This window comes from Rhipicephalus microplus, unplaced genomic scaffold, assembly GCF_043290135.1.
Source record: "Rhipicephalus microplus isolate Deutch F79 unplaced genomic scaffold, USDA_Rmic scaffold_28, whole genome shotgun sequence".
NCBI lineage: Eukaryota > Metazoa > Arthropoda > Arachnida > Ixodida > Ixodidae > Rhipicephalus > Rhipicephalus microplus.
The window spans coordinates 5,474,360-5,618,538 of NW_027464601.1; the positions used below are offsets into that span (position 1 = coordinate 5,474,360).

Below are 144,179 nucleotides of genomic sequence, written 5' to 3' on the forward strand. Positions count from 1 at the left end.
CCGCGGCACTCGCTGGGTATCGGGCTTGCTTCACAACTATAAACCAGGTAGGCCGGCCGGAAGGAAGACCGGTTCCTCAGCAAACAAGGAACAATAACTTTCTTAACAAGGCTCACGTGACGCAACAGGTGCAAGACATTCAAAGCGGACATCAGCCAGTGGCAGTGCCGACTCGTGCCCGAAGCCATAGGAGGACTCCCGCTGGCTGCGTATAGGTGGCAGCTTATATGAACACACTTGGGCTACAGCACCACGTTCAGTTATAAATCTAACTGCGATGGCGTGGTTACCCCATGTTACCCCCGCACTCCTACCCCTCCCCCAAGAAAGGGAGACAGGAGAAATCAACGTTGATACAGACTGCCCAAGTCAAGGACTACTTCATACCACACAGTTTAAATGCAGGCCGATCGAATGGAGCAAACATTGAGTATCCCATTCTAGAGGGTCGGGAATAGTGTTGTCGGTAACACGTTACAAGCAACGCCGTTACTGATAACCCGTAACTATTTTCGGTAACTTTGTAACGTACTCGTTACCATTTGGTAACTTTAACGGGTAAAGTGCTTACGTTAGAATTATTCAAGAACGTGCGGTGTCACGTTCTTCGCTACATTTTCATCTTGTAGTTGCCAATTTCCAGAGCTCACCCCTATAATTTTTTTGTCGCTACGTCCATCAGCTTTTCGCCTGGAGGCTTTGACAAGGCGATGGTCAAATTGATATTTATTGTAGAAACTGTGGATAGAAATTTTTGAAGCGCGCTGACTCCATGAGGGAGTTTGGGGCCATTGCCAAACAAAGCTTGAAGAAAGCCGTGGAATCCTCCATGACGAACCATAGAAACAAACTTTTCACGGAAGTGGATTGAAGCAGGCGTATTTCTTGCTCCTGCGTCTTTCGGGGTCAAAAAGACAGGCTATGCCAAGGAAAAGTGCATGGGCTGGTTTACTCTATACCCCGCGCTGAGTGAGGGAGTGAGAACAACTTTGTTATGATCTAGGGCAGGCGCTGAGGTTGCCACGTGCCACCCGGCTTCTCTCTCCCAAGACGGGACCAGCAGGTATTGTATGACGGTCCTGTCGCAGGTGCACTGAACGGCCAGCATTTTGTCCTGAAGTTCTGGGCTGCGCAGTAACGCATCCCATTCGGCTTCCCTCATGCTGATTGTCATGCTTCGTGCGTTGGAGAAACAAATAACTTCTTTGAGAGCATGCGGCTACATAAAATTGATGTCTACAAGTTTGAATGGAAATTAAAGGACTACACTCCCTGAGCACAGCGTGGTGAATAACTACCGCATCAAATTAGACTTGTTCGGCATCGTATACTTCGATCCCGATTTATCAGCGACCTTTTGTGAAAGGCTGGCCCATCCGGCAGACAGCCGGCAATTGAACCGGGCTAGAGGTGCACTACCTATGCAGAGCCTACCTAAACCAAATTCTACACATCCTGGGCAGCAGGCGTTACCCCATGGTCAGAAGAAAACCGTTAAAAAGATAGCAAGTGAGGCGCGAAAGGACGATTTTTTTTTTTTGTGAAAGAAAGCTTTTTTATTTTTTTCCTGCTATCTTGGTTATCTCGGTTTTTCGCTATACTCTGTTTCAACTAGAGCCCTTAGAACCGCTGTCACACGAACACAATACGACTAACCACAGTTAGCCGTAAAGCGCTACACGGCAGACAACCACAGTTGGCCTCCTAACCTTGGTTGATCGCAAACGAAGGGATTAGGCTGAAATTTATTTCTTGTGGGGGAGGCGAGAGGAGTCGAGAGCAACTTTTTCAGTTCAAATTGGGGCTGGACAAGGACACGGTTTTTAGGCGCTATGTATTTTACGTTATGACGAAACAAATTCAGGGAAAGGGGACGGGAAAGAGGCCTAGTGTGACACTCCCTTGCTACGCCACTGTCTCAAACGCATCATTCTACGAGAGATCGGCACAAATTTGACAAAAGCTGTCTTATAGTTGATTATTTAGAATTTATGCATATTGCAACCAGTGACTCGAAAAGAAACTCAGTTTTGTTTTTATCTGTATAATATACGTGGTAAAAATATCGAATGGGCTGAAGACGGAGAGACCAACTTTATCGTTGATTGATTGATTTGTGTGGTTTAACGTCCCAAAACCACCTTATGATTATGAGAGACGCCATAGTGGAGGGCTCCGGAAATGTCCACCACCTGGGGTTCTTTAACATGTACCCAAATCTGAGCACACGGGCCTACAACGTTTCCGCCTACATCAAAAATGTAGCCGCCGCAGCCGGGATTTGATCCCGTGTCCTGCGGGTCAGCAGCCAAGTACCTTAGGCACAAGACCACCGCGGCGGGGAGACCAACTTTATCACCAGTGGTTCTAAAATGTTCCAAATTATGTGACACAAATTATTTGATTGATTCATATAAGAGGTTTAACGTCCCAAAAATGTAACTAAAATATTACCATCACAATGGCATTTTGTTTACAAAATATATGCACAAAAAAGAGTGAAGAATCCGAGTTTCAACCTAGAACCTTGTATACAAAGCAAAAAAGTATTTTTATAATTGTCTAATAAAGGGTGATTTTATTGTACAATCTACACAATAGTTTCTACAAAGCTAAAAAGAATTATCGAATTTTTGTTTTACAACAACTTTGTCTTCTTGATCTCCGCAATGGCAGCTGCGTTTTTGGTTATTAAACTCCTGAGCCTGGAGGCGGCTCTTAAACACGCTGTCAAAGTTTCACATTAAATTTCGCATTAAATTTCGCATTAAAGCAAAGTTTCGCATTAAATTTACGACGAAATGAACGCGAAATGTTTATGCACATAAAAATTTTCTGTGACTAAGCGAGAAAACATTTCATTAGCACGCCCTCGGACTAGGCCTTTGCTGCGTAGGTCATGCGTGCACGCATGCCGGCGTCGATAAGGCAGGCGGCATGAATTTGGGTGGCCCAAACCATAGAGTTTTCTATAAATAAATAGATGGGACTCTGTCGCTGCAATCGTTCAGCGATCATTGGAAGGATGGGTAGTACACACATTTGTCTAGTCTTCGTACTTGCGGACTGCGAATCGAACATGCGGCTTAGTTTGTTGCAGTGTTTCGGTTTTGTTTTGAAAGAAAGATTCAACTGTTTTAAACTTCGCGATCCGATTCGGAAAGATAAGCCTAAAAGAATAAGGTGGTGAAGCGCAACCACTGAACATTTACTGATTTTTGTATCGTGAGAAAACAGCTCCGAGCCACACGAACACACATGGAGCCAAAAGGAGGCCAGAAGTACGATGATTAGACAAATGTGTGTACTATCCATCATTTCCATGCTCGCTGAAGTAACGCGCGTTGCAGCTCCCTTACACACTGGCGGCAGAGTTCCCTCTAGTGTATATTGAGAAACTCTACGGCCTAAACGAGGCAACAGGTGTAAGACAGAAGTGGTTCAAGGGGCATCTAGTGTCACAGACGTACAAATGTAAAACAAAAGTGCCAGTGCATGCCTCTGCGATTGCCTACTGGCACGAGGCGAGCAATTTCAGAGGCCAAGAACCACTGCTTTAGATTTCGGCGACGTCCACGAAGGAGCTGTTCGGATCCCAAAAAAAAAAAGCCGATCACTGTAAACTTCTTGCAAGTTCAATGATTCTTTTTGTGGCTATCGTGTATAATAGAATCTGATATTTTGTATAAGGTTTCGTGGAGAAAAACGAATTTATCTGGTGTGCCAGACTCGCACGCCATTACATCTAATCCTACAAGCAATTGAGGCCACCAAACTAACGTCTGGTACAATTGCACAAATATTAGTCTTTAAATAAACATATTTATTGCAATCATTCTTCTGCGTTAGAAGTTTTGATTGAAACAAAATATAAGATATAAAAAATTCTAAATGTGGCGTTGTGTAGCAAATACACATTGGTTACACATTACGTGGGTGTAGTAACGATAAATGTAACGTTCATTACTTTTTTTGGTAACAGTAACGGGAACGCGTTACCTTTTAGAGTAGGTAACGTAGAGTGGCAGCGCGTTCTTTGTTAAACAGAGGAAATAGCAACAAATTTTGTTACGTTTTTTTGGTAACATTTACAACACTGGTAGAGGTAAGCCACGTGGAGCAGTCCACTACCGTGCGTGAAGTGAGCAGCTGCTTGGCGAAGTCATTTCAAGGGACGCCACAGAAAAAAATAGACATCAAGATAGAAAACGAGCATATTCGGGCGTAGGAAAGATGTATTGACGAAGCGCTGAAAGTTCAGAGTTCAGAGCCAAGGTACCGGTGAAAATCTACCCAGCACAATAGAATATACATAACCACTTCAATTGTGTTCGGCCTAAACATAGGAACATGCTCAAAAACTGAAAAAAAGCTAATCACATTCACATTGCCCATTTGTTATATAAAGGACCGACTGGTGTAAAATTGTTTTTAATGTGTCTGTTTCACGGTGATATAGCCTACTGCTGAAGAAACAGTCCATGGTGGGAAACGTTACAATTTGCGTTACGCTATGTTTAGCGGCGCTAGCAAGTACAGCTCAATGTCAGATGATGGCTCAACCACTGATAGTAAGTATTTTCGTTGTAAAGCGGCCTTTCAAATATGCAGTGTTGTTGTAGAAGTGAATCCTAATGAAAAAAACAGGGTATGCATGTGTTGTTTTTTGTTGTTGTTGTTGTTGTTGTTGTTTTCCTCTGCACATGGCTCGTACCAAAGGAGGGGATTGGCCAATTATAAGAAGAATTTGCCCGATACTGGTAGAAATAGCTCTAGTATTGCGGAAACTGCTCCAGAATCTATCAGCAGTGGTTATTTGAACAGGCTGCCATTTTTCCTGTTTTGCCTTAAACGCAAGTATTTAGTCGCGTACTGTGCAGACATTTTATTCACTTATTATCATGCGGGTGCGGCTAGTATGACTAGTGTGGGTACCAGACCATAGATGTTTAAAAATGAATGATTATGCAGATTCTCCAGCGAAATCATCCCCTGATGGCTCTGTTCTCTCAGCACTCGCTACGCCAGCATATATCGCAGAGCACAACTTTAAAAGCGTACAATGGCCAATAAATTCGAATCTTTATTGTTTGTATGAGATTTTCTTCAGCTGAAGTTTTTTCGGAAGAGCAGGTTTTATTCATCAGGAAAGGAAAAGATAGTAATTACCGGGCTATGTTGTTGAGTCCCGCCACTAAGCTTTCACCTTCATAGGTTGGGTCTGGCCCAGTTGCCTTTGTATTTTCACTTTAATGAAAGTGAATTTCTGGAGCCCTTTTCTTTAACGCGCTGAGGATGTTATATGCGAATAAAAAGACTATTGAAACAGCCTCTGCAAGAATTGAACCGTAATGTGTCACTTTCAGTTATTATTTCATTTGGTGCTATCGTATTCGGGTTTAGCGACAGGAGCGTTTCACTGCTTCATGCATTACATAACGATAGTCTAAAATAATTTATTGTTCGGCGTAACCCAATCCAGTGGGCATAATTAAAATGCTTTTTTGTTTTGTTACCTTTTGTACTTTGAAGAGGTATTTTTTCCTAAATCTTGCGAGCTTACACTATCATTCTACGTTGAACAAACAATTACATTTTACCCTGTCCTTTCAATACTTGCATTAGTTTTCTAAACAAGGCATCGTTTGATTCAGTTCCTACCTCCCCCAGAGTGGGTTGCGTCAAGATATTGAAGAGCTAGCCAACCAAAAACGGCAAATAAGTCGTTTTAGCTCATAATACCGAAGCCATGTTTTCATAATTAGTATGCTGGCCTGCATACGAATACGTCCACTCGTAAACGACAAAACAAAGTTTCTTACCTTTATTTAGGTGAAAAAACTGCCTTCTTACGTATACGATACAATACAGGCATGCATTTTTTATTAGCTCCATTGCATAATACCACCTTCATGCGTGCACATTGAATTGGCCCTAGCACTTTCTGTATCGTTTCTCGATGATGAAGTGTTTTGTTTATCGATGCTCGTCACAAACCACCCTGGTACAGTCTTCATGCGTTCTCAGGAAAAATAACAAAGATGCTGGCGTGGTTTGCACACGGGAAAATTCTGCGTCTAACAGACAGGTGCATAACAGAAGTCATAGCTTTGCTGCACAGGGGAAGCAATGGACGCGATAGACAAAAATCGGAAAGTCCCGCGCAGAATGGCAAGCAAATGGAAAGGCGCCTCGCTTTTCTCACGCAAAAATAACACAGGAAACGTACTCACAGGTACAGATGAATGCGAATAAGCGTCCCAGTTGTTGCGTCACTGTGTCTAAAAAGCACGCCCTTTTCGCAAACGGAGACTGTGTGACGATTGCAGTGCCCTTTATGCGCCTCCTAACCACAATAGAATCGTTCCGGTGATATCCCAAGGCAAGCCAAGACGTACGATTCCTTCTACCGCAAGAGAAGGGTGCGCTAGTTAGCGTCCACCCCCCCCCCCCCTGTTCTTTGTGAGGAAAAGTATGCGCGGGCAGCGAGAGCGCGCGCCGCCGTGTCGTGATGATGTGGCAACGCGCACTCATTGCGTCCTTTTGTTGATAATGCTGAAAACATGATAGTTCCCCTCGAGATGCCCATCACCAGTGAAAAGTGGTCGATATAAATAGCTTGCCGTTTAATTGTCGATGGAGCTGCTCCTTTGTAGCTCGCTGCTTAACGCCTAACACGTCCACTTCGGAGGTCCCACTTCGAGTCCGTGCGACCGAGTACTTTTCTGAATTATTTTTCTTTGTTGCGTTTCCGTATATATATAGATACATATACGTATACGGTGAATGATGGCGAGGCTGACGTCGATGCTTGTGGCGAAAACCATCCGAGAGTGTTCTAATAATTTCTATCACAATAAACAAACAAATAACTCTTGATGGATTCCTGCGCCACAAAATTAAGTATTTGCGACTTCAACTAAGCGCTCACCACCTAGCAGCTGCGCCTGAAAACGAAGCTAGCAGGTCAACCTTGAAAGGAGGCATGTTACCACATTACACGCGTTGAGAAGCGGCCGCATAGTTCCTTTCTTTTCGCTGTGCCGCACACACACGCCTGAAAAAAAAAGAAAGTGATGCTGCAATACATGACATCCTGGTGGAAAGTTGGCAATCTATTGTTTCATAACTCCCAGAAAGATGCATACGATGCGTGAAGGAGAACGGAGCAAATCAGGAACTTACGCAATGGTTGAAAGGTGACAGACGCTACGGTATTTTGTTCTATTCAATTCACTCGCGACAACATAATTGTCCTCGATGTGTGCATTCTTATCAATATTCGGCCTTTTCTGAACACGCAGTTTAGTTTCGTTTAATTAAGCAAGTGATTAAGGACAGTTGTTGCGTTACGTGTGTGACTAATTTTCGCCTAACCTTGTTTTCTGTGCAAGTCGTAGTGCTATACATTCCTTCTTAATTTGAGCTGCGCTGCTATAGTTAATACTCCCCCCTAAACATTTTTGATTTCGCATGTGTTTGTATACACGCACACAGACAAGCGCGTGAAGGTCATGTGTGCGTCGTACGTGTATGATGGTTCGTGCGTATATAAAGCCTGTTGGTGCATTGGTAGCGTACTTGGGGTGCGTGCATATATCTGGAGTGCCAACACGTAGAAGCAAGTTTTAGGAAGCACACAACCTTATTCATTACAAACCTAGTACAATGCATCACGCAACAGAAAGAAAACAGCATTCCTATTACAATCAAAACTACTATTTGCCTTACCTCAAGATACATTGTCCCAGGCATAGCTCCGTTAACTAATCAAGCTAACGGCATGCGTATTCAGTTTTTGACGGCACAACGGAATACAATGGGATACATGCAATCGGCAGCACAAGCCGCAGCGTCGTTACGCTGAAAATTGATAAGGCCTTGCTGCAGGTGCCCAGCGCAAAAGTGCTAGCACCTTTCGGAGATACCAGTGCACATGAAGAGTTTCCATCCTCAATCTCGGGCTCGCTTGACAGGTTTTCCAACTCGAAGTAGTATGATGGCGTTCGCTAAAAAGGCTCGATATTTGAGCGCACAGTGCAACTATTTTCGCTGTTTCGCCCGTATAATTCTTTGCGCCAATGAAAAAGAGGAGGTGCGCGGTAAGCACCATTTCCCCTTTGACGAAGCAACGCAATTCGACATCACAATCAAGAAACTTCAGCACAGCACCAAGGGAAAGTGCCTCGTTGACCCTGTTAGGCACAGCCATCTTTGTTTTTCGACCAGTGTTGGCAGCAGACAGAGCGCCGACGTTGTCACTTCATGGTACATCTCCAACCGGTGGTGTCCATGATTCATGAATAACCAAACCACTGTGGTAGCTGTACATGTTAAGAGCACAGGCGTATTCAGAAAAAACAGGCGTGCTGGCCTGAAGAGCGTTGCATATTGGACGCAATACTTAGACTAAGTCAAAGCCATTGGCAGAGGTCGCCAATCTGCGGCATGTTAAAGTGTGAATGAACATTTTGATCGGACTACCGAGAAACGCTGAGCACGTCGTGTCACCCCTCTAGCCCGCACGCAACTTTTCCCTGGCCAAGGAAGGGCTCGTTGACAACGAAGACAAAGCGGCAAAGCTGTAAGCGAGCTTTTCAAAGCGGTAAAGCGGTGAGTGCTTGGAACAACACGCCTGCTTTGGCTGCCCGCACTGCATGCATGCAAAAGAGGCAAAAATCTTGCACTTTTGCGCTCGTGTCGGTAGTACGTGCCAATGGTTATTCAAAAATTAGCTCATACGCCACAGATGCACCTCGGAAGCGTAATGTTTTGATGGCTACAGCAAAGTAGTGAACGTCGGCAGGCAGCAAACAGTAGAAATCTCCCAGTTTGCAAACAGTGCAAACTGTGAGCACCCCGTTCACCACAGTCTCGCCCGGAGCATATAATTGTTGGCAAGTAGTTTTGCCCGCAGGATCTTTCTGCAAAGCCGCGCTGCGTGTTTCGATACTCGTTAGACAGGAATGATTATGAATGACTACTATCTCTATCCGAAGATTTTAAAGGATTTACGTGGTGATTTGCACATCATAGAAGGCAGCCACAAAAAAATTATCTACTTTGAAAGCGAATGTTCTGCATGTGTACTGTGACTGGCAATTCGGGAATTATTTGCATGTCATTAATGTAAACACACTTAATTTCCGCCGTGACATGCGCAGGCCCCTCTCGGCCTGGTGCCGAGTGCCCTATTCAACCTCAACAAGATCGCACATGATGCAGCGCGTGCACTTGCCAAGCGCACCACCAAAGGACAACCCCATATTAGCGAGTTAGAGACCAAACGGGATGAACCCATTACGCACAATCACATGACAAAGCGTTTTACTTTGAACGCCGAATTTTCCGCCCCCACATTCGAAACTTAAATGACCACAAGCATTAACCCTACACCTGTTGCAGACAAACACGTACCCAAACTTCGCCACGCTTCACGTTTATAATCCCGATGCATACTCCAGTGACACATGCCACTCGTGTGGACACACGGTGACACTCGCACACATGCTTTGGGAGTGTAAAACACTCCTCCCGAATCTACCACACACAAGTAGGAGGAGTTCCTCAGGAGCTCACTTCTCGCCGACCAGCAATGGGCCGTCCAGCAGGCCCACGAAGCGACCGCCAGGTACTCCCTGTCGGTCCCTACGTGGGAGACGCCCGCTACGCGCTAAGCGCGTCCTGCAGGACTGAAATAAAGTTTTTTTTTCATTCCATTCATGTGCAGTGCAGTGTAACCAAGTATAAAATTGGCGAAAGCATGATTTCGAGATGGTGTGCGTGAGGTCACGAGTAAGATCCTCACGAACAATGAAAAGTTGTGATCTGAGACGGGAAGAAAAAAACAAGGCGCATATTTTGCTGTGTTGTAAGCTTAGCTTATTAAAGCCCCTTGAAAGCTAATGTGAGTCTTTTCTATGGCATTTTTAGAACCCACTAATACAATAATGTGCTATTTTAAACCTGATATTTTATTTATGAAAAAGAACTGTTGCGCCGTTACTTACCCGTGTCTAAAGCTGCAACGTGTTTGCATGCCTACTGTACTTTCTTAAACCTGATGCCTTGCTTGTAATGCGCATTGTTACTTCATGAAAATCGATCCGTAATAGTACCAAGTATATGATAAACAAGAATCTCTGCTATTATTTGTGTTACGTCTCCGATAAAACAAGTTGTACATTTATCGGCTTGGCCTATCAGTCATAGCGCAGCATATGTGCAGCTTCGGCAATGTTAAAAGATGCTAATACCTCATGCGCAGTTGTATCTTGGAACTCGATGATCATCCACTCTTTTTTTTTCTGCATGCAGTGCGAACGCAGAGAAGTACACAGCCGCAGGTAATCACTCCAAATGTATTTATACCTTGTCTAAAATGTCAAATCGTGAAGATTAGTCGACAGCCGGTTACTGCCACCAGTCCGTAACGAGTGCCAATGTTTTCGCTAACGAGAGGTATCGTTATTCACACAGTATACAACACACAATATTCACACTTTCGGTATTCGTAGAGGTGAACCAATATTGCCGACGCCTTTCAACGCACACTAGAAGCTGCAATAAACACCACACATGTTAAAAACGATGCTGCTGTTCCTCGCACAGCACGCCTTGTGTGTTTATTTCTTTAGGATTCACAGTGAGTCAGCATGGCAAGTACTTCGTCACGTAGTTTTTCACACACCGAGAGGTTCTCCTGCACCTACCTCATCCAGTGTTGCCACAGTGAGCTGAAATTTAGGCTTCAAAAGAAAGAAATTGTCCACGGTTCACTAAGCCACTGCACCACGTAGCAGCACTGGCAGGAATTTTTTGCCAACTGTCGTCATGCATATGCGTCAATGACGTCACACTGGTACGTACTCTAGTAGAAGTCTATGGGTTCGGGAGCGATCGGACAGCGGTGGCTTGTTTGGCCACATGCGAAGAACACCTGATTTCGAGAGCAGTAAGCGCCACAACGCTGTTGCTCATGAGGACCTGTGGCGTGCCAATACGCGGGATAATGTTCTTAAGAGTGATGAGCTTAACTTTCTCAGTAGCACTGCTTTTGTCTGGAGTCCTCGCGTGTGTGTTGTGGGAACACAGTTAGTAGCTACGGCGGTTCATATATTTTTGGAAGTCAACGCCAGAAACGCCCCGGTAACTCAACGTGATTTGGCGAAACGACCGGCCTAGTGGTTCCATAAGCTCCAAACGTCTGGGTGTTCTTGTCAGCGGTTCATTTTGTCACTGACAATCTCAACTAATACTTACGTGATTGGCGACCCCAGCAGTGAGACGAGGTGAGTAATGTTCTTGCATTCTCGCAATCGCGAAGAAACTTCTGAGGGCTACAGCCCTCGTGTTGTTGTGTAGAGCTTCCACAATGTCTAAACCAGATGCAGATGAGCTCACGCAAACAAGCTCACGCAGATAACCCTAACTGCAAGCCGTCAGAGCATACACGCCGACTCTCGAAAAACCGCTGCGCCAACGAGCTAAAATAGCGCGGCTCGCACCGGGAAAAACCCAGACGTCGGCACCACCAACTCGACGTTCTGAGGGGCTAACCAAAAGCAGTAAAAACGTTTGATTGTGCAAGCATTACCGTTCTCTATGAACCAAAGTGCCGCGAAAATAGCTTTTTTTGGCCAGGCAAGGGATGCGATTTCCACGCAGCTCTCCAGTGTTCCCGGTGTCAAGCGTGTCTGAGTCAACGATAAAGAAACGTGCAACGTGGCTGCTCTTGACAAAACTTCAGCTGCTTAAACTGCCGCTCTTCTGGTCGGTGCTGCTTAAATTCACTTTGTTAAAGATGATAGTCTTTTTGAGACATTCGACGCCAAAATTTTGGTCTCTCGGTCTGTCTGTCTGTCTGTCTGTCTGTCTGTCTGTCTGTCTGTCTGTCTGTCTGTCTGTCTGTCTGTCTGTCTGTCTGTCTGTCTGTCTGTCTGTCTGTCTGTCTATCTGTCTGTCTGTGTGTACACTTCTCTGTTTGTCCGCTGCAACAATACTCCAAACGGCATCAAACGATACTCCAAATCGCAGACCCCATCCTAACAAAAACATACCTCCACGTCCTAACTATAACAACACGTCGATGTTTCGCATGTGCGCCTTTATACTAGAGACGGCACACATAAGTAATTCTAAGGACAGTAACGTTTATTATGCTACGCTGACAGTGCAACGCGATGCTCAAAAAGGCAAGTGTTTCCAACACTTTGCAAAGGCGACACGGTGGTGGCACCTGCCTGTCGCTGTGTGTTCTACACGTTTTCACCTCCGAGACAGGCGTGCATCTTTCTCCGTGGTCGCGCACGCCTACGCTCGTTTTCGAAGAAAACTGTCAGATAGCACTCGAGTCTAACGTGCCTCGATGCACTCGTTCGCTTCCGCTGCACAGATCGCGACTCTCTAACGCAGCGCTTCCACAATACAATTCACCATTTTTCTTGTGCAGAACATCAAATAAACGTTTTGTTCACTCTCTTCACAAGCAAGACTATCGTCTTTCGATGACATTTGCAGTGAAGCATGCCGACACGGGGAGAATTTTTTCTCTCATGATTGTAGCCGTTTTCTTTTTTTGTTACATTCCCAACTTCCTCTCTCCACTCTATTTCTTTACTTCCGTTCCCCCTTCCCAGCTTTCCAGCACACCACTGGTAACGTGTACTCCTAGGTGAGAGACAGTTGCGGCGTGAACAAGAAACTTTCTTCCGGTTCCCAAACAAAAAATAGCAACCCCCCTGCCCTCTGATCAAGGCGAATTTCGTTTGGTCAGTCGTAATATCGGCAACAAAATAACACGTCGAGGACATGATAAATTAGTCGCCGATCAGTTTACTCTCCGTTCTCCACAGACTATTTCCGAAAATAGGAGATAATATAATTAGGATACACTAAATTTCAATCAAGCAAAAGACCAAGCAGGATTTCTTACAAGTTAATCTAGAATAGACCACATTCTTACCATCAATCAGGTGACATAGAAATGCGTGAAATACAACCAATCCTTATACATTGCCTTCATAAATTACGAGAAGGCGTATGACCCAGTAAAGATATCAGCAATGATGCAGGCACTACGGAATCAGGGCATCGATGAACCCTACATAAGCCTTCTGGAAAAAAAAAATACAGTGGATCCAGAGCCACCACAGCTCTCTATTAAGAAAGTAACTGAATACCAATAAAAAAGGACGTAGGGCAGGGAGACACGATCTCTACAGTGTTATTCACCGCGCTTTTAGAACATCTATTCAGGGCTCTAAATTGGGAAGAGTTAGGCGTTAGTTCTGCAATTCGGTAATGACATTGCCTTCATGAGTATCTCAACTAACGAACTACAGAGAATGCAAGCGCACGAATTGGAGACAGAAAGTCAGGTGGGACGGTGGTAATCGAAAGTTCGAAGGTATAACGTGACCGCAGAACACGCAAGAGTGGGTTGACTGACTGATCATCATAGAAGTGGTCTTACCTGCAGTGAGCATTCTAGACTGATGATGAGGAATAGCGGCACCAATGCTCTAGCGCTTGCTCGATAGTTGCAGCCTCCTTTGATGAATTCCACAAAGCATGTCGGTAGGTTACGAAGACGACCACCAAGCAGGTGTTATTTGACGACTCGCATAAAACGTCGGAGTTTGTTCGCTTTAGGCATCAAGCATTATGTTTGTCGAAATAGGTGGTTCATGTCCTCCACAAACATGGCGACACTCCGCAATGGTTTCTGGATGCGCAACTTTATGTGTTCGTGAGAAAAATTATGTTGGTCATTGTCTGCAATGGTGCTGAGAAGCTCCTGCTGGAATTCGTCCCATGAGGAAAGTGTTGCCTTGTGGCTCTCGTACCAACTGCGAGCGCTGTGCACTAAAGCAAAGTAGATGGATAAAAGCATTTGTTCTACGGTCCAATAGTTTGCCTTGGCTACTCGCCTATACAAAGCTAACGAGTCTTCGACGTCTTGGTAAACCTCACCGTGGAACGTCTAGGGAATCTGAGGCTGCTCAACAGTCAGCTTTGGAGCACCTGCACCGGCCGTTTATCCAAACAGAGTGCTTTCTTGGAGTTCTTGCAGGGGAATCGCTTCGAGACGAAAGCCTCACCATCGGTGACTGTAGTGGTATAAAGGAGGATTCACTGCACGAACGGGTTGCTATGTCGGAGCCGAAGTGCTGGGCCGTGGAGGAGTCTCGAGTGTCAGTCGTAAAAGTCTTGCACCTCGAACAGCAAAATATCTTAGAGAGATTAAGAAAGAAGAATTGCTTGAAAAGAGAATAGGCGAAGAAATGGTAGAGCTTAGAATTTGTAACACACACCCAAGGCGAGGCAAGACAAGGCAAGGATGTATTCGCACCACACAAGAGGAAACGTCCCTCTGTCGTCTTTATTGGAAAGGGAGGAGCTGCTCGCGGCTCGTGCTGCTCACGTCGTTCTCCATCTACCTCCTCGCTTGCTATTATACGTAACAATACCTCAACACGATGCTTTAAAATACTAAAGGTACACTCGGGCGGTAGCAACTACGCCAATATTGACAAATTACGCCCATATTTGCCATTATGTGAGCATGCGTGGTAGACACTACAAATGTGTAAGTCATGTGCATTTTACATGTGCTGGGGCTGATGATGATGTGCGAGTCTTGCTGTGCCATTCGTAATAGCTTGGAAGCATTCAACGACGCTTGCGTTCGCATTGTGTGGCACCTTTTTGTTACATTGCTTTTCTACCACGTGAGCGTTTCTATCTATCTATCTAGCTATCTATATATCTATCAATCTATATATATATATATATATATATATATATATATATATATATATTATATATATATATATATTATATATATATATATTGTAATGAATTATTGAATCTGAGTAACGGACGCTCTGCTGGCAACGAAGAAGACGATGATGATCGGTGGCTGCAGTAGTAGCTCGCGCACGCCGTTCGCCATTAGCCAGACCTGCCTGTTAAAGCTCATTTTGCCAAGCTGCGTCTGAACCTTTCTCGACGTACAACACCTCTATTTTAAGTGGTGGAGGAGCCGGGGTTCCCATCAACCTGGAACTTCGCAATCGGACGCTACCCTCACCGTTCACCATGACTGCTCCTGGCCCTTCTCAAGCTGCCTCACCAACGACAGTCTACTGTACTGGCGCGCCTCGGCAACGTGACCCACCAATTTTTCGCGGCAACAATGAACAAGACGTCGAGGACTGGCTCGTCGAGTACGAAATCGTAAGCGCTTCCAAAAAGTGGAACGCCTGCGACCAGCTCACAAACGTGCGCTTTTACCTAGCTGATGTGGCCAGCCTCTGGTTCAAGAACCACCAAGGCGAAATTACCAACTGGTCCGCCTTCAAGACCACCATCTCCGCGGTCTTCGGCCGTCCCGCCGTGCGCCGGCTTCGCGCGGAACAGCGTCTCCGTAGTCGAGTCCAGCGCAGGGACGAGACCTTTACGAGTTACATTGAAGATGTCTTGTCCCTTTGCAAGCGCGTCGATGAATCTCTAACCGAACGCGACAAAATCAAGCACGTCATCAAAGGAGTTGACGACGACACCTTCCAGATGCTCGTCGCTAGGAATCCACAGACCGTCACCGATGTTGTCCACCTCTGTCAGGAGTACGACGAGTTGCGTAAGCAGCGTGTCTCGACGCGCAGGGCCGCAGAAGATACGGCTGAAGTTTCCGCCTTTGTACACGACGTCGCTGCTGATCACACCGTCTTACTCCCCCAAATCAAACAATTCATTCGTGAGGAAGTTGCGCGTTAGCTTTCTCTTGTGGCCGAAGCATCCGCGCCAGTGACCTCATTAGACCCACGTCTACGCCAGGTCATTGAGACACAGGTCGCGCAAGCACTGCCTCCATCGCCACCTGTCCCTACGCCGCTGACCTACGCTGCCGTCGTTGCTAGACCCCCAGCCCCACCTGTCTCTGGCGCATACCGGGGCACCGGGTCCTCCTACCCTACGACGCTGCCTACATACACGGCACCCCATCCCGTTTCGCCCCCTGCACCTTCTGTCGTTAACCCATGGCGCACCTTGGATAATCGACCCATCTGTTTCGCATGCGGTTTCGTGGGACATATAGCACGCTACTGTCGCCGTCGCAACTTCCAGCCTCCAGACCATGGGAATCCTGCAAATTACCAGGCTGCCCAGAATCCCCGGCGACCATCTTCTCCTATCACCGACTCATTGTCCCCACTACGCCCCGTCGATTCTCGCCGGTCATTACCACCCCGTCGCCGATCTGTCTCCCCGATGCTTCGGCGCACGAGTCCCGCTCGAGAGGAAAACTGACAGCCGCAGTTCCGGAGGCAAGAACTGCGTCGTCGTCGAACTTTCTAAGACCTCCTCTTTGTCCGTCCAACGAAATTGATGTGCTAGTAGAAGGTGTTGCTGTACGTGCACTTGTCGACACAGGCGCCGTCGTTTCTGTAATTAGTGAAAAACTGTGTCGCGATTTGAGAAAAGTTACAACGCCGCTTACGAATCTTGCTCTGCGTACAGCCACCTCCCATTTCATCGCGCCGACAGCTCAGTGCACAGCACGCGTTCTTATTCAAGATGTTTGGTACGCCGTCAACTTTGTTGTTCTCCCACGTTCATCTTACGACGTGATACTAGGATGGGATTTCCTTTCTACCCATCAGGCTCTCGTCGACTGCGCTCGTGCTGAACTCACGTTGACGAATCCGTGCCTTCATATCGACCACCACAGTCCCTCGAAAGTGTTTGCCGCAGCTGACGTCCGCATCGCGCCGTTGTCCGCCGTCCTAGTGCCTGTGTTTTCCCCTGCTGCCACTAACTCGACGCTCCTGTTCCAACCAACTATAGCTAGTGTGCAACACCGAACCATCGTCCTCCCGTTTGCCGTCATCAACTTTTCCAATGGTTCGGCGGTACTTTATGCGTGCAACGTTTCTGCTTGCCCGTACATCCTGCTACGCGGTGAGTGTCTGGGAAGCCTCGAGACCTTAAATTGTATTTTCGAAGAACCGATCTATCCAGACAAGCCATTTCTACCGACTTGTGCCATTACACCCGCAACTGACGCTAATGAACCTATGGATGTATTCCGCAAGTCCATCGATTGTAACCTCACGCCTGGGCAGCAGAAACAGCTGATCAAGCTCCTACAGCGTTTTCGAGCCTCGTTTGACCACAATCAGCCTTCCTTAGGTCGAGCGTCATCTGTTGTACACCGTATAGATACCGGTCAAGAGACGCCATTACGGCAGCGTCCATATCGTGTGTCAACTACCGAACGCCGTGCCATCAATGAACCAGTTGACGACATGCTGACACGTGGCATAATCGAACCGTCAAGCAGTCCCTGGGCCTCTCCAGTTGTGTTGGTGAAGAAGAAGGACGGATCCATCAGGTTTTGCGTGGACTACCGGCGTCTCAACCGAATCACGCGCAAGGATGTCTATCCGCTGCCACGCATTGACGATGCCTTGGACTGCCTACAGGGAGCCGAATTTTTCTCTTCTTTAGATCTCCGCTCTGGATACTGGCAGGTACCCATGGCAGAGGCCGATCGTGAAAAAGCTGCTTTCATCACACCCGACGGGCTTTACGAATTCACAGTGATGCCCTTCGGCCTCTGCAACGCGCCAGCTACTTTCTAGCGGATGATGGACTCTATCCTTTGAGGCCTCAAATGGAACGTTTGCCTTTGTTATTTAGATGATATTGTCGTCTTTTCAACTGATTTTGCAACCCATTTAACCCGCCTCGAGAAAGTCCTCGCGTGTATTTCTGCCGCGGGGCTGCAACTGAATCTGAAGAAGTGCCATTTCGCCACTCGAAAGCTTACGATCCTTGGCCACGTGGTTTCAAAAGACGGCATTCTTCCTGACCCTGCCAAACTTACAGCCGTTTCAGCGTTTCCCAAACCGACCACCATGAAAGAGCTCCGAAGCTTCATAGGCCTTTGCTCTTACTTCCGGCGCTTCGTCCGCAATTTCGCGACGATCATTGCTCCTTTGACCAAGCTCTTCGCCGGCTCCAGAGACCTTTCAGCCTGGTCTGCCACCTGTGACGACTCTTTCAATGAACTGCGCCGCCTCCTCACGTCGCCGCCTATTCTGCGACACTACGACCCATCGGCACCCACAGAGATCCACACCGACGCTAGTGGTGTCGGGCTAGGCGCTATTCTTGCACAGAAGAAAGACGGCTTCCAAGAGTACGTGGTTGCCTACGCAAGCCGAACTCTTAGCAAAGCCGAAAGCAACTATTCTGTCACCGAAAAGGAATGCCTCGCCATTATTTGGGCGATAGAAAAATTTCGACCTTACGTGTACGGGCGCCCTTTTGACGTCGTGACTGACCACCACGCCCTTTGCTGGTTGTCGTCATTGAAGGATCCAAGCGGTCGCCTCGCCCGATGAGCATTACGCCTCCAAGAATATAATATTCGCGTCGTCTATCGCTCCGGCCGGAAACATTCGGACGCAGACGCCCTATCCCGTTCGCCTCTACCCCCTGACCCGGACTGCTGCGAAAGTATAACCTGTGATGCCACTGCCGTCACCATCGCCGACATGCCATCTGAGCAACGCAAGGACCCTTGGGTTGCTTCGATTCTAGACATCCTGGCTGGGCGGACGGCTTCCCCCCCTTCTCGCACGTTGCGTCGGCAAGTGGAGCACTTCGCCACTCGCGACGACGTGCTGTACCGACGCAACTACGCACCCGGTGGACGTCAGTGGCTACTCGTGATTCCACGTCATCTGCGATCCGAAATTTGTTCCACATTTCATGACGACCCCCAATGTGGCCACGCAGGTTTCCTGAAGACTTATTCTCGCATACGTCTCCGATATTACTGGCGTGGCATGTACCGTTTTATACGACAATACGTTCGGGCCTGCTCGACGTGCCAGAGACGAAAAACTCCCCCTTGTCACGCCAGCGGTACCTTGCTACCCTTACCATGCCCATCTCGACCATTCGACCGCGTCGGCATCGATATCTATGGTCCCCTTCCCAACACTGCTGACGGTAACCGCTGGATCATAGTTGCCGTCGACCATCTCACGCGGTATGCCGAAACTTCATCCCTTCCCTCGTCTACAGCAAAAGACGTTGCGACTTTCGTTCTTCACAACATCGTATTACGTCATGGAGCATCTCGGGAGTTACTGAGCGATCGTGGTCGCGTATTCTTGTCAGACGTCATCACAGCATTGCTGCGTGAGTGCCACGTCGTTCACCGCACTACAAGCGCCTATCATCCTCAGATTAATGGAATGACAGAGCGCTTCAACCGCACCCTTGGTGACATGCTGTTTATGTATATCTCGTCAGACCACTCCAATTGGGACCGAGTGCTCCCGTTTATCACGTTCGCTTATAATACCGCCATTCAAAGCACTACAGGGTTCTCTCCTTTTTTCCTCCTTTACGGACGCGAACCTTCTTGCACTATGGACACCATTCTTTTGCACAAACCTGACTCCTCTGAGTCCACGACTTTGTCTCAAGCCGCTACATACGCTGAGGAATGCCGCCAACTGGCAAGAGCATTCACAACCCAAGACCAAGGACGCCAAAAGCACCACCATGATGCATCAAATAACACCACTTCCTACGATCCAGGTTCACTCGTCTGGCTGCATGTTCCCTCTGCTACACCTGGCCTTTCTACCAAGTTGGTCCCCAAGTATCACGGCCCATATCGTGTGCTACAAAAAACGTCACCGGTGAATTACCTCATCGAGCCACTGGAACCATCTTCTGACCAACGTCATCGTGGCCAGGAAATTGTCCACGTCTCGAGACTTAAGCCCTGCTACGACCCTCCCGCGTTTACTTGTCCATAGGTCGCCAGGATGGCTCCTTATTTCGCGGGGAGTAATTGTAATGAATTAATGAATCTGAGTAACGGACGCTCTGCTGGCAACGAAGAAGGCGATGATGATCGGTGGCTGCAGTAGTAGCTCGCGCACGCCGTTCGCCATTAGCCAGACCTGCCTGTTAAAGCTCATTTTGCCAAGCTGCGTCTGAACCTTTCTCGACGTATATATATATATATATATATATATATATATATATATATATATATATATATATATATATATATATATATATATATATATATATATATACCTATCTATCTATCGATCTCTCTAACTATCTATATATCTGTAGCACCTTCGTCCTCATCATCATTATTGTTTAGTCACAGCACTATGCCTCTCGAGCTGCTCTTTCTCGGACCTCGAGACACGTGCTAGGCACAGAATGAGTCAATGAGTCCTCGCGCCTGGTGGCTAGGATGCAGGCACCGTCGCCGCTCCACTTTGACCTTGAAGGATAAAGTGGGATGATCCCACACGTCTCCCGGCCTCTTGCTACAAGTGATGACCTCGAGAACGCACCCTTCGACGAGCTACCCGTTGAAATGTTTCCGTGACCCTGACTGCCAGTGCTGCTGTTCCACCCAGCCTGCCTCAAAGTATGGTTCATGTAGCTTGATGCCGTTCACGTGGTGAATGCCAACACGGACCAGCCGCTTATGCTCTTCATTCTACTCGACGCCCTCCCAGTGGAGCTGCGTCACCTCGCTGTCGAATCTACATCTAGCCCGCAGCCATAGAATGCTCTCTGCATACTGGTGCTCACTTGCTATGGCAACACATGCCGCCAACTTCCGGGGGCCCATGACATCAAGTTTCTCCTGCGCCATTGTGAGTGGTACCACGTATCCTGCAGACATTCCCTGAACAATCCTGGCAGCCTCAATTCAGCCCGCCGATTAAACTATTCTGTGCTGCCGTCGGTTGCACAAGGTTCACAGAATTAGAGGGTGCCCTGGCGCTAAACAACATGTGACTCCAGGAATTTAGGTTTCCAGTCATTCAATATGTTCTACCACACATGAAACGACACCTCAGCTGTTTATTCTTGATCCCCATCCGTATAACAAACTTTGGGGCGCCGCCCTACAGTTTGGCAGCGCTTAACAGCACTTTCGACGAGATATCGACCACACGAAAGGCGCTTTTCTATTTAAGCTCGTCAAGACTTCCTAGAGATTTCTCTTGACCTTATCTCGTTTAACGCGCTGCCACAGCAATGAGGTAGGTAGCCTTCCGACGTGTTACCGACTACACTGATGTATCGCAGCAGCCGTCGCCCTATAATGAGGCTTTTGTTGAGTGGTCAACCCTGTGGACACGTAGTTTAGCTTGACGACTTGAGCGTCTACTGACGCGGTGTGCTACAGCTATACCGGTGCCTCCTGTCACTTCTGTGACACAACGGATGGAAACATAAGCGAGTCAGCGGCCATCGTCTCCGCCAGCGGCAGAGCTACCGCTAGCATGGCAACGACAGTGGAGGACGCTGCAGTTATGCCCGTTGGGAAGCTACCCAATTATGATCAACCAACTTTGCAAGAATATGGCCAGCATGCCATGCTGGCCACAGGATCTGCTGTGCTGGCTGCCTAAGGCTGTTCCGCATCCACATACGTGCGGTAACATTTCCTCGCACTGCCTGACTCTGCAGCTAACCCGACTTAATGTCAAACATCTCTAGGGACAGCACCGAAGAGCTTCAAACCGATATGCACTGCTCAAACGACATTAAAAAACGCAGCGGTTCTGATCAGTGCTGCTCAAGGCTGAGGACTTTTTTTTCGGCAGGTGACAGATACGTGCCAGCCAGGTACACCACGTGTTCGCGTCACCAGTCTGTCGCTATTCTACGCACCTACTTGCTGCCGCGTCTACAACGCTTCGGAAAATTGAAGTGTGCGCTGCAAGGCATCTTTTCTGGCATAGAAGTCCAGTGACCATTGTCCCGCCTGCTCATGGCCGCACCATGCGCCGGCTGCGTCTAGAGAAATAGTTAGAGAACAAACTTTATTAAAGTGTCCCTGCTGGGGTGAAAGTGGCGGGGAGCCGGGTGATGGGCACCTCTGTAACCCCCTTCTTCTGGCGGTGGCCAGGGCTTGAATCCTGGCGGCGGCCTCGGACAGCCGGACAGCCCAGATCTGGTCCTCCGGGCTCTTTCTGAGCATCATAGCCTCCCAGTGCTCGGCTGTGGTTATTGTGAATGAAGGGGTCTTGCTGTGTTTAATTGAGTAAGTAGCTGCGAGGCAGGCCCATATATATGGTCAAGCTTGGCGTTAGGTTCACCGCATGCTTTGAATTATGGTGTGGGAACAGTGGGGTAAATAAGGCTGTACAGTGATGAACAGAAGAAAGTGCATGTCAGTAATAGACGCCAGGTATTGGATTGCTGCTTACTAGGGTACTTGTCTGGTGGTGGGTAAGTCATGCCTTGCGGTATACATCAGGATTTCTCTAAAGTTAATCATTCTGTCGCTCGCATTGTCGCGAAAAGAGAAGACCATCCTCTCGCTCACCCGTGTCAGGTCACGAGGGGTGGTGTTCTGTTTAATGTCACGGCCGGTGGACGACAGCTCGGGTGGCGTCAAGAGGGTGTTCCTTCCCCGCAAGCCCCTATTGGCCCGGAGCCAAGAGGATGTCAACGCGGCAGCGACGTAGCAGAGGTGTATTTGTGAGAATGCGGAGCGCCGGTTGGGAGATCAAACCTTGGAAAAAGTTGCGAATGACAGTCTTGAAGTCGCTGATGATGCAGAATGCTTGGGTTAAGACGTAGGATAGAGCTATGGCTGCTTCTTCTTCTTTGAGTTGGTTTGCTCGAATGGTGCTAGTTGCGGTAATTACGTGCTGCGGAACTGTGGCGAAAGCGAGGGCCATGGTCCGATGCGTAGGATATTCCGCTGCGTCCACATACGCCACGTGCGTGGCTTGCGCGTAGCGCTTGCCCAGTTCCTTGGCGCGGCTGACTGGTCTTTTCAGGTTATATTCAGGGTACATATTGCGTGTTATGGTGGGAATAACGAACGTGTCGCGAACGTCCGGAGGAATCGGGTGTTTCTAGCCAAACTGGAAGACGCAAGGTATGCAGAGTGTGCACATGAGACGACGTCCTGTAAGAGTTTGGCTTAATCGTTCGTAGTGCGGTATACGTTGGGCTTCAATTAATTCGTGTATATTATTGTGAAGTCCTTGGTCATTGAGTTTCGCATTGGGCGTAGACTTTGGAGATGCAGCGCGCACTTGTTGCAGGGCCTGATAAATGTGTTTAGTTTTTTCTTGTCAGTAAGCGTTAGTTTCATAAATAGAGCAACGCAAGGGATTCTGCTTATGGAGAAGGCGGTGACCAGTCGTATCATATTGGCCTATTTCATGACGTGCTGTTCATTGGCGATGCGGAAGATAAGCCTAGTAGTTTGATATTCACGATGGTGTAGTAATTTCATTGTTTTAAAATAGCCACCGTTCTCCTGAATGCGGAAACCCAATATGCTAATGGTAGGGGCTGTTAGTATAAGGGTGATGTTGTACAAGCTGACTTATCGGGCGACTATATCTGTTGTAGGGAGATCTAGATCGATGAAGAAGTAACTCTGACTTTTGGGGTGCGAAGGACAACTTTCGTTGTTCGGCGTAACTTGTGATTTTATCGATAGCCAATTGAAGTGCATTCTTTATCTCTCTGTTGGTACCTTCGGCAATCCACAACGTGATATTGTTCGCGTATATGCTGTGGTAGACATCAAGTATATTTTCTAGAAGTAGCGGGAGGTCAAGCCTAGCCAGGTTTGAAAAAAAATTGAGAGAAGCACTATCCCTGTGGCGTCCGTTTCCTACCGAGAGTGATAGAGAGTGCAAGGAAATCGTTGACTGAGTGTGTCACTACTCTGTCCGTTAGAAAGTTGCGGATGTAACGGTAGTTACGGGCGCCTACATTGAGCGTAGCGAGGGCGTCTAGGATGAATGGATGTAGCACATTGTGAAATGTCTTAGTGAGGTGTAGCCCCAAAATAGCACTGGTCATGTACCGAGAGCCGTCTTCATCGTCGATATTGTGACTCTTCAGTTGCACTATAACATGCTGTGTCGAAAGCTTAGAACGGATTGCGAATATTGTATGTGGGTAGAGGGCCTGCACTTCCGTTTATAATTTATATTAAAGTGTGAATAACGTGCTCCAGTACCTTGCCAACACAAGATGTGACAAATATCGGACGAAGCTTCTTGATAGTGAGTGAGCTTGCTGGTTTACTTATCAAAATTGCTGTGGCAGTTTTCTCTAGTGTTGGTATTTCTCCCGGGTATTTCTCCTGGGTCCTTCACAATTTACAGACGAGATATGGTTGAGAGAAGGGGACGGGAAATTCTGGTTCTAGCCAAATCCCACTTGCACTCCTATAAGGTAGATATAAACAGCAGCTATGAAATCCTCTGCATTAATTTGCCTGTTGCCTCGGGTAATCACATACTGGTCACCTACTATCGACTACCAGACTGTGACTATGCTTTTATTAAGGACCTGCACTCGGTGTTAGTTGATTTGAGTTCCCGATTTCCTCGTGCAAAATTCTTTCTGTGCGGGGAATTTAATCTTCCCGATATAGTCTGGGCCAACCTTAAGGCCCCTTCCCGGCTATCAAATAACTTCATTCAACTGTCCATCCTCTTCAACCTCACGCAGACAATCAATACTCCGACTCGTGGTGACAACATACTCGATCTTGTCTTCGCTTCCCACCCCGACCTTATTAACTCACCTACGTGTATGGAAGGCCTGAGTGATCACTGTACCTTACTATTCAACCTCTCTATTCCAGTACCAAGGCATAATTCACGGAAGAAGCTCATACGCGACTAAAACAAAGCCAACAACCACGCAATCATTACCGAATTGGAAAGCTTTTATAGTTTCTTCTCTCAAACGGCAATCTCCAGAAGCATAAAACAGAACTGGCTACGGTATAAACAAAAGGTCTTCACGCTAATCGAAGAATACGTTCCACTAGTGTCTGTTCGCTGTGACGATGACAGTCCTTGGTATGCAACTTCTATGGAAAAACTCTCACAAAAGAAGAAACGCCTTTTCCGCGAGGCAAAACGTAGCATTTCTCCATCTAAATGGGACAAATATTTCACTTGCCTTCAGGAATATACTAGCGCACTGAAAAAAGCCAAAAAGAAGTATTACCAGGAATATCTCCTAAAAATCATCCGCGACAAACCTAAAAAATTTTGGAACATTATCAACCCCAACAATTTAGCGCATAACATTTCACTGTGCAATCCTGATGGCTCATGGGTTCCAGCTCACCAGCGCTCTGACTTGATGAATTCTTACTTTTCCTCAGTCTTTACTAATGAGCTGTCGGGCAATATTCCCTTTGCCTCCAGGTGTAACTTTCCCCAGATGCCATCCATCACCATAAATGCTGAAGGGATCCTAAAAATTATAAACCAACTAAAAACATCGAGTGCCCCTGGTCCTAATAACATACCGGCAAAGCTACTAAAATCCACTGGAGCTATTTCTAGCCACATTCTGCAAATAATATTCTCTCAGTCCCTCTCTGAAGGTATCATACCTGCGGACCGCAGGGTAGCCAAGGTAACCCCAGTATTCAAATTAGGTGACCGTTCTAACCCATCTAATTATCGTCCTATTTTGCTGACATGCATTGCCTGCAAATGCCTCGAGCACATTATTAATTCGCACGTTGCCCACCACCTCGATAACAACGGGTTTTTCTTCAAAAATCAGCACGGCTTCCGACCTGGTTTGTCCGTCGAACTCAGCTCTTTGAATTCACTGCCGACCTCCACCTAAATTTAGATTCTCTATTTCAAACTGACGTCATATACATAGACTTCTCTGAAGCCTTCGATCGTGTCGCTCATCAACGACTAATAAACTCTGCTGTCTGAACTTGGACCTTTTAGGCCTGTCATGAATGCGATGCTTCCTATCACACCAATCTCAGTTCACTGACATTGCCGGTCTTCACTCCTCTGCTGCTCCCGTTATATCCGGTGTCCTTCAGGGGCCAGTACTCGGGCCCTTACTCTTCCTCATATATGTGAACAATCTACCATCAGGAATTTCATCATCCATTCGATTATTTGCGGACGGTTGCGTCCTTTATTGCCGAATAACCACCCCTGACGACCACGAAATTCTACAAAATAACCTATCCTTAATTCAAAACTGGTGTTCCCTCTGGATGATGCAGACCAATGTTTCCAAATGCAAAGTCATGCGCGTATCTCGCAAACAGTCTAACTCGGAACACGTCTACAATTTAAACTCAACGACCTTGGCGTATGTTGATAGTTTCCGATACCTTGGCGTGCTTATTTCTAACACTCTCACGTGGTCGGATCACATCACACAGTTAGTTGCTGACGCATGAAAGAAGCTTGGTTACATCCGAAGAACGTTATGCCTATCACCTCCTACAGTCCGTAAAATTGCGTACGTAACCTTCGTTCGTACGAAGCTCGAATACGCGTCGTCCATTTGGAGCCCTCACGAAACCTATCTGAATAATCTGCTGGAATTCGTTCAGAATAGGGCTGCCCGGTTCATTATGTCCAATTACGATCACTCATCAAGCATCACTTTTATAAAGGAGTCTTTAGACTTGCAGAATCTAGCTGACAGACGTATACTTTCTCGACTTTGTTTATTTCACAAATTATACTATTATTTTCCTCACTTGCATGATTCTCTCTTGCTTTCTCCCGCCCGCTATTCTCGCCGGCTATTTTATTCCAGAAGCCTCCAACGTCTTTTCGGTACCACCGTTGCATTCAATAAGTCATTTCTTCCTGTCGCCATTGAGGAATGGAATAACATACCGGAAGTCATCGTCTCAGAGCGTGACTCGTGCGCATTCAAACAACTACTAACAGCTCACCTAAACTTGGAAGCCCATTAAAAATCTACCACTGTCACTGTATTTTGCGCTCTTGTATGTGTAAATTTTGTGCGCGCATTTTTTATATTTGTATAAGTACATTTTCTGTGTGCCTGTTCTCAGATCCTGCAAAAGTATTGCTCGTGTGTTTGTACAACTTTCTATTTTATTTTTTTGTTTTGTATTTAGAAAAAGGTCCCCCTTTTATGTAATGCCCCTAGAGGGCCCTTAAGGGTCAAATAAATGATGTTGATGATGATGACTCCCAAACCATTTGCAGATAACATGTGAGCGTATCAAGTGACTCTTTGTCATTTTTTGGTAAGATTTTATTTGTAATTTTACCCGGGCGAGGCGCTGAGTGGGGTCTCAGTTGTGAAACTGCGAACCTTACTTCTGACTTTGTAGTCTGGGAATTAAGGGCTGGATTATCCACCACAGTGTAGCATGGAAGATCAACCGAAGTAACAGTGACTATGTACCGACTAGATAGGTCCTGGAAAAAGTCTTCGTTGGTACCTGAATAATTGTACACCGCAGTGATCAGGGAGTGGCGCTGAGAAGTGTTTGTCAATTTTGGGTCTATCATACGACGTTCTCGCCGGAGCTCATGCCTACGCTGATCACGGAGCAATTTCGACACCTGACTACACGAGTCATCGCCGCACTTCAAGTCATCTGATTTGCTGAGTTATCTGAGTGGTGATTGATGATGCTACCTACGCCCATGGCCATAAGGTCCTCGGCAGGTTGCGTCACCGCTACCTATATTATCAGTTGGCGCACATCGCCTTCTCCGCGGCTCCCAGTGTCGTCTATCGGAACTCTCGAATACCCAACATTTTTCACGATGACGACTAAGGCTTGCCCACGGACAACCCCCAGGCTGTCTCTCACCTACATTGAATCTGTCCCTTTTGCTTTTTATTTTGCACATACCTTTGAAAGCACGCGAAGCGTTAAATAAGAGGGGGGGAAAGCAGACCCTGAGTGCCTTCATCCTCCACATCATAATATTTTAGTCCCAGCGGTGCACCTCTCGTGCTGCTCGAGCTCGCTCCTTGAGGCACGCACTAGAAAAAAAAAACGAGTCCTCGCGCCTCATGACTAGGACGCAGGCGGCCGTTGCCGCTCTACTTTGACCTTGAAGAATAAAGTGACGAATTTTCACACGTCTCTCTTCCTCTCACTATCTATCTATCTATCTATCTATCTATCTATCTATGTATCTATCTATCTATCTATCTATCTATCTATCTATCTATCTATCTATCTATCTATCTGTCTGTCTGTCTGGCTGTCTGTCTGGCTGTCTGTCTGTCTGTCTGTCTGTTTGTTTCTCCAGCCGTCTACATTGGGTAATCTCATGATCACCTGCTTAACATGGACTAAAACAAAATTAGTGAGAAAGGATAAGAAGATTTGACAAATATTTTTGGCTGGTCATGACCAGAGTAATATGACAAGCAAGTCGTGTATTCCGCCAAACGCTTTTCCTCAGACACGCCTCTGTGGCGCATACACACATACCACGGAACATTGTATGCGGGTATACGTCACAGGTGATTGACAGTTTGTCCTGATTGCTAAGAATCTTAAAAATTGACACTAGCTGCGTTAGTCAAGGTCTTGACAGGAATCAAACCTTGGCTTTCTGCATGGCAGTCAAGTATTGTACCACAAAGCTAGGCATAACTGCTTTGAAAAACAGCCTATGCAGGCACCCGTCAGGTCGCAAAACTGCTTTGGAAAGAGACTCCATGAAGGCGTAGCCTAGGTGAAACGTCGATTGTGGTTGAAGCGCTCACTATATATCTTTTTAAACATTACTTAGGTACAGCTGAGATCAAGCTGTCACGTCGGGTAACCGTGAATTTTCGAGAAGTCCCATCTAGCAAAGTTACTCTGCGTAGCACTATCTATGGCTACCATCCTCGCTATCACAAGCGCTACACACTAGCTTAGCGCTTCGGGTGCTCCTTATACTCATTTTTCATTTGACATCATTACGTTAGTTGCAAAAAACTGGTTATATGAAACAGTTCAAACTTTTTCAAAATATGTCAGTGTGTGCAACGTTTGCTCATATCTTTAGCATCCTTTCATAAAGTTTCCTTTAATAAGAGATAACATCACAGTTTACTTTTCGCCACATGCTTTGCATAACATCAGTTCTCATTTACGTGGGGTCTGCCGAAGTTTTCACATACTATGACGAGTTTGTGTAACGACGTTCATTCGACGGGAAATTGAGAGTGAACGAGCTTCAAGAATTCAGTGTAAGCACACACCCACAAACAATAATTATCAGCCAGACAGATGATGATGACTGACTAAATCTGCTCTGAGAAGTATGACGTGCGTAATTGAGGCCTACAATATCTTTCCACTCTTTTGCCCTATATCACGCGTATATGAGTAATTTTTGTGAAAGAGTTTCAAAGAGCATTGATGTTTTTGGGCTGATTACCAACGTTGCTAATTACTGACTATCCTTTCCTTTTTTTTGAAGGCAGTAGTCTTTTTTTGGATACTTCGCCCCAAACATTTGGTCTCTTTCTCTTTCTTTCTTTCTGTCTGTCTGTCTGTAGATTTGTTTGTTTGTCTGTCTTATTGGTACACCAAACGGCACCAAAAAACACCCGAAACGGCCAACCTCATCTGCAGTGCGCTCCAATATCGCTGAAGTACCAGCGTTCATTCTTGTGCGATTGTGAATTAAAAAGCAATTATGCGCATATCTGAAGCACCTTAACAACACGTCAATATTTTATGTGTGTGTATTTATATTGAAGGCACACATAAGTAATTCTAAGGACCGTAGCGTTTATCACGCTGCGCTGACAATGCAACGTAATGCTCAAAAAAGGCCTGCCCGTCGCTTTGTGCTCTACACCTTATCACCTCTGAGACAGGTGCGCACGCCTTCCTTCATGTTCCAACGTAACTGGCAGATAGCGCTCGTGTCTAACGTTCCTCGATGCGCTCGTTCGCCGTCGCTGCATGGATCGAGACTCTCTGACGCAGTGCCTCCAGAATACAGTTCAGCAATTTTCTCGCTCAGAACACTAAACAAATGTTTTGTTCACTCTCTCCAGACGCAAGACTATTGTCTTTCGACGACATTTGCAGTGAAACATGCAGATCTTTGGCCAATTTTTTTCTTTTCTTTCGCACAATGACGGCCAGAGACCCAGGCGGCGGGGGATAACTACAGTGCCTAAAGCAGCTCATACTATATCATAACAACTTTTTATTTACACGGTAGGTTCCCAGACATTCTACAGCTGTTAGCCCGTGGTAATCAATGCAAATGTAACAGATTGGTCACATAAAATTAACAAAATATACACGCGTTGCATTAGCACTAATTCAGCTAAGGTTGTATTTATACGGAGCTGGTCTGGCAGCATACATACTTTTTACTTTTTGCGGAGTGAATGAGTAAACGGAACATTATTTCATTTCTTGTAATAGATACTCTGCCTTACGCAGAAGTGTTTCTTTAAAAGAACGCTTGTTTCTGCACTCTGTACTTTTTAGTGAAACCATCAATTTTTCAAGATGCCTCACCTCCCCGTTTTGCGGTGATAGCCGCGGAGCATGCCAGTGGCCCGCCTGGTCAGAGGTCCTCACACCCGTCAACCACAAGGAAGTGAGCTGGCTCTCCCAGTGACACTGTAGACACCGATCTCTATTCTATGTCGGAAGACGACACAACCGATGACATTTTTATACCTTTCCGGTGTAAGAGGGCGAAGAGAAAGACTGCCAATACATCAGCATCAGCTCCTGCAAGTACAGCGAATGTACAGTGAAGGCTTGCGCGCTGGCCACGCGTCATCATCTTCATGCCGAAGATCCTTCAAGCACCCTACGACTGCGGAACAGGCAAGCCCTTTCTGTTGATCTGGAATGTGTGGTGCCAGATCAAATTAAGGACGTAGGAGTAAACCCAAGGAAGGATATTCTCGCCATAGACGTGCACGATGTGAGTGCGCTAGGAGAGCTGCAACAAATGACTGAGCTAGGCGGCATTAAAATGCACCCTTTTATCCCAATAGAAGATAAATCAATTGGTGGTGTAATTTTTGACATCTACGATGCCATTCCTAATGTTAACTTGCCTACCCTCATCAAGCCTGAAAACGAGGGAACTGTCATTACGGAAGTGCGGTACCTTGGAAATACGCGCTGCGTAAACGTGTTTTTCAAGGCAGATTGTATACCGTCCCAAGTGTAAGTTGGATATTTCCGACATCCCGTTCAACCATTCATCCAAAATCCACTTCAATGTCATCATTGCTTCAGGCTAGGACACGTCAAGGACGTATGCCCAAACTCACGACTGTGTCACTGTTGCGCTGAACCTCATGCCGAAGACACCTGTCGGGCGACTACTGTGAAGTGCGCCAACTGCAGCGGTCTTCACGCTGTCTCGTCGTAAGACTGTCCCCGAATCCAAAAGGAGCGTGTGGTTCTGAAAGAAATGGCCCGAGAAAACTCGGCACACAGGATGGCAGCCGAAGTAGTCCGGCGTCGGCGTCGACCTCGGCATGATCGAAAGTCTTCAAAGAAGGCGCATTCCCGAAATGCTAGTTTTCTATTTTTAGCAGTCACTCAGTAGCGCCACAAAAGGACCACCACTTCCACTAAAAAAGCGGAGAAAACTCTTTCTCTGGTGGAATGGCCCACGCTCCCGACCTGCTCTTCTGCCAAGGAATCTCAGCAGGTTCCGGCCACACCAGAGTTGTCTACAGTCATGGAAGATTTGCTTAAAACAGATTGTCGAGTGATCTTGGTGCTGCGTTCTTTTATGGAAGCCATCCGAGCTATTTTAGTCGACATGAAGACAGTATCTGCTCGAAGCTCAATTAGAGTATGGACGCCATAAAGTCACGGCTTGAAACTCTCAACTAGGAAGATGGCTACACACACCTCACCATTTCGTAAAGAAGTCAAGGCTGCATCCGTCATCCAATAGAGCGCCGGATGACTAAAATCACGCCTTTTCCGAATTTCGTCAGTTTGTGTATACCAACGTGTTGCCACACATCGTCATTATTGAACCCAATAGGTTGAAACCAATAAGACTTTCGGAGTGCGAAGCTGTAATGTCTTCAACAAATTGTGCGTGCAGTAAAATCACCGTATTTGTTCATCGTGAACTGACGTACGTTGCGCAACGAATTGCGTCTGACGATCGCAATCAGTATGTCTGCATCACAGTGAAAAAGAACAAACTCATGTTTACTTTCTTAGGCGTTTATATAGCGCTATCAGATAATCTCGATTTCAGGAGATTAGCGTATATTTTTAGAGTGTGTCCTGCACGATGGGTCATGATAGGTAATTTCAATGCCCATCATCTCGCATAGGAAAGCACGCGGACAAATGCAAGAGGACGCAGGTTAGCAAACATCGCCTACAACTATGGCCTTACTCTCCTGAACAACGGTAGCGCCACTTTTCCTCAAGGGGTGACATACGGCAGCTGTCTCAACCTTGCTTTTGTATCCAATTCTCTCGCGAGTTACGTCAAGTGGTTTCCAGATATTGAGACACGAGGAAGTGATCACATCTCAATCCACCTTAACATGAAAAGCTTGTCTTGTTGTGGTCCATGGACGACCATTCGAGCAGTACGATGAACGAACTTCAAATCTGACATGGAAGATGCTTGCAGCGATGGCCTACGATCTGGGTTAGAGCAAACAATTAGAAGCGAAATGCAAAACGCCACTCACATGGTGACGATATCTTCCGCATCAAACTACTTTGACATTGAGTTGGAGTGACTGTGAGCGCTTCGACGCCAGGCGGAGCGTCGGTGTCGGCGCACAAACTCAAGTCACGATTTTAGGGCAGCCAGGCAAAAGAAGATTCAGCATCGCGTGGATAGATTAGCGTCGGAATGATGAACAACATTTTGTCAATCACTAGACCCTCGCAAGCCACTCTCACACATTCGGGAAACGGTGCAAGATCTGCGTCTCCCTAAGAAACAGCGTTTTCCATTCAAAGCACTCGCGCTCTTTCAAGGGCGGCAAGACATCGATGTCGAAGAAGATTTCTGTGTGCAGATCGTCAACCGAGCCACTCGTCCAGATTCTCCAGTGAGAGGTGACGTCCCCCATTCCCGGGACGACCAAATGAACCTCCCCTTTTACAATGGAGGAGCTCGAGGCGGCACTAGCTGTCTGTAAGCGTTCAACTTCTCCGGGTACAGATGGTATTCCGTACCGAGCCTTGTGCAGCCTTGGGGAAAGTGCAAGGAGAGAACTGTCTAGCCTTTACAACATCTTGTCGCAAAATGGCAATGTTTCTGATGACTGGAAAGTAAGCCGCTTGGTACCCCACCTTTAAGCAGGGCAAATCCCCACTCGAACACGCCTCACACCACCCAATAGCACTGGCCAGCTGCGTACGAAAGATAATGGAAAGGACGATAATAGGCCGCCTGTAGTGATATCTTCAACACCACAAGATTTATCCGATTTATATGGCTGCTTTCTGACGCGACCGCTCTTCCATTGACAATGTCGTTGATCTAGATTCGTACGTTCAGCACGAAAGATGCCTTAAGCGACAATCTAGGGCTTTGTTTCTAAGTTGACGGTGTTGAGTTTAGAGAAGCTCGTCTGGCGGATAAATTTAATAATCATTTCTTAACCTCAGGTGCAGCAGCTCAGACAAGGAACGCAGCAAACGACTGCGAAAAATACATTTCTTCTTTCTCTGCGAACTCTATTTTCTTGACTCCCTGTAGCCAATTAGAAATAATTACGTACCTGAAGTCTTTAAATAACAATACTGCCGCTGGTTACGATGACATTAAGGTAGAATTAATTAAACATGTCACCAAATTACTGTGTGGCCCACTGCAGCATATCTGCAATCAAGCTTCTGCCACTGGTATTTTTGCTGATGGCATGAAGATAGCTAAGGTGGTAGTCATCCACAAAGGTGGCTCTCACGACGACTTGAATAACTACCGGCCTATTTCCGTGCTACCTTTATTTTTCAAAGTTCTAGAATATACATTAAAATCACGACTAATGAAGTTTCTTGCTGACCATCAAATGCTTGCAAGGCAACAGTTCCGGTTCCGTGAAAAGAAATCAACTGAAATGGCACTCTTGGATATTAAAGAAAAAATACTTATTAACACGGATCATAAGCATTATACTCTTGCAATATTTTTAGACTTCAAAAAGGCGTTTGATTCCAGAAAGCATTTCATTTTGTTTCACAAACTTCCTTACTACGGTATTAGAGGTATCGTATTAAATTTGATCCGCAGTTACTTATTTGACAGGGTACAATTCACTAGTCTAAATGGCTACTCTTCTCAATCTCAGCCAATAAAATATGGCGTTCTGCAAGGTTCCATTCTGGGACCTTTATTCTTTCTCCTTTACATAAATGATATTGTGAACATACCGCGAACTCCTGACATAATTCTCTATGCAGACGACACGAGTACTTTCTTTTTCAGGTAAACATCTACTTGAACTTCAAAATGTAGCTAAAAGATGGCTAACTGAACTTTCACACTGGTTGCATCTAAACCAACTTCAACTTAATGTAAAAAAACTAAATATATTATTTTCAAGAGCCGTAATAAGCCTGACGATCATAATGCCTGTATAATATTTCAAAACTGCGCTATCGAACAGATTCCTACTTATAAATTTCTAGGTGTTGTTTTTGAAGAGAATATGAGCTGGACACCTCACGTAAATAAGATTCATGCAAATATGTGCAGGTCAATTTCAATACTGTATAAAGTTAGCTCCTTGGTGCCTAAATGGTTGAAACTGCGGTTATATTATGCCCTCGTTCACTCTCATTTGCAATACTGTCTCCTAATCTGGGGTACCACTACTCAAACAAATTTTGATAGATTATTATTTTACAAAAAAAGCTGTCCGTTGCATTGAAAATCTTAAGCGAAATGACCACACAGCGCCATCCTTTTCAAAGCTTAATATACTCAGAATAGATCAGCTATTCCAACTAAGACTTGCAATGCATACACACAGGCAAATTTTGCATGACCCCCAAATCCTGTCCTCATCATCGTTATCTGTACATTCACAATATCACCTAAGGCAAAATAGACTCAAACACCTATGTTCCGAACTAAATATGGTACTCACACACTAGCCTATTTATTGCCACATTTTCTGAATAATAATCGAGAAATCGCCAATATGATCCAAGACAACTGTTCGACATACAGCCTACGGAAAAAAGTTAAAGATTACCTCTTGTTTAGCTCCTAATCTTCTCTTTATATTGTGCGTTTGCTGTCTTTTGATTTTTTCCTATTTTGTTCTATTCTGTTTTGTAACATAGATCATCATCAGGGCTTGTATAAACATTTTCATGTCACGCATTATTAGTGTGTACCGAAGGTAACTATTCTACCTATTGTATTTTGATCGCCTGTGCGCCTGTTCTTTTTTGTTTTGTTTTTTTGCCTTTTCTTGTTCCCTGTATTTGCGCATGTGCCGCGGCTTTCCACCCCTGAGCAATGTATGGGTAGGAGGGCCTTTGTCAGGCATTGCATCTGCCTTTAGCCCCTTCATCCCAGACCATGACTGTCTGAAGAAACTTCTTATCTAAATTTGAAAAGCGAGTATGTGAATGTACTACATGAAGCAATTTTGGGTGCTCTTGCGGTGGCTTGCCTTGGTGGTCGAGTTTTTCGGTGGAATTCGAGTTACCTGGCTGCAAGATCATTCTTTGTTTTAACGGAAGATGGCCCAACAACGTGACGCTATACTTCCAGGGGTGTTCCTCAAGGCGGAGTTCTTAGCCAGACGCTATTCAATCTTGCACTAATTGAACTTGCCGAATACTTGCCAAGCACCATTGAAATCTCAATATGCGCAGACGACATCTTTGTCTGGTCTTCGGTAGTCACACGTCCTCAGATACGTTCCAGGCTTCAAAAAGCAGCAACTATGATTGCAACTACTTGTTAAAACAAGGTCTCAGCATATCACCAGAAAAATGAGCGCTGGTGGCCTTCACTCGCAAAGTAATGACCCCTTATGCCATCTCAATGAGCGGGCGTCCCAATTTTTACGCCAGAACCCACCAGTTTTTGGCCATCGTTATCATGTGGCCTATATGAAGACGCTATCAGTCTGCATGTGGCCTATATGAAGACGCCCTTGATGGATATTTCCCAATCATTCAAGTTCCTGGCAGGAAAGACGTGGCGGATGTCAGTAGACGCAATGAGGGAACTCTACAGAACCCTGTTTCTCGGTTTCCTGAGATAAAGCTTCCCGTGCTGAGCAATACCTGCTAGAACAATGTTCGTGTTTTACAGGCAGTACAAGCCCAAGCACTGATAGTATGCCCTGGTGAGCCCAGATGTACGCCAACAAATGCAACAATTGCAAATGCTGGTGACTATGAAATACAAACTCACATTGCTGTAGAAGTACTGAGAACGCACATCAGACACTTTGTACGTGCTCCCTTAACCTTCAGAAAGGCGCCAAGCTTCTGGAGGAAATCTGAGCTTTCATGTGCTAAACCAACTGTATCTTATTCTTTTGCACGAGAAATATTCAGACAGCGCAAATATATATATATATATATATATATATATATATATATATATATATATATATATATATATATATATATATATATATGTATGTATGTATGTATTGAATATGGCACAACGGGAGCGTTGTAAACAAGAATAAATATATTTCTTTTCCGACAGTTTCGGGAGGGGTCCTCCCTTAATCAGGAGATGAGGATAACTCATCCCCTAAGGGAGGACCCCTCCAGAAACTGTTGAGAAATAAATATAGTTATCCTTTTTGACAACGCTCCCGTTGTGCCATATCCCATACCTTCACGAAGACTAACTAGCCCATTGAATTATTACTCCCACTATATATATATATATATATATATATATATATATATATATATATATATATATATATATATATATATATATATATATATATCGAAGGCTCCACGAACCGCCAGTGTTCGTCAGGTGCAGTAGTTGTTCCAGCAAAAGAAAAGGTGTTACTATCAGCTGTGGGACTGACCACTCCACGGCATCTACAGCAGCGGAACTAGCTGCTTGGCGCGCGGCACTTTGTGTGGTTAATCGGGGACCACCGCAACAATGGTCGATTTTCAGCGACTAGAGGGCTGCCCTACAATCTGTGCTTTCAGCACTACGTCGCGGGCCTTCCGAACAGATTGTTTTAGGGGTGAAGCTCCGTATAGCGGCACCCGTTCGTCCCTCGTAGTCGTAGTCGTAGTCGTAGTGTGTAACCAGTCTTACGTTTTGACTTGCAAGGTGGTGCTGGTAGGAGATTTCTCATGTGCGTTGTTGAACACTAAGAAATTATTAGCGTGCGCATTAACCAAAGTCGAATTCTCCTGTCTCTCATTCCCCATTAGCAAAGATTGGAACGTACATTGAGAAACATCTGACAAGACAGGGTTGCTATGTTATACTCGCCGGGCGTAACTTCGTTTTAGAAAGGTTTAGTGAGCGTTGGCCCGCAGTGCCATGAAGACAGTGAACAGTGAACTAGTATATACCAGGAAGTCGAGGTGGTTAAAGTGGGAAGTACACACGAAGCGCAAGCCGTAGGAAAGTGTGCGTGTGCCACTTCTTGTTTAGTCCTTGAAATGTCCGCTGGTTGGCGGTGCTTCTATATCGGGAATATATTATGAAAAGATGCGAGACGGTGGTACTTGGAGTGTTGAATAGATGGACGGATGAACGCACAGACAGATAGATGGACGGACTAACGAATGACTGCACCGACGTTTTGGACGCATGGACGAACACAAGGATGGCAGCACAGATGAACGTGTGGACGCACGAACAGACGCACGCACGGAGGGGCGAATGGACGCACGGAAGCAAGAACGAATGAACGGACGAATGCTTCGCCCCATTCTCCATCATTCGCTCCATGAATATGGTGCCATGTTTTTGAAATTCAATGCCTTGTCCACACTTCACACGAGAAAGGGCATCAGGTGACGTTTCAGTGACTAGCCACAGTAGCTGCTGCCAGTGGGCTGATGTTTCTGTAGTGGAGCGCGTCCATCCCAGGATGATTCATGCTTTCATGTCACCGCGTATTGTCTGAATACTGGTCAAACAGCTCCAACGCAAAACTACACTCGTGCTGAAGCAAGGCCGGCTCGCATATGTCTCCGGACGCAAGAACAACGTGCTCTTGCACGTGTGACCAACGCAGCTGCTGAACGTAGAAAGCGCCAAGATGCAGTCTTGCGGGAACAACGAACACTGTAGCGCAACACAGAAGGCACGAAGACGCACTCTTGCGGGAACGCGAGTCTGAGGCGAGGCGACAGCGACGACAAGACCCTGCAGTTCGACAGCACGAATCTAAGGAACGTCGCACCCGCCGTGATGATGTCTGAGTGCGAGAGTATGACGCTGAGGTTAGGCGAAAGTGTTGACAAGAATGGGCAGTTCGGGAGCAAGAAGCGGCTACGCATTGAGCTCGATGAAAAGATGAAGCAGTTCGAGAAGAGGAAACCATACAAGCAGACAGCGCCACTTGCTTCAAGTACCAGCTTTTGCTCACAAGCATCACATTTGCCAGCGGGTACTGCACATTTCGAAAAACAGTTCTTCAAAAACACTTTTGAATATGCACGTGATGTTTGTGACTTCCTTTGATTTAAAGCTAACCTCTCGGCCATCCGAGTTGGTCATGTGCCTCTGCTTGCTACCGGGTTTCTGAACGAAGACGTGCATTCCTTCATGTTGTGCTCAACATATGGTGCACTGCAAAGGAATACAATACCAGCCGTCTCTCGGAGTAACGGTTACGTTTACCCGGCCATTTATCTAGGTTGCCTCTGCTAGTTCGTGAGTGAGCGTTTGATTGCACCCCGTCAACCATTTATGCAAATTCATCGCCTTATGTACGGTGGAGAACAGTATAGCATCGTGAACCCCGTAAATAATGTTCCTGTCAAAGTGAATACAATGGTCAAGTCACTGCCATGAAACGTCCATGGAAAGATTGACATCAATTTTCACACTAAGCGAAAGCTTCTGAACAAGACAACATACCTCTCAGGTCTAGCGAAATAATTGCAGTAGAAACCATGGCTTGATGTGTTGTGGCAGAGTAATTCGTACAAGTACCTTGGTGTCACACTGGAAGCTTTTCTTTAGATGCTCTTTCTGACGACGATACATTCCAACTGCTTAAGGATTCCGTTTAAAGTTTGTCCCGTTGTCCTGACATACAAAACCTTGTTGACGCATATGTGGCACCTAATGCATTCGAGCAGTTTTTGGTATAGGACGGAGAGCACCACCTCGCCGTAGTGCCTGGTGAGCACAGACAACCTCTCAGCATAATGTACGACGAAAGAGCGGAAGAGCTTTCTCTTCCTGAAAAAACCTCGGGGAGCCCCGGCACGTTACACAAGAAGCGCATCCCCCACCCTATACGTATGCCACCAGTGATGATGATGATATGTGGTGTTTGGTGGTGCAAGGGTCATCTGATGACCCAAGAGCACCAGGTCATAAAACAAGATGTGAACAATGTATGTATAAGGGCCTTAAAATTGTTCGCGCTAAAGTGAGTAAAACATAGAAGTAGTAAAACACATGAAGTGCCGTGAAACGTATAGTAAAATGGGTGGGGAAAGATTCTGATAATAAAAGCATGTGTGAAGACATTTGGCACTAGCACAACTGCCTCATCAGCGCCCTTGTGTCCAAGGGCTGTGAGGCTGGCGCTTTTCAATGCAGACACCGCAGCAGCTGCCTCTTTTGAAAGCTCGTGCTGCGCAATGCCTGGGTGTATTATATGAGAGAAGCGAACATCTCTGAAAAAAGCTGGCAGAGATTTATGAGTGGTAAGTGGTTCCCTGACGATAACCGTTGCAGGGTGTAATGGTGTATGTTGTCGGTAGGGTAAGTGTTGTCTTCTTAAAGCGTCTAATTGTTCACAATGCATTAAAAAGTGAAGAACTTTTAGTGCTTCACCGCAACTGTCACACCATGGCGGATTGCCGCCAGACAGAAGCTGTGAGTTTGTCGTGTATGTACGTCCACTTCTGAGTCTTGTTAATGTTACCTCTGTACGACGTGATTTCAATACTTGCGGCAAATAACCAAGGTGTGGCTTAATAATGTGTAGTTTTTTTGTGTGTGTCTATCTATCTTGCTCTGTCAGTAATTCCTGAGCTTTCGTTTGAGAGGCGGTTTCATGTCCAACGCCAGGAGAGATGTAAGTGTAGTGGCAGTGCTTTCGTGGACGAATGCAGCGAACTGGTCCGCTTCATGATGCCTCAGAACTCGAGGTGCCCTGGCACCCAGAACACTAAAACAAGTTGTTTGAGTGTGTAGAGTGTGCATAAACTGAAGTAAAGTGAGACGAGGAAGGCCACTAGTGAGATACGTCACAAAGACCACAGCGGTGTCTCGCCTCACCACATCCCCTCCTGTTCATTGCGATGAGGGTGCTTCGATGTAGAGTCCGTAGCGATCTGGCTGGCATAATTCGCGTCAACGACGAGACCAACGAAATCACACGTCATATGCTTTCAGACAAACACTTCATGCAAGATTTCATTGAGCAAGACATGACACTTACTAACGGCGTTCTCATTATTGTCCACTACAGGCAGCGTTGCAGGAAAAAATTCTCCGCAACAAAATGCCAACTTGGCAAGCCAACAGCGCTTTTCATCCTGCGAGCCTCAGAGATGTGTTGGCCGAGATTACTCAGTCTGCTCGGACGCTTGTGTCATCCAGATCCTGCCTTAAAAGAGGACCTACCGGAAACTGCTATGCTCAACTCGTCAACAGTGACCCTGTTGTGAGCGCCATTTATACTTTCACAGGCTCGTGTGCGTGATCTTAAAGTTCCTGTGTAGTCGCACTCACTCATCTTTCAAGTATTACCACATCGGACTTCACTTCAAGCGAAGTGAATTCCAGCACCGGAGCATTCCACACGCTCACATCTTGCTGTGGCTGAATAACGCACCTGATGAAGCCGTCTACTCTAAGGCACCCGAAACTATCTGCGTAACAACGCACCTCGTGTATCTAGATACCTCTTTGTTGCCGCCCATTCTTACTCAAGTGCACCAACAAACGCACGCTTGCTACAAACGCGGAAACGCTCGTTGCCGTTTCGGCACTCCTTTTTGGCCCACTAAAATCTCTGTGGTGCTGCTTCCCTATCTGCCTACGGAGGACGATGCTGAAGCTGCGTGGTGCGTGACACTAAACGAGTACTTCTTGCAGATGCATGCCACTCGAGGAAGCACAAAATAAGACAATAATAACAAATTCATTCACCACCACGCAGTCACATCGCATAAAAACTACGTCCCCATGCTTCGCGCTGGCATTACGCGGCCGACCTTGTTCATACAACGAATAGTGCAGCAAAACTCAACGAAGGCATTCAACCCGTAGGTCATGCTTGTGACGGACTCAAATATCAACCTTAATATGATTGTGGATGCGTTGTTTTGTAGACTACATGAATAAATCTCATCGCCGAGTCTTGAATCTGCACAAAGCAGTCTCAGACATATTGGCACACATTCCGAACATCCCTTATGGCCAGGTGCTCTGTGTACATTGCGTAAGATGATGAAAGTTGTGCGAATGAGTGTTCAGGAAGCTGCTTAGACCCCGATCCGACAGGATATGTCAGGGTCAAACAGACACAGCTTATATAATGCCACAAGGCTCCCAGAATAGCACACATGCATTCACAAAACACGAGCACAGATCAAAGTAGCCGGACTTGATGCGGCGTCAAAAAATGTGGGGAAATTCAGGGTAACGGGGAGGTGCGAAGACCACCCAGATAACGTTGAGGACGTGTGCTTGGCAGATTTTCTGTCGCTTTCTAATGCTAAGTCCTACCGAAAGCCCCGTGATCCAGCCTTCATTCGTTACCGCTGCTACTGCACTGACGACTCACCGTTCCTTCTTTTCCGCCGGGAATTAGAAATTTCGGATAACAACGCTTTTTAGCATATGCACGAGGAAAATACGGACGCGTTACTTCTGAATAGATTCGAATATGACAGCAAGTTCGAGATGTACCATCTGCGTGACACATATCTGCAGATGTACACAGATGGCACTCATGACACCAAAATGCGTACTGAAATGAACCAACGATATGGTCTGTTGGTCTACTAGAACGACGACGAAGGCTTGCTAGGAGCGCCTGATGCTAACTTAGTCACGGCATTAGGTCGTTGCGCCATTGTAACCACACGTCGAGATGTCATGTCCGGTGACCTCTACAGAGAAATGATGCAGCTCACGAACAAAAAGCGATTAGAAGTTGTTTGCGAAGTAATCCACTGATGAACAACACCCAGTTCCGACCCACTCAGAATTTTCTTGACTGGAATTGAGGGTTGTTGCAAGACTTTCATCTTGCGGCTCACTATGGACGCCTACAGTCGTTACACGAACACTGTCTCCACGTGCACGCACAGCGCGTACGTCTCGTGCGGCACAGCAGGCAAGGCAGTGGTTTCGATCGGTGGACTCACCATCACCATATTTTTAAGCTCTATACGCACCGACGGGGGCTTGCGCGACGGAGACCTCAACTTCTTCCATGTAGCTTTCACCAACGTAAAGTGCGTCATTGCAAACAAATGCTGCATGATAAGCAGTGGTACTTTCGCATGTGTGGACGATTCTCTGCGACAGATAAACGCTAACTGCAAACGCCCTTCCGCTGGCTTGAACTTTTTCATAGGTAGTGATTTGCGCCAGTTGCCCTACATTCACGCCAGCTAGGTGTACAAACGCAGTAAGACACGTGACTACATCTTTAACACCCAGGGCACTTGGCATCACCTCTCCTACTTTCCGCTTGCACAAGTCGTCCTGCAGAGCAACTCCAAGTTTTTCATCTCCTTGTCTAAGGTCGGCAATGGCTGCGCGCTCGAACAAGAGGAAGCCTAGTTGCTTCAAGCTCCCTTCGTGTCCAAGGACGATGCGAAGCTCCAATGTCCTCACGGCATCAGCTTATTATATTCGAACAAGAAAGCTGAAGCGTACTACACGCAGGACGCCGTCAAGGACGTGGACACTATTTACAAGGCCAATGCAGACGACGCCATTGTAGGCTACCAAAATGATGCCAACTGTGAAAGTGCAAAGCGTCAGTTACACTCACTTACAACTGCTGAGGGTGGCGACCTGCCGGAAAAACTAGTGCTCTGTTCAGGAAAGCCATACATGCTTTCGCTCAACATTGACGTGTCTGACGGCTTGGTTAACGGAGCGATGGGCCAACTGAAGTGCTTGCAGTTGGATAAAGTAGGCATACCAAAACTTCTTTGGCTCCACTTTCACCCTAAAGCGACAGGCAACATTGCTCGAATCAAATCGAAAACTATTCGTGAAGTTGCTGGCCCTGTCCTGCCTGTCGACTGCGTACCCATCGAACTGGGCACCGGCACTATCACTTTGGACGAAAAATGGGAGTTGCTTGTCGTCGCAAGCAATTCGCCGCAATTCAAGCAAGGGCTGTCATCATACACAAAACCCGGGAAGGGGACATGCAGCCAGGTGCTGCACGAAAATCACTACTATCCTAAGAAACTCGTCCACGTTGCTTTAGGTCGACCCGTCACACTGGAAGGACTGTTTCTATGAAACGAAGAACAGGACTTCACCTTTCACCGTGGAAGAGAAAATCCAATCCTTATCGCACGTTCACGGACGAATTTCGCCAAATGAAAACTCATCGACTTGATACAATCACCGCCAAGTGCATCGCCATTTTCCAGTCACCGCACACATTGGCGATTCACAGCATAAACGTAGGCTCGTTGCCCACGCACGTCATCAATGTCTCGCACAAGCATGTTATCTGCGAGGTACCTCAACGGTGCTTCACGGAATTGTGAATGGACGCTGCCGTCGAACTGTCAGCATGCCAGTGCATAGGCTTTGCAAAACGGCCAAACCGCCGAGCTGCAGGAGTCGTAATTACGAACGCTTACACGGGATAACGCTTTTACCGCGGAGCTTCTATATACCTACTCAATTCGCTGCTCCAAATGACTTGTGGTGATGTTTGTGTCGTCAAAACATCACGTGACTTCAACGTCACAGCAGTCTGTATCTCGCCGCGAACCTCACGGAACGACATTATTAAGTTATTGCTCCACAACTTTAGTGCTGTGTGCCAAAAGGTTATTCTGGTGCTCGTCCCAGACTACTTCAACGTGAATTCACCTTAATGTGAAAACGAGTGGCTTGCTCCATTTCTCGGTGCCGATCTTTGACCTCACCTCCTGTCTGACGCTGTAGAGCCAACTACACGCAACAGCACGTGTATAGATATAGTGTTCGGAAAGTGTTGTAGCACGATTGCCCAGCGTGCCATTGCCAACATACTTCAGTTACCACAAGATGGTTGTCGCTTTCATCGAGTGAACTGAGTTTTATTTATGCGCCATTTTGTAAACGCGCTCAAGCGCCGCTAAATTGCAGTTTAGTATTAGTATCAAATAAACAAACAGTGCTAAAGTGAACTCACACGCACGAATTCGCTTTGCCAGCCCATTCAGTGTTTCATGATCAAGATCATTTTATATTGTGAGATAAAAATACACAAAATAAACGCTTATCAGTAACAGATAGCAGCGCCCATGAATCGAAAAAAAATTGTGTATATTCACCAGTGTTTCTATCGAGTACTTTATTAGCTGCCTTTAATTCATACACGTCAATAAACGCGTAATTTATTTCGCTATGTGGGTCTCGCATTACTACCATTCCGAGCACACACAAGGCAGGGCCTCCCCCCATATATATGCGCTCTGTACATAACCAACTGCCACCAGCGGCGACACACGGCGTATAGCCCTTGATAACTGCATGCGCTGCCCACAAGAGGCGTTTCTGATCAATGCCGTTACTATGCACGAGCCTTGCTGTGGTTATCTACTGTAGCGGCGCTTCAGTAAACTTTGTTATTTAGCAAGCGCATGTTAACTACAAATAATATTGCTCCTAAATATGCTACCTTTGGTTTGTAGAACACACGAATATCTAGGTATCGAGTAGATTTCTTAATCCTTTTGGCAAAACACAGTTTGTGTTCGTGATGGTGGGGCGTTTGCCATTTCTTTTTGTGTCGTAAAAATTATGCCGATGCGTTTCCCTAAAGCTATTGGATTAGAACAATCAGTTGGCCAAAAGCCATCTCATTTGCATGCACCTCAAGTAATGTAGTTTTATCTAGAACATTAGACATTTCTATGCAAACCAAAGGCACACTGAGCGTTTCTATCTATCTATCTATCTATCTATCTATCTATCTATCTGTCCATCTATCTATCTATCTATCTATCTATCTATCTATCTATCTATCTATCTATCTATCTATCTATCTATCTATCTATCTATCTATCTAGCTATCTATCTATCTATCTGTATGTTTCTGTCTGTGTCTGTATCTCTGCCTGTCTGTTTTGACGAATACAAGTGTCTGGTCATGACATGAAAAACGTGCAAATCTAATCACGTACGTCGTCATATTTTCTCTTTTTCACACTTGTGGCGTATACCTGTTTTGAAGGGCCTGGTGTAAGGATACGTGCCACAGGCTAACTACAAAATAAAATGACCTAGGAACGACGAGAAAACGAGAATAATATAAATACGAGAGCAGTAAAAAAATATTTGGTTGTCCTGAAGATCGTTAGAGCACACGAAAGTGAAACTTATCTTTATAGAGGTAGTTTGCTGTTTATTACACATTGATGTGTAATGTCTATTGGCGTCAAGTGCATAAAGCATCCTTACATGTTTATGGACCCGTGTTGACATCTGGTGGCACATCTTCTCCACAGTGACAACCGCTGGCTCGAAACTGGTGCACTCTCTGGAGACACTGCACACGCCGGAGCACTGCTCAAATCACACTTGAACCACAAGTGCTCTCAAACCATGCAAGCGAAACTAAACGAGTTAAACCTGATCGCTCTTCAACTAACTATCCGCTGCATTGAAAGAGCGAGACTTGCGGGTCGGTGTCCATTTTGCGGATATGCTCTTGGCATGCAGCGCCAAGCGTATACGTTCCTTCAGTGAAGACATCATCTTGGTCCTACAATGGTATCTCTATGCGTATGGCTGCCAGTTGGATCATGATGCGCTCACTTTCACAAACGCGAGAGTTGTCAGTTTGACGCGTGAATATGCCGTCGTCCCTGCATAGCATGTCTTTTGCGGCTATCAACTCATTTGCGTGACGTAAAAACGTCGACGCTGTTGTACTTTAGCGGTGCTTATGCAACAGTGCTCACACCATCGCACTCATAAGAGTGCGGTGGTGTGATATACACCGTTGTTGCACATGCAAGCTGCACAACAGTGCACACGGCAGCACACCTGATAGACAAAGCACGTATATCACACCAAAACAACGCGAAAGACAACCTCGTCACTGCATCTTCACAAAGTTGGATCAGTGTGTAAAACACGTCGCAATTACATACTGCGTTTAAGGCCAGCAAAGTTAGCCTAAAAGCTTGTCAGAGCTGATTGCGGAGGCAACAATGCACTTTCTTTCAAACTGGGTCATCGCCACCAAGGCGTCGTGGAAAGGCTCTCTGATCTTTTTATACACGGTGACAACGTTTCTTGGCACTGAAGAGAAAGCTACCGAGCCAAATCGCACGCATTCTACCACTAGTGAAGGTAGTTTCAAAGTAGCACCCGGATATGTAACGTGAAATATGAAGATTTCTCCTTCATTTTCTACGTGGAGCTATTTGAGACAGCATGCATATGTGAAATTGCAAACTTTTTCCCTGTTTATTTTTTATAACACGGCTATGCAAGTTCTAATAGCCTCAAATTTGTGAGGGAAACACGTGAGTAAACATTTAGTGTACCCCAGCACAGAACGTCTTTCTTGTTAAAAAAACCCGTTTTCCGCTAAAAGGAACCTGGTGCAGAATTCAAGCAGTGGGCGCTACCGCTGACATTGTCAGCGGCGTTGACGCTGGCGCTCACCGCGGTGTTGCACAGGAGATAAAGCTAGGGAGGCGCGAAGCATACAATGTTGCACCAGAGTTTCCCAACAGGAAAAAGCGAATCACTGATAAAGGGCAATGAGAGTCAGAGGAGTCGAATTAAACACGACCCATAGTCCCTTTTTGAATACCAGCTTGGTGCAAATTTTACAGCGAAAGCTGTATATAGCTAGGAGAAACGAAAATCCTACTAACTGGTTTATATATATATATATATATATATATATGAACAAAATTCACAGTGAACAAATTGGCCCCGTGTCTGCATGTTACACTGCAAATGTCATCGGAAGACGATAGTCTTGCGTCTGAAGAGAGTGAACAAAACGTTTATTTGATGTTCTGCGCAAGAAAATTCTAGAATGGTATTCTGGAGGCACTGCATTAAGTGCTTTGAGCGCGCAGGATAGGCGAACGAGCACATCAAGTCACGTCACACGTGAGACATGAGCGCTGTGTTGCAGTTACCTTGGAAAACAAAGCGCACGACTCGCGCGTTGGTCACGAAGGTGATAAGGTGTAGAACGCAAGTGACGGGTAGGTGCGACGACCATCTCGTCTTAGCAAAGTGTTGGAAACATTTGCCTTTCAGGCAAGCATTCAATTGCCAGTGCAGCATATTAAACGCAACGGTCTTGAGAAATACTTATCTATGTCTTTTCTAGTAAAAAGATGCACATATCAAACATTGACGGGTTGTTATAGTGCCTCATATATGCGCAATGATTCATTTCTAGTTCACAATCGCAGAAGTATGAATGCTAATTCTTGAGCAATATTGTGGGCACTGCGGATGGGGTAAGCCGTTTGGGGTATGGTTTGGTGTCGTTTATGGTGCCGTTAAGGGCGGACGGGCAGACAGACAGACAGACAGAGAGACAGACAGACAGACAGAGAGAGAGGCAGACCAAAATTTTGCACTGAAGGTTCCCTAGAAAGACTATCGCCTTTAGAAATAAACACTTATTCTGAGCTTTTGGCTGCAGACCAGCCATCATATAAAATGCGATCGGTATGTTGAGTATGAGTTCGAGTACAGATTCCCGCGATACGTTCACAGGTACACATGTGGTGGTAATTCGTTAAAACGGGATGAGGGGCAACCAAAATAATACAGTAAAATAGTTCAGAGGGAGAGAGAGACGCATCCTTAAAAAAACATTATTTGTTTAAACTTGACACGAGACGAGGCCGATACAAGCAAAGAAACAATCAATAAATAGCAAACAGAAAGTGCAGCTAATGCAGGGCTACTTGTGGCATTCGAAAAAGAAAGAGCAAAACAACACAAAAATAAGTTAGTGTCCTTTATTAAAGACGGGACGATTTCCTTTGTAAATGTCGAATGAGCATTCGCTTTGGGATGCAATCGGAAGGTGGGCACAGACACCGGATGTCAACTCAGAGTGTGTTTTGCTTTGTTGAGCACAGTGGAGTAATCAGGGTGAATAGTGAAAGCGCCTCAGATAGGTTGGGCAACGTTTCAATAGGATGACCTACCTTTTAAAGATTAGTCCACTTACCGAAACGTCGGCCAGTCTGTTCACGACACTTTCACTGTTCATCCTTATTACCGAACTCGTTGTTTTTATCTGTCGGCTCCAATCTTTACTTTACTCAGCATGTTATCTTCTAAAAGCGCGGGAAAACTCATTAAGTGCGTGCCAACTGTGCACCTTCAAGGATGTGCTTAGGTGTGTATCTTTATGTCGGTGGCTTTCCTCGGACGCTCATCAGAGATCGCCTGAAAAGTGATGGAAGGGCCGCACCAGTTTACAATATTCTGAATATATATATATATATATATATATATATATATATATATATATATATATATATATATATATATAGTACCCCGGTGCAGAGGCAGCAGCGTCGAGTGTGCAGCATAGGCTCGAGCTGGTGAACTGCGGCTGGCGCAGCGCCTTACTAGCAATAACCCTTCCGCTGAATAAATCTCATTTAAATTTGGTGTAGCCGTGCTTGGTAGCGTCCCCTATACCTTCCCCCTACTGTACTGGAACTCCGATCTCAACGGCTACCTTCTGCTATCCCGGACGCCCATCAGTAGACGCTTCCATCCCCTCCGGCCACCTGTCCAGGCAGTGTTCCTCAGCGGAAGCCTCCAATCTTCAGTGGAGCAGATGACAATGACGTTGAAGATTGGCTCTCGACTTTCGAACGGGTGAGCGCTTTGAACAGATGGATGGATGCGGAGAAGTTACACTCGTGTCGTTCTACCTCGCGGGTGTAGCCAGCCTTTGCTCAGAAACCACGAGACAGACGTCCGAACATGGTCGCAATTCAAAACGTTGATTGTAGCAGTCTTCGATCTAATTGCCGTTCGAAAACTTCGTGCCGAGCAGCGTTTACGCACACGTGCACAAGAAAGGAGTGAAACCTTCACTAGTTACATAGAAGACGCCGTCAATTTGTGCAGATGCGGGAACCAATGGACAGCTTTCCGTGGTGCCCTTCACATCAGAACCTACCACAACTTTACCGTCGTCTCTCCGTGGCGTCATTCAAGGAGAGGTTGCCGAGGCCCTACCAGCTGCTCGCGAGCATAATCTTGTGGCTGCTCCACTCACCTACGCCGCGGCTGCAGCCATGCCAACACGCAAGGCGCCTGCACCTTTGTTTCCGCCTCGCGCGAGCTATCCCTCACCTCCAGTCCACTGGACCAACACTAACACCGCCAACTCGTGGCGCACCCTCGACAATCGCCCGATATGTTATGGATGTCGATACCCCGGACACGTCGCAAGGTATTACCGCCAACGAACGCATAGCATCGATGAAAACCGCCGTGAGCCCTTCGTTCTGCTTTACTCCAACGTGCAATACGGTTCCTCCACACCAATGCTAGCCCACTACCAGGACCTCCACCGCACTAGGTCGGGACGTCTTTGTTTTCCCTCTCCACGCCGCCGCTCGCCTTCTTCTATGTGTCGACGGCCCGCGCCTAACGAGGAGGAAAAGTAGACGATGCAGTTTCTGAGGCAAGAACGGCGCAACTTTTGGCTTGCCCAAGTCCTCATTCATCACCTACCATTATTATTGATGTGTTCGTCGAAAATACCCCTACAGTCGCTCTTGCAGATACTGGTGCACCTGTTTCTGTTATCGATGCTGGATGTTGCCGCTCAATTCGTAAGGTTATGACTCCTTTCTCCAGATTATCGCTTCGCACACCTAGTGTTCAACCTGTTCAACCGACCGCCGTAAGTACAGCCCGCGTAGCAATTCAGGACCTATTGTATACGATAGAGTTCATCGTTCTTTCATTGTGCTTCCTTACTATTGTCTTGTGATGGGTCTTTTTGTCGCATCATAACGCCGTAATCGACTGTGCTCGGGATGAGGCTGAATTTCGCTCACTGGATGACCGAGCGTCCGTCGGCACCCAGCTTGCCGCTAAACTTGTCGTTAACAACGACACCTACATCCGTTCATCCTCTTTTGCGTTCGTACCACTTTCATGCAGCGCCATATCCGACGACATGGTCTTCTTCACACAATCTCCAATATTTGTCGCCTGAAGAGCCCTCCCCCTGCATTTTGCTGCTCTAGACCTTGTAGAAGGCTTAACCACAATGCCAAATTATAATCATGAGTCATCGCCTTTATCTCTACTTTGTCATGAGTGCCTTGGCCACGTAAGTACGATCAGTTCTACCAGAATTATTTCCGTCCCCAATGAGGTGCCTCCCAGCTCCGTCTGTGAACTGGCTGTCATCTCCACGGCTGACCCAACGTCGGCAAACGTATTTCAACCATTCATCGCTAGAGATTTGACATCTTCGCACCATTCACAGCTCCCCACCATGTTTGAGTGCTAACGTCATTCATTAGACGTTTCACAAACATCTGTCAGCCGTGCCTTAGCAGTAGAACACCACATCGACACTGAGTCCCACTCACCGCTGCGAAAATGACCATATCGCACGTCCGCTACAGAACGGCGCGTCATTACTGACCAAGTAGCCGACATGTTTCGCAGAGGCGTTATTCGACCTTCACAGAGCCCATGGGTGTCTCCAGTGCTTCTCGTCAAAAAGAAAGACGGTTCTATTCGTTTTTGCGTTGATTTCCGGTGATTAAACAAGAAGACGCTGAAGGATGTCAATCCACAGCCACGCATTGACGATGCTTTGGACCGTTTACAGGGTTCCGAGTTCTTTTCCCCTTTAGACTTGTGGGCAGGCTACTGGCAGGTGCCGATGGCAAAGGCCGACTGCCCCAAAACCGCTTTTGTCACACCAGACGGCTTATAAGAATTCACCGTCATGCCCTTCGAACTTTGAAACGTGCCTGCGATATTCGAACGAATGATGGGCAAAATTCTGCGTAGACTAAAATGGAAGATCTGTTTGTGTTACCTCGATGATGTGGTCCTCACCCCTAACTTTGAGACACTGACGTCGCCTTCAGCATATCCTTACTTGCTTGACCAATACCGGTTTGCAATTAAACCTAAAAAAATATCAATTCCCCATGCGTCAACTGAACATTTTGGGCCACGTTGTTTCTAAGGAAGGCATCCTCCCGGATCCCGAGAAATTGCGCGCTGTTACGGCGTTTCCTAAACCTGCCACGATCAAAGAACTTCAGAGTTTTATAGGCTTGTGTTCGTATTTCCGGCAATTCCTCCGAAACTTTGTGTTTATTATATCACCCCTCACGCCACTCCTCAGCAACAGTAGAGACCTCTCATCGTGGTCTCCTGCCTGTGACAAGGCTTTCACCACCTTGCGATGGCTTCTCATGACACCACCCACTCTATGCCATTTTGATCCTGAAGCTCAAACAGAAATCCACACCGACGCCAGTGGTGTAGGCCTTGGTGCTGTGCTCGCACAGCGTAAACCAGAGCATGATGAATACGTACTAGCATACGCTAGTCGCACACACACCAAGGCAGAGAGCAACTACACCGTCACAGAAAAGGAATGCTTGACCATTGTGTGGGCTCTTCGAAAGTTCCGCGTATATCTATATGGCCGTTCTGTTGACGTAGTGACCGTTCACCATGAGCTGTGCTGGCTTTCGACCTTAAAAGACCCATCTGGCCACTCCGCTCGCTGGGCCTAAAAACCCAAGATTATGACATACGCGTGGTTTATTGGTCAGGAAGGAAGCATGCTGACACCGACACCCTTTCTCGTTCCCGCCTTTTTCAGAATGCCACAGCTGACTCAGCTTGCGATTCCACATTGTCATCTCTTGACTTTCACACCATTGTTATCGAACAATGCAATGACCCGTGGACTGCGTCTCTTCTCAATCATCTCCGGCACTTCCGAACTCCCAACGACGTGAACGCTCCGGCACCAAGCTCCGTGCTTTTTGATACGCGACACACGTCTCTATCGGCGCAGCTACACAGCAGAGCGACGCAAGTGGCTGCTCGTCGTTCCACAAACCCTGAGGTCGGAGATCTGTTCCTCTTTCGACGCTAACCCACAATGTGGCTACGTAGCAGTTTTCAAGACTTGCGAAAGGCTTTGACATCGTTACTACTGGTGTGATATGTATAACTTCATCCACAACTCCGTCTGCTCTCGTGCCAAATGTCAGCGCCGAAAATTTCCACCGCATGCCTCTACCAGTGAACTACAGCCTTTACCATGCCCTTCTCGACCCTTCGAACGGATCGGACTATATCTTTATGGGCCCCTTTCATTGACTCCAACTAGCAACAGGTGGATAATAGTTGCTATCGACCACCTAACGCGCTATTCTGAGAGGGCTGCTCTTCTAACGGCTACAGCACAGGAGGTTGCCACTTCCCTACTGCGTCGCTTGTGCTGCGTCATGTAGCCCCTCAAGCACTTCTCAGCGACCATGGCCGCGCCTTCTTGTCTGAGGTCATTAAACAGTTGCTCGCTGAGTGTGCTATTGTACAACGCACATGTACCGCTTACCACCCGCAAACCAATGGGGCTACCGAGTGCTTTGATCATGCTCTCGGTGATATGCTCTCTATGTACGTGACGCCTGATCACTCTAACTGGGACTTGATTCTTCCATTCATTACATACGCCTATATTACGGCAACGCAAGCAGCAACAGGTTTCTCCCGTTTTTCCTTCTCTACAGTCGTCACGCCTCCCACACTATTGAAACCATTCTGCCCTATCGACCGGACGCGTCCAAGTGCCTGCCGATCTTAGACGTCGCCAGACACGCATAAGAATGTCGCCAGACAGCTCGTCGCTTTACCTCCGGTGACCACAACAGGCAAAAAGCAACTTATGATGCCCAGACCTCAACTCCCGTTTTTCTTGCGGGTGCCCTGGTGTGGCTGTCAGTGACGCATTGCACACCTGGGCTCCCTTCCAAACTCCAGCAAAAGTACGATGGGCCATATCGTATTCTCGAACAAACTTCTGCCGTGAATTACCTCATGGAGCTCCTTATACCACCGCCGGATGTGCGACGTCGCAACCACGAGGTTGTACACGTCCAGAGACTCAAGCAGTGCCAAGGTTCTACGCTGCCTTCACATGACTAAGTCGCCAGGATGGCTCCTTTTTTTTGGAGGGGCCATTGTAAAGAAGAGGAAGAACTTCGGCCCAGAGGCAGCAGCATCGAGTGCGCAGCAGAGGCTCGAGCTCGTGAATGGCGGCTGGTGGATTGCCTTACTAGCAATAACCTTTCCGCTCAATATATCTCCTATATAATATGTATATATATCGTCAAGTATATTCTCCGGGTCTTAAAATGAACCTGCAGAAAACGAAAGTAATGTACAACAACCTCGGAAAAGAGCAGCGCTTCGAGATAGGTAATAGTGAACTTCAAGTTGTAAAAGACTATGTCTGCTTAGGGCAGGTAATAACTGTGGAGCTGAACCACGAGATTGCAGTAACTAGAAGATTAAGAATGGGGTGGATCACTTTCGGCAAGCACTGTCATATTATGACAGGTAGATTGCCACTATCCCTCAAGAGGAAGGCATATAACAGCTGTATCTTGCCGGTACTTAGCTACGGAGCAGAAACCTGGAGACTTACAAAGAGGGTTCAGCGTAAACTGAGGACGACGCTGCGAGCGATGGAAAAAAAATGGTAGGTCTAACCTTAAGAGACAAGAAGAGAGCAGAGTGGATTAGGAAACAAACGGGGGTTAAGGATATTATAGCTGAAATCAAGAAGAATAAATGGACATGGGGCGGGCATGTAGCGCGTCGACAGGGTAACCACTGTCGTTAAGGGTAACCAACTGGATTCCCAGAGAAGGCAAGCGGGTTAGGGGGAGACAGAAGGTTAGGTGGGCAGATGAGATTAAAAAGTTTGCGGGTATAAATTGGCAGCAGCAAGCACAGGATGGGCTTAACTGGTGGAACATGGGAGAGGCCTTTGTCCTGCAGTGGACGTAGTCAGGCTGATGATGATGATGATGATGATGATGATATTGATGATATCTTCCGTGAGCAGTCACAACGTGGTTTTTTTTTTGACGTTTCAGCCAGAGTCCGGCCTTCATCAGGATAGAGGTTACCGTTTGTTGGTGCTCAGCTTTGTACAATCTCAAATCAGAGAGGGAGAAAGAGAGAGAGGAAGAGAAAAAAATCAATGAGAATTTAAGGTGGACTCCCCCGGTTGCCCCCTTTCACTTTTCGTTCCCCTTCTCCCTACATCTCTCTCCCTTTTCTCCTTTTCACCTTTAGTATGTCTGCGCTCTGTGTATCCTTCTTTTCACTAAAGTATTGTTCTCGATGAGACGGCGCCACATGGCTCTGGTGGTTCAGCATGGAGGGGAAAGGGCTTTTCTAAGAAGTTTAAGCCTTTACCTACAAAGTGCCTCGTCGACATCTGATCGTTGAAAGAGGGGTGCCGCGTATTGACGCGAAGGCTGGCAATCGGGTGCAATGCCCATTCTTTCCCGCTTCTGGATTACGCGTGCAGTAGGGGTCTCTCAATTGTGCACAGGGTTGCTGTTGGGCATGCCATCCTTGGCAAAATAGATTTGATAGTAAGATAAAAATAGAAACAGTTGACAGCTGTACTTCAGAAGAGTAGCAACACTAGGAAATACTTTGAGTTATCCAGTGACCTTCGCAGCTGCAGTGCCGTGAACTCAGTTATTATTTTCATTATTGACGTCATTGATTTCCAATGCCTTAATTGCTGCAAGTTTACCCGGATTCTCATTTATTCCTCTATCGAGGATGTTAAATTGGTGTATAATGTACGACTCTCGTTGTTAACGTTCTCGGTTTGATTTAAATCCCCTCTCTAAGGGTGTTACTGATAGTTTGTCGACTGCATGGTCGGAAAGATTGAGATGTTTTAATAGTGGGAAACGTGGGACTGATCTCGCCTGGACTCTGTAACTATTGAAACGAATTCTAAATGGTGTTTCTCTTTGTCCGATGTACTGCATATTGCACAAGTTGCATTCGAGTAGGTATACCATATTAAAGAAATGACATGTTAGGTTTCTTCGCATGTTAATCGAAAACTTGAATTGTGCGCTGGTTGCTATAAGTGTTTCTCGCATCGCTTTGCATACAAGACGTCTTCACTTTAAACAAGATTAGGAGGCGAGGCATCGATTTGAGAGGGAACAAGTCTGTCTTTGAGGTTGCGTGGTCGTCGGTAAACTACGCCAGGAGCAGATGGGAATGCGCGTTTCAGACGTTCAATTTGTTCCAGAATGTTGTAGTGTTGTTTAAGGATTATGTTTACATTGGGCAAATTTGTGCAGTAAGTTAAGCAGAGGTTTGTTCGTTGCCGGCTCCTTGCGGTAGTCGCTTCATAAGTAAGTCACCACGCTTCCGTTTCACAGCCTCATCAATTACATGGGGTGGGGGGGGGCGTATTTTTTTTATGGAGCCTAAGTTTTACCTTTGTGAGCTCGTGTCAAAATCAGCGTCTCTTGACCACATTCGCTTAAAGCGGTGAGCGTGGCTGTATGGAATACTGTTTTTACAGGGGTGCGGGTGATAGTTTTAGTGATACAGGTATTGTTGTCAATCCGTTTGTTTGCGATATAGGGTAGTAGAATCTTTGTCTTCTTCAATCGTTTAGGTATCATCAAGATAACTTCTAGTGTCTTACGAGTAAGTGTGTGGGAAGTGCATATTCGGATGTACAGCGTTTTAAGTGTCGACAAAGCTCAGAAGTTCATCCTCGTTGTGGCTCCAAATAAGAATGTTGTCGTCTATCTATCTTATGTATAACAGTTGTTTCGAGGACCTTTGTGCAAGAAATTCTGATTCTATGCTTTCCCATAAATATGGTCGCATAATTGGGTGTAATTTTGGTGCCCATGGTAATCCCATTGATTTCTCGAAAATACAATTGCTTACATTCGAATGAAATTACTTCGAATACCATCATCGTCAAAGTTGCGATGGCAGAGAAATCTGGGGTGTTAGATTGTCTATGGTCTGCGTACATGTTTTGTAAGGCAGCTATGCCGTCATCGTGAGGAATATTTGTATACAATGAAGGGACATCTAGAGCAACCAAGTAGGAGTTTTTTGGCACACACAGACCTGCATTGTCTCGAAGAAAACGTGTGATGTCTTTTATGTACGACGCGAGAGCGCATGGAGTGTGGCTTATTAGTTTGTCAACGTACCCTGATATGGGTTTAGTTATTGTACCGATGCCTTATATGCTTGGTCGACCTGGGTTACCGGGTTTATGAATTTTTTGGAGAATGTAGAAGCCACCTGGATTAGGGTATGCTGCTCGGATTAATTTGTGGTCAGTGTTGGTTATCTTTTCTGCATCCAACAGTCTCTTTAGTTCTGCTGATGCGATACATTTGAATTCGTCTGTCGCATCGCCTTGGAGCCGTTCGTAAAATTTTGAGTCGTCTAGTTGGTGGTATGGTTCTTTTAAGTAGTTGGTTGTATTAAGGACTACAATTGCTCCTCCTTTGTCAGAGATTTTTATTGTTATGCCTATCATAGACGCCAGATTTCCCACACTCATTTTTTTTTGTCAAGTTTTCTCGTTTTTCCTTTTGTTTGTGTTATTCGTGTACTATATCTTTCTGTACTGCAGTGATACTGCACTTGTCTCGATTACCCTTTGTTGTCCAAACATTTGTTTTACGATGTTTAATTGTTTCGTAGCTAGACGGCCTGTCCAAGAAATATTCGTGCAACCTTAAGCTTCTACCGAAGTTGTCGAGGTCTCGGAGTTCACGGAAAAAATTTTGTGGTCAAGCAGAAGCTTAGTCTTTTAGATAGCAGTGTTTCGTTGACATGCTCATTAGCAACCATGTGCACAACCGGGAGGCTTCTTCGGCGCCTGTAATCCACAAGCAGGCAAGAATGCATATTGCACCCGCTTGTCAGCCTCTGTGGCAATACGCGGCGCCCCTCTTTCAAGGACGAGATGTCGACAAGGCACCGTGTAGTGAATGGCTTACACTTTATAAAAAAGCTCTTTTCCCCACATGGTACCCCCAGAGCCGTGCGGCGCCGTCTGGTCAGGAACAATACGTTAGTGAAAGGAAGGATACTCAGACCGCAGACATGCCAAAAGTGGAAAGCAGATAAAGAAGTGAAAAGGAGGGTCAAGGAGTAGGAAGAGTGAAGGGGGCGCCCGTGGGATTCCACCTCATATGCTCATTGCTTTTTTTTCCTTCCTCTCTCTCTTCCTCCCCCTCTGATTTAAGATTGCATAAAGCTGAGCACCAACAAACTGTACCCTCAATACTGATGGAGGCCAGCCGTCGAATGGAACCACGTTGTGACTGCTAACGGACGATATACTTGACTACTTGCAACGCTACGGCCCCTCAACCACTAAGCCTGCCTCACATATATATATATATATATATATATATATATATATATATATATATATATATATATATATATATCTATATATATATATATATTTATATATATATATATATATATATGTGTGTGTGTGCGTGTGTGTGTGTGTATAGTTACGGAAAAGAAGAGACGCCATATTTACGATGCTGTGGATTAGATGTATTTATAACCAGTGGTAATGGCCTCACCAGTTCACCAGCGATCCAGCGGAACATCCAGGATCCTTCGTCTTCCTCGTCGAGCACACACTCGCGCCGTGCCCTAAAGTATCAATATGCATGCATGTAGCATAATCCCCGGCGGCAGAAGCGCTGTCTTGGCACATTTAATTGTCAACGTCACCAAGGCAGTGGCAGGGCTCCAAGCGTGATTGATAGCCAGGAAGCTGAAACATGTCCGATCTGGGCGTTAACCTAGTTTCAGTTAACATTATTACTAAAAACGATGTTCCGAAATTGTCGAGTAACAAGCTGAAATTGTCTATTTTGTTTGGCAGTGAACGAACGATTTGATAAAAAAACGTCAATTTCGAATTTTTTGCTGAGACTAAATTTTTTATTCCAGAAGGCACGTAACCCATTATCAAGCCAAGTCAAACTTGGTTAGGTGCCATTAGCGAATTTTGGACAGGTCCCCTGTGTTTCCAATGACACACACCCGGCTGTCCTCCATTTTCCTCGCCTTGATACAGCCATCAGTCCAAAGAAACTTCCACGTTTTTCTTTTTTCAGAGCTAATGCCTGTGCAAAAAGGCGCTTGTGTTCAGGCGTCAAGTTTCATTGATATAGATTGGAACGGCCGGGGTCTGTAGGAGGTCAAGGTCTGCCGTAGTTAACCTACCTTTCCTAGCTTTGCTGATAAAATCAGCTTTCTTTGTTCTCACGCAAAATCGGGATATTATATTTTTGACCTTCTTGGCAGGTACACGGTGAATGACGTCAATGTCTGTAGAGGCCACTGGACACCCTATCTTGTCCCCAAGTTTGCAAGATGGATTTGCAGTCCTCTCCTTGCGCGCAGGGTATACTCTGGATTTCAATGTTGTTGACACGAGATTATTGCTCCGAATAAGCAAGTCTTTTCGCTAGGTCCTCGTTTTCTTTTCTTAAAGTTTTGTTGTCCAAAGCTAACGCTTTCTGATCTTGTTTCATTTTTTCGTACGGGGAGTTGAACATCTCAAAGCTTTTGCGCATTTCTGCCGCCTCTGTCCAAAGTGCGCCAACCTCACGCGACAATTCTGCATTTGTGACCATGGTTCAAAAGAAACAAAATACACCGGGTTGGCAGCAGCAGGTGTGGCAAATATGAAGTTATTGAGAAGCCCATTGATTGCAGTTCGCCCCGCCGCGGTGGTCTAGTGGCTAAGGTACTCGGCTGCTGACCCGCAAGTCGCGGGTTCGAATCCCGGCTGCGGCGGCTGCATTTCCGATGGAGGCGGAAATGTCGAGGCCCGTGTTCTCAGATTTGGGTGCACGTTAAAGAACCCCAGGTGGTCAAAATTTCCGGAGCCCTCCACTACGGCGTCTCTCATAATCATATGGTGGTTTTGGGACGTTAAACCCCAACAAATCAATCAATCAATCAATCAATTGATTGCAGTTCTTCGCGTATAGTCTCCCGTATCATGCCACGCAGGTCCCGGTCTGCTGGATGGTGTTCGCTATTACCCATTTGCAGGCGAACAGAATCAAGTTCATCGAGACGCTGACACGTAAAGACAACGTCAACGACAGTAGAATGATTCTGGGCAACAAGTGCATTGTAGGCAATACTTCCGATGCCCTTCAGGATGTGATGCAGTTTTCTTACTTGGACATCGAAGAAATGACGCGCCGGCAAAGCGCAAGGACATCCTCATTGTACAATGTGTATGACTCGCTGAGATGTTGTTGGCGAGTATCTAGGGTTCTCTACGCAAGAGCGGATCAAACGGCAGGTATGCCGAATACTTGGAGAAGCTGCTGCTTGAAAGCAGGCCAGGTAGTGAAGTCGATCTCATGGTTGAAGAACCATGTCTTGGCTACACCCGGGAGACAAAGTGAGACTCGGCTGGGTTCGTTAGAGTCATCCCAGAGATTAGTTGCGCGTACTCAATCGTAGTTATGACGCCAGTCATCCACGTCTTCGCCACGGAGACCAGCGAACATCGGAGGGTTGCACTGGTGTTCAAAATGTAAAGAGGAGGCGCTTGTGGCCCAGAGATGAGAGCAGAAAGGGCGTCCACCCACTGACTTTGAGACATGTTGGCTGACTGAGGGTCCAAACGGCGGCCTGAACGGAGTGTCAGCGAGTAGGTGTTGTGAGAAGAGGACCGGAGATCGTCAATTCACCTTTACCACGTATGAAGACTCGGTTGTAACGAGGCTTACTGGCCGTGAAGTCGGAAGCGAAGAAGTACAACTAACCCAGAGATGAAGCACGTGTTCAAAGACGATGATGACTGTCAGCGAGATCAGGTGATGATGATTCACTGCTGTCCAGATGAGGTTGAAGCGCATATTCAATGCATATATATATATATATATATATATATATATATATATATATATATATATATATATATATATACACGCTCCCGTTGTGCCATATCTCATACCTTCACGAAGACTAACTGGCCCATTGAAATATTACTCCCACTATACTGACTTTGAGACATGTTGGCTGACGTAGGGTCCAAACGGCGGCCTGAACGGAGTGTCAGCAAGTAGGTGTTGTGAGGAGAGGACCGGAGATCGTCAATTCCAATGTTTCATTTTTTTATTCTGCCGACGTTTCGACGGGCACCCCGTCGAAACGTCGGCAGAATAAACAGTTGTTATGTGAAAGCGCATCTACTTTCATATTTGTAACCTTGCGGCAACCAAATTTAATCTTCTATATATATATATATATATATATATATATATATATATTTCAATGTACTAGACAGAGAACAAGAGACAACACCCGATCCTGGGCCAGCTGTTCTTATTCTGTCTTCGTTCTTCTCTTTTTTCCTCTAGCTACCCGCGCGCCGAAGCGCCAGCGGATCTCCTGGTCATGACACTCGGCCATGACTGCGCGCGCGCGGAGCTGGCGGCAAAGTTTCTGGTGTGCGGGCTTGGATGCATCGTGATGGTCAGTCCGGACCACAATGCAAGATGGTGCGACGGTCTGGGGTAAGCGTCTCTGGTGGACGGCGCTGGCTGTGTCTCGGAGACCGGCCTTGGCCAGGCAGAACCTGGGTGCCAGAGTCTTCCACAAGTCTATCGGGAGCTAAACATGCACGTGACAGCGCGCTTCGGACGGGCCGCGAAATCAGCGGTAGACGTTGAACTCCGGACGGGGGTAGTCGAAAGAGTATCCCAAAAGACGCGCTGGGTACCTTGGCTTGTGTCGAGATTGGTTACGCAACTTCTGAGATGTGTGGCAGAAAACATAATTTACGGCCGGTTTTGGCTTCTGCGGCAGGACATTTTGTGAAGCTGTCATCGTATTGGCTGCTGTCTGCATCTTGAGCGCCAACTTTTTCCTCATGATCTTGGTCAGTGAGACAAGCAGTGGTTACCTTGGGCTCTACCAGCGCCATGACTGTAAACGGTTCAAGCATAGGCGATGCTGGTGTCTCCACTTGTCTCAGTAAATGTGATATTGGGGCTGACTTCTCTAACTGAGCTGTATGACGACTGGTGTCAGTCTCTTCCACTGGCATGATGGCGTCGCGTACCGGGGCGGGTACTGAAAGCAGCAGTGGCGTGTCGCACCTGCGTCTGACGTCATTCGTAGGACAGGAGGAGAAGCTTTCTGCCACGCTGCTGGAGGGCTCCAAGAAACCTTCGAGGTGTTGCTCCACTTCAGCTCGGTGTGCGAATGGGGGTGCGTCGGTGAAGGGCAATGCAGCACAGTCGAGATGATTTTCTGCGGCTGTTTCGTTAAAGCAACGCCCTTCAAGAGGTACAACTTCGGTGGCGGCCTCTCGCCACAGTGAACTTGCTTGCTTCAGGTATCGACAAAGTGTCTAACTTCTCGTGTGGTAAGCTGCAGCGCACAGCTGCAGCCTCAAGGTGGAAAGCCTCTCAAGCTTGCTCCTCGATACCGGCCAGGTTGGACGGGGTAGTGGTGGAGAGGTGGTAAGGATTACGACCAAAAGCAGCTATGAGCTTGCCGCTCTACTCCGCCCTTGACTGCTTCTTCCAGCCTTCATACTAGTGCCACGCCACTGCACCTTCCCGAAGACGGTCTATGGCCATATACCATTTCTGATTCCCTGTCCAGGCCGCGCGCATCGCTAGCGCGTTGGCGGTTGCCACCCAGCTGTCGGCGTCGTTCCGGACCCCGTGGAATTCCGATAGTTCGCAGATGGCTGGCGATTGTAGGGTGGCAGGTGGCAACGCGGAAATTACCGACGCGAAGCAGTCGCGCTGGTGTGAGAGCTGGATGAGAGAAGACCGAAACTGCCTGCGTTGCTCCGGTGTGCTTGCCTCAAGGTCGTATGAGGCAGCTACTTTCAACACTGCGTAAATATCACACAATGCTGGCAACATTGTGAGAGCTTGCTCGGTGATCAACGCTGTCAGTTCGCTAGTCTCGAGGCGGAGTAGCGCGATGGTATGCCACAGGTCTGTGGAGCTGTCGGGCGTTAAGCCCGAAGAGTCAGTGGTCGTGGTCGTAGAGTAAGTAGCAATTGCGGTAATCACCCCGGTGAGGTCAACGAGCAGGGAACCCTTGAAGGCGTGTTGTGGCGGCTTGTTTGTTGAAAGAGTACCGCAACAGGGATGTAGGCTATGGGAAACGTGAGTGGCATTCCCAAGACACAGGAGCCAGTGAGGACCCCTGCCGTAAAGCGGTGGCAGGGTTTCAATTAGGTCATGGCCTAGAACCACAGGGGAAGCCTGGACGCCGTCCACAGGTGGTCTGAAGGGTGGCTGAAGCGGCGGGTGGGACCCCATCGCTAAGGAAGCGTGAACGGCATTCCTTGATGGAGAAGCCCGCGCTGCCGACGAACCACGAAGACACGTACCGGTGGCTTTCTGCAGAGGGTTCACTTGTCGAACTGCGCCATTGTAATGTACCAAACAGAGAACAAGAGACAACACCCGATCCTGATGCTGATGCTGATGACCTCTGATGGATGGCGCTTACCCACAAAGGGGGATGGGCCAAGAACCGGGCGGCAGGATACTTAAATGAAACTAAAATGAAAATGAAGCCAATCTGAAAAAGTAGCTTAAAATAATACTACCAAAAACTAAAATGTTTGCTGAGCAAGCGGTCAAACCATTTTTTGTTTTGAAAGACATAACTACGAAGTATAAACTAAAGATCTGAAAAGGTCCCCGATCCTGTGCCAGCTGTTCTTATTCTGTCTTCGTTCTTCTCTTCCTACCTCTAGCTACCCGCGCGCCGAAGCGCCAGCGTCTTTTATATATATATATATATATATATATATATATATATATATATATATATATATATATATATGTATATATATATATATACGTTCCAAAAGGTATAAAATGCAATGGGTGTTCGTTAGAAGCGAAATCGTCGCTTCGCAGATTTGATCAAGTTCACAACTAGATTTCACACGAGAATGCGCGACCTTATCGGCTGTGTCAATTGATATGGCATTGTTTTCAAATGATCGCGTCTACTACACCGAACCGTCAGAGCCATGTGGCGCCGTCCGGTTGGGAACTATAACTTAGTGGAAGGAAGGATACACAAACTGAGGACATCTTAAAGGTGATCGTCGTAAAAAAGGGTGAAAGGGAGTGGCTAGGAGAAAAGGGGGTCTACCTCACGTTATCATTGTTTTTTTTCTTTTCTTTCTTTCTTCTTTTCTTCGCGTACCTTCTCTCATTTAGGATTGTATAAAGCTCAGCGCCAACAAACTGTACCCTCATTCCTGATGAAGTTCAGACTGTGGCTGAAACGTCAAAATAAACCACAATGTGTTTACTGATGGACAATCTACTTGACTACTTCCAACGCTACGGCCACTCCACCACCGTGCCATCTTACACAAAACCGGCCACAGGCGCAGCTTCAGTCGAGCAGCTCTCATGGGAATTCCTTAAACATGCACCAACTTTAGCCATCATTGGAAACTCGCAAACAAGGTACTTGCACCGGCATTTCAACCCGCGTGATGAGGCGACACCTGCGATCATTTCGATCTGTGGAACCTCCACATTCGACATCGTGAAAAAGCTGGCGGGCATTCAACAATCTGTGATCACGGTCGTTTTCCACGTCGGCAAGAAGGAGCTGGCGTTGGACGCACTAGACGAATTGCTACGCCACCTTCGTCGCCTATAGTAGACACGCATCGAACACGCCAGGAACTTGAAAGACTCGTTGTTCCATGCGTGCTGCCACGTTATCTCAGCCAACACCTGGAAAGATTCAACGAACAATTCATGCACCGCTACAACCGCGACGCTTGTCAATTCAACGAGACAGGCAAGGCCTGCTGCCAAAGAGCCAGCAAGTTGTGATACGTCGACTATCAATTGCAGGAGTTACCACCAAGTCGCTTTCTGGCTATAGATAGGCTTAGTCCGAGTTTTTTGGGTGTCGAGCTGATTGCCTAAACTCCGAAGAGCGCACTAGGTCACGGAGATCTCCAAGCTACCACGGACTGGCTGAATCAACGTATAGCTCCCGTCAATATCCGTTCATCGCAAGGCACGCATGACATGAACCTTGCATATACATGCTCCTGGAGGCCTGAACCCATCCAAAATCACAGCCGAGTTCCCGACGATCAGAGAAACTATGACACCCGCTCGCAACAAGCACCCCTTCACAATCGTCAACAGCGCATAACTACTAGAAGGGAAGTCTGCTGGACAGCCAACACGCGTGCCTCCATTGCAGAAGGCGAGACCAAAAGCACTACACGACAGCACCACTAAACTACTCCGCAAAGGAAAGCTTGCCGAACTACGAAGCCCCCTCTCTCTATTGCGGGCCCTGGCACCGGAACTCTCAATGAACACAGATATTCTGCACTCAATGCTCACTGGGAGCCCAATGCCAAATTCCTCTCTACAGCGACGAAGGCCTGCCAGACATAACTATAATCTTTGGACTTCATGAATGCCATCCCCGCACCCAAAAGATGATTGACCTCTAAAATGTAAGTCCAGCTCATCGCTTTTCAGTTGCAGTGCCACCTTCCTTAAGGCTGGTGCACACCGGTGACTAGCAGTGGTCACGAGATCCCTTGCGACTGGTAACAAACAGTCGCGAACAGCCGCAAACGGTCGCTAAGCGACTGCTGTGGCTAGTCGCTTCCTGATCAATTCTTCAGTCGCGCGACTGCAGTCGCAAAGCTGCTGGAACCAATCAGCGATGCTCCATTTTTGTTTCTATTTTGTTTTTTATTGCGCTGGTCTTCTGCCACCAGATACAAACGAGTGTGTTTCTCTGGTCTGTGCCACCACAGCCACCGCGGAATACTTGGCTTGGAGATTGTGGTGCACAGCAGCTCCAGAAACTGTCGAATTTACGTTGTGGCGTTCGCAAGAAGCTAAGCACCGTCAAAGTAAAAAAGAAATCGATTGCGCAGTATCTTTCTCCTGTAAGACTCGTTTTTTGTCTTGAACTTGACTTGTCAACGCCTTTTATGCAGTGCACTTGGAACGCGTTTGTGCTTCACGCCCTGGCTACGGCTTAAGACACCGCGTTTGAGACGGATTTGAGCAGCATCGGAGGCTGTGCTGAGTCAAGATAAATTCAAGAGCGTTTCTGAATACGTACGACTCTCGAAAATACTCCTCGTCGTCTCAGCGCAGCTAGGGAGGTAGGTTGCTTGCATGGCCGGCCTACTATCACGATCGAAGGGAGGGTCACACCCACCACTGCATTGATTTTTAAGGGCGAAAAAGGGAAGTTTATTGTACACTTAAATTGTACGTACACAAACAAAACTTCGAAAACAAGTAAAGACAGTGTATACATCTTACAAATGAGCACCAAAATCTAATTGATCATTGGGTATCCAAATGTTACAAGTGAAAGAAAAATGAAAAAGAATCAAGTTAATCACACTTTACAGGATAACACTTGTGCATGCATACTAGAGTCGGCGCATGGCTAGTACGGGACAACTTGAAACCTCAGCTGTCCCTCTCTTACTTTGAAGAAACGTGTGTGCTATCGTCAAAAGAAGGCCTCTTCGCCGTGCGTTTCCAGCTGCTGATCTAGGTAATCCCACACAATGAGCCAAATTTTCTGTAGTGTTAGATAGGTGCCTCTATGAGGCTTGTTCCGTACCTCCGATAAACATTGTCGCTGCCACAGTACGTACAAGGTTACTGTGAAGACCAGTCTTGCAACAGCTCACGTTGTGTTCCCATGCGTGCCGTGCGAAAGCCAAAGAGGCATTGTACCATGTGCCAGACGCCCCTCGCCAACGAGCACTAAAACAGAGCATGCTGGGCCGTCTCTCTTTCGCCGCAGTTTGGACAGCGGTCATTTGGAACGACTCCCCAATGTGCTAACCAGTCACGTGTAGGCAATGCCCTCCATCTTCTCAACCAATCAAATTCACGCACCTGGTTAGGTACGTGATTGCAACGCCATCGTTTCCATTTTCTCGTGCAGGATTCTGTTTCTTTCTCTTTGCTCAGTGTGCTACTTGTCACCTCTTCACTTATTTTTTGCGATGAAACATCTTCCAGACTGCATGAACCTATTGATTCCTTTGTTTTAAGCCACTGGCAGCTCTGTAAAACTTAAGCGGAATTGCTGCTCGTGGTCTGTTGTACGCATTGGCCGTGAAAGTACCTTTTAGTGTACTGCTCCAATACATCAAGATGCTGTACCCGGGGTAGTTGCTGTCATCGAACAGCTTCTGTGTTGTTTTTGCAGCCAGCGCTCTCGTGAACGTTGGTATATCTGGGAGGCTCAAGCCTCCACGGTTTATGGGAAGCTGTAAAAATTTCCTCTGTATCTTTGCTGGTTTCCCTTCCCAGAGGAAGGTCCCCGCCATAGAGGCGAGGCGTCCTGTAACACGGTGAGGTAGCAAAGCGATGTGTGCTATGTAAAACGCAAAAGCACATGCCTGTGTCTTGATGACTGTTGCTTTTGCCGTTAGTGACAGGCTAAAATGAGTGGCCGCTGCTGTGACATCGGTGGATCTCCTGAGCACGTCATCCCAGGTTTTTTTATACCTCTCCTTCCTCAAAGTAAACACCTAACAGCTTAACAGCTTGAACGTTTTTTAAGTCTCCTGGCAATAGTTCTCTGAAGCCTCCAAAAAGCAGTGGCTTACATTTGGTCGTGTTTAAAAGAGCACCAGACAGATAGGAATACTCAGCGAAAATTTCAAGGAATGCTAGACAAGTTATGAAAAATACCGAATTATTATCAGCTTATGCGACAATTTTGAAGGTTTCCTTACCTGGCATTGGGAAAACCACCATGCGCTCGCAGTTTGCAACCTTTTTAATCAAAGGCTTTAGAGACAAAATGAATAATACCAGAGACAACGGACAGCCTTGCCTCACCCCTTTTTGAATTTCGAAGCTTCTGGTCACTTCATTGTTGAAATAAAGACAGCTTGACAGGCCCTGATAATGTATTTCTACAGGTCACGCACAATGCTCTGGGAGGCCAAATATGTGCAAAATAGCGGAAACATACCCATTTTCAACTCTATCAATTGCTTTGGCCTGATCAGGAGAAATATATACTCCTGAGATAATATTTTTCTTTGGCATATGCGAAGAGGTCTCTGATGATTGTAAGAGGTATGAAGACGCAACGTCCTGGTACTGCACATGACTGCAAGGAGACACAATCTCTTACAAGAAAGGCCGCAGACGCCGTGATAGCAGCGTGGCTACTAACTTATAGTCTGTGTTTAAAAGGGTAATGGGCCTCCACGATTTATGATCTGAAGGTTCCATACCTTATTTCAGCAATAGAATCACCCTTACTTCGCTGAAGGACTGCGGTGTATGGCCATCACGCAAAAAATTATTCACGAGATCGGTCATCGCATCTCCCAAGATATCAAAGAAACGCAGATAAAATCCTATGAGTATTCCGTCTTGGCCTGGTGACATGGAGATATTCATTTATTTTAAAGCATACCTTACCTATTCTTTATCAGTTTCTGCATATAATACAAAACCGTCTTCCGAGCCTAGCGATGGCAAACCTTCGCAAAAGATTGAGAGTTTAGCAGCAAACTCGTCGTCCTGTGCGTCATGGTCTGAAGTACACAGTTTTGCAAAGTAGTCTCGGAAAACTTTTTGAACTTCGTCCGGGTCGTTAACAATGGTACCATCCTCTTTCAGCGCCTCATCGATGTAGCGGGGCTGGCATCGATGATCTCGGTTTCTTTGCGCATATGTCTAGTTTTCAATTTCATCTGTCGATAAGTCCATTACTCTTGCGAGCCTTGTAGCCTAGGACATCTGCTTTAGAAGATTTTTTTGTGCTTCAAGGTACTTGAGAATACCGAACGTAATTCACCCACCTCTTTCAATAAGTGAATGCGTCGGAGAATCTCATTCATCTTGGCCGTGAGGCGAGCGTGGCGCGCTTTTTCTGCCTGTTGAGCTATGAGGTGCCAGCGAAATTTAAGTGGTCCCATGTAGTTGGAGTTATGCAACCCACTTGTGCCAGTGAGGCCGCCATTTCAGTTTCAAGGGCGGAAATGCTTTCGTCATCATGAAGAATAGTTGGGTCCATCCTCCATGGTTTTTTTGAATTCTCGATGTTGTGCTCACGTTAAACTTGAAGAGTAACGGAGCGTGATAGCCGAGTTTCTGCTGCCTTGGCACAAGCTAGACCACCTCACATGCTTGTAGTTTCGCTAAAATGTCTTCGGGCACGTAAACTCTACCAGTTCGGCTTTAGTGAATGCCACAAGCGCGGGTTGCGACGAACCCGACGCCATGTTGAGTTAACCACCCATCTGACAGCTTGAGATCTTAAACTAATCGCTGTAGTTCTCTGGCGTAATATTTGTTGGCGCCTTGGCCGGCAATCCTGAGTTCTCGTGTAGCATCGAGCACGCAGTTGAAATGTCCGACAAGCACATATGATATCGGCTTGATCAAAAAGTTTCTGACACCTTTATAGAACCCGTTCGTTTCTGACATCGTTACGGGCGAATATACGTTGATGAATCTGACTCATTTGCAGTTAAGTACCACATCTTCTGTTATGATGCGGCCTTCGGTGTCAACAAGACAGTAGTGAGCAACCCTCCCTAGCGTTGCGTTCATGAAAACAACTCCTGTGCCACGCGCGCGTGCATTTGTGAGTGAGAAGAAGGCCTCTACCTGAAACCTTTTCTGAAACTCTGCAACGTCAAGCTTAGTACGAAAGTTTGTCTCCTGCAAAAAGCGCATGTCTACGCGATGCGCCCGGGCGAGGTCAAGTACTGCCTGCTGCTTCACCGGATTTTGGAAACCGTGAACATTGAACCACATAAAAGAAAGTGATGCCATTGTTGAAATAAAGGCTAGGAAGTTGCTTAAAGGAATGAAAAGGTAAGAGAAAGGAGAGCCAAATGCTAAATGTACATATCGTCTTCGCTCACAGTTGGTGACGTTTGCCGTGGTGGTGATCCCACGCGGGGTTTCTTAAATGTTCCCTGTTTAGCGGAGTCACTGCTCCTCCCACTGCCTGGCTTGAATCGGAGTTGTGAACTCGAAGGACTCGATGCGTCTGCAGATCGTTCGGGTTTGGTATAAACCTCGGTGTCCGCCGGTTTGCTCCGCATTGGTGGTCGGCTTCTTAGCTGCTTCATTGATGCCGAAGGTGTAGCGTTCATGTTCTTCAAGGTGGTCGACATTCCAAGGTTAGCGTTTGGTGTGCTGTCACTGGCGTCTATTGCTGTCGTGGCAGAGGAAATCAATGCAGTGCTTTCTGCGATGCCTCTTGTAATGGGTACCTGGTCGTTCGGCGTTTGGCGCTTCTCTGACGCCATTGATGCGCTGCAGTTATGTCAAGTTTCGATGCTGCCTACTAGTGAAAAAAAAACCACTGGACGTTTCCGTGGAACTTCCTTTGGTTGTTCATGTTGCGTCTGAGCGGGCTGTTCATCTGAAGTTAGCCCGTGTGGCGTACTGGCCGGCTTGACGCGAGTAGCGTCTTCCGACTGTGCGTCTACGAAATCATCGGGCAGGCTCTCTTCATCGCAGTGGTCTGGTGTCTTGACTCGTGTCGTTTTCTTTTGAGGACGCAGTACTTCATAGGTTCTAGATTGCTTGGTCACACTTGAGGAGCTTGAAGAGGATTCTTCAATTGTTGGAAAGTCTTGGACACTCGGCGACGGCGTCTTCTGAGCTGCGTCTGCGTATGATCTGCACTTGAAACATTCTTCGGCAGGGCGATCACCTCCACACCTTCTGCAGGCTTCAGTACACTCTTCCACAGCGTGTACTTATGCGCTGCACCTATGACAAAAAGGTGCTGCACAGGCCATGGCCATGTGGCCTTCGTTGTGGCAACGCGCACAGACGTGATGCATGCCACGGTACTCCAACATAACGCGGTGTCTATGGATTGAAAGGAAGTTCGGTGTGGGCTTTGCCATGTCCATCTTCACCACTCGTGTACCGGTAAATGTAGAGTGACGTTGTTGCCGAGTGTCATATGTTATACTACGTACTTTGCCGAAAGGCTGCAAAACAATGACGACCGCGTCATCGGGTACGTACGGCGGCAGCCTGTACACACTCACGAATACACTTGGTGGGCCGCCGACTTTCACTTGAACTTTTTCTTCTGAAGGACAAAAACTTAATTCACCATGAGCTTGGTGGCTTGTTCCGCTGTCCTCGTTGCTACCAAGAACTTCAAAGCACCGAGGTGTTGCAGGAATAACACCCCTTCGCTACCGGTCGTCTCTTCGAGACACTCGATGATCTTATCGACATTGACCACGCCTTCAGAGACGGTAAATGCGAAACAATGTTCTTTTGGCGGGGTGCATACTGTCCTCGACGCCATCCTCCCAGGGGCCACAGGGATGGCGACGTCTCGGCCGAAGCACCGGGGAACCTGAATGCGGGGAAGACGTCAAATGGACGCCACCGAAACACTGGACGCACGCGTCGGTGAGAGCCGCACTGGCACAATTAAATAGGAACACTGATCGCGAAGCTTCTTATAGCGGCACCCATTCGTCCCTCGTAGCCGTAGTAGTAGAGTGTACCCAGTATTACACGTTCACTTCCAAGGTGGTGGTGGTGAGAGATTTCTTCTGGCGTTGTTGAACTATAAAAGATAGTGCTCAATGCAGATGCCAATGGCTGCTAAGGGGGAATGAGAGACAGGAGAATTCGGCATTTAGTTAACGCGCACGCTGCGAATTTTTTTATTGATCAACAACGCACAGAAGACAAGAAAGGGTTCCTACGTTATACTCACTGGGCGTAACCTCCTAGGTTTTAGAAAGGTTTAGCTAGTGTTGGGCCGCAGTGCCATGAATACAGCGAACTATTATATACCATGAACTCGAGGTGGTTAAAGGTGGGAAGTGGACACGAAGCGCAACGCGTAAGGAAGTGTGCGTGTGCCTCCTCTCGTTCAGTCCTGGGAATGTCTGCTGGATGGCGGTGCTTCAATATGAGGAAGATGCGTTGAAACGATGCGAGATGGTAGTACTTGGAGTGTTGAATAGGTGGACGAACGGACACACAGAGGGATGCATGACGAACGTATCGATGACTGCATGGACGGATAGACGCATGGACGGACGCAGGAGCGGATGCATGAACGAAAGCAGGGACGGACGCACAGATGAACGTGCGGACGCACGAACAGACGCACGCACGGACGGGTGGATGGACGCACGGGTGGCCACGCTGACGCACGGATGGATGAACGGAAGCGAGAACGAAAAGACGAACGGATGCTTCGCCCCACTATCCATCATCCACTTCTTGGATACGCTGCCATTTTTGGAGGCATCTGTGCTGCTAGCCATGACACCATGGCACAGTGCAGCAACACCATGACAATCTCTTGTTCTTCGCTTGAATCGAACTTGTTGACGCTGTTGGGAACGCTGTGCTAGAACGGACGAAATAAATAAATGTGGCGCGCTCGGTTTGCTCCACTAATTCAGCTGCCGGCGATCAGCTGATCGGCGCCAGTCTCCAGAGTTCTCACTAATAATGAGATCTTTACGTGACTCTTCGATTTCGCGACTTCCGGTTGCTTGCATGCAACCTTTGGCAGTGTGAACATCAGTCGCTTTTTGGTCGCCAGTCGCAAATGGTCGCGCGACCGCTGCTAGTCGCCGGTGTGCGCCAGCTTTTAAAATACAAAAACACGTTGACAAACGAATTAGACATGAAATGCCCAAATCAACATTGAGACTGTGCATTCCTGCTAGAATAGCCCACAAGGGTATGACACTGTCCCTCACACCAGCCGCTACAAACCTACATGAACATGACGAAATGAAACGAAAATTATGTCCTTTTTGAGCTGTATCCTAAATTAACAGGAATCGCTCTTATTCACACCGGTAAGCAGGTAAAGTAACTGGTCACTATGAACAACACTATTCTCCGCCATAACACTTTATCGAACAAAGAAATCATCCTGTTTGGCAGAATTCGAACATAATAAATACCAAGCCGTCATGACCTCTGAAATGTATGAACTCAAAAGAGATCATGTCCCCAACCCCGAGTTTCTTAGGATAGTCCTATAGCACCACAACACCACCAGCCAGAGAACAACCAACTGTGCAAGCGAGCACCAATCTTACATACCCTATGGCACTGTTATTGTAAGCCTATCGAACACCAGTTTGTCACCTGAACAAGAAAAACTGCTATTCAAAGGAGTAAGATCCTGTCCAACCAGAACGTTTTTTTGACGAATTCCACTTGCTTCTAGACCTCGACACCTTCGCTAGAAACTTAACGTTGTGCAAATATTTCTCGGACAGACCTTCTAACCACGAAACAATTCACCGTCGTAAAACAAATGATTGTACACCAAACAGTAATCGAGACAAGTACTTGGGCCTTTATATCAACTCAATACAGAAAAATATAGTACAAGAATACCACGGACAAAAAGAAAAACGTTAAAATTTTACAAATTCTGATAAAAATGAGTACGGGAAATTTGGCATCTAGGACAGACATAACACAAAACCCCGCAGACAAAGAAGGAGCAATTGTAGTCTTTCATACGGCCAACTACTTACAAGAAGCATACCGCCAACTAGACGACGCACAATTTTATGATCGCCTCACAGGTGATCAAATAGACGAATACAAACCGGATCGTATCAACAGAACTCCAGTAACTGTTGGACGCAGAAAAAATACCCAACACTGACCACAAACTAATGCGAGCAGCATACCCTCCTCCAGGTCGCTTCTACATCCTCCCAAAAATTTACAAACCCGGTAACCCAGGTTGACCAATTATATCTGGCATCGGTACAATAACTGAACCCATATCAGGGTAGATGGACAAACTAATGAGCCACAATTCATGCACCTCTCAATTCGTACATAAAATACACCACGCAATTTCTTCGAGACATTGCAGAGCTATGCCTGCCGAAAATCTTGTGCTTGGTTACTTTTGATTTGTCCTCAATGTACAGAAATAGTCCTAACGATGACAGCATAGCTGCATAACAGAACATGTACACAGACCGCAGACAGCCTAACACGCCAGATTTCTCTGACACCACAACATTGACGAGGATGACTCAGAATATAAATTCATTTGAATTTAACCAAGAGTATTTTTTACAAATTAGTGGGACCACTATGAGCATTAAAACGGCACCCGATTATGCCAACATGTTTATCGGAAAGGTAGAATCCGAATTTCTCACGCAAAGTTCATTGAAACCACTCTTATACAGAAGATACGTAGATGACATCTTTTTTATTAGTACCCACGGCGAGGATGAACTTCTCAGCTTTGTCGACACTTACAACACTCCACATGCAAACATGCACTTTACATTCATCCACTCGCAAACAACCGTATGTTTTCTTGATTTTACCATAACGATAGAGAAGACAAGCTTTCTACAACCCTATATTTCAAACCAACGGATCGATAACAATACCTCCATTACGAAAGCGATCACCCACGCAACTGTGAAAACAGTATTCGATACAGCCAGGCTCACCAATTTAGGCGAACCTGCTCATAAGACGCTGATTTTGACACGACCTCACAAAGGCTAAGACTTATGCTCTATAAACAAAAATACTTTGCCTATGTAAATGATGACACCATTCAGAAAGCTTCAAAACTGAAGCGTATTGACTTACTTATGAAGCGACCACCGCAAGAATACCCGCAACGAAAAAACATCGGCTTAACTTATAGCACAAACTTCCCCAAAGTAAACAAAATTCTTAATGGACATAACAACATGCTGAAACAAAGTGAACGTCTGAAAGACGCATTCCCATCTGCTCCTGGCGTCATATATTGACGACCACGCAACCTCAAAGACAGAGTTGTCCACTCTCAAATCAATACTTCACCCCCTATTAATTCATGCCGAACTTGTTTGCAGTCAGGATGTTTTGTATGTGAAGCGATGCGAGAAACAGACAACGCAACCATCACACAATCCAGGTTTTTGATAAAATACGAGGAAGCCTAACATGCCATTCCTCTAATGTGGTATACATACTCGGATGAAAAGCGTGGAGTATGCAGTACATCAGACAAACAGAAAGACCATTTCGAATTTGTTTCAATAATCACAGAGCCCATGCAAAATTAGTCCCAAATCTAGCTCTATGAAAACATCTCAACCTTCACGACCATGCATTCGACAAACTATCAGCAACTATAATTAAAAAGGAGACCTAAATCAAACAGAGAACTTGAACAACGAAAGTCATACCTTATCCACCGTTTTAACACTCTCGATAGAGGAATAAATGAGAATCCGGGTACACTTGCAGATTATAAAGCATTGCAAAACAATAATAGCTTTAATGACAATAATGACTGAGTTAACAGCACTGCTGCTGCGACGGGCACTCGACACTTGAAAATACTTCCAAATGTAACAACTCTTACAGCTGTCGTATGTTACTGTTTCTACCTTACTTTCAATCAATTGTGCCAAGCATGACATGTGCAGCAGCAACTCTGTGCACAATAGGGAGGCCCCTACTGCATGCCTAATCCAGAAGCGGGCCAGAACTCACATTGCCCCCGCTTGCCAACCTTTGCTGCAATATGCAGTGCCTTTCTTTCAACGACGAGATGTCCACGAGGCTCTGAGTAGTTAAAGGCTGAAACTTCTTAAAAAAGCTCTTTTTCCCCACACCGAACAGCCAGAGCCAGGAGGCGCCGTCTGGTCGGGAACAATGTGTTAGTGAAAAGAAGGATGCACAGACCACAGATATCCTAGAGGTGAAAAGGAAAAACGGGAGAGAGATGAAGTAGGAAAAGGAAAGGAAGAGGGAAAGGGGGCGCCCTGGGGAGTCCACCCTATTTTCTCTTTTTTTGTTTTTTTTTTCTTTTTTTCTTTTTTCTTCTTTTTCATTTCTTCTTTTTTCCCTCTTTCTCTCTATCTCCCTCTGATTTAGGATTGCATAAAGCTGAGCACCAACAAAGTGTACCCTCAACCCTGATGAAGGCAAGACTTTAGGCCGACACGTCGAAATAAACCACGTTGTCACCGCTCACGGAGGATCTACTTGACTATATATATATATATATATATATATATATATATATATATATACCCTATCGGAAAAAATCGAATGGTGGGCATGGTGGAAACCACCACCCACCATTATAGTGGATTAATGTAGTGGGTGAATGGTGGGAAACGCCCACCATGGCACATGGTGGGTATGGTGGGTGCTGCAGTGCCGGCGACACTTGAGCGCGAACTGACGTCAGAATCACCGTGACGAGCTGCCACAAAAAATAAAAAAGAATTCTATAAAAACGGTATGAAAAAACACCCGTCCCGTAAAAAAAAAAACAAGGCGCCACGGAGGATCGAACGTGCAACCTGCGGATTCCCATTCGAAGACGCTGACACCTGCGCCACACCAACATGACGGTTGTTGTGTGTTAAATACTTAGTTAGCATACAAACCTAAGGCTCAACTTGAGTTATGTTTGTCGTGTACACAACATAGACAAGATCTACACCTGCTACTAAAAATAGCACATTTATTAAACACAAGCAACTGCAGCCTGTAACGATTGCCACTATGTTAATGGCACTAGTGCTATTTTTTTTTACAATTCACAACTTCAATAACAAAAAAACCAAGTTGGACTGAGGAGCAGCAACAGTTTACCGGCGGGGTCTGCCAAGTTTAATATCCGTTTCGCGCTCGTTCTAAAGGGCGACATCTGCTCACGCTTTATGACGCTTCTAGGCTCATTCCATAGATACGCCCGCCTAATTTATTTGATTGAGTATTGGGATGCTTTTCGTGCAGTGTAGAGGGCGGTCGCGCTAGCGCAATGCTGTAGCTCTTTGGCTAAAGCAACAACTACATAACGGCTTGGCCAAAACAAATGCAGTGTGCCGGAAACATTACGCTATCATATTGGTTCACCAAGCACACGAATTGCCACGTCTGAGTTCTCGTACAAGAGCTAGAGAAGTGCCGGCGAGTGCGACCGGCGGCTGTCGGTGAGAAGACACTTAATTACGTTCTCTGGGAGTGCTTTTATCGCGTCGCATCGATGTTTGTTGCTTCTTGAGTGGACACCACACACAATGAAAAATGCTTCATTTAGGTTGATTGATGTCATATTGCTGCGCTGTACTGTCGTACTTAATCGTCGTAATCCTGTATTCTGAAACCCGGAAGCACGGAAAACACAATTGCACGGGCTCGGTCAGTAGGCCTAACCTTTGGTGGAAATCTTGGTGGTAGAACATGTAGTGTAGAGATCCCAGCTTGGTACTCTATATAAATTGCCCGCTATATAAGCCCACCCATCATCTGCTTACTGCTTCCCAGCATTATCGCGATGGTGGGCAGAGCTTCTCAGCTTGGTACACCATGTGGCCCACCATAACAAGCAGCACCCATCATCTGCTTAGTGCTTCCCAGCATTATCGCAATGGTGGGAAGAGTTTCTCAGCTTGGTACACCATGTAGCCCACCATAATAAGCACCACCCACCATATGTATAGGGCTTCCCAGCATTATCGCAATGGTGGGCAGAGTGTCCCATTATTGCCCACTATCTAGCCTCTGCTTTCCACCATCATTTCCACTTTACCCATCATCTGTACACCATACCACCCAGTATGTCCCGGCATAACCACCATATTTTCCGCTACGTCCCACCATAGCCATCATAATTTCCACCATGCCCACTATTATTTCCACTACTCCCACCGTGTTTTCCAGTATCCACCATGGCAATTTTTCCGATAGGGTATATATATATATATATATATATATATATATATATATATATATATATATATATATATATATATATATATATATATATATATATATAGTGTGTGTGTGTGTGTGTGTGTGTGTGTGTTTTAAAAAGGTACCAAACAGACACATCATCATAAAACTGTGAAAAAGCTAGACCGTTTGGTTCCTGTTTACACGCGAGAAAAACCTGCGAAACTGAAAAAAAACGCCCTCAGTTAATTACACATTGTCGCTGGACTTACAATGAACTTATTTACACATTTGTCTTTTCTTAAACGCCCTATCCCGCACATGCGCACGCACTACAATCTAACCAATCATCGAACCGATAATTTGCAACACCCTCAAAAAAACAGCAATTCTCATTCTGTGACACGGACAGATGGCTCGCGAATACCAGTAGATAATCTGAGTTTAACGTCCGAAAACCACCATATAGTCATTAGAGACGCCGAAGTGCAGGGCTCCGGAAATTTGGACTACCTGGGATTCTTTAACGTGCCCCAAAATGTGAGCACACGAGCTTACAGCATTTCCGCCTCCATCGAAATAGCAGCTGCCGCAGCCGGGATTCTATCCAGTGACTTGCGGGTCAGCAGCTGAGTACCTGAGCCATTAAACAACCAAGGTGTGGTTTGGCTCACCAATTCAGACGTGCCAATTTCTTCCACCACGGTACGCCTGAAGTGGTTCACGTTCAATCTTTCATTTCTCTCCAACTAGAATGCCGGTTTGGTGAAACAAAATCTCCCAATGTTGCGATCCCGCCGTGCAACGCTAGGTTTCTGCCCGATCTTTTCGTACGCCATCGTCATGCTCTTTTAGAGTAGCTGATTTTCTGCACGTCACTTGCCGCCACGTTCGTATTAGCCAGACTGGCCAGTGTTGAAAGAAAACAACGCCACTGGGTGGTGCAGACAGTGCCCAAGCTAATCCCAGTTTACTGATGGACCGATAATGGTGCTGAAGGCTACCGTAGCACTGAGTGCGCCACTTATAATGGTGGCCGAATTCCATGGAATTGAGTAATTCTAGGTTGCCTGGTTCAGTTCTTGGTAATCAAATTCTTCGTTGGGCGCTAATCTAAAGCGTGTCTATATTGGTCGTCTCATCTTCTTGTATTTCGTCCTTTCGTGGCCAAATAAATGAAGTTTTTGTTCTTTGACGTCGTGATCAAGGGCTGATATAATAAAATGCAATAAGCAGTACGTTACATAGCGCTTTGTTCTGCAAATGAACATTTCCTTGTTTATTCCAGGAGCGATTTTTTAAGCAAAGTTGTGAGCACACCAGGCAGTGTGCCAGTGGGCTGTGCTGCGTCAGCCGAAGACAAGGTCCGATTTGTCTACATTACTCTAAGCTACGAAATAGGTGCACGCAATACCCGGTATTTGGTGTCTACATACACTACTGTCCCTGTGCTCTCGGTCATGGTAAGTAGAACGCCTGCAAGGGTGTTTCATCAATGACTAAGAATACAATATGACTTTACTCGTAATTGAAACTGGTTTTATTACCAACCTATTGAAAATATGTTTGCCTCTGCTGCTTGCGTTCACTGTGTTAAATGATGCTTATAACACGTACTTCCTTCAGCTAGAACCATTGACACTCAATCCGTCTAATTGTTACAAATGTGAAACTTTTCTTGGGTAAGAAAGGCACCCTCACTACTCATATTTATCTTTCGCGTTTTCGTGGTCCTTGTCTTAGCTTCGGACATGCTGAACTTGGCAGAGGAGGACTTAAATAATTGGTGAAATAGACTCACAAGTCGTGTCGTGAATAACACGACTTTTCTTTTATCGAAATCGTGAAACGCTTCTTACCGGTGAATGGTGGCATATGCCCTCATACTACGGTCGACGGCATGTTCCCTATACGAATCTCAAATTCGGAAAGCCTAAACCGAAATCGTGAACTAGTGCCATATTGCAGAAAAGTTGCAGCAGAAACTGGTGATTCGTAAAAATAAAATAAAAGCAATCTGTGTAAACCACACCTGAGGCAGTAGTTGGACCCACGGATTCCGCTTGGCAGTAAAGTAATATACATTTAAGTCATGCCAGCACTCCGAACCACTTAGGAAAGACACCCTGTTGAAGATGACTCATGTCATTATAGAAAACAAAAGTTTTTTTTTTCATTGAGAAAGTAAGCAAACCGCGGAATGGTTCCCTAGTCAGAAACTCCTAAGGCTGTCTGAGTGATGGTCTGCGAATACAGAATGATTGCCTAGCACACCTCAGGTGCACCTTCGAGCGCTACGCCTTCCCACTGCCCTGAGCTACGTGGGTAGTAATGTGGCAGTGAAGTGTTTTTAGAGGTGTATGCTCTGAGTAATCAGGGTGCCACATCTCGAGAATATAGTTAACGTGTCTGATACAGTACATGCATGAAGTTCATGTCTGCTGTTGCCGAATGGAAACCGCCTTCTCACGGCTCTAACGTAGCGCAATGTCAGTAGTGGGGAACCCTGCACTACAATGGCAGCAGCAGGGTTGCTGGGGTTGCTCGAAGGGTGAGTTCTCTGGGGCTTCACCCCACCATCTAAAGCATCAACGTCTCGGTAGTGTTTTCACAGAACCAATGACATGCTGAAATGTGTGCACCTGTTGTGGCAGCAGCAAGTAAGCCGGCTAGAGTAATGAATCCTGCGTGCCACCAGTTAGCAAGATCATCCCAGACCACAGCTGCTTTCCGTCTGCCGCACCACTGGGAGAAAATGAAATAGCGCACAACCAATGAAAACACACGAGAACATGCTAGACGGAAGGACGCTGAAAAAATCAATGACTAGACCAACGTCGCGCGTGTTACTCTAGCGAGCGGGAGCGAAAACCACGTTGGGTATCCTCTGTGCCTATTGGGCTTGCTTCACCATATCCGTAGTTAAGGCATAGACGATAGAGGCTTGAAATACAAACAAATGATCAGTGCACGCAGCGTACGGTACGAATGGCTCTGGAGCACGGAGGAAGAAAAAGTGAAAAACTAAGGAGAGGCCCTGACGACATACTCATGTAGCCGCCGTGTAGGTTCTTTACGTGGATGGATGAATGAATTGATATGGCTGGACCCTTTAAATCGTGCGGTGGCTAACGCCACCAAGCTTTAATACTTAGTGAACAGAAAACTAGATTTAATAATTTCGTCTTTTTATTAGTGAGGTTGAAGACACGTACTTGGCAGTGAAGGGTTTAATTTTCACTCGTGCCTTGATTTTAGCCACCAATCAGATAACCTCTTTCTAGTTAATTCTACACGCCTAAAGTCTATTTTACCATTTCTGTCCCTAAACCACAGTGCATTGAAAGACTCTGCTCCATTATCTTGAACCATAGGGTGAAGCCCGTTATAGAACATTATCAAGTGTTCGGCAAATTTCTCCTCTTTTCCACACGCACTGCATACAGTGGCTACCCCTTCGTAATTTGCCCAATATGTCTTGGTTCGAAATACTACCAGCTTGGCCTCAAACAGTAGAGATTTACCCCGGGATATCATCAGAGATCCTTTCCTTGGCAATTTCTCGCTTAAAAGTTTGGTAGATCTCTAGTGCAGACTTCTTATACATGCGAATTCTCCACATATTGGTCTCAGCTCCATCCACTTTCTTCTTAACCTATAAACGTTTTGATTTTTGCCCCCTGCTGTTTTATAAATATTTACCAGTCAATTTTCTGGTTCGCTTCCTCCATTTTGTATCGACATTCTTCATGTACAAATAGCGGAATACCTTTCTGGCCCAACGCTCCTCCTTAATTTCTCTCAATTGCTTCTCAAATTTTATCTTGTTGCTAGCTTCCCTGCCCTCAAGTGATGTTGATCCCATGTCACCTTGTACTGCCTGATTTGTTGTATTCCCGTGAGCTCCTAAGGCAAGCCTACCTATTCCACGTTGCCTAAATTTTAATCTTGCTTGAACTTCTGATCTCTTGCACAAGGCCACATCAACGAATGTCAGACCAGCAACCATGACCCCTGTCCATATTCCTCTCACAACATCATATCTAGTGTAAATCTACAGTGCCCTGTTTCTCATCACTGCGGCATTCCTGTTACTTCAAGTCGCCACGTATATTTTGTGTTACGTTTGATACTCGGTCCTATTGCTTATCCATACATCCAGATATTTGCATTTATCTGCAATCTCTAGCGTGACCTCGTGTAATCTAAGCTCACTAGCTTCATTATCATCAAAAATTATGACTGCTAATTTTTTTTACTGAATTTGAAATCTAACCTACCTCACTCATTACCGAAGATGTCCATTAATCTCTATAAATCATCCTTGTTGTCAACCAATAGCACTATTTGATCTGCATACATCAATGCTGGTAGTACCTGTTCAATGAGGTTTCTTTGTTTGACGAAAGAGAGGTTGAAGCCAAGTCCAATTCCCTATAAATTGGCCTCTGATCCTTGTAGGTACATCATAAATAACGAGGGTGACAGAGGAAACCCCTGTCCAAGCCCGCGTTGCACCTCTGTGGGCTTGGATACCTGTTTTTCTCATTTTAGAACTATCTTGTTACCTTTATAAATATCTTTAAAAGATTAGTGACCCCATCTTCTACTCCTAGTGTGTCCAGTACTCCTTCCAAGTCCTCTTGAACCATGCTATCATACGCTTCCTTGATATTGCAAATTGCTAGCCAGAGGGGCCTGTGTTCCTTTTTTGTAATTTCGATGCACTGCATCAGTGAGAACAGATTGTCTTCCAACTTCCTATGTTTCTAAAACCCACTCGGCAGTTCCCCCAGCACCCCCTCATCCTCTATCCATGCCTGCAGGCTTTTTTTCATAATCTGCATCACCAGCCTGTAGACCACTGATGTCACTGTTATAGGATGGTAGTTGTGTATTTCAGCTTTCTTCCCTTTCCTGATGAAATTATGCCCATCCTGCTAAGTTTCCATTCATCGGGTACTCCACTATCGATTATTATTTTGCTCACTGCCTCTCTCAAAGTCTGCTTACACTTCGGACCCAATGTCTGTATCAGCATAATTGGAATGCCATTTGGTCTGTTCATATACTACTAGGAACCCTCTTCTCAGCCACTTTTCACTCTCGTTGTAAAAATTGAGCCATTGCGCCAGTTGATTCATTCTTGGCTATTGTGGTGCATAAAGCACTTTTGTCACACCTTTTCTTATTTTTGTCACACCTTTTCTTATATATTCAATAGCTTCATCCCCTTCAAGGCTATCACATAGAGTTCTCGTTATAAACCTCTGCTCTAAGCTCGTCTCAATTCTTAAGGAGTTTAGATGGTTCCAAAATTTCGCAGCTGCCTTTCTATCCTTTTTGTGTTCTTCTGTGAGCCACTAAGTCCCTTTTTTCTAATCTTTTTATTGATCAGAAGCAATGCTTCCATTCTACAGCTTAGAAAGGTTTCCCATTTTCTTTTAACATCATCTGTCGGTTCACCCCGCTGCTTAGCATGTCTGTGTTTCCTAGGAGCTTCCTTATGTTTTCTATGGCTCTTTTAACTTCCTCATCCCAACAACTTTTGTGTTTGTGTCTTCTTTTTCGGGGTGGCTTGTCACGTGCCTTAGCAAGCTCTAGCTCAAGCAGTCTAACTAGATTCGTGTATGTCCACACTGTTTTATTATCCTCACTGATTACTTTCTCAATTTCTTTGATGGCTATTTCTATTTGCCTTTCTGAATAAAAATTTTCCTGTAGTTGCTAATCTGGTCTTCTTCACACTTTCACTGCTCTTCTAAAACCTAGCTTGATACGTTTGTTATCACTACCCAGACTTCTGTAGCCACATTCATCTATGTGCATTTCCCTGATCATATCATACCTCCTATGTGACATCAGTACGTAATCTATCATCGACTGCAGACTTCCTACCTGCCATGTTATTTGCCCTTCACACTTCTTGGTACTGTTGCAAATGATCAAATAATGCCTTTCACAAATATTCATGAGATTTTTGCCTGTTGGTACGGTATACTCATTTGTATCTTCCATTGGCGCATTCAAATATCTTATTATAATTAACTCGTACTCTCCTCCCATATCGTCAATGTATTTTGAGATACACGATACCAATGCCTGGTTTTTCTCTCTGGCCTTTGCTTCCGTCCACAGGTACAGCAAGTCAAGGAGTGTCAGTTGCCCAGCCACTTTCCCTTTTAGCCATAAATGTTCCTTGCACTTCTGCTTGACCCTTTGCCAGTCTGCACTTTTAATAATGAATGCCTCAATATCACCCCCTTTTCTGCTGCCTTCTGTTCTATAACAATAATATCACGCGTAGTTGGGATTGTCAGGAGGTTGTAACATGTCCCTAAGATGTGTTTGTACAAAACCGTATACCATCAGCCTCTCCTCCTTTAGCTGTTTTTCTATCTATTTCCCCTTCAGCTTGTTCTTCCCTCTTTGCTTGTTTAAATACCCTATGTCTGAATTGGCTCAGCCTTCATGGGCACGTTTCTTTATGCCCCTGACTCTACCTATCTTAGATACTGGTGCCACTTTCGAATCCTATCTGTCCATACCACCTGTCAAAGAGTCTCCCTGGTTGTCTTCCTTGTCACTTGCTATCCTGCACCCCGAAGGAGCCGCGTACCTCTCAAAAAGGCTACTGCGCGTCCGGCAAGTTGCCAACCCACCTCAAGACCTAGCCGCCCATGGAAGTGAATTCTGTCTTGTTGAAAACCACCCCACCTATCCGCCTCTCTGTTTATTTCCACCACCTCAAAGCGTTTCTCTCGACTCACCCGCCATATCACTTGATTTGCGTTGACCCGCTCTTTGCAGGTTGCCGTCATGCACTGGTACCTCCGCTATCATGCATATTGCTATCATGCATATTATGCACCTGAACAAGATGGACGCATCCGCCTTGTCACCAAGTCAGATTATGTACTTCGGCCATACATCGAAGAAGTTATAAGTGTTAATTGCACCGACACTGTGAATGGCGACGTACTAATTCTCCCTTACGGTCATACCCTACGTAGGGGAATTGTGATCACACCGGGGCTTATTCGCTTCTTCGATGGGTGTACGTACCTAACCGCCATAAAGCAAATGCCCGAGTGTGTACTGCTCCCCTGTGGCTCAACAGTATCTTGCGCGGTCGACAGTGAGCCTGTTGCGATTGTTACTCTTCCGAACAACAACCACAACGATGTTCCGAAGTCGCAATCATTGCCATTCAATGCCTCTGCCACACCTGTGTCGGCGACAATAAGCAATGACTTAACACCTGATCAAATTGAAGATTTGCTCGCCCTGTTAAATAGACACCGTTCTCTATTTGACGTGAACTCGCCCGCCCTAAGCATGACTACCACCGCTACTCACAGCATCCAGACTGGCGGCTCTCGTATTGTACATCGGCGTCCATATCGCGTGTCTCAGACAGAACGCAAGATCATCGAGGAAAACGTCTCAGACATGCTACGACGCAACATCATACGTCCTTCCTCGAGTCCCTGGTCATCCCCAGTTGTTCTCGTTCAAAAGAAAGATGGGACAGGGCGTTTCTGCGTCGATTACCGTGCGATAAACAAAATAACGCGCAAGGATGTTTATCCCCTCCCTCGGATCGACGATGCATTGGATTCATTACAGGGCGCAGAGTATTTTTCCAGCCTCGACCTTAGGTCAGGCTACTGGCAGATACCAATGTCGGAGTCTGATAAAGAGAAGACCGCCTTTTCAACACCAGATGGGTTGTACGAGTTCAATGTGATGCCTTTTGGACTCTGCAATGTGCCCGCCACCTTCGAACGCATGATAGACGGCGTATTGCGTGGTTTAAAATGGAAAACATGTCTGTGCTATCTCGATGACATAGTAGTGTTTTCATCCACGTTCTCGCAGCATCTACAACGTCTTGACGAAGTCCTCACATGCCTTGCAAAAGCCGGTCTACAGCTTAACACCAAGAAATGTACCTTTGCTAGCAAGACAATCAAGGTTCTCGGCCACCTTGTCAGCAAAGAAGAAATTCGGCCCGACCCTGAGAAGCTTGCCGCTGTCCTCGATTTTCCTCGTCCACTACGTCAGAAGGACCTGCGCAGCTTTCTTGGGTTATCTTCATACTTCAGGCGCTTCATACGTAGTTTCGCGGAGCTTGCGTCTCCGCTCCATCAACTCCTCGCAAAGAACGTCCCCTTCATTTGGTCCGAAGACTGCGAAAGCGCTTTCACGGCATTGAAGCAAGCCCTCACGTCGGATCCGGTTCTGTGCCACTTCGATTCTACCGCACCCACCATCCTTCACACCGACGCAAGTAGTCATGGTCTCGGTGCGGTACTCTTGCAGCGTGACAAAAACTCACGCGAACGCGTCGTTGCTTACGCAAGTCGTGCTCTTACCGCTCCAGAAAAGAACTACACTATCACCGAGCAGGAGTGCCTTGCTGTTGTTTGGGCAGTGCAACAATTCCGACCATATGTTCACGGCCGTCATTTTACCGTCGTGACCGACCATAACGCCCTATGCTGGCTTTCATCGCTGAAAAACTTATCAGGTCGCCTTGGTCGCTGGGCGCTTCGCTTACAGGAGTATGATTTCGATGTCGCCTACAGATCTGGGAAGAAGCATCAAGATGCTGATGCTCTATCGCGCTGTCCTTTGCCCAGCGGAAGCAATTCACCATCGATACTCCAAAACAACAGCACCTCTCCAATCGCAGCGCTAAGTTCATCACCTGCCACCCTATCCGTCCTTGTTTAGCAACAACGTGTCGACCCATACTGCCGCACCATTGTTGACCGCTTGACCGGCTCTACTACTCCTCCAAACGCCAGACTCCGTCGCCAACTTAAACGATTTAAGCTTGTCGGTGATGCTTTATGTCGCTATATTTACCACATCGATGGCAACAAGTGGGTACCCGTCATCGCACGTTCTCTGCAACGTGAAGTTCTGGAAGCCTTTCATGATGATCCAACCGCTGCTCATCTAGGCTACCACAAGACTTCCGACAAAATACGAAGTCGTTGTTTTTGGCCTGGCCTCTCTTCAGCCGTCGCTAAGTACGTCGACTCCTGTGTCCATTGCCAACGGCGAAAACGACCGACAACTGCTCCGGCTGGCTTAATGCAACCTCTTCCTTGTCCCGCCTCACCTTTTGAAGTCGTTGGAATCGACTTGTATGGCCCTCTTCCTATATCATCCAATGGGAATCGCTGGATTGTCACGGCAGTCGACCACCTTACCCGCTACGCAGAAACAGCTTCAATACCATCTGGGACTGCCACTGAGATCGCCGATTTCTTTCTTCGCCACATCTTTTTGCGTCATGGAGCTCCACGCATTCTCCTCAGTGATCGTGGCAAAGTCTTCCTATCTTCCATTGTCGAGCAAGTTTTGCGTGCCTCGAACACTGTTCACAAGACCACTTCTAGCTACCACCCGCAGACCAACGGATTGACTGAACAGTTTCATCGGACCCTATCGGACATGATCGCCATGTACATTCACCCCAACCACACGAACTGGGATGCAATTCTACCCTTCGTGACATTCGCCTATAATACGGCTGCTCAACGCACTACCGGCTTTTCTCCATTTTTTCTCGTCCATGGTCGCTCGCCGAGTTTCGCTCTGGATGTCTCTTTCCTTTCGGCCCCTGTACCCTCGACGGCTCCTTTCTCTGAAGAATTCCTATCTCGTCTCGCACACTGCCGTCACCAGGCCCGTGTTAACACCGGCCTCTCTCAAGACACTCGAAAATCTCGCTACGACTCCTCTCGCCGTGTTGTGAGTTTTTCCCCTGGTGACGAAGTTCTTCTATGGACTCCACTACGCATCCCCGGCCTATGCGACAAATTCATCAGTCACTTCATTGGGCCATACACGGTGGTCGAACAGACATCTCCTGTCAATTACCGCGTTTCTCCTCTTAGCGCTAGTCCTGATCATCGTTGCCGACGAACAGAGATAGTGCACGTATCTCGTTTAAAGCCTTATGCGCGACGCATTTCATAATACTGTCAAGCGACCGGGCGGCCGCTTTCACCGCGTGGGGGAATTAGTGTGAGCGCGACAAGCGAATGACTCTTTATTCTCTTTGTAATCATCATCACCTGTACACCTTCTTCATCTAAGAATATCATCACCAGCGTGATTGAGCTCGAGCCTGGCCGAATAAACCGGTTCCTCACAATATACCTACCTGTACCTGAGGAGAAGCGGCAAGCATGTAATCGACCTGTTTACTAGTGACCAAAGAGGACTAGTGACCTCTTTGGTCACTAGTCCTGTTGTTTTTTTTTCATTTGGACATGTTTGAACCGTCTGCAATTATCACGATTTTTCGTCTATCAGCTGTAGTTTTGAGTTTCGCGCTCGCTTGCCTTATGACTGCTTCCAGCTTGCGCCCTGGGAACGTCCCTACTGCAGCCCTCTTGTCACCTCTTACCCTCTCTGTGATTGCTTGTGCCCATCGATTTAAATTCGAGTCCCCGGTGATTATCAAATGCTGTGACTCTTCAGCTGAAGCGTCCTGCACTTGGGGGTTACTTGCACCTGTGACGCTGGCTGCTGTGTACCATCCTAGCCCCACCACTACTTCGCTGAAGTCGGATCTTGCGACAATTGAACCGGCTGAACCTGTTTTTTTTATACTTGCTTGCTCTTTTTTCTCAATCGTTCTGGTTGCCGGTGCCCTACAGTTCTCTCCGTCGGCCAATCTATTGTTCACCTTTGCTAATGCTTCCTCGGCGGACTTCAGCCTTTCTCCCATAGCACTCGTTTTCTCTTGCTCTGTCGCCAACGCAGTCTCCAGCTCGGTGATTCTCATCAGCAGTTCACACTTGGCAACCATCATTTTCTTCATTTTTTCGTGGACCTCACATTGCCTACACTTGGCATCAGCCTCCTCTCCATTCGGTTCTGCACTTGGCGTCATTTTCAAACCCACCCTGCGTCCTGAACACTCTACAGCCTTTTTAATTATGTCTTTGTGACATCAATTGGCCTTATGACGTGTCTCACGTGTTTTACAAAACACGATCCCTGCCCTACTAAAAAGAAAAATGTAAGCTCTACTACAAACTTTTGCGTTCTCTATGTACGTGATTCTCCCCCACAGAGTGCCAAGAGAAAAAGAACACAATGAAACAAACACACACACATACACACACAGACTAGTGAAAACCTGGAGAGTTACTCCCGAAAAAGAAATACAATGTAATAAGTGCTACAAAGATTTTAACTGCTGCATTATTAATTTTAAAGGCAAGCTCAGAACATGCAAAAGCACTTATCAGCGCAGTCGATTGGGAGCACTCAAAAAACACGTCCATCCACCGTGCCAGTCTGAACTGAACTGTGAACACCCGTGCCGCCTCCTAGCGGAGAAGTAGAGAAATAGTTCGCAACCTACGCCGCTCGGAGGCCTTAGAAGCAGCGCCGGCGGCCAGTCAATATGTGAACGCTGCTCTTTTTGCTTGTTTTTAGGAAAGCTGCGCAATTCCAAGTGGTTGTGTGTGCTTGGTGCGACTCGCGTGCACTGCCGTAAATACTTGATGTCGCTTTCAACGTACGTTCGCTCCACTGCTGATCAGTAATGCATAATAGTTGCATGCGGAGCTTTCGGCTGTAAGCTCCTCTGGGCTCTTGCTCATTGTGTCAACTTAAAACATAGGCAAGTTTTGTTTTTGTTGTAGTAGGCATCGTATTGCGTTTTTAGAAGCTGTGTCGTTTATACTAAAGGACAATAAATTTTTTGTGGTAATGAGCTAAGTTTTTAAGTATTGTGCGGTGTGTGCTCACTGCATGTTAGGTACGCACTAAAATTACACACTTTACGTGCACGATTGCGTGAACAATACAATGGTGTCTTGTATTCGACGTCATGTTACGTCAAGTAGTAAGTTGGCGTTGCACAGAATAGCTACGAAGCAAGCTCTTAAAATCGTGCATTGCTATACTGACACCATACGAGCTAAGTACTCCTAATCGCCCGTAGAATGGAAAATCCTGCTTCGACAAAAAGAAACAAAAGACCTTACGGGGAGCAGAAAGCGTAATTTACTTCCTGGTGGGTTCGAATACGGTGATGCAGGGGCTGAATGATTTTGACTACAGAAAGTACGTGCAGGTGCTGCCGGTGCTTCTGCACAAAAACACTCCACGAACTATTTCAGCACGCCGCGCTCGGGCCTGCCAAGGACGAACAGTCTGGAAAACGTGTGCTCGCAACATTTTACTGAATGAAGTCACAGAATTGGCGTTAAGTTTACGCCGGGAATATGACTCACGCAGAAGCGAACCAGTGCGAAGCACGACACGGAGCGTCTGCTGTTTTGTTTGCCCCATACTTGTTTGCTTGACCCATAAATTTGACCTCAGTTCCGCCACGCTTCTCGCAATTCATAAGGATACTACAGGGCCTCGCCTCAGTTATTCCTTCCTCCATGCTCAAGAACACGCGAAAGCGACACGGCGACGATGATTTCAGGGTCGTAGAAATCAGCAAGCGCGAGTGGCAGCGTTGGTCCTTCCTGGCACCGAAGGCAGTGCACCAGTGCACCTACTACCGCGACAGCGTTAAGGCTCGTTCACACCGAAGGTGGGGTGGCCAAAGTGGCGAGGTGGCAACGTGGGAAGCGAAAAAACCTCCTGTCGAGGTGGCGAAAGCGGAAGAAAAACCAGGCGGCAAGGCCGATCACACTGGGAGCAATTTTGTGCCACCTGCCGAGGCTCGCCGCTTTGATGCAGCCAATCAGAACGCCGCGCAGCGAAGGCGTGGTGGTGGCACGGGTGTACGTTTGGAAGAAGCACTGACACGTCATAGTGGCAGGTGCACAAAATCGCATGATACCCGCCTCTTCTTCCGCACGGCCAGAAGAAAAAGGCATGTGATCTGAACTGGTTCACGCACTCGCCACCTCGCCACTTAGAAAATCCCACATCGCAGCTTTGCCGTGCCGCCTTCGGTGTGAATGAAGCCTTAAAGCTCGTGTCGCAGAAATCCCGCCGTCGGTGTGGGTCCCGTAGATTGTGAGCGAAAAATTGTCTGTGCGTCTGCAACCGAAAAATGAGGTTACTGAGGTCGCCAATGGAGGCCGCTACTTGTAGACGCGTGCGCGCGCGATCACACTGAAAAAGCCACGCACACAAATGGAAAAGAAGTGCTTGCTTGATTTGTGGGGTTCAACGTCCCAAAACCACCTCATCATTATGAGAGATTCTGTAGTAGAGGGCTCTGGAAATTTCGACCACCTGGGGTTCTTTAACGTGCATCCAAACCTGAGCACACGGGTCTACAACATTTCTGCCTCTATCGGAAATAGAGCTGTCGCAGCCGGGATTCGCTCCCGGGAACTGCAGGTCAGCAAAAAAGTAGTACCTTAGCCACTATACCACCGCGGGTAGTTGAGCGATGGGGCACAGTGTTCAAGGTCTAGAGGCGTGGTATATTCTTTGGTCCTGCTGCCCCTCTTTGCTTAGCTTTCAGTGGTTTTGTCGGGACGAGAGAAGAGATAGTGCAATTGCAGCATGCGACAAATTTTTGTAACCTCACTCGCACTTGACGGACTCCTAACGTTTTTTTTGGCGTTGAAATCGTTCAGAAATAAGCTCTTCTAGTGAATTCATTTCCTGGTTACATGAAAAAGTGTTTCAGGGTCCCTTTAACGCATTTAGTTTGACAGATGTCAGAACAAAAACGAGCCCATTCGGCGATTTGTAGGCGCATTTCGGAGGCCTCAAACTACGTCGAAAAAGGCCCGCATAGTGCAGCCATTGCCGCTAAAATACACAGAAGTTTTCAAACAGCTTTAAAAATGGGCGCCTATGTTCATCTAGCAGAAAATATATCATGCCTTTCCAGAGGCGTTGATCATGCAAACAAAAAACGCAAGATAAAGTGCTGCTATGTGTGAGGCATTGTGAAACTCTTTATGGCCTTTGAGATGGCGTGCGCGCAGCGTGTATCTTGGAGGCCATGCAACTCTTGCTTTAGATGAAAAACCTGTATGTACCATTTTCGCGCGCACGCTGGTGCGATATACTGTGTGCGTGTGTGTGCGCATGCGTGTGTGTGTGTGTGTATGTAACACAATATATTATTAAGTACACTCTTAGCGATTGAAGGGCACATTGGGGGCCGGATTTCGCTATCGCGTTCAACTCTCAAAGGTGGAGCTTAAGGGTCCCCTAATTTTTTATACGCAGAGGTGGACGCGAAAAGCTGCTGCACACACGTCGCTCTAGCTCTGCATATCCTCAGTGTGTGCTTCCCATAGAAGAAAACATATTAGGACTCGGTTTTATGAGCCAAAAAAATATAAAAGAAAGAGTGAAGTGAACATTACATGGCGAAGTTAAGAACTTAATGATCCAAGTGAAGCTAAGAAGTTGGCCAATGATATACTCCCTATTGCATGTATGGGAAGCTTATACCATTCTCATTAGTGAATAGCATAAAATAAATATTCGAAGAAAGCCGCATCGATTGTGTATTCAGTGAGAATTTTTGTATGGTTTGTACTCGACTACTGACCCGCAGGTCGCGGGATTGAAATCCGACGGCGGCGGCTGCATTTCCGATGGAGGCGGAAATGCTGTAGGCCCACGTACTCAGCTTTGTGTGCACGGAAAATAACCCCAGGTGGTCGGAATATCGGCAGCCCTCCACTACGACGTCTCCCTTAATCATATGGTGGTTTTGGGACGTTAAACCCCACATATCTACTCATATTCTTTATGTTTTATTTGTTTATTTATTTACACATACTGCAGCGCTAATTGCATCATGTCAAGAGTGGGCATACAAAAATAATCAAAAATATAACTAGAACATTGAGAATAAAGCTGACAGGTAACATAATAACTTCGTGTGAGCATTAGGGCAAAAATATCAGAGCATGGAAAAAAGCAACAAATAAATGCCTTTTGCAAACTAAGCAGCGTATTTCACACCTATGAGTTATGGATTAGGGCTACAAAAGTCATAGATATGTATGAAAGCGCCTCCTTGTAAGTTAGTAATGTAGCTATATAAATATTTAGTTTGCAATGTGTTATTGGGTACATGAAGTTTAGTTCAGCTATTTTGGCTCTGAGCTAAAACCAACAGTTTGCACTAAAGCGGTGTGTAGGTAGGTGATTCAGGTGGCTCATGCCCGTTACAAAAGAATTTTGGGCGCCATGCAAGATAACTCGAGCTACTGGAGCCGACAAATTTGCTCCAAGCTCTCTTTACGGTGGCCGTGACATGAGGACAGTCCGAAGAACGTGAAACAGCCCTGATAAAAATGGCTACAAACACGCATGTAGGATCAGACACGCAAGTATCTGATCCTCTGTGCGTTTTATCCTGGAAGAAGCTGCTGCTTTGACGCGGTAGACAATGCAGCAGCTTCTTTCCGTACGAAGATTTTTGTGAGCGTACACTAATTATGCTAGGGTGGCGCCATAAGGAGGTTGCGATAACCTTCTTCCAGCTTTTTATGTCGGTCGTCTACTCATCTGTTTGGTCTGCTACGAAGCGAAAAACGCATCACCCCTGTTTTATATTGAATACACTAAATAGATAGGGCTTATCTACATAATGAACAGCGCGGTCTTGATAAGGTTTCAGTAGAATGGTGAAAGTTATCTTGCGTGAAATTACTGAGGTCATTTTAGGTGTGCAGCCCCTAGACGTAATTCTAATTAGCACTATTTTAAATCTTATATTATTTTGAGGTATAGTAAGCATGCTTTTGCTTAGCTCATTTATAATTACCACCACGTTAATTAGCATTGTTTACTTAGCACATCATCAAGCATGTTTTACCTATATCGGTGTTAACTTTACATGGCTTCAATGGCATGGTCTTATTAGAATAGGGCATATTACCTCGATCTTACCTTGACCAGTTAATTCGCTTGTTGATAGCACGTTTTTGCCTAACTGACTAATTATACCACCCAGCCAAATAGCTAATCAGCTGGACGCACGTGCTCCGGTGCTTGCAGACAATAAAGACAATAAGGCGCACGCCAGATAACCAGCGCGCTAGAATGTACAGGCATGCTTTGACGAGTAACACGTGGCTTCGCGTTTAGCTGCTGTCGCGATGTTGCAAGGCGTTGTGCTAGAACTAACAACAAAGGCTCCCGTGATTGTTAGTGTGAAGAAGGCTTTGTTAAGGCCTTAAAATTTTGAACATGAATTGAAACACTGTTTAAAAACATCATCAGAACAAGTGTCTGACACTGCATTGCTTGGGTGAACTTCTGCCTTCAGTGGAACGACGAATGAAAGAAGGTGCCCCTGGTTTGAAAACACCACTGAAAGTTGTAGAATGTTTTTGACGAGTTCTATCGTGGCGGAATAGAACGAAGGGTGCTGACGGGCATATTTGACTTCTTCGTACCACTGGCTCATTCAAAAGAGGGTGTCACCAGAGATGGGAAAGATCCTGTGTTTGCTCAGCTGGGGCCATTCTCCATAGCACCCGTGATAGCATTTCTTTGCACGGCTGCAAGTTAGGTGGGGTGAAACAGAACGAAACAATGTTTCGTGTTCTTGTATTTGTTTTAAAATGGATCGTAGAGTAAAATGTTTGCGTTCAGGGAGCTAACCGAAAGCGGCGTTGAAGGGAGAAGTGTCGTTTGAGTGCAGTCTTCGTTATGCTGTTAATGGGCTTACGCCATTTAGGAACCCCCGTTATTGTGAATCTTTGTTCAGCAATATCACTCAGTTTTGTGTTGCTTATCTTCATTGAAAATAATGCTTTCGTCTTTTTTCTCGCGAATAACAGTAGTGTTGATTCTTTTCCAATATATTCATTTGTTAGTGTTGTTGCTGCTCCTCGAAGACAGCAAAGAGCTGCATCAACCCCATAGCTGTTCATTACACTCTAAATGGAACTCCGCGCTTTAGGAATTCAATTTGATTGAAATTAGGAGGATGTTTCTTGCAGTATATTTTTTGGAGGAAATTCGACATTTATTGTGGGAAATTGTGCGATCTCCTAAACCTGCTGATAACTCTTGCATTAAAAGTTCCTGCAATATATATTATTATTTTCTTCTCAATGAAAGTGCGTTGTGTTGTTGCTGAATATTCTGTTTTCTTTGTGTTTGCCGATGACTTTGAGGTACGAATTGTTTCCGTCGCGCAATATGGCGCTACTGTACAAGACACCAAGTATTCGACCGGCACTCATTCTGAAATTTCCGCGAGAAAGAACATCTACTTGAGAGCTTCGTATGAAAGGAGTTTTGTGACTCAGAAACATGTTGCCCTGTGGCTGTGAGCCTCGACAGTGTGATTGTTCAGCTGATACGCGCTTTGTGCACAGTGCACGTATACCTCACCGCTGCATGTGACTTTATGCACGAAACAGCTGCCTTGTCGCTGGCAGCTGCTCGAATTGTGCTTGTGTTTTGTCCCAAATTGCCAGTCGAGATATCGGGCTTGAATGGAGCGTGTGTCACATTTCAAGGCTCTGCGCGAACCAGAGCTCTTGAATAAGTGGCCACGGGCAATTCCGCTAGCTGACGGAGACTTGCAGCTTATACTGACATGATGTGCGTGAAGCATTTTCTGGAAGAAAAAATGTCTGCCACATATCTTGCAGAAAGCAAAGAAGAGGTCCTGTTGCACGCACCAAATAAAGCTACGCTCACTTCGAATGCTGTGCCTGCTAGTTTCCGGGGGCCCGAAATGCCTGTTTTTGCACCGAAAAGCGAGGAAATCTCTGCAAAAACGATTGGCTCCCCTGCCATTTTCTTGGAAGCAATGGGGGCCAAAGGGTCAGCGGTTATGTCAGCGGTTTTCAGCGGTCATGTCAGACACTGCATCAGCAGTGTCTGACATGACGGCTGAAAATATGCCAATTCAACAGGCACCCATGCAGAAGGCAGCGCTTTGACTTCAGCAGTGACGGACATACTCCACATAAAGAGGAAGACGCTTCTCACCAGGAAGCTGATAGTGCGAGCCTATGCACTACCAACTCAGTTCCTTATCACGCTGGAAAAGTAAATTCTTGTATTAAAATCAGTTGCCACTGTTTTGAACTGCCTCATTTATGCCTAATGGGACCAACAAAAATAAACGTGGAATAACGATTGAAGAGGAATAATTGTACATATAATATCTCTGATGCAGCCTTGTTTTTCCACGTTCGCTATATTCACGTTATTATAATTAGTTTGCCATGCTTGAGGTCGTCAAGCCATACTTTCTCATTTTTTGTGGCTTTCCGTAGTACTTCATTGTCACCGTCTTGCAACAGTGCAGGTGCACTTCCTACCATGGTTCTTGCGACACCGCACTGTTTATTAGAGCGAAGTTCTTAGAAAGCCTTCAATGCCACAACAAAGGTGAAATGTGATTTTCGACGTCCGGCTTCAGAGGCTTAAGAACGAGCTGGACACAATATACTTTTTGAAAGGGTGCACACACTATCACGTTTTGATAAGTGCTTCCTAAAGTTAAAGTCCGTGCAGCTGCGTGAAATAATGCAAAGTATGGCTGACGGCCCAGGCCTGACAGTCCAAACATGAGTGTGGTAAGGGTTAACCTAAGCTCAACTTTCGGGGCCCAATAAACGTATTCCTTCCATAATATCCAGCTTACTTTGCCAGAGCCTAAAATGAAGCCATTTGCGTGACGCTAACAGGAACAATATAGCAAGGGTAGTGTGTCGATTTATGTTCTAATAGAGGACGTGTAAATGTCGTAGTACCTGACTTGCAAGCTTTTTGACGAAGTTTTTGTTGATTTTGCTGAGCAAGAAGAACGCGACAACGACGTCACACACGCACGCACGCATGCGCACACACGCAGGCACACTTGCACTCGCTTACATGCAGCACCACATGCACGCAGAGTATCACCTTCCTATTTGTTCTCATGCGGTTAATCTTAATGAAAATACATAATTTTTTTCTGTTATCACAGACAACGTTGCTTTTTGTTCTCAACCAAAGATGCTAGCGCCGACACCACCGACGCCACCGACAGCAAAGTTTAGCGAAATGAGCTATCTAGTGATGTCGCGTAAAATTGCGACGGCTCTCCAAGCCAATCTTTGCAAGCTGTCGCAGCATTTATGTCCAAAATACTGTTAGCAAATAAAGTGCACATAGTTTCGGGAAACCGATTTCATTACAGCAGTGTCAGAGTGTACAAAATTATTCACATCCATGAACATGCTTATATCGAGCGTATTAAACAAGCGAGGCGCCGCAGCAATAACCTTCTGCCCAGGAAGCGTAGTCATTGCCTAGTCAGCGCCTTGACCCACTGAAGTGATTGCATTTGCTACCTTTACGTAGTAGAGTAGCACATTTGTTTTCTTACGCCACTAGCAACCATGCACTGCGAAGAAGCTGGTGATTGTCGTCCACCTAGAATTTATGAAGTTAATGTAGTGCGCTCTGTAGCTTGTTAGTGATGAACAAGGAGGTTTAAAATAATTGTTGGAGTAGAAATTCTCGCACACGAGTGAAGCCGTGCCATTCATAAGATAATGGCTGCGGAAGCCATCTAAGTAGGGACATGATGAGTTGTTGGCGTTCGGAAATTGAGAAAGGGAAGCTTTATTGTACACTTAACTTGTATGTACATACACAAACGAAACATCGAAAACAAGTAAAGACAGTGCATGCATCTTACAAATGAGCACGAAAATCTAACTTATCACTGTGTATTCGTATGTTACAAGTTGGAAAAAAGTTAAAATGAGTCGAGTAAATAACATTTCACAGAATACCACGTATGCATGCGAACAGGAGTGGGCGCATGACAAGTGCGGAACTGGGAACTTCAGGTGTCCCTTGCTTACTCTGAAGAAACGTGTATGCTATCGTCGATGAAAATCCTCTTCGCCGTGTGCTTTCAGCTGCTTATTGAGGTAATTCCATACAATGAGCCCTATTTTCTGGAGTGCGGGATAGGCGCCTCTATGAGGCTTTGGCCGTACTTCCGCTAAACCGCGTGGCCGCCACAGTACGTACAACGTCACTATGAAAATCAGTCTTGCAAACAGCCCACGTTGTCTTTCCATGCGTACTGTGTGAAAGCTGAAGAGTCGTCGTACCATTTGAAAGACGCCTTTCGCCGCCGAGTACTACAACATAGCATGTTGGAACATCTGACTTTTGCCGCAGTTTTGACGGTGGTTATTTGGAACGACTCCCCAATGTGCTAACCGGTCATGCGTAGGCAATTCTTTTCATCTTCTCAACCATTCACTGTCGCGCACCTGGTGGGTACGTGATTGCGCTGCCATCGTTTTCACTTTTTTGTGCAGGATGCTTTTTCTTTTTCTTTGGTCAGTGTGCTGCTACTTGTCATCATTTCACTTATTTCCTGTGACGAAACATTGCAGACTGCACGAACCTAATGATTCCATTGTTAGTTTTAAGCCACAGGCTGCTCTGTAAGCGGAATGTCTGCTCGTGGCCGAACATATTTGCCGTAAAAGTCTTTTTCAGTGTGCTGCTCCAGTACATCAAGAACCAGTACCCGGGTAATTTTCGTAATCGATGAACTTCTGTACTGTTTTTGCCGCCAGCGCTTTCGTGAACGTTGGTATGTCTGTATACCCAGGCCTCCACGGCTTGTGGCAAGCTGTAAAATTTTGCTTTGAACCTTCACTAGTTTTCCACCTTAGAGGAAGGTTCCCGCAACGAAAGTTATAGGTCCTGTTACATGGCGAGATAAAAGGTCATTGTGTGCTATGTAAAACGCAAAAGCACATGCCTGTGTTTTGATAACTGTTGATTTTGAAGTAAGTGACAGGTTAAATTGATTGGCTGCCGATATAAATTTGGTGGATCTCTTAAGCACGTCAACCTAGGTCTTTTTTGAGACGTCTCGTTTTTCAAAGTAAACGCCCAACACCTTAGCAGCTTGAACATATTCGACGTCTCCTGGCAATAGTTTGCTGAAGACTCCAAAGCGCAAAATCTTACATTTGGTTCTGTTTAAAAGAGCACAAAACAGATAGAAATACTATGCGAAAATATCAAGAAATGTGCTATTGCAAGACAAATTACGAAAAAAAACCGATATATCTTCGGCGGATGCGACAATTTTTTAAGATTTCACTGTTTGGCATCGAAAAACACCACTATGCACTCACAGTTTGCAACCTTTCAAATGAAAAGCTCTAGAGACAAAATGAATAATACTGGGGACTACGGATAGGCCTGTATCACTTTTTTTTAAATCTCAAAGCTTCTGGTCATTTTATATTTGATATGAAGACAGCTTGATAGATAATCACTTTTTTTATCTAAAAGCTTCTGGTCATTTCGTATTCGAAATAAAGACAGCTTCATAGATCCTTATAAAGTATTTTTACCAGTCGCACATGCTGCTATAGGAAGCCAGAAATGCGGAAAATACCGAAAAGATACTCGTGTTCAGTGCTATCAAATGCTTTGACCTGATCAAGGAAAATAAACAATCCTTAGATATGTTTTTCTTGCGCATGTACGAAGTCGTCTCTCATGATTGTAAGAGGTATAAAGACGCAACGTCCTGGTAATGCACGTGACTGCATTGGTGACACAAGTTCTTCCAAGAAAGGCTGCACAGGCCGTGAGAGCAGCGTGGCTACTAAATTATAGTTCATGTTTAGCAGGACAATGGGTTTCCACAATTTTTGACTTGAAGAATTCATATCCTAATTCAGCATTGAGTTATCCTTCCTTCGCAGAAGGACTGCGGTTTTTTGCCAACATGTAACAAATATTCACTAGATCAGCGATAGCACCTCCCAAAAATTTCAAAAAACGCAGGTAAAACCTCCTGAGTATTGTGTCTGGTCCTGCTGACGTGGACGTATTCATTGATTTTAAAGCGTACCATGCTTCTTCTTTAGCAGTTTCTGCACACAATACTAAACCGTCTTCCCAGCACAGCATTGGCAAACCTTTGAAAAAGGCTGAAACTTTGGATCTAAATTCGTTTTCCTGTGCGTCCTTGTCTGCAGAACAGTTTTGCAAAGTAGGCCCGGAAAATTTCTTCAACTTCTTCAGGGTCAATAACAATGGTACCATCCTCTTTCAGCGCCTCAAAGATGTAGCGGGGCTTGCATCGACGATGATGATGACGCAACATGGAAGCAGCGAAACAAGCCGACGCAGCCGTGACCCGACGCCACGCTCTAACTGTAATGCGAGACGGCGAACTTGCGACCTCGACGTTCTTATTGACGGCCACAGTGTCACCGCTCTCGTTGATACTGGAGCCAACTACTCCGTCATCAGTGGGTCGTTCGCCGCGAAGTTAAAGAAAGTTAGGACAGCTTGGGAAGGCCCTGAAATCCACACAGCCGGCGGTCATCTCGTAACGCCTGCAGGAATCTGCACAGCGAGAGTCACCATTAACGGCCGTATTTATCCTACAGACTTCGTAGTCCTACAGCGTTGCTCGAGAGATGTCATCCTTGGCATGGACTTCTTATACCTCCATGGTGCTGTCATCAACCTAAAAACAAAATCGATAACGTTATCCACACAAGAAGCACTACCGCCGAGCACGCCGTCAGGAAACCATGCCTTGAATGTGCTGGAAGAACAAGTCACCAGTCCGCCTCGCTCAAGGGTCATTATTTCAGTCGGCGCTCCTAAATCGCCTGACTTGGAAGGCGTCGTTGAAGGCAGTCAGCATCTGTTGGTCACCCGAAATATTTGCGTCGCAAGGGGAATTTTAGAGCTGCGGGGAGGCAAAGCAACTGTTCTGCTCACGAATTTCAGCAATGAGTACAAACATCTGGACAAAGGAACAACAGTCGCATACATCGAAGAAGTTGTCGAAGCCACCAATGCTTTCGCCCGGGCCGATTCTGCGGAACCTGCTCAGAGGAACCAAGCCCCTCCCATAGCTTTCGATGTCACTCCCAGACTTCTAAACCATAAGCAAGAACAGCCCAAGGCCCTGCTCCTGCAATACGAAGATTGCTTTTCGTCGTCATCAAAAATTCGGCAGACCCCAATCACGAAACATCGCATTATAACCGAAGAAAATGCCAGACCACTCCGTCAGAGTCCGTACACGGTTTCGACGCGAGAACGTGAGGCCCTGAAGAGACAAGTTGATGAAATGCTGCTGGATGACATTATTCACCAAGAGTCCATGGGCATCCCCCGTGGTGTTAGTGAAGAAAAAGCGTGGGACCCTACGTTTCTGCGCCGATTATCGCCGCCTGAACAAAATCACAAGAAAGAACGTGTATTCTCTCCCACGAATAGACGACACACATGATCGGCTCTATAACGCCAAGTACTTTTCGTCAATGGACCTCAAGACTGGCTATTGACAAATCGACGTCGATAAAAAAGACCGAGAGAAGACGGTGTTTATAACACTGGACGGCCTCTTCGAGTTTAGGGTGATTCCCTTCGGTCTTTGCTCAGTGCGTGCAACGTTTCAACGCGTTATGGATACAGTACTGGCAGGAATGAAGTGGCAGACTTGCCTTGTGCATTTGGACGACATCGTCGTGTTTTCCTCAAGTTTCGACGAGCTTCTTCGGCGCCTTGAAGCTGTACTTCAAGCTATCAAGACGTCCGGACTCACACTGAAGCCAGAAAAGTGCAGATTTGCGTACGAGGAGCTCTTGTTTCTGGGGCACGATTTTAGCAAATCTGGAGTTTGTCCCGATCCACGGAAAACAGCCGCCATCGCCGAATTCCCGCCACCCACTGACAAGAAGGCGGTGCACCGATTTATGGGCCTGTGTGCCTATTATAAGTGGTTCGCGAAAAACATCGCCTGCATCGCCGATCCTCTCACTACCCTTACCAAGGCTGACGTGGAGTTCAAGTGGGAATCGCCGCAGCAACACGCTTTCCAGGAGCTTAAACATCGCCTCCAGATGCCTCCGTTGCTTGCCTATTTCGATGAATTCGCCGAGACAGAAATAGACACTGACGCAAGCAGCATAGGTCTTGGCGCCGTTCTTGTGCAGAGGGCTGACGGACTTGAAAGGGTTATTAGTTACGCCTGCCGATCGCTATCCAAAGCAGAAGCCAATTATTCCACCACAGAAAAGGAGTGCGTCGCCATCATCTGGGCTACGTCGAAATTTCGCCCCTACTTCTACGGCAGGCCCTTCAAAGTTATGAACGGCCACCACGCCTTGTGTTGGCTAGCCACCTTGAAAGGCCCTTCTGGCCACCTCGCAGGATGGAGCCTGAGACTTCAAGAATATGACATTGCGATCATTTACAAGTTCGGCAAGAAACACTCCGACGCCGACTGTCTCTCTCGTGCGCCTGTCGACCAACCACCACCCAATGACCCGGATGACGACTACTTCGTATGAACGATAACTACCGACGACTTCGCTGAACGACGGCGGGGCGACCCGGAACTTAAGGCCCTAATAGAATACCTCGAAGGCAGGACTGCCGAAGTCCCGAAGGTATTCAAGCGTGCACTTGCGTCGTTCTTTCTGCGAAACGGTCTTCTATAAAAGAAAAACTTTTCCCCGCTTCGAGCTAAGTACCTTCTTGTGGAGCCTTCAACTTTGCGACCAGACCTCCTGCAGGCCCTGCACGACGATCCGGCAGCAGGGCACCTCGGTGTTTCTCGCAAGATCGCGAGGATACAAGAAAGGTACTACTTGCCACGTCTTACCACCGACGTCACTCGTTATGTGAGGACATGGCAGGACTGTCAGCGACGCAAGGCACCACCGACAAGTCCAGCGGGACTTCTTCAGCCAATTGAACCTCCTTGCCGACCTTTCCAGCACATCGGCATGGACCTACTGGGACCGTTCCCGACGTCGGCTTTCGGAAACAAGTGGATCGTGGTAGCTATTGACTACCTAACCCGCTACGCTGAGACAAAAGCCCTTCCCAAAGGCAGTGCATCCGAGGTACCTAAGTTCTTCGTCCAAAACATTGTCCTACGTCACGGTGCCCCTGAGGTCCTTATCACCGACAAAGGAACGGCATTTACTGCCGACTTAACTCAAGCGATCTTGGCATACAGCCAGACAAACCACCGCCGGACGACAGCGTACCACCCACAGACCAACAGCCTCACCGAGTGGCTTAACAAGACGATCGCCGACATGCTGGCAATGTACGTCGATGTCAAACACAAGACGTGGGACGCCATTCTTCCGTAAGTGACTTTCGCATACAACACGGTGGTGCAGGAGACGACGATGATATCTCCATACAAATTGGTCTACGGAAGGAGCCCGGCAACGACGCTCGATGCCATGTTACCCAACGTCACCGACAAAGAAAACCTCGATGTGAGTGAGTGCCTTCAACGTGCCGAAGAAGCCCGACAACTCGCGCGTCTCCGTATTAAGAACCAACAGACGACCCACAGCCGCCGTGACAACCTTCGACGACACTTCGTGGAATACCAGCCCGGTGAACGTGTTTGAGTGTGGACGCCGATACGCCGACGTGGACTAAATGAAAAGCTTCTGCGACGATACTTCGGACCGGACAGGGTGGTTCGACGTCTCGGCCCACTTGATTACGAGGTTGTCCCCGACACCATCAGGAACTCTCAACGACGCCAATCGCGACCTGAAGTCGTCCATGTCGCGCGCCTCAAGCCGTTTCATGCGCGTTGACAAACTGAAACAGGGTTTTTTTGTAGTATTATTGTATCGTAATTTATTCTTTGTACTTTTTTGCATTATTGTTGTACTGTCATCTTTAATTAAAGCATCGCGACGATGCCTTTTTTAGAAGTGGCAATGCCACGTTCCATTTTCCAAGTTTTGGTATCGTCCCAAAACACTACACAATTCTCAGCGCAAACCGCTCCTCATTTTTCGAGAAGCTTCCGGACTGTAGTAGATCATTTCGATAAGATAAAGCCTACTCTGCGAACTGTACAGATTATTCTGGAACCTACGCCGCCGCCAGCAATAACGTTAGAAATTTCGATGTCAAGAGTATAAATGCCGACACGCTTCTCCGCTTGTGAGTAGTTGATCGACGGCCGGCGCTCCGTTCACTGCTTACCTGGCGCCGGGATTCCCGCGACCAGGCATGCTGCCAGTCGTCGAACCCATATTATCGAGCATCAAGTGAACCCCTGGACAACCCCCCGGCTCTGTCCAGGCCTTCATCTTGCACCAACGCCTGGGCAGAACAGCTCAAGCCGTGGGAGCCAGGGCCAGGACGAAAGTGTGATGGCTTTCGCAGCGCCACCACCGAAAGTTCGTTGCTTTAACTTCAGCGCTCCAGAGGGGAGCACCGTCGACGACATCATAGATGCCCTCGAAGCAGTAACCGGCCCAGCTGGTATCAAGTCCCTCCAGCACATGGGAGGTTCAAAGTTCGGCGCTGCAGCCGCAAACGTCCATGCAGCCACCAAGCTGAAGAGCCGGGGCGCCATTCTCTTGAACGGCGAATCAGTTCCACTAGTCAGCGTAGGTCCTGAAATAGTCCACGTCACAGTCTTCCGGGTACCGCTGTGGGTAAGCGACGCAGCCCTAGCGACTGCTCTCTCCACCTACGGCAACGTGCAACATATCCACGAGCCAGTGTTCAAGGGTCGCCCTGGGGTTGGCACAGGTGTCCGTGTGGCGCGAGTGGAAATGAAAAGCCAAATACTGAACTTTCTAACAGTCCAAGGCTACAATGTCATGTGTGACTACAGGGGTGTCAAGAAAGTGTGCTCTATGTGCAGGAATGCTGGCCACATAGCCAAAGATTGTGCCATGCCCCGTTGCACGCGCTGCATTATGTTTGAACATGCCACAGAGGGATGCGCAGAACCGTGCCGCAAGTGCTCGAGCAGCCATGCAACAGCTGACTGCGTACGTCCGAAGTCCTTCGCAGCGGCTGCAGCAGCGGCAACCAAAGAACAAGCGTGCACCGACCTCACGCCCACATTGCAAGATGATTATCCGGTGCTCCAGCCTGCGAGCGACACTGACACAGGCGACAATGACGCTCATGCTGAACCACAAGACGCAGGAGACATGCTTCTCCTGTCTGAGAAAGCCTCGTCAACTCTTCACACCCCGTCCGAGACCAGCGACGTCTCGCCGGACGCTTATGAAGAACACAGCTCATCCAAAGCCGAAGGCCGAGTGCCCGTACTTAGCAGAGACCACGAGAGCTACAGCTCTGATACAATTGGCACCACCAGTAGCTCCGAGGCGCCAAGAGCTTCGATGGGACGCGGCACCCGAACGATGGGACGTGCAGACGCTCAGATCATCGCCCCAGACAAGACCACAACCGTGATTAAGCCACTGACAACGACGAGCGCCCCCGCCAGCAAGTACTTGGCTCAGACCCGCAAACTGAGCCTGTCAAACCCCATTTACCAGATTACAGGTGCGGCCGCCGGTGCGAGTGTCGGTGCCAGCGCCATGGAAATAGACCGTTCAGCCACCAAACGAGCCCACCCACCGACCACGGACTCTGAGGGCTCTACGGACAGTAGTAATCTCCAAAAACTCGCTTATGCTCTGACGACCTCGGAGCATTTCTCTCTTTAGTTTTGCTCACTCGTTCAGTGCTCGCCCCACCCCCTGCAAAGGGTTTCTCTGAAGTTCGCGCGCACTCCCCCAATTTTCAAAATGGCTACGGTGCATTTTTTCTCCTTAAACGTCAGGGGTTTGAGACGCCGAGATAAGCAGAGAGAAGTCATGCACTTCGCAAGGTCACGTCATGTCGATATCCTTTTCTTACAGGAATGTAATTTTAGAACCCCTTTTGATGTGCAATCCTTTTGTTCACATTTTCGAGTCGAGGCCTTTTTTTCGCTGACTAATTCAAAGATGTGCGGAGTCGGAGTTGTTTTTCTGACACCAGCGTTACGTCGAAGAGCACACTGTATTTATGGTTTTGACGGCCGCTCACAAGCAGTAGAGTTTGACCTTCATGGCAGACGAGTAAGGGCGCTCGTAATATATGCCCCAGCTCAACGTGGGGGCACGGCCGACATTTTCAATTCGCTCGACTCATTTATGTTTGACAGTTACCTCACTTTCTTAGTTGGAGATTTCAACTTTGTTGAGGACACTGACAGAGATGCGCACGGACGCAGACAAAGCAGACAATATAGCGGAGTTAGCGCATTGCGACAACTCATCCGCAATTTCAAGCTCAGGGATCCGTGGGTCGACACTCACGGGAATGAATTCGTTGCAACCTGGCAACGGGGTCCCAACATGACCAGGCTAGACCGCTTATATTCTCCAGAAGTGCGAGCCACTCATGTTCTTAGTTGCGAGGTCCTATATTTCCCACCGAACGTTCCATGGATTACAGACCATTTTCCAGTGTCTGTCAAACTTTTCTTTGAACAATCCACTACATTTAGAAACCATTAGAAAATGGACACCACACTCGTGCACGACCTGAAAAGCGTTGCATTACTGTGCAATGCTCTAGAGCAAGCGTGCGATAGACCGCCGGAACCCCGAAGCTGGGACGCATTGAAACACAGTTGGCGCGCCGAGCTTATCAAAGCGGCGTGCGAAAGGAAAGTGCGCGCTGACGACAGAGATAAATGACACGCTACGAAAAGCGCGCATTGTTCACAGAGGCAAGACGCTGACGTTCGCAATGCACGACTATCTTGATCAGTTAAAGGCGCGGTACGAACTTTTCCTACGTCTTAGTCTGCGCCCGGCTGCGCAGTCTTTTATCAACAGACGACCAGTTTCAGATCCAGCTGTTCTTCGAAGTGTTCGCAACAGCTTCTTGGGTGAACAATTGCATGTCCCTTTCGTTCAGTTGCCGAACGGCGAGCGGTCCACACAAGCAGAAGACATAATGAGGGTCTTTGAAACACATTTTTCGAATCTTTGCAGGGCGGAGAAGGCGAGCGACGTGAACTACACCACCATAGCTAACGAGTTTGGCGCGGGAATTTCCCGCGTACCGGAGGAGCTCCGCGACGGTCTGTGCAGCCCAGTGACGCTGGATGAATTACGCATTGTGCTTCAGCGCATGAACACAACCGCTGCCGCCGGCCCTGACGGGATACCTTTGAGTTTCTACAAAACCTTCCTTGAAACAATACAAGACCACCTTTTGACAATGCTAAATGGCCTTCTTGCTGACGGAATCAGACCGAATACGTTTCGTGAGAGCAGAGTTATATTCTTGCTTAAAAGCGAGGGAGAGGCGTCGGACCCAAGGGCGTGGAGGCCCATTTCCCTAATTAACTCGAATTATAAGATATTGACAGCCATCCTTGCAAACCGCATAACAATCATTCCACCGGAAATAGCAAGCGACATACAAACATGCTGCGTCTCAGGTCGTACGATTTATACCTCGCTTGCACTAACTCGCGATTTATTCACGTACGCTACAAGAACACAAATATCTGGCGTTTTTGTTTCCTTGGACCAGCAAAAAGCTTTTGATCGCGTATAATGGAACTATCTTTTCGCTGTGCTTGAGTGTTATGGCTTCCCAGCACATTTAACCGACACTCTCCGTGTACTCTACACAGACTTAGAAACGTCATTAGTAGTAAATGGCTATACACCTGAACCTATTGCAGTAAGTAGGGGAATTTGACAAGGCTGTCCCCTCTCCGCAATTCTCTTTGTATTATGCATAGATCCATTATTGAAACAAATCCAGAAATGTACTTCGATACGTGGTTTCCCTCTTCCAGGCTTGAGCGAAGTGAAAGTAGCGGCATACGCCGATGACATCTCGTTGTTTATTCGGAACATAGATAGCTACAGAGCTTTTCTGCAAATATTGCACACGTATAGTTACCTGTCGGGAGCACGTCTTAATCCCGGAAAAAGCAAGACATTGTGCTTTGGGATGCACATTGGAGAGTTCTCTGATGGCGTCCAAATCGTCCAAGGCGTTAAAGTCTTATGTGTAACGTCCATTTCGACTGGTGAGGTAGCCCGCACCACATAGAAAGAAATCCAACACAAAGTGGACAGACGCATTGAAGTCGCCAGAACGTTTCAACTACCTTTTACTGAAAGAGCTTATCTAATTAAATCCAGCATAACAGCACCACTGCTTTATGTAGCCAGAATTGCATGACCACCTCGACGGAATTTGCATAGAGTGGCTACTGCGTGCGGCTCCTTTTTTTTTGGGATGGCCACGCCGAAGCTGTTGCCAGAGCCTTGGTCCGCCTACGAGTGAAATGGGGAGGGCTCAGTGTACCCAACCTTGATGTAATGCGCCGCATGTTGGCTCTAAAAAACACCTGGACACTCTTAGAGTACTCATCGTATCGAGGCAGGCAACTTGTACTGTATCTGCTAGGAACATCTAGAAGACTTTTTGGTTTAGCAAACGACACGGGACCAGCTGCTGAGCAGCCACCAGCGTATTACACACATGTTATAAAATCTTTGCAACAATGGCGAAACGATTACCTGTTCAAGAACTTATGGAAATGTCCCCCACCGACATGAGCGAATTAATAGCATTTAAAAGCCTATTGAAAAACAACGCCGGAAATGCCGGGCGAAAAGACGCTGGACTCTTACAAACACGTCTCTCCCCTCCGAGGTTCGTGGCCTAAACTGACTCAGGGAATGTGGGGCTTTACCAACGGCCAACCGCCTTGCGGCGTGGGGCGCGGCGCCCTCCGCCACATGCCCGCAATGCGGTCACGTCGAAACACTGAACCATGTCTTCCACGAGTGTATAGTAGCGCGCACCTATTGGCGCATGATTACCAGGATGTTCCAAACAAGTATGCAGTGGAAGTCTAGACACAGGGATAACTTTGTCGTACTCTTAATGGCTATCGGAGCCTTCGTCTTATGGAAACGAAGGGGACTGGCCTGTCTCAGGGGACGCCCCCAGAGAGCCATGTTTCCCCTACTACATCGGCTAAGAAACATAATGCTTATGCATCTTAACGCAAAACTAGTCATGCTAGGAGAGGAGGCTTTCCTCCGACGGTGGTCTACGCGATTTATTATCGTAAAAAACAACAGAGTGTCCATGCCTTTCCTTCCTTATTGAGGAGGTGGGCTAGAGCTTGTACCACTGTGACATTACAGTGTGTATTTTTATTTTCTTTTTTAGAAGCATGTATTTTTGTGCAATATTGTTCTTGAGCGCGAGAGCAAATTGTCTTCACAGGTGAATGCAAAATATCACGCTACTCTGTGAATGACCTCCCCTTGTTTGTTCATATAGCCTTACTGTTCATTTAAGTTTAATCATCTCGATGTCATGAATGTCCTGTCTTTGTTGTACAATTTTTGCATTGTACGTCACTGCATACGCTATAAGTTCTTTCGATGTGTATTACAGCGTGCATTGTCACACGCATTGTTCACCATTGTCCATTTTTATGTGTGCACGTAAGCTGTGTAAGATATATCCGGAAATAAAATTATCTTAAACGCTATCTGTGCAAGACTGCTACTGTAATCGAACTTTCCGTTTACCCGGCACAGGCTCGCCCAAAAAAAGGGTTAAATCCCAACATAAAGTCTCCTGTCTTTGGCCACGTCACGACCCCGTGACAATATCTATGGCGTAAAAAATTGTTACGTCCCGTGTGGTATCAAGCACACAGTTGAAATCTCTGACAAAAACGTATAATATCGGTTCGATGAAAACGTTTCTGACACCTGTATGGAACCCGTTCATTTCTGGCCTCGTTACTGACGCATATACGTTGACAAATCGGACTCGTCTGCAGTGAAGTACCACATCAATCGTTATAATGCGGCCTTTGGGGTCAATAAGACAGTGAGCACCCTTCCTCAGCTTTGCATTCATGAACACAACTCCTGTGCCACGCGCACGTGCCTCTGTGAATGAGAAGAAGGCCTCTCTATGAAACGTTTCTCAAAGCTCTGCAACGTCAAGCTTAGTACGAAAGTTTGTCTCCAGCAAGAAGAGCACGTCTACAGGATGCGACCGCGTGAGGTCACGAACTGCCTGTTGCCTCACCAGATTTCGAAAACCGCGAACATTGAACGACACAAAAAAACTGCTGCTATTGTTCAATAAAAGGCGATGAAGTTGCTCAAAGAAAAGAAAGGTAAGAGTGAGGAGGACCAATTGCTAAAAGTACGTATCGTCGTCATTCACAGTTGGTGACGTTTGCCGTGGCGATGATCCCACGCTGAGTTTTTAAATATTCTGTGGCTTGCGCAGTCACTGCGGCTGCTATGAGCTTGAAGGACTCAATGCGTCTGCCTGTCGTGCAGGTTTGGGTGGTACTTCGGTCTCCACCGGTTTGCTCGGCGTTGGGGGTCGGCTTCTTAGCTGCTTCGTCGTTGTCGAAGGCGTAAAAATCATGTTCTTCAAAGCCGTCGACGCTCTAAGGTTAGCGTTCGGTGTGCTGTCACTGGCGCCTGTCGCTGTCGCGGCATAGGAAATAAAAGCAGTGCTTTCTGTGCTGCATCTCGTTATGAGTACCTGGTCTTCTGGGGTTTGGCTCTTGTAAAACTCCATTTATGCACTGCAGTAATTTCGAGTTTTTATGCTGCCTACTTAATAATAATAATCACTGGTCATTTCCGCTAAAATCCTAATAAGGTTGTTATGTCGCGTCTGAAAGTGCTGCTCATCACTAGTTGCCCTGTCGGGAGTACTGGCCGGCTTGACGCGAGTAGCGTCTTCTGACTGTGCGTCTACGAAGTCATGAGTCAAGCTCCCTTCATCTCAGTGGTCTGGTGTCTTGACTCACGTCGTTTACTTCTGAAGGCGCAGTATTTCATAGGTTCTGAATTTCTCGGTCACACATGAAGATCTTGAGGTTGAGCCTTCAGATTTTCGGCAATATTGCACACTCGGAGAATGCGTCTTCTGAGCTGCGTCTGCGTGCGATCTGTGCTTGAAACTTTCTTTGTCGAGTGATCACCTCCACACTTTCTGCAGGCTTCAGTGCACTCATCCTCAGCGTGTCCGTACGCACTGCAGCTATAACAAAAAGGTGTTGCACAGGCCACAGCCATGTAGCCTTTATTGTGCCAACGTGCAGAGACGCGGCGCATGCCACGGTACCTCAACATAACACGGTGTCGATAGATTAAAGTGAAGTTCGGTGTGGGATTTGCCATTTCTATCTTCACCGCTCATGTACCAGTAATTGTAGACTGACGTCGTTGCAGAGTAAAAAAACGTTATACTACGTACTTCGCCGAAAAGATGCAACACTATTGCTAAATCAGCACTACTGGGTACCAGCGTCCAGTGCCATGCCTGATTATGGGCCCAGTATGGCACCGGTACCCGCGCCTGCCAGCGCAGGTACCGGTGCCAGGACGGTGGAGCGGCAGCGTCCCAGTACTCTGCGCAAAATGGCTTCCCAGGAATAAAACGGGAGTGCCCCTTCGCCATAAATAAATAAATAAACATATAGGTAAATTAGCGCGCATTCACAATAAAAATAAAAATAAAAAAAATGAAAGGCCGTTTGATACGACTTGAGCACGCTACCCACTACGCCACGCCAGAACGTGCTTACGGGGTCGTAAAACGACTATTTTTACAAAGAGCACGCCGTTCGACTTTATGCGTACAAGTCACACAGTCAAGACTGTCACAATATTTCTTTACAAATACCAATTGCATCTTGATTCTACAGTAACGACCGTCTTCTGGGCACCGAATTACGTGCAGATATTAGCAAGATTGCAATGTTTTTTGAAGCATCTACAACTTAATTCTGAAAAATCTCAGATTTACTGGAGGAGCATTCACAGATTGTCAGCTGTTGCTGCCGATCTTTTTCTTCCCTTTGATGGTCATTTCTAGCACTTGCTACTGGTCAACAAGAAAAGATGATTTACATGTCTTGTTAGGTAGATAGCCACGTACACGATTGAATATTGAGTATTTTTTTGCGCAAGTGACAATGTAGCAGTACACATCGGGCGTGCCAAATTACATATGTGCAGTTATAGCGACACCTGCAACTAAGAAACCGTCGAAGAAATGACTAATGCAATCCACTGAAAAAGTATGCCAGTATGTTAGTTCACTAACGCGCACCTAATTACCAACTCAAAATTGCGTGTTCTTGCACACGAGTCAGAGAAGTACCGGCTCCTGCGCTTAGAAGGAAGTTTTCGGCGACTACCTACGTTGCTGAAAGCACGACACATCGATCGTCGTCGCTCCTTGTGCAGGCACCGCACACTTGCATAAATGGTCGATTCAGCCTCAGGGATGTCTAAACTGTACTTTACAGTTATTCTTACACTTTATAATTGTGCCTACTTAAAGTGAAAAGCTCCGGCAGCATGTACACCGACGCGGCCGGCACGATATATGTCTCGCTGGGACGAGGCACTGGGTAAGGCTGCTCTCGAAGCAGCTGAGTTGCGGTGCTTGAAGTTTCTGCATTAGAGCTTTGCAACATTTCTAACTAATAACTAAACTGTACCTGAAGTAAGTGGAAGGTCAATGAATGCCAGAAATACATTTACGGAGTGGCGATGCCGAGCGACAGCCGTGTTTCGCGCCTCCGCTGGCAGTATACAGCGGGCGTGCCAGTGTAAAGACATAAGCATTATTATCAACGCCAACAATAAAAAAACACCCATAGAAATACCAGTGCAATCCGCTCAAAACGTATGCCAAGAAGTCATTTCACGAAGGCGTACCAAATTACCAACTGAAAATCTCGTGTTGTTGCATATCAGTCTGAGAATTACCGGCTAAGTGCGACTGGCAGCTTTCGGTGACAGCCTGCGTAGCTGTAAGCGCGACTTTCGATCGTCAGCGCTCCTTGTGCGAACATAGACACAAGACAAAATAGTTTATTTCGGTTCATGGATGTCTTAATTATGATTTACAGTTATTCTCACACTTTAAAGTTGTGTGTACACGAAGCAAGAAGCGCCGGTAAAATATAACGCGGCTGGCACGACAGGTTTAATGTTCGCTGGGCCGGGCACTGGATAAGAACGCTCTCGACGCGTTGAGTTGGTATGGTTGAAGATTCTGCATTTGAGCGGAACATTTCTAACTCTTACCTGAAGTAAGAAGTAGAAGGATAAGCATGACCAGGCATACGTTTATGCGGTGTGGCGGAAACGAATGACAGCTTCATTTTCTCGCCTCCGCTGGGAAACCATGCGAAGCGATCGAGAAAGCTCATTTACGTTTCCGCAACATTGCGGCAAAAATAATTTCCTGTTTCTGTTAGGAGTGGCGTGCAGCTCCAGGCTTACAAACACTGCAACTTGAAATCGTTACAGCAATACACGGATGATGCGAATATGGCCGCTTTTCGCGGGGGCATATGCGAAAAAGGTGCTTTATAGCTGTTGCGATGCGTACGTGTGCCGCAAAAATTACGTATGCTCGGTATCTGTTAGGGTAGGAGCTCTCCATGCCGTAGAATCAAGCGTTTTATATTCAATGACACTGAAAGAAACCATAACACATGCTACAATAACACGCACGCTGCAGCTGCGCTGGTAGAAACAGTGCGTGATCCAGTGTTCACCAGCGCTTGCCATTGAAAATTACAGCGCTTCCAGCGCTTCGCAGTACGCACCAGCATCACAGCGGTTGAGCCAGCGCCCCTGCGGCTGTGACCAATGCTGTGACCAATGCGTCACTGGGAAAGGCTGTGACCAATGCGTCACAGCCTTTCCCAGTGCGCCCAGGAAAGCGCCAGTGATTACAAGCGTGTACCAGTGTCTCCAGCGTGTACCAGTGCCAAAGAACGTACTGCCATTACGCTCTTTTTGCAATAAAGAAAGCAGAGACCGTTGCGTCATCTGGTACGCACGGTGGCAACATGTACACTCTCACGAACACACTTTATAGGCCGACGACTTCCACTGGAACACTTTCCTTCTGATGGTCAAAACCTTTATTCACATGAGCTTGGTCGCTTGTTCCACTGTCCTCGTTGCTGCCAGGAAATTAAAATCGTCGAGTTGTTGCAGGAACAGCACCCCTTCACTGCCGGTCGTCACTTCGAGACACTCGATGATCTCGTTGACAGAGACCGCACTTTCAGGAACAGTAAACGCGAAACATTGTTCTTTTTGCGGGGTGCATACTGGCCTCGACGCCATCCTCCCAAAGGCCCCAGGGGTCGGCGACTTCTCTGCTGAAGCCCCAGAGATCGTAAATGGGAGTGAGACGCCGAAGGGCGTCGCCGATAGACTGGATGCACATTCAACACAAACAGTGGAAGAATTTACACATTCAAACACAAACAGTGGAAGAAAGGAGCGTTCCTTTTGCATGCCCAACGAGTCCAGCATGGCAACCTTTTCTGGTCAGATTGTGCTCAAAGTGCGTCCTTGTGTTACTAGCTTTCTTCAGTAAGCCTCCAATAAAAGGCAAATTTGATGGGAGAGTAGCTGAACATTACGAGTCTATGTGGATTATTTTTTTCGGAAACAACTACTTTTTTTTCTTTGTAGTTACCATACCCTTAAATCTAACAATTTCAATTCACTTGATGTCTAAATGGGCACCAACAGAAAGTAACATGTTTTTGAGCACTTTGGAGGGCAAAAGCTGGCTTCCTGACTGCTGGAAAAGCATTGCAGGAGCTTCTCTTTCCCCAATTTTTCCCCTCCTTGGCTAAAAACAGGTGCTTTTATTTGCTTTAGATTCACGTACTTAAGCTTCAACAGCAGAGTATCTGCGTACATTCGGTACCGTTTTCAAAAAATATATACTAAAATATTCAAAGCTGTGTTCTCTGTGTGGCGCTTCTTGAATCTTGGAAGACTTATTTATTGTGTTTGTGAGTTGTTGCTTATCTTTCATAACTGGGGCTTCTTAACCATGCTGTGGCGTTGGTACCTGTTATTGGGCGTTACGTTACGCCTTTGCACTTTGCGTTGCTGCACAGACAAAAATGCTATTGAACTCGCGTGACTCAGTCCCGAAAGAAGGTGTTTCTTCTTTCATTGTCCGTTTTTGACTCGCCCGACAGATCTATTGGTGATCGGCGACACGCTTCAGCGATCTACGACAGACTTAAGCAAGTTACCTGCGGAAACATAGCGCGATTTCGCCGCGTATCTATGATTGCTAACCAGTCAAGATTGTGGACCTATTCGAGACGTGGTGTGCCTAATATTTGTCTCTGATGTGGTGGCATCTCCACCGATCCGCTAGCATGGAACTGTGCTTGAAGGAAAAGTGTGAGTGATGACATGAAGTAGTGGCGCTTTTCACTGGTATACCAGGATTTTGTACCTTGTGGCCACGATTCCAAACTTATCTGGTAGATTCAGAGGGTATTCAAGCTTTTCACTGGTAGATTCAGAGCAAGTCGCTCCGAGGTGGGTTCCTCTCATTGCTCCACTGCCAAGTAATGTATACGGGCGAAAATAAGGCGCGCAAGATACTTCACTGCCGTCATTGTGCGTGGGCTGACAGCTGCAAAATGACTGCCTTCGCAGCTGTGTAGGACCTACTACTGCAAATATTAGCACAGGTAGCTCACTTATCTTTTTAATACTAGCTTATGTGCATTTGAAGACTGTAGGGTCCGAAGGTGTACCGGGAAAACCTCGTTGAGTGGGTTTGATGGGTGGTGCCACTACTGTTGCAGTGATCGTAATGCGTAGTGGCACGGCGCGCAACCGGAGAGATTTGCATGGGCTCACCCATATTTCACGGAGTACCACAAAAAAACGGTACTCCTACTTTCCGCGACAAGGTAGTCGCAATGGGCATTCTGCAGAGGCAACAAAGTAGCAATGGAAATATAGGAGGCGAAAAAAAATCATTTCTGGAACTGGCTTAGTGACGTATACGTAAACAACATCCGGAATGATCTTCGCGAGCATTCTCGTGTTTCACTGGCAGATCTGGCTTGGTTTTAATGCGAGTGCTCGCTACAGGATTTTGGTGGTCGCTTCGAATCTTCCAGTAAAAAAAACACTTGTGAAACAGCAAAAATACAGGACAGAAAAGAAGAAACATACGATATTGAATAAAAGAACGGGTAAATCAAAAAGGAAAAAAAAATCTTGCGTGATGGAAGGAGAAGCACCCGATTCAACTTGGTGATTGGCCTATAATAGTGGCTCAGGCAGGCTGGTGCTCTTAAGATAATCGAGTTGGGCTGCTCTGCTGATGACAAAGGACTTCCGACGACTAGCTGCTGCCAGCTGCCAGTGACACCGTTTTCTGTACAAGCACCTCTTTCGAAAACTTACTACCATAAGACGTCCTTTTTTCACGCATTGCCTCCACACAGAAGCCTAACGTATTTAGACAAAATTTTCACCAAAGCACCCAGGTAAACGGCCATATATTTTCGTACATAGAATAGCATTTCCATTGGCCATAGCGTCAAATTTTCAGCACAGCCTAAGAAACACTAGCATTTTTAGAATAACGCACCATGTATTTTGTTGGAAATGAACGCACCGACTAATACTTACAGCGGCGCAACCAGCACCTCCGCCAGGTATAACGTTTGGGTTTAGACAGCGTTTATTCCACTCAAAGACTCCGCAACAAACAGGAAACCTGAAGCAAAACACGCGCACGCATGATGATGGTGCTGATTGCACCCCATGAAAATGAGAAAAAAGAGCCTGACGAATGGACATAATGATTATGAGAATTCACACACGAGAAGAAGCGCGCAATAGATGCCCACAGCATTCACGTCGCACCTCAAAATATGTGCGAAATACTCGCTTTTTTGATCGACAATTACCACAACTTTGAGCAGAGCCACCAGTTCAAAATGGCTGGACGTTGAGCAAGTTCTCAAAGCTTTGCCGGCTGGCGTTATTATGTGACAGACAAATCTCACTTCATGCAGCTATGCACTTCGCCTCCAATTATCAGAAAAAGTCTTTTCTTACTTAGTACTTGCCCTTCTCCTAGTTACTCAGGTTTGGTTGCACGGGCGAAGCACTTCAGGGTCGAGGTTTCTCCGTCCACGCCATTGTCCATCACGGGGAGTTGCGAATGTATTTGACAAAAAAAAATGCAATGAACAAACAACAATCATAATCGTGACACGGTTATACAAAAAACTTACTAGAAGAAACACTCTATGCTAGTCGGCTACTTCGACGTAGTCATTATGGACCTTGGAACGAAGCTTTATCATTCACTCAATGTCACTTTATGCAATCAATTCACACTATATAGGGTAACGCTCACACAAATTATGAACGACACAAACGAAGTTTGAACTATACACTGACATCATATTTGTGACGAAAGAATATAAAACACCTACAAACAGAAACTCTCAGTTCTAGTCGGTGATTGACCTTAAATGAAACGTTATGCTGCATTTAAAACATGCCGTTTAACGTCACTTTTCGGCTAAAGGCACAATTTGTCAACATCGGAAGTCTATATATACACTCGTGCGCTCACAATATTCTCCCTTCTTTCGTTCGCGAGTGTGACTTCACTGCTACAGCGGAAATGATACAATGTGTCACCGCTATATGAATTATTTCTGATAGCTCAGCGATTATTGTAGCATGGATTCCCGTTCATGTATAATCCCCTTTTTTGAGGTCTGGAATTTGAACTACCCTGCACTTTCTTTTCCAGGACTTTGCTTTAATGGGAGATGCAATCTACAGCGTCCTCGAATTCCCTACAGTCAACAGAGACGTTTGTGAAAAAATAAATCAATCTCAATCTTATTACAAAAACAGAATTGCGTCTGTTTGTTTTAGTTGAGTGTTTTCTGTGATATCTGTCTATTCATAGATATACGCATTTGTATCTTCATATGTCGCTGGTCCGGACCCATGGCACTTCATGAGATTCTATTGTTTTTTTAAATTTTTACCTGATATGAATTCTATCTCACATTCCTCCTGATGTGCATTTCAGTCTATTTGTTTGACCCTAAATGACTCTTTAACCTTATATAGGCTCTCCAGTAGACATTCATACATAAAACTGGTGGACACAGCTTGAAAATGAGTGCTTTTTTGAAAAAGCAAGGGCATTGTATCATTCACCTCCGCGTTTCAATTCTTCGACACTTAACAATTGATTGATCCGGCAAAATTTTAATATCAGCTCTCCGTCCAGGGAGCGCGTGCGAGGGCGGTGAGGTGAGGAAACTTAGAAGGATGAGCATGATCTATAAAGGAAAGGGGGATAAAGCTGACATAAACAACTACCGTCCTATAAATGTGCATCAGTGGTCTACAGACTGGCGATTCAGATTATAAAGGAAAGACTGCAGGCATGGATAGAGGATGAGGAGGTGCTGGGGGAACTGCAGAAGGGGTTTCGGAAACACAGGAGGTTGGAAGACAATCTGTTCTCACTGACGCAGTGCATGCAAATATCAGAAAATTAACACAGGCCCTTATGGCTAGCAATTTCGGGTATTAAGGGAGCGTACGATAGCGTGGTTCAAGAGGAATTGTGGGGAATGCTGAACACACTAGGCGTGGAACATGTAGCCACTAATCTTTTAAAGGATATCTCTAAAGGTAATAAGGTAGTTATAAAGTGGAGAAAAGCGGTATCCAAGCCTGCAGAGGTCAAACGGGTCTTAAGCAGGGGTGTCCCCTGTCACCCTTATTATTCATGATGTACCTGCGAAAATGAGAGGTCAAATTAGAGGGAAGTGGACTGGGCTTTAACCTTCTTTTCTTCAAACAAGGAAAACTCATTGAGCAGGCACTACCAGCATTGATGTACGCAGATGATATAGTGCTAATTGCCGACAACAAGGAAGATTTGCAGACATTGGTGGACATCTGCAGTAATGAGGGAGAGGGGTTAGATTTCAGATTCAGTAAAGAAAAATCAGCAGTCATGATTTTTATTGACAATGAAGGTAGTGAGCTTAGAATACAGGAGGTCACGCTAGAGATAACAGATAAATACAAATATCTGGGCGTATGGAGAAGCAATGGGGCCTGGTACCTAAGGGAACACGAAATATACGCGACGACAAAAGGTAACAGGAATGCAACGGTATTGAAAAACAGGGCACTGTGGAATTACAATCGGTATGATGTTGTCACAGGAATATGGAAAGGAGTCATGGTTCCTGGTCTGACGTTCGGCAATGCGGTTTTGTGCACTGAGAACAGAAGTTCAAGCAAGATTAGAAACTAAGCAACGTGAAATAGGCAGGCTTGCTTTAGGAGCTCACGGGAATACACCAGATCAGGGAGTACAAGGTGATATGGGACGGACATCATTTGAGGGCAGGGAAGCTAAAAGCAAGATAAAATTTCAGAAGCGATTGAGAGAAATGGGGGAGGAGCGTTGGGCTAGGAAGGTATTCAGCTACTTTTACATGAAGAATGTCGATACAAAATGGAGGTAGCAAAGCAGAAATTACTGGTAAATATTTAGAAGACAGCAAGGGGCCAAACAAATGAATTATCGATTAGGAAGAAGGTGAACGAAGCTGAGACCAATATGTGATGAATTGGCATGATTAAGAAGACCGCACTAGAGGTCTATCGAACTTTTAAGCAGGAAATTGCCAAGGAAAGGATCTATGATAATACTCGTGGTAGTTCTCTACTGTTTCAGGCCAGGACGGGAGTATTGCGAACCAAGACATATCGGGCCAAATTCGAAGGGGTAACCACGGTATGCAGTGCGTGTGGAGAGGAAGAAGAAACTGCCGAACACTTGATAATGTTCTGTAAAGTGATTCGCCCTATAGTTCAGGATGATGGCGACGAGTTTTTTAAAGCAGTTCGGTTTAGGGACAGGGAGGGCAAAATAGACTTTAAGCGGGTAGAATTAACTAGAAGGAGGTTATATGATTGGTGGCTAAAGTCAAGGCACGAGTGAAAATTAAACGCTTCACAGCAAAGTGCGAATCCTCAACCTCACTTTCTAAAAGGAAAAAAAATAAATGTAGTTTTTGGTTCATTAAGTATTACGGCTTGGTGGCGCTAGCCACCGCCCGATCTAAAGGGCTCAACCATATTCATCCATCCATCCATCCATATTTACCCTGACCGTCCCGAGTGGGCCTAGCCAGGTGTTGCTGAGTAACTCACGTCTATTGTGGACTCAATAAAGTTAGTTCGCGCAATCTTATGTAATTTAAAATCAATAAAAATAGCGCACTTTGTTATTACTTAGGGGGAATTCAGTCGCGCACAAAAATGTGCGACTGCCCGCAACTTTCCACAGGTGGAAGTCGAGTGGTTGCGTCGCAGAGTAGTGCGGGCATCGCGTGAATGTTGCGAAATCGGGTATGACTCAGCAATGCTTATTAGTTATTTTGTCTTCATTATTTTCAATTTGTGAAACTGCACGTATTCTGGCCGCCTTGTGCTTCATGTTGAGTTAGTCCAAACGAGGTTTCATAAGTTGTTCATAGGCACGCGAGAACGCCGCCTGCATTCATGCCGTGGCTCCTGTTTATTAAAGTAGTTTTCGCCATATAATCGCCTTGTCTACGTCGCCAAGTTCTCACATTTGGCTTAGTCGACAGGATTCATGTGGCGAAAGCCAGATCCACTCCTTTATTTGTGTGAGTTCATGATTAATACCACTGGTCCGAATATCTGTCTTTGCCTGCGTTAAGCCTTTTTTGAGCTTGCTTGCCGGTCCAACGACCGTAATAACGTTATAAAGTAGAATTAGGCCACTGTGAAAGACCTGCACTGGTTCACAGTGAACATTATCTACCATAAACCTTTGTGCCGTACACCAAAGACGAATCGTTCGAACGTGGACGTGAATGAATGCTTCCTTCATGACATCGCTCGGACCCGTCAATCGGCTAGTGTGCCTGAATCGAAAGCTGAGCCGTCGGTTTAGGTATACAAGGGCTGAGTGACGTACTCCAGCCGTTTTTTTACGTTGCCACAAGGGCCAATGCTACCAGTAAATGTTACTACATTGCCCAACTCGTCCGCCTTGGTTCCAACCTTTAGTGGTGACGGTAGCATTTCATGGCTTGATGAACTCGAGCATACCCAAGGCTTGGTGTCATGGACACCGTCTACTCGCCTCGTTGTAGCACTTGGCAAGCTCCGTGACTCTGCTGCAGATTGGAAAAGTGGGACAGAAAACCAGCTACATGTGAGTAAATTTCAAAGCTGCGTTCAAGAACCAGTTTGGGCGCAAGCTTACGCTCCTGAAGTGGCAGCACATAGTCACCAGACGCATTCAGCCACCCAGCGAGAGCCTCGTTGACGACTCGTCGCCGAAACTGTGCATAATTTCAAAATGTCTTGTCCGACTGACAGTTCCTCAGCGCATTATTAGTGCATACATAATGTGCGCGACGCACACCTAGAAACAATTATCACTCACAACGGCCACCAAAAGCGATTGCAATTCTCGCCATCGTCACCCAACTCGACCAAACTTTGAACATGCCTATTTTGTTCCAAGTCAGCCGCTCATTGCGAGCCAGGACATCAGCGTAACAAGTGCATTCAATACGTCTGCAGCAGGTTGGTAATATGAACGACCGATATTTGTCACCAATCGATGCGGCTCAGTCCCCAGTCATGTGAAGCTTTTCCTCGTTACCATTTGAAGAGCAAATCAATCGCTCCTCTGCAATAAACTCTAGAAATGGCAAACCTGTTTATCGACCTGGAGTTGACATTAAGAAGGCCACATGCTATCATTGTAGGCATACTGGTCATCTTGCATCTGACTGCCCTCGTTGCAGATGCTATGCATAAAGCCAGCAAACGAGCCTCTTTTGCATGGCCTACTTCTAAGCTTGTGAGTCACCCAAAAAACAATTTGTGCAGTGTGCCGTTTTGAAGCCTACTTTTTACTTGTACGCTCTGTTGGTGTTTTTCCGGATAGTGATTCCAAACGCACAATGCTCTCGCGGAGTGTTGTTGGATCTAAGAACCTGTTACCATGGTCCAACCTCCCATATCTGTAGTAGGTGGTGGTGCGGTCATGCCAGTTGGTACATTATGTATTGCATCAATGTGGGGCCACTTTATGCAGTGTCGGAGGTTATAGTTCTGACTAGAAACCCCTTTCCTTTGATCTTGGGATAGTACTGGATTAAAGCCGCTAACGCTGAGCTTATTGTCCGGCCACCTCATTCAACAGAGTCTCACCAATCCAGCACCGTCGTTGTCATGTAATGCCTCGAGAAGCGGCTGCCAAGAATGTCTGATTCCGTTGTGCTGTCCAATAGCCCTAGGCATTTTTGGGCAACGTCTTCTATAGCTCGTTCACCGTTTTCGCGATTGCCGCACAAGCCACAGATATTGTTACTCTTCCAACCAAATGCAGTCGTTACCTATTGGGATCGAACATGAACCAAACGCTGTGATAGTTTACTCGAATAAAACCACGTTGGAATCGCCATGGAGGCAGCTACGTGATGCTAACGTAAGTTTTTTTTACAAGAAGAAGACACGGTAGTTTAGCACGTATTGCACAGCATGTAGACGTCTTTGCCACTGATGACAATGACGTGAGGTTTCACAAAAGTTCTGACCACTCTACTGACCTTTTGCCAGGTGTACAATCATATACCTATCGTGTACCTATTTTCAGCAAAGAGGACGACAAAATTTCATTTAAAGCCACCGTCATAAGCTTCATGCTAAAGACTCAAGCTTCAAGACGGGATGGCAGGACCCGGGGGACATTGCCAGAGAGTTAGCCAGCCACTGTGCGCCAATATTTTAAAAACTGAGAAGCAAAAAGAAACTGATGCAAGCACGCACTTGGCCTACTAGAACGTGCCAATTCTGTGGGTGAGCCTTGACAGCAATTCAGCTGTAATATTGAGGCTGTTCGAGATAAAAAACCAGCCGGTGGTGTGCGCAAGGCCAAGAAACAAGCCGTGAAGCCAGCTTCCAAGCCACGCAAAAACAAACGAAACAAGCCGAGTCGAGGCAGCCTTGCCATTGCAAGACACGAAAGCGGGAAAGGCACACAAGGCTGTAGTTGCCTTACATTAACAGTAAGGTTGAGCTGACTGACTCGACAGCCGGTACAGATGTATGGCCCTAGGTTGAAAAGCAGGAGGAGGAGGTTGTCGAGCAGGTGGAGTTCGAGGTAGAAAAAAGGAAAACCCTAAATATGTGAAATGTGCCATGCGAAAGAGGCGGAGCAAAAGCGGAAAGGTCACGAGGCTCTTGACAAGAAAGAAGAAATCAAGGTCAGAGTTTATCACATATTGATGGTGTCATCACTGAAATGGTGCCAGAAGAGGCGCAGGAAGTAGGATTCACGGGCTGAGCAAGTCGAACAACGTCAGATGAAGCGCCAACAGAAACTTCGGGACAACATCAAGACACGCAAAAAGGTCAAACCTCACACAAATATGAAGAGTTTTAAAAAGAAGGACCACATCTTTCGGGATTCTGGGATGATAATGCTGTTTGGTTGCGGCTAGACTAATACACTTGAAAAAAAGTTGTGTGTGATCTCACAATTTCATCGACCATTCAACAAAAAAGAGGTTGTATTTGAGACTGCACATAGTCGAGACACGGTTTCGTAGTGTTATTCCGATAGTCCAATACAGTGGTCAAGCCCGCCCGACTACTCATGCCTTATTGATGCCTTAGCTCCTGTTTGCTAAAGTCTTTTCGCCATATCATCGCCATGTCTACGTCACCGAGCACTCACAATTTATCCATTGAAGGAGATGCGTTGAGATACACGAATGGTGGGGCGCTAATCTTGGGCTATGTCCGACTATTGAATGTTTTAAATAAACATTTTAATGCACATGGCAGCTACCTACGCTGCGTGGTGTGCGCTAGTGCATATGCAGCCTGTGGCCATCCGTTATAGGTCCCTCTGTGTTGTGGAAAAACAGTTAGCTAAATTTCAGCCCCCTTGTATATCCAGTTTCAATAGTTCTAGTAAACTTCAACTTGCTCAAAGGCCTGGCTGCCAAGTAAAAACCCGTGTCCTCTCAGCGCGAGCACTCTCCAGCTGCTCGCCTTTTTTTCAAGGCGAAAGCTCCATTCTCAGGGACAACTTTCTTTGGCAATGAAGGGAAGGCTACGGGAGTGGTGCTACGGCTCATGCAGCTCTCCGCGAAGAAGTCCGACTCGACTCTCTTTTTTTTTTGGAGTGCGCTGCGAGCGCACAGCCATATAGGTCGTGCAGCACACTGGGCTCCGACGATTTTCGATCGGAACTTCGGGCTACCTCTTCGAACCTTCGAGAAAATCTCACCACCGTCACAGAAATGTGATCCGGTTCTTCTCGATACCTTGTTTCGAGAGATGATGTGCCCTTCGCCGTCCCTCACGGGTGACTTACATCTCGACGACGCCGGCGGTGTCCCTCGGCCTAACGGTGATGGCACCTCCCGGTAGAAAGGGCGGCCGGCTTCACACCGCTGCCACGACCGTGCGGACCCCCAAACTGGATGTGATCCTGACAGCATGATGTTGACCATCATTCCGTCTTCGGACAGCCAACCGGAGGTGTCCAAACTCTTCAAAAGTACCGCGCTTGCTGCCGTGGTCGCTCGCCGAGAGCAGGCGAGCAGCACACACACGTGGTGGCCTCCGCCAACGCGGCGTCCCTGGCCGCACCTGCCGACGCTGATGCTGGCGCCTGCTCTTCAACATTTTCACCGCCTGTGACGCGCTCCGCGGGCCTGCAGTGGGGACACAAGAGGCCTGTGGGGCAGCCTCAACCCCTGACGAAGCCGAAAGCAACGGACTTCGTCGTTGTGCTCAAGCTCAAAACCCAGCTGTCCCGCGCAGCCGTTTTCTTCAAAAACGGGGCCGATAGTGCGCTCATCGCCCACCTCAGAGCGACCGCGAAGCTGCCAGTCACTGGTCTGAAGGTGCTGGACTAAAATCTCATCTTGGTGTACACATCGAACCCGCATTTAGCGGACAAACTTATCGGTAAGTCTGCGGTTCTCTCACCTGCCGGACCAGTGCCCTTGTTGGGGTACCTGCATGCGGACACTCAAGACACATGATATGGAGTGGTGACTGTGCGCAGCTACGACACCAAACCTGCTCTTCATGAAACCATTTACTGGCCCGACGGCGAGATCCTCCACGTCCAGCGACTGGGCACCTCTAATAAGGTGCATCTCTCCTTTTCTGGAAAGGTGAAGCCCCGGTACGTCTCCTATGACGCCCTGCTTATCCCGGTGCAGTCTTACAAAAAAACTGTGCCAGCCTGAAGTCGGTGCGGCTCCGTTGGGCATCGACCCGACGCCTGTCCCAGCCCTAAACTAAACGTTTGCGGCATCTGCGGAAAGGCGGTTCCACTCACGCATGGCTCCCGCGCTCCTCTCGAATGCACGCACAGGTGTGCTGTGTGTGCTGGGCCCCACGTCACCGGGGACTGGTGCTGTAAGGAACGCTACAGGGTGCCGCCACCCAAACCACACAATGCTCCACCGGAAGGTCAAGCTGGCCCCAAGAAAGAAAAAACGTCGGCACCCATGGAAGCCACGGAAGCCGGGCTCTCGGGCACCGCCACAAGGGGCTCAGCCCCCTATTACCAACCCTGATCCGTCCCAGCAGCCTGGCGTGGCTGCTCTCGGGCCTTCCTGGTGAGGCCCAACTCCAGACGGATCTCAAGCCAAGGGGCCTACTGTGGGGCAGGGTCCACCCGACCCGCCCAAACTGATCCCGCCGTCGCCGGGACAAAAATCTGCGGGCCAGGGGGATTCATCGTGTGCCCCCCACATTCGGCAGGGATCCCAGGTGAGCGACTCGGGCTGGGCAGCCTCCCCGTCCAAACCCTCTGTGATCCCTCGACCCAAACCACGTACACCTACGCTCTCACCTGGGAACAAATTGAATTTGAATGAATAATTGAATGATCTTTATTGCACTCATATCTTATACGAAATAAGCACAAACTGTATGGTCCCATAGCCAAAGGCTAGTGCGGGTCCCATTGAAAGTATACATAACTGAAACTGTAATAGTTCTAATAAAAATCAACAGAAGTAGACAATTCAAATTTGATATCATCATACAAGAAGTAATGTTTATCTGCTAACAACAGTCACTTGAATTTGATTGAACATAGAAAAAAGGGAAAGTACATAACTTGTAAAAAACACAAGTGTTTGGTGATTAGTGGCGCACAGAACTGAAGAATGATACTTGTAGTTGCAAGTATGAATAGTAGTTCTCTTATATGGCTTAATATAGAGAACAAGGGTGTTGAAACATCTTTCAAAGAAAACACTAAACACATAAAGGGCAATATACATACATATTGAAAAATTACAACCTAAAGTATCAGTCAACTCAACCAGAGAAAATCGCTTCAATGTAGTATTTTGTCAATGATGTGGAAAAGTTCTGGGTATTCATTTTATAACGCAGTGTGCCAATCCAAACTTTCACTCCGGTATATTGTAGTAGACGTTTGCTATAGGCGTTTTTTTATTGGTGGTATATTGAAGTTGTTAAAAGTTGGGTTCGTCGTTTGGCATCGGGGAATACACAGTAATGAACTTGGGAATGGTTTATTAATCCAAACGACACTGTTAATACATGTAGCTAATTTTAGTTCCCACACACAATCAAATGGTAAGATCTTTAACCCAGAAAAAAGTGGTTTGCTATGTTTGTAGTAAGGTGAGAAAGTAATCGTGCGTATAGCCCGATTTTGCAGCCGTCGTATTGGCTCCAGATAAGAGTCATACGTCGAACCCGAGGACTCTACACAGTACAGTACAGAAGGTGGCAGTTAACTAAAGCAAAATACAAAGTTCGCAAAATAGTAGTGTCAAAATATTCACGTGCTTGCGAAAAGGACGTAACAACTCGAAGCTAGTTTCGAGCTGACTGTTTTTATTTGACTCTGCCAATTTAAACAGCTGTCTCGACCAACACCTAGGTAAGTAAAAGAATCAGTACGTTCCAGGGAGCAATTATTGATGTAGAGCTGTATATCATGTGGAGTAGGATTCGTACGGGAGTGGAATAACATATATTTCGTTTTTTTTTGGCATTGATGGTAAGCCTGTTAGCTGTAAACCAATCGGAAAGCTTAGCTACTTCAGTATTTATCTGTTCTTCTATGTCTGACAGATTTTTTGTCGGTAATAATTAGGGCAGTGTCGTCAGCATACATAACCATCTCGGCCGTTGTTAGTACTAGAGGCAAGTCATTTATGTATAACAAGTAAAGTAACGGACCTAATACGGAACCTTGTGGCACACCTGTTTGAATGGACAGGAGATATGAAGTAATGTTACTGATAATTACCGTCTGTTGTCGACCTTGAAGGTAACTCTGCAAAAAATTCGACATAGTGTTGCGAAAACCATATCTACGTTATTTGTAAAGTAAGATGTCATGGTCTACTGTGTCGAACGCTTTTCTGAGGTCCAAAAAAACCACTACGGCGAAATTGTTATCTTGGAGGGCAGTATTTAAAACTTGGCTTAGTGTGAGCACTGCTGTACTTGTAGAGCGCATTTGCCGGTAGCCAGGTTGGTGCGGACATAACATATGATATTTGCTCAAAAAGGAAAGCATACGTTTCGAAATTATTTTTTAGAAGATATTGTTAAGTACACTAAGTACAGAGATCGGGTGGTAGCAAGAAGGATCGGACCTATCTCCCTCATCGTAAACAGGGGTGACTTTGGCTATCTTGAGTATTGATGGGTATTGACCGGCATATATTGAGTGGTTGAATAGGTTACATAATACTTCTCCAATTAAATCAATGTTCTCTTTTATAACGCGCGCTGGAATCTGGTCATGACCCTGCGCTCTGCTGATTACTAGTTTACTCACAATAAGCAGAATTTCTTTAACCTCTATGTTGTTTATAACGAAGCTATTTGGTAGGGATGTTGGTTCATTCAGTGCTTTGGTATGAATAGGCAGCAATATGGCTAACAAAGGACCAACATTTGTAAAATAAGTATTAAAGTCGTTGACAGTGTCCTCAGTGACATTGTCGCGTAGCGTTTTTTAAGCACGAGTATGCTCGATTGCTTCGTTTATTATTTGCCAATTTTGCGCGAGTTTCCGGAAGCTTGCTCAATAAGCTTCGAATAATAGTCTTTTTTACATTTACGCGACATGGCTGCTGATTTGTTACGAGCAGTTTTATACTCATGTAGTAGACAAGCATTGTGCTTATCACGTTTCCAGTTATGATGCCAGTATTCTTTAGCCTTAAGCGCCCCTAATAAACCTTGGGTCATCCAAGGACAGATTGGTGTTTCATATGAGTGTCTACGGATGACTTTTTTCAAGGTATGTACGGCTTCCGTAATAACATTAATTAGATTAGCAAACTCCTGGTTTACCTCATCATCATAAACCTCATGCCATCTAAAAGAGCATAAGAAATAACGAGAAATAACGTGATAAAACGATCAATGAGTAATCAATTTTATAAGAAGTAACCTTTATCTGATAATTTATTATAGGCCCTCCTTCCACAGTGACAAAAGTTTGCATGTGATTAATGACAGGCTCGTTATGAACACCTGCTATTATGTTGTTAGGAATATTTGTGAGAACAAGATCCAACATAGTTTCTGTTGTACTTGTTACTCGAGTAGGCGCAGTGATATGATTGCAGAAATTATATGATTGTATAAGGTAAGCGCAGTCCTTATAACTAGCACTAAAGGTATCAATGTTTATATCTCCAAGAATAATAACCCAAGTACGACCACTCCTAGCCAGGGTAGACAGAATGCCCTCAAGTTTATCAAAAAAACAGCTAGTATCGGCGTTTGGCGGCCGATACACCACACCAACAACAACAGAGCATCCTATCTTTATAAAAAGTTCTTCTATATATGGGAGGCTGCGCGTGAATTCAGATAGTAAAGATAAGCGGAGTCCGTTCTTTACGAAAAATGCAACGCCTCCACCGCGAGGGTTAGATGCACGTGGCCGAAATATCAATTTATAGCCAGGTATGGTAACTGTTTCATCATTTCACAGCCATGTTTCTGTAGCTGCTATTACGTCACAATGTTTGCCATGCCGCGCAATAGACGAGAGAAGAAGATTAAGATGTTTTTTTATACCGCGTGTATTACAGTGGAAAAGAGCTATATTTCCTTTCGGATTCGATGCATGACACTGAGCCATAAAAAGAGGTTAATTTATTTTATAAGGGTCATCAATACATGACACATGTAGTACTCGGGAGTTCTCACGTTTACGCACTAGTATCTTTCCATCTGATACCCATGCACACTTCCAGTCCTTCTCTCGTTTTACCTACATGGGTATACCCAGCAAGAATGTCGCGAAATAATGACCCAAGTTGCCTTAATAACGCAGGCAGTGAAGGCACTTGCGAACCGCTCGTACTTACCTACTACGACACCCTCCGCACAGGCGCTGCTGGAGGCGATGGATAGTGCCCCCTCTCAACATGAGGACAACACGGTGCCCCACGCACCGATAGAGGCACGCTTAGCAGCTTAGAGGCCCAGATGGTGTCCATAGTGACCATAATTGAGGACATATTGGCTGCCATCCTTCAAACCGTTTTCGACCACATCCCGGGAATGATAGTTGCCCAGTTGCCTCAACTTGCTCTTAACACCCGCAAGTCTAAGCTTAAGTGGGTGTCTAACTCTCAAACATCCTGGTCCCTTTCCCAGGTGGCTGTGGTAGACGAGCACTCTAACAGTTTGACTGCGACATCTGAAGAGAGGACCGGATCCAGCAGCGGAGCTTCAGTGAGCCCTTTTGCTCTCATGGAGGCCCCCCTTACAGTACGCTCCAAAGATGGCTAGCAATGGTCCTAGATCGCGCCGCGGCTGCTCTAGTTTGAATCTTTTTATAATCTTACAGTGGAATTGCCAGGGATTTAGGCACGCACTAAGCGGGCTGCTCTGCGGCTTCATTGAGAAACCTATCCACATTTGCTTGCGGTAGTGGCCCTTCAGGAGTCGGGCGAGCACGCTGCCCTCACAAAGTATACCATGTATCAAAGGGATGTGGAAACCGCCCTCTGCGTGCATCGAAATTACACCACCAACCAGGTAGATCTCAACTGCGATCCGTATTACTTGTATTTTATGGTGACTATCCTCCCGCTAAGGAAACGGAACGCGTCCCTACACATCCTGAACATCTACAGTTCACCCAAACTTCGTAACGTAACTAATAATGCTGATTTTAGCAAAGCCCTTGCAGTGGCAGGCAGAGAACCGCTAGTTTTTGTAGGCCCCTTGTCCCCACTGGGCTTACCATAAGGAAGAACTGCATAGTAGAAAGTTGGCAGAGCTTATTTCTATCCTGGGCCTCACCATCCAAACCGACCCGGCACATCCAACCTGCATTGGTAACTCTGTAAGTCGAGACACATAAACTGACCTTACACTTACCAAGCATAACAGGCATGCAGACTGGCTCAACACTGAGGAAACTCTCGGCAGTGACCAGTGTATTCTCCTCCCTACCATTCGGACGTATCCCCACAAGTCTCCACCAACACGCAAAACTTCCGGACTGGACTAAGTTCCGTTCAGAGTACACGACTCTGGCTTCAATAGCTCAACAAGCTGAGCACCTTCTGACGTCGCTTCGCCAAACTGAGCAGACAGTTAAGCTCTCATAGGCCACGCCGGTTGTGGATAACTGTCTCCTCCGTCTCTCGGAGGCTCAGCATAGCCTTGTCCGCCGACCGCGCCGACAGAAGCATAATCGTCAGATCAAGATCCGCATCGCAGCCCTCACCCAACAAGCATCCGAGTACGTGGCCCAGCTCGCTGACCCCAATTGGGTAGAGCACTGTAACAATGTTGCTAAGCATATGTCAAACCGCAACACGTGGCGTTTTTTCAGGGCCCTCATCGACCCCATCAAAACCCGCACAAAAACTCAAAAGCATCTTTAACGTGTGCCCCACACCTACGTGAATGACGCGGATATATTGACGCAGGCTCTTAGGGATAAATATCTCTTTGGACGACAGGACCCCATCAGACCAGCGTACTCATATGCAGGCTCAGAGAACGCAGACATGGATTGTTGCTTTCAACTCCACGATCTGAAGGTGGCCCTGTCCAAAATGAAGCGAGTAACAGCACCGGGTCGAGATTGAGTGACGGCTAAGCTTTTAGCCAACCTCCCAGACCTGGTATACCTTCACCTCCTCGACTACTTCAATCGAATTTGGGAGGGGTGCGAACCAATCCCGATTGATTGGAAAACGGCCCTGGTACCTTTTATACCCAAACCAGGCAAGTCAATAAATATCGAAAACCTTCAACCCATTTCCTTAAGCTCGTGTGTGAGGAAGCTCATGGAAACAATCGTCAAGGATAGGCTTTCCGATTACCACGATGCCCGTCAAACATTTGCCGACACTATGTACAGCTTTCGTCCACATTGCTCTGCTCAGTACATTCTCCTGCAACTCAACCGTGACGTTATTGAGCCGGTAAAACATCCCAGTGACGACAAGGTAGTCCTCGCCTTGGATCTCAAGGGAGCTTTTCATAACGTCACCCACGAAATAATTCTAACCCATCTCTCCCAAGCAGACTGTGGGCGTAATGCTTTCAGGTACATCCGTCAGTTCTTGATGAAACAGCAGACATGTCTCCGTATTCAAGACAAGAAGCACGGTCCGTATTTTCTAGGTACTCGAAGAGCACCACAGGCAGTGGTCCTCTCTCCCCTTCTGTTCAGTCTCGCCAAGGCTCATCTCCCCTCGCTGCTGAAAGATATCGCCGGTGTACGGCACCCTCTGTATACCGACGATATGACACTGTGGGCAACACACGGTTCTCTTGGCAGCATCCAGGCCAGCCTGCAGCAAGCAGCATCAGTCGTGGATGAATACGCCCGCCGCTGCGGCCTCGAATGTTCTCCCACGAAATCGGAGTACATGAATCCTCGCCCTAAACCATAAGACACGACTCAAATCGTACTTTCGCTGTGCACCGGGCCTATCCCAGAACGCGAAGAACTCCGCGTTTTACAGCTATTTATACACAAGAGCCCGAAAGTCGATACCACCCTGCGCAAATTACGTACGGTCGGGGATCAGGTGGGCCGCATGGTCCGCCAAGTCTCGAACAAGTCAGGGGGTATCAGATGCTGCGATGTTCTACGCCTCGCCAACACTTTTGTGACCAGCCGAATTCTTTATTCGACACCCTACCTACGTTTGCGCAAGTTCGATGAAAACACGCTGGACAGCATTCTCCGAAAAATATACAAGCGCGCCCTAAACCTCCCGATCACGACGTCTAACCAATGTTTTGCATAGGTTGGCATGACGAACGCGTACGAGGAACTCAAAGAGGCACATCTCAACAACCAGTACCTGCGACTTACCAAGTTGCACGCTGGGAGATGTCTCTTACGCCGCCTTCATATCTTTAGACCTAAAATGCAGAGGAGTCGACTATGATTCCAGAGAACTGGCGTGGAGCATTGGTTATCCAGCCTCTGCCCCAAAACATGACTAGCGGATCTCACGAAGGCAGGCGAATCGGGTGGGTTACAGCTTTGCAGGAACACTATGGCGGTCCCGTCTTGGAGTCTTCTATACGGACGTGTCCGACCCTCACCATGGGGGGTGGTACACGGCGGCTGTAGTCCATCAAAACGCGCCTGTCCAAGGGCTCACATTTCGAGCCACCGACATCACTCATGCGGAGGAAGTCGCCATAGCTCTCGCCACAGCGAACCCAACTTCTCGGCTTATTATTACCGACTCGCGAAGCGCATGTCACAATCTTGCTAAAGGTCGTATCATCGTTCGCGCTGCTCGAATCTATAAGCGCTGTGATTACATGGACCGCTCAAATACACGTTTCGTCATCTGGACTCCAGCTCACGCAGGACTAGGTGGTAACGAGGCTGCCGATGCCTCGGCCCACGCGCTTGATTTCCAGTACCCGCCTCACCTTTCATCGCCTGATGATACAGAACCTAATCTGGTAACCTCCTTTCGCAAAATTACAGCGATGTACAAATCGAACAGGCTCCGATTTCCGCCTCCAGTGCCGGGCCTGACTGAGTCGGGCGAGCGCTGGAACTTGCGCCTTTACACCAACACATAATGGGCCCGGCTATACTTGAGCACTTCAATCCGGCCTTCTCCGGGGAATGCCCACACCGTGCCCATCCACTTGCGGACACTTTTCTCATGGTATGGGCATGCACTTCTATGATGGGTCAGCGAAATGGGAGGCACACAGCACGAGCGCCTGAGCGCCCGTGCTGTGTGCCTCCTCTTTGGTTTCTGTCTGTGTTTACCCCCGCGCTCCCAGTTCGCTGAACCATCATGAATTACCAACTAGCCCACCTTTCCATCCTATTGCATGCGCTTATAACCCGGTGGTCCCCCCAATCAATTCCCCTATTCCCCTACACCTATACGAGAGAGCTGGGAGGCGGTCCTGCTCGGCTTCTTCGCCTTGGCAGGCCAAAGAGCCCTCGTGGCCTGGTTGCGTGCCGCCGCAGAAGCTGCAGGGGTCACGAACTAGGGACTCCTTGTAGAGCTTGTAAAGGGTCGGTCATTGAGGTTGTACCTCTCTCTCAAATGTAAATAGTTTCTGTAAAAGTGTTTCACCACCGCCACCACCACCACTCGCTTTTAGAATGCCAGGCGTGTTCGAATAATACCTCTGCATTCAATTTGCTACTTCTGCTTACAAAGATGTTTCTGGGTAAATTCAACACGGGCTCCTTCGGCGAATTGTCGAAATAGCTGGAGGGCGACGAGCACTCAAATATAAAGATAAAGACGCCATGTGAACTGTAAAGTGCCTCTAAACCTGCGTCGTCTTCCGAAGTGGAAAATAGCAAAATGACATTTTATGAAGCTAAACAAATAATATTATCGCCTTGATTTGCACAGCGTCTCCTAATGAGCAGCATCTTGTAAAAAATAAAACATTGTTGTTTTCAGTGCCATACGTAAAAAACCAGACGCATTTGTGGGGCTACATTCCTCGGCGATGGCAAACACCCACTTGGGTTCCATAGCCTTCCCTTCATTGAAACAGAAAGTTGTCCTAGAGAATAGATGCCTCATCAAACTTGAAAGATTATCGTCGGTATGGGAGTGAATATTTGGTAGAGTCGGTAATGCATGATTTTAAATAGAAGGCGCCCAGAGAATGATAAATGAAATGTAGAGAGAGAGGCGTACACACGCAAGGCAAATCTTTCAAGAATGTTGATTCCAAGAAACAACGGGTGCCATCTATGAAGGCAGGGCGGTTAGATTTTGTTGTTGCGAACTTACCTTGAGATATAGCCATTCTTTTCGGGGTAATGATAAAGAGGCCACCTTCAAGCAATGGTCACAATATTGAATATTCTAAGTTGTCAATCTGTTCCACTTATAATACCGGGGACTACGGACAGGCCTGTATGACTTTTTTTAATCTGAAAGCTTCTGGTCATTTCATATTTGAAATAAAGACAGCCTAATAGATCATCACATTTTTTTATCTAAAAGCTTCTGGTCATTTTGTATTCGAAATAAAGACAGCTTGGTAGATCCTTATAAAGTATTTCTACAAGTCGCAAATGCTGCTCTAGGAAGCCAAATATGCACAAAATACCGAAAAGATACTCGCGTTCAGTGCTATCAAATGCTTTGACCTGATCAAAAAAACTAAACAATCCTTAGATATGTTTTTCTTGGGCATATACGAAGTGGTCTCTGATGATTGTAAGAGGTATAAAGACGCAAGGTCCTGGTAATGCACGTGACTGCAATGATGACAGAATTTCTTCCAATAAAGACTGCACACGCCGTGATAGCAGCGTGGCTACTAACTTATAGTTCATGTTTAGCAGGACAATGGGTTTCCACAATTTTAAACTTGATGGCTTCATACCCCAATTCAGCATTGAGATACCCTTTATTCGAAGAAGAACTGCGGTTTTTTGCCATCTTGTAACGAAATATTCACTAGATCAGCGATAGCATCTCCCAAAAATTTCAAGAAACGCAGGTAAAATCTCCTGAGTATTCTGTCTGGTCCTGCTGACGTGGACGTATTCATTGATTTTAAAGCGTACCATGTTTCTTCTTTAGCACTTTCTGCAAACAATAGTAAACCGTCTTCTCAGCACAGCGATGGCAAACCTTTGCAAAAGGCTGAAAGTTTGGATCTAAATTCGTTTTCCTGTGCGCCCTTGTCTGCAGCAAACAGTTTGGCAAAGTAGGCCCGGAAAATTTCTTCAACTTCTTCAGGGTCATTAACAATGGTAACATCCTCTTTCAGCGCCTCATAGATGTAGCGGGGCTTGCATCGACGATGATGATTCATCGTCCATATGCCAAGTTTTCGATATCATCTGTCGATAAATGTATTTTTCACGAGCCTTGTAGCCTGAGACATCTGCTTTAAAATATTTTGATATTTGGTATCTTGTGCTTCAACATATTTGAGCATAGTGAACGTGGTTGATCCACCTCTTTCTATAATTTGAATGCGTCGGATGATATCATGGATCTTGGCCGTGAGGTGAACGTGGCGTGCTTTTCCTGCCTGCTGAGCTATGAGGTGCCAGTGAGATTTGAAGTGGGCCCATGTGGCTGGAGTTATGCATCCCACTTTTTCCAGTGAGGCCACCAGCTCAGTTTAAAGGACGAAAATGCTTTCATTATCATGAAAAATGGTTCGGTTCATCCTCCATAGTTTGTGGATTCTCGTTCTTGTGCTCGCGTTGAAGGTCAATATTAACGGAGTGTGATCACTGAGTTTCTGCTGACTTGGCGCGAGCCGGACCGTCTCACACGCTTGTAGGCTCGGTAAAAATTGTCGGGCACATAAACTCTATCAATTCAGCGGTGGTAAATGCCAGAAGCATGGGTTGCGATGAACCTGACTCCATGTAGAGTTAACCCCCTATCCTTTATCTTGAGATCTTTTAACTAACGGCTGTATATCTATGGCGTAAAAATTGTTACGTCCCGTGTGGTATCAAGCACATAGTTGAAATCTCTGACAAACACGTATGATATCGGCTCGATGAAAAAGTTTCTGACACCTTTATGAAACCCGTTCATTTCTGACCTCGTTACTGATGCATATACATTGACAAATCTGGCTCGTGTGCAGTGAAGTACCACATCAATTGTTATAATGCGGCCTTTGGGGTCAGCAAGACAGTGAGCACCCTCCCTCAGCGTTGCATTCATGAACACAACTCCTGTGCCACGCGCACGTGCCTCTGTAAATAAGAAGAAGGCCTCTATACAAACTTTTCCCAAAGCTCTGCAACGTCAAGCTTAGTACGAAAGTTTGTCTCCTGCAAGAAGAGCACGTCTACATGATGTGACCGTGTGAGGTCAAGAACTGCCTGTTGCCTCACCGTATTTCGAAAACCGCGAACATTGAACGACATAAAAGAAACTGCTGCTATTGTTCAATAAAAGGCGATGAAGTTGCTCAAAGAAAGGAAAGGTAAGAGTGAGGAGGGCCAATTGCTAAAAGTGTATCGTCGTCGTTCACAGTTGATGATGTTTGCCGTGGCGATGATTCCACGCTGAGTTTTTAAATATTCTGTTGTTTGCACAGTCACTGCGGCTGCTGTGAGCTTAAAGGACTTGATGCGTCTGCCTGTCGTGGAGGTTTTGGTGGTACTTTGGTGTCTACCGGTTTGCTTGGCGTTGGGGGTCGGCTTCTTAGCTGCTTCGTCGTTGTCGAAGGCGTAGCGTTCATGTTCTTCAAAGCCGTCGACACTTTAAGGTTAGCGTTCGGTGTGCTGTCACTGGCGCCTGTCGCTGTCGCGGCATAGGAAATAAAAGCAGTGCTTTCTGTGCTGCATCTCGTTATGAGTACCTGGTCTTCTGGGATTTGGCACTTTTCCAACTCCATTTCTGCGCTGCAGTAATGTCGAGTTTTTATGCTGCCTACTTAAGAATAATTATCACTGGTCATTTTCGCTAAAATTCTAATAAGGTTTATATGTCGCGTCTCAATGTGCTGCTCATCGCTAGTTGCCCTGTCTGGAGTACTGGCCGACTTGACGCGAGTAGCGTCTTCTGACTGTGCGTCTACGAAGTCATGTGTCACGCTCCCTTCATCTCAGTGGTCTGGTGTCTTGACTCACGTCGTTTACTTCTGAAGACGCAGTATTTCATAGGTTCTGAATTTTTCCGTCACACTTGAAGATCTTGAGGTTGAGCCTTCAGATTTTCGGCAATCTTGGACACTCGGAGAATGTGTCCTCTGAGCTGCGTCTGCGTGTGGTCTGTTCTTGAAACTTTCTTTGGTCGTGTGATCACCTCCACACTTTCTGCAGGCTTCAGTGCACTCATCCTCAGCGTGTCCGTACGCGCTGCAGCTATGACAAAAAGGTGTTGCACAGGCCACAGCCATGTCGGCTTTATTGTGCCGACGTGCAGATACGTGGCGCAGGCCATGGTACCTCAACATAACACGGTGTCCATAGATTAAAGTGAAGTTCGGTGTGGGCTTTGCCATTTCTATCTTTACCGCTCATGTACCAGTAATTGTCGACTGACGTCGTTGCTGAGTAAAAAAAATGTTATACTACGTACTTTGCCGAAAATATGCAACCTTATTGCAAAAACGCAGAACTACTGGGTACCAGCCTCCAGCGCCGTGCCTGATTATGGGCCCAGTATAGCACAGGTACCCGCGCCTGGCAGCGCAGGTACGGAGACGCTGGAGCGGCAGCGTCCCAGTACTCTGCGCAAAATGGCTTCCCAGGAATAAAACGGGGGTGTCCCTTCACCATAAATAAATAAATATATAAGTAAATTAGCACGCATTCACAATAAAAATAAAAATTGAAAAATTGAAACGCCGTTTGATGGGACCTGAGCTCGCTACTTCCGGATTTCTTACCGAGTACGCAACCCACTACGCCACGCCAGATTTTTTTTCTTGGTATTTAAGAAAGTACTTGCGCAATGAAGACAAAATCAAGCGAACAAAAGTACAATCAAATTGCGAAAGTACGCGCTGAAGTGTTACTCATAAACACTAAATGGTTAACACAGCGTGAGTTCCTCACATGGAGAGTTCTTCACATCGTGTTATACAAACAAAAAAAGGGGTGAGGTCAAACAGTTCTCTAAGACGGAGTACCAGTCCGGTATAAAGTCTAGCTCATCGCAAATGTTTTTAGGTGGATAACCATTTGAATGAAGTGTGCGCTTGAAGAGCTGGTGGGCTCTGCATTGCGGTCTTGCATTCGTGTCTTCCACAAGCAGTGCATACCCATGAGAAAAAATATATCATAATGATATATGGTACTTCATCAAGCGCTGCTGGTAGAAGATAACCATTGTGTGAGAATTAATGACGAAACGTTTTTTCAGTGCTCGCATAAGCACATCCCAAAACAGTATGGCATCTTTGCAGCTAACAAAGCAATGTTCAATCGTTTCCAGCGCATCACATAGACGGCAGTTAACAGACGGAATGAAAATACGCTTTCATTCTAACTATGTGTTTACCGCCAATGTTTCAGAGTGGAGTTATTAAAAGAATGTTTTTTTGATTCGGTGGAATGTACATTTCGCGCACTCACTTCAACACATCGTGACCTGGAAGATTGAAGTACAGTGAGCGGTAAAATGGAGGTGGGAAGAGTGTACTCAGTAGGTCCTTATACAGCACCTTGCGTGATACTCTGTACAGGTATTCTACAGAAAAGCAAGCTTTAAGAAACTGAACTGCAAGGTAAACTTCCTGCTTGGATCCCTACAAGCATGGGCGTTGAGAGAAGTTCGACGAAACAATTAAATCTGGTAAGCAATCAACAAGTGTAACCTGCGAGAAGGAACGGATTACAGGATGGGAATTTTCTCGAAAAAAGAAGAATCGGGACACTATTTGCTATATATAAAGGTGTTTTAGTCCTAACCCACCCTCACTAACTGGCTTGAATATATTATCAAGACGCATGGGCTCAAAAGTCGAAGACCATATGAAAGTAGCGAAAATCCGATGAAAGCGTTGTATATAGAATTTTGCGCAATGAATAAGTTGCAATACATAGTAAAGCTTTGTTGGTAAGAAAGTATTGCAAGCTTCAGCTCTCCCAAATATCGACAGTCGATAATGAACAAATGTCTGGGCCTCTCGTTCAAGCTTAGGGACGCGTTCCTTTCAGTAATGCGCACTGAACCTATATGCATGGAATGGTACACCAAGGTATGTTGGAGGAGTTCTTTTCTAATTAATCCCTGCAAAGTGGGCAGTGGAACGGAGCGGCCGCCACCATGGTCTCATCCAACCACTTTTTGCTTTTCGTACAGTTGTTCGCAGTCATCAGCACGAGCTCGCCGGACTGCGTGGAACCACATGCGCCTGGCAAGCCATACTGCACGTGCCCTCCCCAGCCCGAACCGAGCCGTTGTTGCCCGGTGCCACTTCAACCTCCCGTTCCGGTAACCCCTTACGCTGCCACCATGCCAACCGCATCGACATCGTCAAGCCACCCAGAAAACTACAAATACAGCCAGTCTTGCACCGCGTGCCTCAGTGGGCAGTGGAACGGAGCGGCCGCCACCATGGTCTCATCCAACCACTTTTTGCTTTTCGTACAGTTGTTCGCAGTCATCAGCACGAGCTCGCCGGACTGCGTGGAACCACATGCGCCTGGCAAGCCATACGGCACGTGCCCTCCCCAGCCCGAACCGAGCCGTTGTTGCCCGGTGCCACTTCAACCTCCCGTTCCGGTAACCCCTTACGCTGCCACCAAGCCAACCTCATCGACATCATCAAGCCACCTAGAAAACTACAAATACAGCCAGTCTTGCACCGCGCGCCTCAGTGGGCAGTGGAACGGAGCGGCCGCCATCCTGGTCTCATCCAACCACTTTTTGCTTTTCGTACAGTTGTTCGCAGTCATCAGCACGAGCTCGCCGGACTGCGTGGAACCACATGCGCCTGGCACGCCATACGGCACGTGCCCTCCCCAGCCCGAACCGAGCCGTTGTTGCCCGGTGCCACTTCAACCTCCCGTTCCGGTAACCTCTTACGCTGCCACCAAGCCAACCGCATCGACATCGTCAAGCCACCTAGAAAACTACAAATACAGCCAGTCTTGCACCGCGCGCCTCAGTGGGCAGTGGAACGGAGCGGCCGCCATCCTGGTCTCATCCAACCACTTTTTGCTTTTCGTACAGTTGTTCGCAGTCATCAGCACGAGCTTGCCGGACTGCGTGGAACCACATGCGCCTGGCACACCATACGGCACGTGCCCTCCCCAGCCCGAACCGAGCCGTTGTTGCCCGGTGCCACTTCAACCTCCCGTTCCGGTAACCTCTTACGCTGCCACCAAGCCAACCGCATCGACATCGTCAAGCCACCCAGAAAACTACAAATACAGCCAGCCTAGCACCACGCGCCTCAGTGGGCAGTGGAAAGGAGCGGCCCCAACCATGGTCTCATCCAACCATTTTTTGCTTTTCGTACAGTTGTTCGCAGTCATCAGCACGAGCTCGCCGGACTTCGTGGAACCACATGCGCCTGGCACGCCATACGGCACGTGCCCTCCCCAGCCCGAACCGAGCCGTTGTTGCCCGGTGCCACTTCAACCTCCCGTTCCGGTAACCTCTTACGCTGCCACCAAGCCAACCGCATCGACATCATCAAGCCACCTAGAAAACTACAAATACAGCCAGTCTTGCACCGCGCGCCTCAGTGGGCAGTGGAACGAAGCGGCCCCAACCATGGTCTCATCCAACCATTTTTTGCTTTTCGTACAGTTGTTCGCAGTCATCAGCACGAGCTCGCCGGACTGCGTGGAACCACATGCGCCTGGCACGCCATACGGCACGTGCCCTCCCCAGCCCGAACCGAGCCGTTGTTGCCCGGTGCCACTTCAACCTCCCGTTCCGGTAACCTCTTACGCTGCCACCAAGCCAACCGCATCGACATCATCAAGCCACCTAGAAAACTACAAATACAGCCAGTCTTGCACCGCGCGCCTCAGTGGGCAGTGGAACGGAGCGGCCGCCATCCTGGTCTCATCCAACCACTTTTTGCTTTTCGTACAGTTGTTCGCAGTCATCAGCACGAGCTCACCGGACTGCGTGGAACCACATGCGCCTGGCACGCCATACGGCACGTGCCCTCCCCAGCCCGAACCGAGCCGTTGTTGCCCGGTGCCACTTCAACCTCCCGTTCCGGTAACCTCTTACGCTGCCACCAAGCCAACCGCATCGACATCGTCAAGCCACCCAGAAAACTACAAATACAGCCAGCCTAGCACCACGCGCCTCAGTGGGCAGTGGAAAGGAGCGGCCCCAACCATGGTCTCAGCCAACCATTTTTTGCTTTTCGTACAGTTGTTCGCAGTCATCAGCACGAGCTCGCCGGACTGCGTGGAACCACATGCGCCTGGCACGCCATACGGCACGTGCCCTCCCCAGCCCGAACCGAGCCGTTGTTGCCCTGTGCCACTTCAACCTCCCGTTCCGGTAACCTCTTACGCTGCCACCAAGCCAACCGCATCAACATCGTCAAGCCACCCAGAAAACTACAAATACAGCCAGTCTTGCACCGCGCGCCTCAGTGGGCAGTGTAACGGAGCGGCCGCCACCATGGTCTCATCCAACCACTTTTTGGTTTTCGTACAGGTTGGTCCCTCCCAAGATTATAGCGCTAAGCGATCTAGCAACTATTGTCTGCTGCTCCTTCCATGCCCACGTGTGTTGCTTGATATAGTCGCAGAGTGTTTTCTCGTTATAAAGGAACTTCTTTGCGGGGATATTGATCAGAATCCTGGTCTGAATAGCGAAGTATTAGCCGCCATTAGCAAACTAACCTAACACTTAGATGAGCGTCATGACAACTTGCAGAAGACTATTCACGAAGTTAAAGAAAACCAGTTACTACTTGATTCCAAAGTAACAGATTTAACCACCCGACTAACTGTACTTGAACAGAAGGTTATTTCCCTCGAGAGCGTTCCAAACAATGCACAGATGCAAGGTTTTGTAACGGCTGCCGTGCGACACGAAAGTGTCGCTCTCAGTTCACGGCTTGTTGACTTCGAGGATCGCTCTCGTAGGGAGAACCTAATTTTTCATGGGATATTGGATTCTGCTTCAGAAACCTGGGCTGAGTCGGAGCTAAAAATTCGTGAAATCTTGTCTGCGTTTCTTAAACTGGAACTTTCTAATGAAGCCATCTCCCGTGCACACAGGCTTGAAACATATGTACAGAACAAATGTCGACCTGTTATTGTTCGCTTCAGTTCGTTCAAAACAAGAGAAAGTGTCTTTACTAAGAAATCGATGCTTCGCAGCACCCCCGTGTCAGTTAGGGAAGATTTCTGCAAGGCCACGCGCCACATCCAGAAAAAGCTTTTAAATTTCGCGAAAAGCACTGGGCAGCCATATTACTTGAAATATAACAAGATACTAATCAACAAAAAAGCCTATGTTTATTGTCCAGTCACCGATCGTGTAACTAAGGCAGGACCTAATTATGATAACCCCGTCCACGTTGCTCCCGAAGTAAGCAATGCAGAATGCACAGGGGCCAGCGCTCCTCCTTCACATCGATAGCTAGATAAGCATTTCCGAACTCACGAATTTTCTTTTTTGCTATGTAATTCTCGATGTGTTACTAACAAGCGTGATGCCCTATCTGCGCTAATAGATACATGTCCAGCTCATGTCGTCGTAGTAACTGAAACTTGGCTGTCCGCGGAAATTGAAAATAACGAAATGTTTAACTTTTCAAAAAAGTTTAAATTCTACCGCTGTGACCGGGGTACGAGGTGCGGGGGCGGCGTATTGATTGCCATTAGCGACGAGAGTAGCTCGTTCAGCGTGCCTGTTGTTTCACCGCTTGAAATTGTTGTCGCGTGTGTTCGCATTAACCACAAAGATATCGTTGTTTGTGGCTGCTACCGGCCTCCTAACCTTACTACCGGTTTCGCAAATGAATTACAATGGAGGCGGAAATGTTGTAGGCCCGTGTACTCAGATTTGGGTGCACGTTAAAGAACCCCAGGTGGTCAAAATTTCTGGAGCCCTCTACTACGGCGTCTCTCATAATAAAATAGTGGTTTTGGGACGTTAAACCCCACAAATCATTCAATCAATCGCAAATGAATTACATGATGCGAGTAAGGTTTCCGGCTGCGTCTATGTTTCTCCTAGGTGACTTTAACTTCCCGAATGTTTCTTGGTCTCCCCCTTTCCCAATTATTTCATCAACTTCTGCTGACTGTGCTGCCTTTCTTCATGTGTGTTCAGACTTTAACCTTACCTAGCTGCTTAACGCTCCAACCCGCATTACCTTGTCCACCTCCTCAGTTCTAGACTTAGTGCTGACCACGCATCCCGACCTAATTAAATCCCTATCAGTTATTCCGGGCGTAAGTGACCATCTAGCTATTCATTTCAACATGACTAAAACAACTAAAAGAAATGATAGCTCAAAAGTTTTTAGGGACTACAAAAGAGCCGACTATGTTTCAATTATTAATGAGCTTCAGCTTTTCCTAAACAATTACCTTTCGCAATTTCTGGAAAGGTCCGTGCAACAAAACTGGAATATGTTTAAGCAGAAGGTAGCAGAACTTACCGATCGTTTTATTCCACTCCGCAGAATTAGGCAAAACGCAAAGTCCCCTTGGTTCACGCTTACACTAAAACGACTACTGAATAAAAAGAAACGAATTTTTCGAAGGGCAAAGCTAACTAACAACGTGGAAAGGTGGTCCGCTTATCATCACGCAGCTGACGAGTACACTCGCGCATTATCTGTTGCAAAAAAGAAAATTATTATCAACAAACGCTTCCCTCCCTGCTTGCAACTAACCCACAGAAATTTTGGCAGATGATTAGGAGAACTGATAAAAAGGCGATAGAATTAATCCATGATGATAACAGCCGTGTACCAAAAGAAGAGTGTTGTGTCATTTTAAGCTTTGCGTTTTCATCATGCTTTGTTAAATTTACAGCACTTTCCTTTCCCGATACCCCCGCCCCACAACTTTGTTCCCATGAAACCCCTTTTATTTGACTGTGTCGGCATGCAAAAATTGATAGAAAACAAGAAATTAGCCAGTGCTCCAGGTGAAGACGGTATCTGTGCAAAGTTTTTTGCATAATACCTCTGTTTACTCATCTGTCATTTTATGTAAGCTTTTCACACATTCTTTGGAATGTCATTGCCTTCCGGGCGACTGGAAAACGGGAAAGGTGCTTCCTCTTCACAAATCAGGTGACGTTCATAACCCCCGCAATTACAGGCCCATATCGTTAACAAATATACCGTGTAAGCTCATGGAACACGTCATCTCCTCCCACATAATCACTTTTTTAGAAAACAACTCGTTCCTTAGTGATCACAGCATGGATTCCGGAAACAGTACTCGTGTGAGACCCAACTTCTCTGCTTTACTAATGACCTTTTTCTTGCCATTGACGCTTCTTCCCTTGTTGACTGTATTGTTCTCGACTTTGCCAAAGCTTTTGACACTGTATGCCATAAACTGCTACTGCTAAAACTAAGCAAACTTAATCTTGATGCTAACCTATTAGAATGGATTAAATGCTTTCTAATAGACCGCTCCCAATTTGTAACTGCGAATGAATCCATCTCCCCCCTCTCACCCGTAACCTCTGGCATCCCCCAAGGATCCGTTCTTGGCCCACTACTCTTCCTGATTTACATTAACGATCTGCCACATAACATCTCTTCTTCTATTAAACTTTTCGCCGATGATTGTGTTATTTACCGCGAAACTAAAACCCCTTCTGACCACCTTGCCCTTCAGTGTGACTTAGACAATGTTTCATCTTGGTGCGATACTTGGCTAATGAACCTTAATGTTACTAAATGCAAGGTAATGAGAGTTTCACGTCGAACATGTAATATTTCTACTAACTACGTAACTAATAATTCTCCCCTTACTAAAGTTAGCTCTTACAAATACCTTGGCGTTACAATTTCTGACAACCTTTCGTGGCAGTCTCACATTGACCTTATTAAAAACAATGCTAACCGCACACTTGGTTATTTACGCCGTAACTTCTCTCTTGCCGCGATGCAACTGAATTTTCTGCTCTATAAAACATTAGGCCGACCAAAGCTAGAATATTCATCATCTGTATGGTATCCCCACGTAAACATCAATATCAGTAGCATCGAAGCAATTCAAGATCGCGCCGCTCGTTTCAATTTGTCGAACTATTCCCGTACAGCAAGCGTAACCCATATGAAGTCAACTTTAAATCTACCTAGCCTATCATTTCGCCGCAAAATCTCGTGCTTGTGCCTCTTCCACAAGCTGTACCATACCATGCACTCACTGAGTAACTCACTTTTTTTTTGCCGCCATCCTACATTTCATCCCGCAGCGATCACCACTTCAA

The 144,179-nt window shown here is 46.5% G+C and overlaps 1 long non-coding RNA gene across 1 annotated transcript; it reads left to right on the forward strand.

Moving 5' to 3' along the window:
• Nucleotides 1–4,448: 4,448 nt before the first annotated feature.
• Nucleotides 4,449–116,613, forward strand: LOC142786696 (uncharacterized). The gene is made up of 3 exons (XR_012889119.1): nt 4,449–4,571; nt 78,357–78,531; nt 116,510–116,613. It is a non-coding gene; the product is annotated as an uncharacterized LOC142786696 (long non-coding RNA).
• The last annotated feature ends 27,566 nt before the right edge of the window (nt 116,614–144,179 follow it).